This window comes from Erinaceus europaeus, chromosome 3, assembly GCF_950295315.1.
Source record: "Erinaceus europaeus chromosome 3, mEriEur2.1, whole genome shotgun sequence".
NCBI classification, from domain to species: domain Eukaryota; kingdom Metazoa; phylum Chordata; class Mammalia; order Eulipotyphla; family Erinaceidae; genus Erinaceus; species Erinaceus europaeus.
Genome location: NC_080164.1, coordinates 149952019 through 150096197, shown reverse-complemented (window position 1 = coordinate 150096197; position 144179 = coordinate 149952019). Strand labels below are relative to the sequence as shown.

Below are 144179 nucleotides of genomic sequence, written 5' to 3'. Positions count from 1 at the left end.
ATGCTGTGCAAATTATGAAAACCTACTTCATTGGGAAATTGTATGGAGCCTCACAAAGCACCCTGCATTTTTCTACCTCTAGGAGCCTGGCATTCCTTAAAACATTAAGCCAGTTCCCCCTGCTCCACCCTGCATTCCCTGATACTATGGCCAGTCCTTTTTTTTTTTTTTTATTTACATATCAATCTTCTGCTTTGTCTTACAAATGACTAAAGGTCTCCTTCCTAATTCCCCACAGGGTATTGCTAATCCTACCAGTTGAACCCCTAGCAACAGTTGCTGGGGAGGTCCATATCATTCCCGGCCCCCTTTGTCTTTCTCCACCCCTTTCCTAACCATGTATGGTATTGTTGAGGCACTTCTGTTTCTGTCTTGTCTCTGCCTTGTTCCGAATTGGATGAGGGTGGGTGTAAAGACCAAGAGGTTGACCCCAACCATTGTAGTTTGAGTCACGTGGCTTAACCAGGTGTGCTATGCTGGATTCTGGGGCACTCGACTAAATAAAGATTTGAATTGTCCTGCTGCCAAGAGCTTGGTTCCTGGGGTCATCTCTCTCTCTCTCAACACTATCTCTCTCTCTCTTTCTCTCTCTCAACAATAGCCTGACACTACTTCACAGTTTGGAATCAGCATGACATCACTGAGTGACAGAGGGAGTTATGGTTGTAGTAAGGACTAGCCTGTTGCCTTGACAGAGATTTAGGCTGGAATGGTGGAGATGTGGAGGGGAAAAAAGGTCGAGAATTGAATGTAAAGAGTGAGTAGTTTGGTCCCTATGATGATATGTGTTTGGTCCATATGATAGTGAATAGATCTCCAAGAGAATTGCCTGAATGACTGATATATGACCATGGCCCTTTAAAAACAGATTTTTTAATTTATTACTATAATTTAACTTCTATTTATAAAAAGGAAACACTGACAAAAACCATAGGATAAGAGGGGTACAACTCTAGACAGTTTCTACCACCAGAATTCCTTATCCCATCCCCTCCCTTGATAGCTTTTCTATTCTTTAACTCTCTGGGAGTATGGACCCAGGGTTGTCATGCTGTGATGTGGAGGAGAGAGAGAGAGAGAGAGAGAGAGAGAGAGAGAGAGGGAGAGGAGATCCGGAGCGGAGAGGTAACACAATTCTTTATTTGCGGGCACCTCACAGTTGGGTGAGAGCGCAGTAGTTCGGGACACATGGAGCTAGCCAAAATGGCCACCTCGTGCTGCACCCTTCCCTGCATCTAAAAACAGGCAAGAGAGTGAGGGGCAGAAGAAGAAGGGCTTTATAGGGCAAAAACCAGGAGTGACGAGCTGGGACAAGATTGGTTGGGAAAGGCACTGCGAGTATCTCCCAACTCTCGTGGGTACTGGCAATAGCCTGAAGGGACAACATGGCGGAACAGGTGCTCCGAGAATGTCCCAACTCTCCTGGGAACTAGAAATAGCCTGAGGGGACAACATGGCAGATGTGACTGCATCTGCACAATTTCCCAGCACAGGGTCATTATGGGGTGCAGAATGTAGAAGGTCTGGCTTCTGTAATTGCTTCCCCACTGAACGTGGGCATTGACACGTTGATCCATACTCCCAGCCTGTCTCTCTCTTACCCTAGTGGGACAGGGCTCTGAGGAAGCAAGGATCCAGGACACATTAATGTGGTTGTCTGCTCAGGGAAATCTGGTTAGCATCATCTTAGCATCTGGAACCTAGTGGCTGAAAAAAGAGTTAACATATAAAGCCAAACAAATTATTGACTAATCATGAACTTAAAGGCTAGAATAGTTCAGATGATGAGTTGAGGGGTCTCTGTTTTATAGATAGTAGTCCTATTTTAGTTATATTCCAAAGGGCCCATGACTATACTAGTTTTTTTTTTCTTCTGAGCCTGACATATGATATGCAAGTTGACCCAAATTATTGTCTGGGGAGATGATGTCATGCTTAGAAAAAGGACCAGAAAGCTGGACCAGGGAAGAGAGTAGCTCCCCAATATGGGGAAGGTGTATAAATGTTGTTGACTATAAAACCCATTGATTTGATGTGATTTGGGGCCCATATTCAGCTTAGGATCCTATCTGATCTCTGCATCCCTATAGATCCGAGCTCACATTCTGTGTTCATGAGTAGGAATGTTCCAAGCTGCCTCAATTTCAGGACCCATCTTCCTTAGGTGTAGCATAGAATATATTGTCCATCCTCCCTTCAGAGGATGGAACATTCTCTACTGTTGTTGATCCAAGTTGAGGGCAAGGTCCTATGGGGGCCCACAAAGGGGTCTAGTGTGTTTTTCCTGATAGAGCTGACCAGTAACAATGGAGAGATGGATCTATTCAAGGTCTAGGTTCATCATGTCTGTTTGGGAATCTCAGGACTCCTCAACTAGGGCCCCAACTGATGGGGTAGCCTGATGGTGACTAAAGAGTCATCATTAAAGTGTGCCAGTCTCTTGTCCTGATGTTTTAATTGTGAATGAATTAAAATCAGTATTTCCCAAGTTTTTATTTATTTATTTTTATTGCTGGATAGAGACAGAGAGAAATTGATAAGGGAGAGGGAGGGGAGGATGAGAGGGAAAGAGACAGAGAGACATCTGCAGCCTTACTTCACCACTTGTGAAGCTTTCCCCCTCTAAGTGGGGACTAGGGATTTGAACTCAGGTCTTTGTACACTGTAATGTATGCACTTAATCAGGTGTGCCACTGACTGGTCCTCCTGATTGTCTACTCATAAATTTGATTCCATATTTACCATAATCCTCTTCTGTACAAACTACCTGATAAACAAAAATTCTTGCATTTTTTCCTCTAGTTTAAGCAATGCTTGATTTCTTTTGGAATAGACATGCCTCATTTACTAAATACATGTTTATATCTATATTAACATAACACAATTACTTATTTAATGTTAGCACACTGTTCAGCTTTGACTGCTGGTGTTCAAGACTAAACCTGAGACTGTTGGTGTCTTCAGCTTGAAAGTGTTTTTGTATTGCCATCATACTATCTCTTTCTCTTTTTTTTTTAATTGGATAGAGACAGCCAGAAGTTGAGAGGAAAGGGTTGATAGGAAGAGAGATAGACACCTGCAGCCATGCTTCACCACTCACAAAACTTTCACTCTGCAGGTAGGGACTGGGGACTCAAACCCAGGTCCTTGTGCACTGTAACATGTGTGCTCAACCAGGTGTTTCACCACCCAGCCCCATCCATCATGCTATCTCTCCATCATAATACTTCTCCTTTATTTTCCTCTCTCACTTTAAAGTTAAAAAAAAATAAAACCAAAAGAGCGTGAGATGGTTCCCAATGTGAAAATTTCATGTCTCCCCTGTAGTAATTTTATGAGAAATTGACTTTTAAATATGCACAGCTTCTTCTATATCATCTTTACCTAAATTTTCCTTTACTTGATTTTTATTTTCATTATTTGTTAAAATAGACTTCATTTTTTTAGTTACTTTTTATAATTGACTTTACATGGACTTTATGTAGCTACCAAATTGCTTCAGTAGATTTTACGGTTGCAAATAACTACTCAATATAGGAAGCTAGATAAAGCTTGTGTAGAGTCACATAAAGGTTTTAGAAATGGAGGCAGTAAGAGCTGTTTGGCCATGGCACAGATGTTCTGATCATTACAGGAATTGTCTTTAATTAAATTTGTACTCTAGTGCCAGTTTTAAAACTTTGTTTTCCACATAAAAACCCAGTTATATAGTCAAAAGGATGTTTGTGCTTCAGTAAATTAAAAGTCAAGAAGAAAAATGTTACAGTATTAATTCAAGTTTTTTATTCAAGCACTGTTGTTAGCATACTAAGAGCAACTTTCTGTTATCATTGATATTGAAATATCCCAGTGACTCTATAAGGGGGAATAGAGACTTGACAATCAAGTTATTAAAGATTACAGAACAGTAGTTTTTTTTTAAGTATATGATAAAAATATCTGTAGGCCAGCAGGGTATGTTTTGCAACAATATTATTCAAAACACTTGTAGATTAACTTAAAATTTTAAGTTTTGATTACATCAGCATTCTTACATCTCACATCTATTTATCAGTATCTAATGATGACATAAGGCATTATTCTGAATCTGTGTTTTTTTAATATTTATTTTATTTATTTATTCCCTTTTGTTGCCCTTGTTGTTTTATTGTTGTAGTTATTATTGTTGTTGTCGTTGTTGGATAGGACAGAGAGAAATGGAGAGAGGAGGGGAAGACAGAGAGGAGGAGAGAAAGATAGACACCTGCAGACCTGCTTCACCGCCTGTGAAGCGACTCCCCTGCAGGTGGGGAACTGGGGGCTGGAACCAGGATCCTTATGCCGGTCCTTGTGCTTTGCGCCACCTGCGCTTAACCCGCTGCGCTACAGCCCGACTCCCCTGAATCTGTGTTTTAAGTAGAAGTTCTCATTTGCATTAGAATCATTTGCAATTTTAGTTCAAATAGCCTCAAGCTATTTGAACTTAGAGAAGATCAAATATATTGAAAAGGAAGTAACATTGTATTATTACTTTGGTTATTACTTTGAGTGTGAATTTCCTGTAATAAAATTATGTGATATCAAACCTTAGAAATGGTCCCTGAAAGTATAGTCTTACTAGGGAAAGAGAGAGGCAGACTGAGAGTATGGATCAACCAGTCAACGCCCATTTTCAGCGGGGAAGCAATTACGGAAGTCAGACCTTCCACTTTCTGCACCCCATAATGACCTTGGGTCCATACTCCCAGAGGGTTACAGAATAGGAAAGCTATCAGGGGAAGGGAGGGGATGGGATACAAAGTTCTGGTGGTGGGAATTATGTGGAGTTGTACCCCTCTTATCCTATGGTTTTGTCAGTGTTTCCTTTTTATTAAAAAAAAATGACAAAAAAATTCACTGTGGAAGAAAGGAACAATTCTAAAAAAATAATAAAAATTATGTGATAATTACATCTGATTGGCTTTTGTCTTCAAATAAACAGGTCCTTCCTTTTAAGGTAGCAGCACACTTGAGATCAAATCTAATATAAAATAAACTTCAATAGGCACATAAATATTATGGAAGTTGAGGGATTGGTCTTAAAAATTACAGAAGCCAGACCTGCCACCTTCTGCACCCCACAATGATCCTGGGTTCATACTACTAGAGGGAAAAAGAATAGGGAAGCTATTGGGGGAGGGCTTGGCTATGGAGCTCTGGGGGTGGGCACTGTGTGGTAATGTACGCCTCTTATTCTGTAGTCTTGTCAATATTTCCATTTTATAAATAAAAATAAATAAATTAAAAAAATGTATCAATTCTTCCCTACTCCATGATCTTACTTGTTATATGGAGATACACGACCCTCATGAGTCTCCTTTAAATATTCCCTTCTTCCTTTCTCTTTTTGGCTCATGACAAGTTATGACATAAGCATCATTCTGTTAGTGCAGGCTAACTTTCCAGATAGTCCTAGTATTTTGTAGACAAATGTCCTCCTCAATATCCAATATAGAATGCCTTTCTTTATTTTTAATATTATAAGGGGTGCCGTGCATGTCACCAGAATAAAAGTTTGTTCACCAATAACCTTAACCATAGATAATGAAGTATAACACGAGGGAAGAGGGACAAATATCTATAGATTACAATGACTAAGAAAGTCTAGGCTATAACTGTTTTTAAACTTTATCAAACTTAATTCTTGAATTACTTGACACTTTGCTGTATTGCACTTCTGTTCCACTTGAGTGTCCCTCATTTTACATGGACACCTACCAATTGTCATTGTTATTATCACTTTTTGGTAAGGATCACTGGACAGCTGTATATGTGCGTGGAACAAGGTACTTTGGCAAAACTTCCACAGGTTTACCCTTCTCACCTTTTCCCATACTCTTTGCTTACTGAGTACACAGATAATAGCTTTCAGTTTTATTTACTGGTAGGTTTAACTGTGTGACTAGCTTCTAGCTAGAAGTTTCTTTATGCATTTTCTATTCAAGCCATTTGTGAAACTTGTGTTTCTTCACTTCACTGACTAAATACAAATGATGAGACTCTAACTATATTAAAATTCTAAGAGGAAGGAGTCTAGATATTCTACCCACTGAATAAAACAATATATATTACTGACTGGTAACATCTTGTTAGGCTGTTACAGAGAATAAAAATTTGGGGGCCTATGTGTCACAATAATTATGTTTCTCTCACAGACATCAACTTGGACAATTTTACTAATTGGATGTTTTCATTAAATAAAAAATAGAAAACACTCTAAAGCTGTAAATATAACTAAGTAATGCTGCAGTCATAAAAAAAAGGTTTTCTGAATCAGTTTAAGTGCTAAAGAAGTACATTAAAACTACTAGTCCCAGGTAAAAGTTACTAAGAAAATATTGCTGAGCTAGGTAAAAGTCTTTGCTTACCTCTTGCCCTTTAGTTCGATTACTTTCTAATCTAATCCTAAATATTTGACCCCAAGACACAAATTATTCGTGAAAGTATATTGTTGACTTGATCCATCTGTTTCTGTAAGTATGTTTTTGATTTTTCAGCTTTCTGTGAGTGAGGACTGAACTTTCTTAGGGACCACAGACAAAGATATGCATGTTTCAATCCTGTATAATAGGGCAGATATTTCTGTTGCTGAGTCTTAACATGTTTTTTCTCTGGTTTCATAAACATGCTACGCATGGTTAACTTTCCTTTGCTCAGAATAATTCATCTCTGCTAATTGTGTTCAATGATTAGTCTAAGGTTGATTCTCATTTTTGGCTGAGCTACCTTGTTTGTACTCGGTGTTTTCATTGAGTGATGTAGGGAATGGTTTCTGCACGTATCCTGTGGTTTCAATGATGTCTGGTCATTTTATATAGACTCTTCAGGAGTGTGCCCACTTCTTATGAAAGCTGGGATTTCTATTTCCTATCTGGGTGCTGCCACTGTGGATACAATTAACATATGTCAGCTAATGATGGGTTTTTCAGTTTCTTGATCCAATCAGTTTTTCCTTCAAAACTAAATTGTGTGGCAAATATGATAAAGAAATGGTGCATTCAATATAATAGGATGGAATTCAGTCAGCTTAACTTAAATTTAGGGTTCACAATCTACAAAGTATGTATTTTCCCAAGATTTCATTATTTAGCCAGACATTACAAATAAAATTGCTTCACTTAACATTGTAACAGGGACAAAACAAATTATTACTAGAAGGAATACCTGACAAGTGTTATTAAACATATATTATTTTGCTTATAATAACACTTCATTGCCCTCAGTGTCATCAGAATATATGCTCTCTTAAAAATCATGAATTACACACACACACACACACACACACACACACATGAAATTCAGGAAATACAAGTTGAAATTCGCACTTATATTCTGTGTTGTGAAGACTTTTCCTCTTTTCACAATCAATTAATTGCTTTGTACTTTCTTTTTATCAAGTATTCTGAATAAACAAAGACATAAAACTAAAGACTATTGAGTAGATGATGATCATTGGAATGAATCCTGGAGTTTAGTGAGTTTCAGCCAGAGAAAAACTATCCCTAACCTCTGCTGGCCTCAGACACATCGTGTCAGCCTGCTTCATTGCCTCCTGGTGTCCATAATATTGTTTGGAGGGATAATAGGTATTGAGTACAATCCTTCCTGTCTCTGGATATGAGCTGGCAGACTTTAGGAGATGACTACTACAACAAAGAGTATAGGCAGCTGCTATTAGCTTAATCCAGCAGGAGTCATGAATATATTAGATACCATGAAACCTTTTTGAGAGCTGAATATTCCAATGATCTTGCTTCCCTTTATGCTCCATTTCTTTTAGCTGTTACTTCTTCTCTTGTGTCCTCCAAATGCTAAGGGATTTTGCCCATTATGTGTTTGATTAAAATTATACTGTTTACATGCTACGAAAACAAGACATACTATTTTGTATAAATAGCAACTGAATCCTTATACCATTCTTCTTAGTTGTAAGATGTAAGTACACTGGTTATCTAACCTGGATCCATGCCAGTTTTTGACCTACTAAACACTGACTATATGCTTTGAATAACTGATATTTCATACATTATCAGTTTAGAATGATTTTTCGCAATTTCTGAACACTTCCCCAAAAGGATGGAGAAAAGTGCCATGTCTTCTTAATTTTTGTTTAGGTAAAAGATTAATGTTTTAGAAATCTGAATATTATATAAAGATTTTTTATTGAAAAGACTTTTATTCTTGAATGATAGAATTGATTTTCATATATCAGATTTGTTGTGGTTGGGAATAATATGCACCTCAAATAATGAGATAAACTTTGACTTATTTATTTTTTAACTTAAATGTTCTATTTTTATTAGTGATTTCATATTGATTTACAAAATTGTAAAGGGTATGATTGTAATAAGGGTGCAATTCCATACAGTTATGGCCATCAGGCTTCTATATCGCATCTCTTTCATTGGAAACTTCTCTATTGCTTATGTCTCTGGGAGTATGGACCAAAATTCTTTTTGGGGGTGCAGAAGGTGGGAACTATGACTCTGTAATTGCTTTTCCACTGGACATGGACATTGGCAAGTCAATCCAAATCCCCAGCCTATTTCTATTTTTCCTTAGTAGGTTAGGGTCCTGGAGAAGGTAAGGTTCCAGGAAGCACTGGTGAGGTCATCTGTCTAGGGAAGTCAGGATGGAATCATAGTAGCATCTGAAACTTGGTGCCTGAGGTTGCAGTGACTCTTTGGCCTAGAATTTCAATCTTTAATATAAAATTCATAGTTTATGTGAGCTAAATCTTTCAAGATATATTACCTAGGTAACTAAATTGCATATTTTAATTTCTTCATGGGTGGGATGGTGGTTTACTGAGGGGTGGGAAAAAGTGACTGTTAAAAGAAGTGACAAAGTTGAAAGGAGAAATAACATCTTGAATTTTTGTTACTCTGTGGTGTGCCTGTCTTCCATTTTGTGTTTTTCATTAGAGGTATTTTTATATTTCTCAAAAGATGACTGAATGAAATTTTGGGGTCTAAATTAGTTCCCCTGGAACTATTTCTTGGAAACATAGTTGGTTAATTAGTGTGGTGTGTGTGTGTGTGTGTGTGTGTGTGTGTGTTAGTGTGTGTTTTTATTCCTAGGACCATCATTATTGTCTTGCCATGCTTGTTGACCCCAGTTTGAGCTCTGATACCACATGAGAGTGCTGTGACAGTGGGAGAAGCTCCCGGGTCTTGGAGTCTCTCAGCCTCTCTTTCTCTCTCTCTCGCTTTGTTTGAAATTAAAAGAGTGGGAAAAGTCAGTCTGAGATTGATGAAATTGCATGTGCCTAAGTCTCCAGCACCATAAAAAAGAAAGTAAGGAAAGGTGAAGGAGAGAGAAAAAGGGAAGGAAGCAACTTACTTTAATTTAAATGTGAGGAGATACATATTTGTGGAAGAGATGAGACTTCATTAGGTTAAATATAGGATGCTAACTTGTCTCAACACAAGACATCAACAATTAAAGGTATTTGATATTGTATACTAGTAGTTAGTCATGTATTATCATATTGGTAGTTTCTTTTGTTGAGCTATATATTAATTCTTATTGATACTCTACTGGTTTAAAATATTTTACACTGTGGCTATAGATATTGCTGATAGTTTTCCTTTTCATTTCCATACAGCTATATTTTAAAAATTCATGGGTATGGGAGTTGGGCAGTAGCACAATGGGTTAAGCACACGTGGCCCAAAGCACAAGTGGCCCAAAGCACAAGGACCGGCATAAGGATCCCAGTTCGAGCTTAGGCTCCCCACTTGCAGGGGAATCGCTTCACAAGTGGTGAAGCAGGTCTGCAGGTGTCTATCTTTCTCTCCCCCTCTCTTTCCCTTCTCTCTCCATTTCTCTCTGTCCTATCCAACAACAACAACATCAATAATAACTACAATAAAAATAAATATTAAAATAAAAGAAACAGAAAAATTAAAAGAGTATTAAATTAATGATTGTCTACTACTACATAGCCACTAACCCAACAATGTAATTATAGCAAATAATTCTACTTAAGTATGACTGACAAAAAAAATCATATTCTTATAAGAACAGAACGAAACACCAAACAACAAATGAGTCGTGCTGTTAAAAAAAAAATAAGTGCCTTTCAAAAATGTGACTGGCATGATTGAATTATGATAGTCCTAGGAGAAAACACACACACACACACACACACCACTAATTAATCTACTGTGTTTCCAAGAAAGAATTTAAGTAAAGAAATAAGATTATTCCAGTGCAAAGAAAATAAGATAGCTCATCTTTATTGACTTTCACCCTGTTTGCTCTCTGGTGATGAGCTCTGTTATTTATTACTGTTATAGTTTGTTTTGCTTTGTGTGAAAAGACACAAATATGGATGTTCCATTCTGATCTTGCTTAAAGCACAGCTCCCTTGAGAGTTCCTCAAAGAGCAGGATTAATCTGATTTTGCTTCACTGGGAACCCTCATTAGCAGATAAAACCAACATACTTTTGTTTTACTCTCTAGGCAGTGTTGTGATTCACAAAAGATAGGAATAATTTCATTTTACAAGAAAGAAGATAGGCCAGTCAATGTAGTCTCTGAAGATTATGAGTGGTATTGAGACATAAATTTGAATTTTTCAGTTTTTATAATGAAAAGAAATATTTTCTACAAAGTGTGGGTGAGAAAAACCAGTGTAGATAATGATCAGCTTGGTATATAATGTTTTATCTATTTTGTTGTGGAATCTATGACTAACGTATGAAACATTAGGGTCTTTTGAAGACAAAAACTTATTTTTACATTTATCAGAATATGTTTAACCAGAATTTGTGATGACTTTTGATGATTAGACATATCAGATAATTTTCTCTGTTGTCTTTCCTCATAATACAAACATAGAAAATGGGCAGAAATGCATTTATACACTTAGAGACGATAAGGCATGCATTCACTGGCACAAACCAAACCTTCCTACCCATCTACAAATTCCCAAGTACAAGCTTGACTCTTTCCTCCTTTCATTCATACTGGTAGCCTTCCCTTGGTGTGTCCTCTGTCTTTCCCACTTTTACCTGAAGGAACATTACATTTGAATGGTTATAATGTAGGGCACATCTCTCCAGAGTTCCTGAATTGGCCTTATAATTTCTGATATTTTTTTTGTCTTCATTATTTGATAATTCAGATTTGTAGAAAAGTTATTCTCTAAGAACTGTGCCAACCCGATGCTTGCACATACACTCTTTACTTTTAGGAGAAGGACATACTACTTTTATTAACTTAAGTTCAGAATAGCTAAGTTGGCCAATTGACAATGGCATGTATACCATGCCTTAGTAAGAGATCCCATAGTATAAATGATAGCCTTAGTAGATTAAGGGATGAAGAATAAATCTTTTTCTTCTTCTATTAATGTAAATAAATCAATAAGTGGCAAATAGGGTCTGATGTGTAGTAACGAAAATATCCCAAGCGTTCTGTTGCTAATGATCATCATTGTGAAAATTGGTGTTTATTGGATGCTTACTATCTAGCATTCATTGTTGGAAGCATCTTTTATTAACTAACAACTAAATACTGAAGTACAAAGTGGATGTGATTTTCTTCATTTCACAGAACAGAAAAATGAAATAAAGAGATTCAAGTGATTTTTCCAAGAAGTTGGCATAGCTGAGATATTAACTTGATCATTTTGTTTCCTTATTCTTCTTTACTTCTCTCCTCCATGCAACTGTTAGGGATATGGCAACATCTGGAGTTGTGGATTTAGAAAAAGTGGAAATGAGACAGCAGTATTGAAAGAAGATATTGCTTAGATTCTAAGATGAAAAATATGTTTAGACTCAACTGTATGACTGTTAGATCCTCTTAACTTCTTATTTTGCTACTGTTCCTTAAAGACAAAGTTTATGCTGGAATTGGAAGGATGGTGCAATGGTCTAATTGTAAAAAGCAATAATTGGCTATTTCTTGTGTTAATTTCATCTAAAGCCTACCACTGCAGCACAGAACTACTTCAAAATGACCTTTTTACAGCTTCTCTTTATTAAAAGAAAATGCAAATTTTACTTTTTTATTTCATAATCCTCAGATATTTGAAAAATCTGAGCAGTAGTGTGACCAAAGCAGAGTTAGCACTTGATTTGTACTTTCCTGGTTTATTGACCTTGCAAGGGAAACAGAAAAGCGGATATTGAGCCTAAAACAGATACTGTTAATTTTAAAACAGGCATTAAACATGGTAGAAGAAGACTATTCATATAAATAAATCTTTTAGAAGAAAATACCACCTAAATAATTATATAGGCTTGGCTTTATAAATTTACTGAGTGGTTAGATAAACACTGGTAATTCTTTTTAAAAATTTCTTTATTGGGGATTAATGATTTACAACTGGCAATTATGAATTAGGGTGTCCTTTATGAACATGTTGTGTATATAAAATCATGCTGAGAGCTCTGGAATTGAAAGATCCTAGACTTTTGGGGGAGAAGTGGCATTTAAAACATAATTTAAAAGAAATTATTAGTGATTCAATAATGATTAACAAGATTGTAAGGTAACAGGGTTACAATTCCACAAGGTTACCAACATTAGAGTTCTGTGTCCATTCCCTCCATTGGAAGCTTCACTATTCTTTACCCCTCTCTGGGAGTATGGACCAAACATCTTTATGAGGTGTAGAAGGTGGGAGGTCTGTAATTTTTTATCTACTGAACATGGATGTTAGCAGTTTGATCCATACCCCCAGCCTGTTTTTGCCTTTCCCTAGTTGGGTAGGGATCTGGGACAGGTGAAGGTTCCAGGACGCATTGGTGAAGTTGTCTGTCCAGGGTGGTCAGGATGGTATCACGGTAGCATCTGCAACTTGGTGGTCGAACATTTTTTTTTATACAGCAGACAACATTTTTTTAGAAAAGAATACTTAGGTCATGCCCCGCCCCCCCCCCCCCCAATAAAGAAAGTGTAAGTGAATTAGGATGTGTTGTGAAAGGTGACAGTAGAGGCAAAGTGATTGATAAAGAACTTAAAAGATAAGTAGGGTTTGGATCAGATATATCACAAAAACAGTAATCCACATGCTAATTTTAAAACCTAGGGTGTAGGGTCACACAAAAGGAATTTAGTATTCTTTCAGAATTGCGTGCTCATAAACTAGAGCAGCACCTGACACATACAGATATTCAGTAAATGTTTGTTAAATGAATTAATGCTGAGTTGCTAAAATATTTTAAAACTGATGTATTCTGTTTTTGTGATAATAGTTTAGATGATCTAATTAGAGAGAAGTTTCTCTTTGGATTTAAGCTTGGCAGTGAATATAGCTAAGGTTGACCAATTTTTACCTCATATCAATTAAACCTTTCATGGGTTTTTACGCAAACACAGTCATTAATGAGCAGCTGCCTTGGGCAATGATAATGATGATAATAACACATTGCCCTTATACCATCTCACTTATCCATGGAAACTTAAGTGCTTTACCAACAGTAATTATCATAGCTCTTATGGGAAATAGGAAAGTATAATTAACACCATTTACTGATGAAAATGAAAATAGAGAGATACTAAGCAGCCAGACTAGAGAGTTGTAGCCTGCCAGTCATTTATTATTTAAAGAACGTTAGTCTGGCCAACAAAACAGCTCACCTGGGCTCTACCAAACTTCAAGCCTGGCCCTTATTGGAGAAAGCTTCAATGTTGTGGTTTCTCTTCCCACCTCACCCCCTTTCTTTCTATCTTTCTGAAAAAGTCAGTTTCGAGCAGTGAAACCCTGATGATAACACACAGACAAAATGTTAGCCTTCAAATATTTGTATCAAGCCTCAAAAATAAAGTCCTTAAATTTAAGAACTCAAGTCACCACTTCATTGACTGATATATGAAATAACCAATATCTGAGAAATGGTCAAACCATTTATTTATTTTGACTTTTCAGGATGGTAGTGAGTTGACAGAAAGGGAGATAAATTTTAAAACTTTTATCAGTCAGTATATTTCTTATAACCCAGGTGAATTCTTGTACATCATTGGCATAAACAAGTCAGTTGAAGTATATAAACTTTTGGGAGTCTTCTACATATGCTTCCTTGGCTCAGACACATTTAAGAATGTGACTTTCATTTAGTTCCTAAAGTGAAATGACATATCCCATATTTGATTCTTTGTTCTCAAAACTTTTCTGCCTCTTTTCCCTATACTTATAAATTACCCCTATTCCAAGCACTAAAATAAATTCTGATATATGTTACTAAGATTAAAAAAAAAAAAGTTGAGCTACATTGATTCACTATCAAGATAAGCCTACTTTGAGTTTGACATGATCTTCTACTATTAGTGATCAAACTTTTATTGAGTGTGTGTGTGATGTCTTCCTTTTCCTTTTGTTAATATTATACTTGTACCAGGATATTTCTGACACTAATGATAGAAAACTAAACCCAAAATGGTATAAGCAAACAAATTAAGTTTATAGATTTTATTTAAAAACCTTAAAAGCAGAACTGACTTTAAATCTGATCTTAAGCTGAAACAATGACAGCAAGAAACAGTTCTTCTTCTTTTATTATACTCTCAACATTGTATTGTCTTTACTTTTGGATGCCATGTAAGCTGACAGCAGCTCCAAGGTCCAATACTCATGTTCAAATTCAGTAAAGGAAAATTTAACTAGCTCCCCATTGGAACCATATTGACTTTGATTATGCGATCTGTTTATTCCAACCAAGACTTTTTGTTCAAGACTTTTTTTTTTTTTTTTTTTTTGGTACCAGAGCACTGCTCAGCTCTGGTTTATGGTGGTGCAGGGGATGGAACTAGGGATTTTAGAGCCTCAGGCATGAGAGTCTCTTTGCATAACCATTTTGTTATCTACCCACCCTTCTCCCCCCCTTTTTTTTAAGATACAGAGAAGGGGGAGAGAAAGAGAGAGAAGGAAGCCAGGCAGTGGTGCACCTGGTTAAGTGCCCAAATTACAGTGTGCAAAGACCGAGGTTTAAGCATCTGTTCCCCACCAGCAGAGGGAAAGCTCATGAGTGGTGAAGCAGGGCTGCAGGTGTCTCATTGCCTCTTTCCTTCTCCTCCTCCCCTCTCCATTTCTCTTTGTCTCTATCCAACAATAAATAAAAATATGTATTAAAAATAAAAATAAAAAACAGAGAGGGGGGGAGAGAGAGAGAGAAAGCACAACATAAAACCTTCCTTCAATTTAGGGGGTGGTAGGGCAGGCTCAAACACGGGCCATATGCATGGCAAAGCAGCACACTGTCCAAGTGAGCTAGTTTTCCAGCCTTGCCGAAAACATCTTATATGATTTGTTGGTTGAAAAAATTATGATCCATACCTGATGTGAGGTTGGAGTCAGTCCTCTTTAACTATACTGGTTGTAACTTGATAATGTACATTCCACATATAACTTTTTGGGATTTATCTCTCACTCAAGGCAGTTATATGATTTGTGGATTTGTTGATCACAGTAATTCTAATAAATATAACACAACAAATATCTGATTTCTAGTGATAACTCTTTAATTAGAGTTTTACTTTCACTATTAAAATGTACTGATAGTTCTTGACCTGACAGAATTTTAAACTCCTTGTTATTATCTTATCTTATGACATTTATTTGCTATATTTATCATTTTTATTAAACCAGCCTATACTACTCCCAACCTGCTATGTATGTGTAGTTTCATCCTTCAGTCTACTGGTTAGCTGGATAAAATGTGTAACTTTCTTTCTTTTTATTCATTTAAAATATTTATTTATTCCCTTTTGTTGCCCTTGTTGTTTTATTGTTGTAGTTATTGATGTCATTATTGTTGGATAGGACAGAGAGAAATGGAGAGAGATAGGGAAGGCAGAGAGGGGGAGAGAAAGACAGACACCTGCAGACCTGCTTCATTGCTTGTGAAGCGACTCCTCTGCAGGTGAGGAGCCAGGGGCTTGAACCAGGATCCTTAAGCCGGTTCTTGTACTTTGCGCCACGTGTGCTTAACCCGCTGTGCTACTGCCTGACTCCCCAGTGGCTAACTTTCTACTTGTAGTTAACTCCTTTTCTATTTTTTTCCTTGTCTGTATAGTTAGATCTTTTATATTTCCTAGGTTCCAATATTTTTTTTTCTGATAAAAGAACTAAATGTCAGTGATTCCTCAATGACTGATAAATTAATAAACATGCAAAATACTGTGGAGAAATGCTATTGTCTAACAATAATGATGACACTATTCCAGTAGACAATATTTGCATTAAATAATTTGAATTTTTCCATAATGTTGGTAACTTAATTGATAAGGCTGTATAAATAATTTATACAAAGAATAAGTAATGTTAAATCCTGAAATTATAATGAAAATTAACTTACTAAAGCAATAGGTAGAATCAAATTTTGTTTTGATTCCACTTTCAGCTTTTTTTCTCTTAAGATCTCTTAATATTTATTCATTTTCATGAAAGAATAAAAACAGCGCTGCTTAGCTCAGGTATAAAGTGGTGCTGGGAACTGAACCTGTGACCTTTGATGCCTCACACATGTAAGTTTAGGGCACAGTCTCTTCTGCCTTAATTCTGTTTTTGTGTTAAATCCAAGGCAAGTCAGGAAAAACTGAAATGGCCTTGGAGGACCAGGAAATACCTTGCAAATCCACAATCAAAAATATAGCAGGGAAATCATAGAAATACACACACACACACACACACACACACACACACACACATATATGCTTTTAACTGAAGTGAAGTGACCCCAGGTGACACTTGGTTTCTCGTTAGGAAGATGTTATATAAACTATAAACTATAGAGTTTGGTGACTTCATTAGAAAATAATAAGATAACTCTTTGTATAAATTATGACTCTGTACTGCAGCTTAAAGGAAACATTAAAGAAAAGGGCTATTCTAAAGAGTTATACCAAAGTCAAGATGAAAGAAAATTTTATATCCCTGATGCATGAAATAAAGTATAAGAATACACTGTGGAGTAATGGTCTTGTCTGAGAAAAAGTCCTGGTTTTCCCTAAGTATTCCTGACATTGACCACTAAGATTCTTTCAAACTCAAGGATTCTAGCTTATTTGTATTTGTGCTGTAGCAATATTACCATAGACTCTAGATTTTGTGCACTTGCTTTTAGGGGAAAGTTATATATATAAAGTTTCTATAGGGTTAGAATTATTACAAAAGTGAGGAATTATGAATAACACTAAATGCCATGTGTAAGTTGTGTGAGGATAAATTTTATTCTATTCTAGATTTTTCACACACCATGCAACTAATAAATGTATAGTCACTGACTATATGGCTTATTTGGAATGTGTGCTTGTTTGCTACAAGGTATCATGTTTTTTCTTTTTTATCTCCTTTAGTAAGTTAAAAAAAATTTTTTATTATCTTTATTTATTTATTGGATAGAGACAGCCAGAAATCAAGAGGGAAGGGTGGGTGGGAGAGACAGAGAGACACCTGCAGCACTGCTTCACCACTCGTGAAGCCTTCTCCCTGCATGTGGGGACGGGGGACTTGAACCTGGATCCTTGCGCACTGTAACATATATGCTCAACCAGGTGTGATACCACCTGGCCCCCTGGTTGCTTTTTTTTTTTTTTTAACAAATAGTATGTTTAACATTATGTCAAGGTAGATAAAAATTAGAAAAACTTGGAATATACATTTTTGAAAATTGCTAAAAGAAGCAGTTTAGATTGGTTATAAATCAAAATCAAACCAGTCTTCTTATTCTCAACTGTGAAATCCAATTTCTTATTAATAAAATCATTTGGATAATGGAATTATATTGATATGACTCTAAATTAATAGAGTAGAAGGGTTTTTTCCCTGTTCTTGTCTCAGTGCCCCCTAACTATTCTAATAGACCAAATGAGTGGTACTCATGTCTATTTTTTCCCTACTTGTAATGGAATCTGCTTCCCAACTTAATTGAAAACAACCTCATGCAAATTTATACTTCTAATTAAATGCAAATTCCAGTTATAATTGTTTCAAAAGTTGCTATATTATCAATATTAATGACATGTAGTCTGCAGAAAAATGTGCAAAGTCTTCACTATTGGCTGTCCCTTTACTGATCAATGTTCAGAGAAAAGACCTTGGGGATTACATTAGCTCTCTCTATATTCACATCTAGTGGTTCATCTCAGTGCCCCCATTTGAGATCCTGCAGACACTGGATTATAGATCTATTGTTGCATTTAAATCTTTTTCACATTCTTACTGAGTTGTGGTCTTAATGCAAAGTTATATCTCTACTGATATAATTAATGTAAGTGCAAGCAGTTACCGAAAAAGAGACAAAAATATGGTTAATATCATTGATGTACTGCTGCAAAGCAGAATTAACATTATCTTTGATATGTTGACCCTTCTGCACAGATCATTGACATAGTTGCTATAGAAACAGCCTGTTTTGCCATAACTGGAGTCTCTAGAAATCTGCTCCAGTTCAAACACTCATTGATATGTGCATTAAAGAATAGGAAAGCTTTCAGAAGAGGGGATGGGATATGGAGTTCTGGTGATGGGAATTGTGTGGAGTTGTACCCCTCTTGTTTCCTTTTTATAAATAAAAATTTAAAAAATGTCTTATCTCAGGCAACTTTGTTACCCATGAGTTTGTTGACTCTCTTCAAATAATAAAATGCTTATTAAAATTAGTAATCATAGATATGCCAGCTTTTAGAGTTTGACTTAACTGCTGACAGAATCACTACGGTGTAATTTTAGCTAGCGTTTTATGGATTTAAAGATTATAAATTTATGGGATATAAATAGTTTTTTTTTTCTAAGCAAGAGTTACTTCCAAGTGAGTTTTTAGATATGGCTTAGCAGCTCAGCTCCCAGTTTGATCCCCGGAATTGCATGCACCAGAATAGTAATTTGATTTCTCTCTCTCTCTCTCTCTCTCTCCCCCTCCCTCTCTCTCTCTTCACACATACACACACACACTTGTGTATGTGACTGTCATAAAATTCATGTCACATTTTGCATAGAAAAATGTGTCATGACCAGTCTAACAACCCAGTACACACACACACACACACACACACACACACACACACACTACTGTCATGGGATTCTCTGTCTCATATAAAATAAATATGGTTTATAAGGACAGGCGTAAGGATCCAAGTTCGAGCCTCTGGCACCCCACCTGCAGGGGAGTCACTTCACAGGCGGTGAAGCAGGTCTGTAGGTGTCTATCTTTCTCTCCCTCTCTCTGTCTTCCCCTCTCTCCATTTATCTCTGTCCTACCCAACAACGATGACATCAACAACAATAAAAAAGGCCAACAAAAAGGAAAGAAATAAATATGTAAAAAAAATCTTAAATAAATATGGGTTAAAATAGCAGCCAAAGAATTTGGCTCTGAAAAACTTCAGCATACTTCAAACAAATAATGGAATTATACTGGGAAGATCATGTCACAGAGACCTACAAAAGTTATTCAATTTCCATTAATCATCTACTTAACTTTTCTAAGTACTTTAGCCATTGCTAGGAACAGATGATATTGGCTTTAGCAGTGCCATTTTGGGAAAAATAATTCTAGCTTTTGCAGGACTGTATTTAGTATTTTAGGAAGTTTAGCATTTCTGCCTCCAAGACACTAAATGCCAGTAGTAATTCCCTACCCCAGTCATAGTAGCAACATAAGACAAATTCACACATTATTAAGTGTCCTCTGTGTTGGGCATGAGTTAGAGAGATAGTACTTACTTTGTTTGAAACTGATGGAAGGGTAGAATAAACATCTTATTTAGTTTTTGATAATTATCTCATTAGATGCCTCTTGTTATATTAAAATATATCAAGTATGAACCTCATATTAATTGAATATTGTAAGGCAGCAATCCTTTTCATCTATATAGAACCCTATAGGCCTTTAAGGAAAAGGACAAAAAAGTAAAATTAAAAAGATTTTTACCCTAGAAAATAATTCATGATAGAGAAAAAAAATCACTAGAATACTAAATACCAAACACAATGATATAGATCAGAAGAGTTATAGATTTGAATTTCTCTCTGCTGCAAGTTACAAATAAATAGTGATGGCTTGTTTATTAGAAAGAAACTTAAAATGGAAGAACCGAGACTCATGCTTATGTGGACAGAATTCACAGCAGTAATAGAAAAGATAAGTTCATAAATCAGGATAAAGTATCTTATGATTTGATACTAAAGATACTTGGTTTACTAGGTCTTTGGGTTATATATCCAATAGAGAGATGATTTACATTTTTTTCTGTAACTTGGAAATTTATTCATTTAAATAAACCATACTGTTTGACTATGGAATATAACAGAAAACACTTTCTTTTATCTACAAAAGAAAAAAAAAACCTCTGGCATATTTTATTGACTCACACTTCTCTCCTGTTTAATGTACAAGAAAAATATCACTAATTTGGTGCAATTACTACTAACTATTGATATTTGTAGCCACAATTATCTTCCTGGCACACAATAAATAATTGATTAAAATGAACTCATTGGAGAATAGAAATATGAAAGACTCTAGAAACAGTTTAACATCAGTTTGCTGTACAGAGAGGAAATTAATATTCAAGATATTATTTTAAACAGTCCCTCAGCTATGTATCTACAGAGACTAGCTGAAAAAAATCCAGGAATATAGACTTAATAGTCATCATATTTTTTGTAAGTAAGATTCAGTAATTTCCTAGAATTTACCTGGATCAGGAATTTACAGGAGCAGGAAGCTTTGGAATTCAATAACCAGTACTTATAGCTGTCAATTTAGTAGACTATATTAAGGATTTTTCCTTAGTCGCTGAGCAACAGTTAATAATGGTAGGAGACAGGAAGAATTGGATAAAAGCGAGTTAGGGTAGAAAAAGTGTTGTCTTACATAATCACATAAGGCATTTCACATTGAAGACTGACATTTCAGTGTGGATGATGATGGTTTTTTATTACTGTGTTCAGTACTTGAGATTAACTATAAATATGAATTGTTTGAGCCAAATTCATATGGAAATAAGGAAATACCAAAGGCATAATTGGAATGTTAGGATGTTTTCATCAAAATGAGATCTTTTAATTTAAGATTATAGAGCCAGAGGGGTTGTTAGGTGATAATAAAGTACAGCATATGGATATTGGAATAGGCAGGGAAATGAAATGTGTGTGAAATAATTGGAAGTCTGGAAACTAGAAAATGAAAAGCTCAAAATTCAGATAACATAGCCACTTAATCATTAAGTTTACTGAGGCTAGTGGCATATATTGGAGTAAAAATGAAGATAGTAAGGCCAGCCAAGGTCTTTGAATAAATCAGAGTGATAAAGAGCTATAGAGAAGCAGAAGAGCAATAATGGAAGATCAAGCAGCAATTGTTCAAAATTAGTATATAAAGCGAGTAATGCCTTGAAATTCTCTGGCTTCTGGACTCTGAAGTATAGGCAAATGAGAAGGCAGCACTCACTTGGGTGTTGTAAGCCCACAAATATGTAGGAAAACAGTAGCTAGTGGCAATTTCAAGGAAGGAATTTAATGAAGAGTACTGGAGCTGACAGAATTTGGCAAGCTTGTCTGTTCATTCAGAAAATTAATACGGAAAGCAGCAGAGGAAGTTACTGCTAATGATTTAGCAGCTTGTACACCTGAAGTAGATGTTTACACAAGTGGAAGACCCAACTCTACTGGCTATGTCTCAAAGCCACAGTTGTTTTAAGTGCCAACCTACTTCTCTTCTAGTTCTCTGATCTTATACAAATGTCTCTCTTTCTCTGTCTCTGTCACTGCCTCTTTGTATATTTGGAACTGGGGCTCACTAATACATTATTTCACCACTATAGACCACATTTTTTCCCTTTTTGTTGCCCTTGTTGTTTTATTATTGCTGTGGTTATTATTATTATTATTGATGTCATAGTTGTCGGATAGGACAGAGAGAAATGGAGGTAGGAGGGGAAGACAGAGAAGGGGAGAGAAAGACAGACACCTGCAGACCTGCTTCACTGCATGTGAAGCGACTCCCTGCAGGTGGGGAGCTGGTGGCTCAAACTGGGATCCTTGAGCTGGTCCTTGTGCTTTGTGCCATGTGCGCTTAATCGGCTACACTATCGACCCGCCCCATAGACCACATTTTTCTCTTTCCTCCCTTCATCCCTTCCTCCCGCTCTTCTCTCTCTAATTATATAATCAATTAAATAATTCATAATTAATTAATTTCGTATCCAGGGTTATTGCTGGGGCTCAGTGCTGGCACTATGAATCCACCACTCCCAGCAACCTTTTTTTTTCTTATTTATTTATTTATTTATTTATTCTTTATATTTTATTGGATAGGACAGGGAGAAATTGAAAGGGGAAGGGTAGACAGAGCAGATAGACACCTGCAGACCTGTTTCACCACTTGTGAAATTTCCCTGTTGCAGGTGGGGAGTAGGGACTTGAATCCAGATCCTTGTACATGGTAATATGTATGCTTAACCAGGTATACCACCACTTGGACCCCCCCAACCCTGCTTTTTTCTTTAACTGGCAGAGACAGGGGGTAGAAACAGAGGAAGACACTACAGCACTTGTGCTTCCTCTTCTGTGATAGCATCTCCTGTATGGTGCTGAGACTAAAGCCTGGGTTGTGTGCACAGCATTGCAGGCAGCCCAGCATGTAAGCTCTCTTTACATCCCACTCAAATGATTCAATAGTACATTCTAAACTAGAAACCTGATGACAAATCTGAAGAAGAAAATAACCTGGGAGTCGGGCAGTAGCGCAGAGGGTTAAGCGCACATGGCACAAAGCCCAAGGACCAGCTTAAGGATCTTGGTTCCAGCCCCTGGCTCCCCACCTGCAGGGGAGTCGCTTCACAAGCGGTGAAGCAGGTCTGCAGGTGTCTATCTTTCTCTCCCCCCGCTGCTTTCCCCTCCTCTCTCCATTTCTCTCTGTCCTATCTAACAACAACGACATCAATAACAACAATAATAACTACAACAGTAAAACAACAAGGGCAACAAAAGGGAAAATAAATAAATATTAAAAAAAAAGAAAATAATCTTCCCAGTCCCCAATCCCTTACAGTACATGGTGGTGGGCTGCTTAGCAGGAGGAAATAGGGAATTAAAATAGGCATTATCAGCTTCCATAGCAAGTTGAAATGTCTTCAAGTAAAAATAGTGAGGACAAAGATGTTGAAAAGGTGCCAGTGAACATATTATAGGTAGAGGGAACACTATTGCTATTAATTTATATGGGATACTTTTGGTGTGTCCAGACTGCCTAGATTATCTGCCAAATCATAGCAAATAGGAATGCTTCACTTTTGGAGAATAAGGAAAACATGGACATATATTCACTACTGTGAAAGAAGGAGTAAATTGGTCAGAAGAAAAGGTTTTGAAAGAGAGGGGAATATGATCAGAGAGATACCTCACTGGGTAGAGTACATACCTTGCCACGCTTATAGTCCAAATTTAATCGCCGGCACCTCATGGGGGGTGCTATGGGGCCTCTTCCTCTTTCAATTTCTTTTCCTCTTTATCTGAATGAAAAAGCAGCCTGGAGAAGTAACCCAGCTCTGCAAAGGGCCATGGGGCAAGTAAAAGGGGTATAAAATGACAGGAAAAAATAAGGAAGTACAGAGGAGTGTGAGTCACATATTTTATTGGACCAGAAAAAGACTAGAAGCTATCATTTGGGACATGTTAAATATCACACTGTAAGCATAATCAGCCTCCCTGATTTCAAGTTAGATATGTCCCAAATAGTGTCTGATCTATAACATTAATTTCCCAAATAAAGAAGACATAGGAGAGAGCCACAGCTAATAGAAAACCCCCTTTTTTAATTTTTGTAGTTCTGAAATTTTGAAGTTGTCTGTAACTATACCAACACTTGCTCAAATTACCTACCTATTTTCCAAGCATATCTGATTGTGGAAATCTTTCTACTTTAACACTAGACAATCTATAGGACAAGTTTCATTAAAAGAAGGATAATAATAGATTAAAGTTATTAACATTTTTCTATTATAAATGTTATGCATATTTAATGATTTGTTTATTTTAGCCACTCTGGTATATGTGGTACTGGGTATCAAACACATATACAAATGCTGTGCTTTTTTTTTTTTTTTACCCCTGGGCCAGCTCCTCAGCCACAAAATACATGCTTTTGAGGCAAACAAGGAATTCAGTTCCTAAATGGTTGGACTTTAAGATGTAATTAATTTATCTTCAGTTTATTTCTAAACAGAGTTTGTAGTAATTTAACAAGGTACATGTGGTTACCACCACATAGTAGCATTAACTGGATTTAAAATATTTTACTTACTGCTTTAGTAGTAATTCTTTTTAAAAATATTTTATTTTGTTTATTGTAATGAGAAAGAGTAGATACAGAGAGAAAGATACACACAGAGAGAGAGAGAGAGACAGAGACACCAGAACACTGCTCAGTTCTGGCTTATGGTGGGGCTGGGGATTGAACCTGGGACTTCAGAGCCTCAGGCTTGAAAGGCTTTTGCACAACCATTATGCTGTCTCCCCAGCCCCGCTTTAGTAATATTTCTTTGCTTCTGTTACACATAGGACACTGAGTTGTTATCTTGTGGATTTCCTTGCTGATTTTTGTGTGGCAAAATAGAAGTTTAAGTCTCTGAAGTCTTATTCCAGATCCTTTCATTATGAGTCTCAGAAGAAGTTTTTTGTCATTTTTGGATAACTGACTGGAAAAAGTAAACATACATAAGTAGCAAGAGAGTTCTGGTAAATATTTAACAACAAGCACCTTTTCAAACAAAAATTTGAAAAGCCTTGACTCTTAGCACTTGCCAACTTCCAATGCATGGCAAGCTGTTAGCACAGTTACTGGCCATGACGTTGGAAGCTATGCACACATTTGTTGGCTCTTCTGACTGTGTAAGTCAGATTCCAGGCTCAATTGATAAGCAGTCAGAGCCTTCTAATTGAGATCTGCAATCTACTGAATTGTTACTGAGCTGGTATTACTGGAGTAAACAAACCCTAGACACAAGTGCACAGTTGCAATACCTCCTAACTTTTTATAACACTTTTTTGAAGCATTGTTTCTGTGATTCTACCACTTCAGGTATAAATAGAGATGGAGAAACAGATGGAGAAATATCACACCACGAAAATTACTTCCAGTATGAGGGAGGCTGGGTTTGAACCTGTGCATTACAAAGTAGGCACACTATCCAAGTGAGCCATCTTGCAGACCTTTTTATACCACTTTTGTCATATCAGAATGGGAAAGTTTTCTTCTCTTTCTCCTTTTCATTAGTTATGTTTGGCATAGACTGTTGAATCGCAGCCCAGTTTCCTAGAAACCTGCTTACTTTTGGCAGCCTGTTCCCCTTTGGAGCTGAACTCTAGACTTTCTACCTTCAGCTACTCATCTATCTCTCTGTAATAAGATATTGATTCTCCTTCTCACCTTGTCTTCAAGAATTAGTTCTTATCAATCATCATTCTATCTTAGCTAATTCTTTACCAGCTGAATTTTAATTTTTTAATCATTGACACGTGTCCATATCAACTTTTATTTGCCCGTCTGAACATTTCATCAACCTGCCTAGTTGACACTGAACTTTTCTTTTTTTAATATTTATTTATTTTCCCTTTTGTTCCCCTTTTTATTGTTGTTATAGTAATTATAGTTGTTATTTATGTCATTGTTGTTAGATAGGACAGAGAAAAATGGAGACAGGAGGGGAAGACAAAGAGGGGGAGAGAAAGACAGACACCTGCAGACCTGCTTCATTGCCTGTGAAGCGACTTCCCTGCAGGTGGGGAGCCGGCGGCTTGAACTGGGGGCTTGAACCGGGATCCTTACGCCAGCCAGTCCTTGCGCTTTGCACCACCTGCGCTTGACCTGCTGTGCTACCGCCTGACTCCTGACAGTGAACTTTTCTTATCTTCACTGAGATTTGAACTTGCTTCGCCCTGAGCTCCTATGTATGTATGTATTCCAGAGCATTGAGCAGCTGTGGCTTACGTTGTTGTGGGGAGTTGAATTTGCAGTTTTAGAACTTAGGGAATGATATTCTAAATAGCCATTATGCTACCTCTCTCATTCCCAAGTTCTCAAGTTATAATAATCATAATAGAGATGTTTGAGACAGTTAATTTAGTGCTTTCATTAGTGTTTTCAAAATTGGCAACTAAAATCTAACATTTATCAAGACTTTATGTAGTTGGATTTCTGAGATATGTTATCATCATAATGTAAAAACTATGAAAATTAAAATACATTCTGTTTTAAGTAAATAATAGGAGAGAATAAAAACTATGATATACACAATACAGCTAATAGCTTGATAAAAATCACTGTATGCATGTAAAAACAACATAAGCTTTTTTAAGATCATATGATTTTTTTTGTGTGTGTTGTGGATATTAGAACCATCTTCAATAAAATAAGATAGAAATCAGGAGAAATATTTACAACTATGCCTTCTAGACCAAACTAAACCTTAAAACTACAGAGTAACAGTGCATTAATGGTGGTAATTTTAACAGATGTAAGCAGAATAGTGTTACTAAAAATCTTACAGCATCTGTAACACACTATTAGAGAGTGTGACTTGAGTGATGAAAATGGAAAACTGTGTAATTTGAACAGATGCTGCTGCCTATTTAGAGAGGTATACTCACTCACCTTTGCATATATTTATTTCCAAATGGCCAGAGTGACTCTGCTTAAAAGTAGTGAGAATACTTTTTATTAAAAGAGGTATAACTAAATTCAAAGTTGTTTCTGCTGTGTCCTATCTCCTTAGTAGTGCTTGTATTATATCAAAGTGAGCCTACTAGAAAACACCCACACACATATTCATGATTCTATATTTCTTGAAAGATTTTGAAGGTGTTTTTAATATATTTATTTATTTATTTATTTTCCCTTTTGTTGCCTATTTTATTGTTGTTGTTGTTATTGATGTCGTTGTTGTTAGATAGGATAGAGAGAAATGGAGAGAGGAGAAGAAGACAGAGAGGGGGAGAGAAAGACACCTGCAGACCTGCTTCACCATCTGTGAAGCTACTCCCCTACAGGTGGGGAGCCAGGGACTCGAACCTGGATCCTTATGCTAGTCCTTGTGCGTTGTGCCACGTGCACTTAATCCCAACGGGCCTGACTCCCCCACGATTTTGAAGTTTTATGTATATTATATCATATGGAATCCAAACACATTGTCATTTAAGAACAGCTGCTAAAATGTTTAATGAAGAAATGCTATATGAAGCAATATATTCTTTGAAAAAGAAAAGTGAGCTGTTGGAGCTGGGTGGTGGTGCACTTAGTTAAGCATATAATTTACAATGTTCATGGATGCAGGTTCAAGCCCCCAGTCCCCACCTGCAGGGGATAGCTTTGCAAGTGGTGAAGCAGGGCTGCAGGTGTCTCTCTGTCTCTTGCTCTGTCTCCCACTTCCCTCTCAATTTCTGGCTGCCTCTATCCTATCCAATAGATGAATAAAGATAGTTGAAAATTATTTTTAAAAAAAGAAAAGTGAGTTGCACATTTATCTTTTTATTTTTGCATATAGAAGTTCTTTAGTTTTTTAACTTGTAGTTTTTTTATTTTGGATATATTTTTGTGGACAAAGATATCTACTAGGTACTTGGATCTATGTAATATGCCACAAAATTTTCGATTTATAAAAAATAGTAGAAAACAAACCAATGGGACTACATCAAATTGAAAAGCTTCTGCACATCCAAAGAAACTATTAAACAAACAAACAGACCACTCACAGAATGGGAGAAGATCTTCACATGCCATACATCAGACAAGAAACTAATCACCAAAATATATAAAGAGCTCAGCAAACTTAGCACCAAAAAAGCAAATGAACCCATACAAAAATGGGCAGAGGATATGAACAGAACATTCACTACAGAGGAGATCCAAAAGGCTAACAAACATATGAAAAACTGCTCTAGGTCACTGATTGTCAGAGAAATGCAAATTAAGACAACACTAAGATACCACTTCACTTCACTCCTATAAGAATGGCATACATCAAAAAGGACAGCAGCAACAAATGCTGGAGAGGCTGTGGGGACAGAGGAACCCTTTTACATTGCTGGTGGGAATGTAAATTGGTACAGCCTCTGTGGAGAGCAGCCTGGAAAACTCTCAGAAGGCTAGACATGGACCTTCCATATGATCCAGTAATTCCTCTCCTGGGGTTCTACCCCAAGGACTCCGTAACACCCAACCAAAAAGAGGTGTGCACTCCTATGTTCATAGCAGCACAATTCATAATAGCTAAAACCTAGAAGCAACCCAGGTGCCCAACAACAGATGAGTGGCTGAGAAAGCTGTGGTATATATACACAATGGAATACTATGCAGCTATCAAGAACAATGAACCCACCTTCTCTGACCCATCTTGGACAGAGCTAGATGGAATTATGTTATGTGAGCTAAGTCAGAAAGATAAAGATGAGTATGGGATGATCCCACTCATCAACAGAAGTTGAGGAAGAAGATCTGAAAGGAAAACTAAAAGCAGGACCTGACCAAATTATAAGTAGGGCACCAAAGTAAAAACCCTGTCGTGAGGGGTAGACATGCAGCTTCCTGGGCCAGTGGGAGATGGGAGTGGGTGGGAGGGATGGGGCACAGTCTTTTGGTGGTAGGAATGGTGTTTATGTACACTCCTAGTAAAATGTAGTCATATAAATCACTAGTTAATTAATATGAGAGGGGGAAAATTAATTGTATGTCTCGAAGTTTTTTAAAACACAGACTGAGTCTTTTTAATATATAGGCTGTGTATTTGATATGCAGACTCTCTCAAAAGCCTAGACCAAGTAGATTAGAAGCATCCAATAGCACAGCTATATACAAGATACTGGGTACTGTACAGCAAACCCTAACAAAAGGACTTTTCAAACTTAACCCAATTACCAATTAATGTGATGATAACATTAACTATCGATTGTCTTATTGAACCCTAAGACAGCAGGAACCTCACATCTCCACTATAGAGCCCCTACTTCCCCCAGTCCTGGAACCCTTGGATAGGGCCCACTTTCCCGTATGCCTCTTCCAATCCATATCAAATAATATTGCATCTGCCTATCACAACCTAACCAACACAATGATTGCCACCTCAACATGCTTCACTTCAGACTGTGTCCAGAGACTTCACGTGTGGAATGACAACCCTTCAGCTTCATTACTCGGGTGAGACCTTTCCTTTCATAGTATACTCTAATTTCCCAAAACCTAGATATACATCAGTTTCTGTGAGAGAGAGCATATGTTCACACATATCCGTAAACTACTGCAAAATATATACCTGAAAGCAGAAGTACACTAGAGTTTGCAGTGAGTACCTCCCTAACACTTCCTCTGCACTATTCCAAGCTTTGGGTCCATGATTGCTCAACAATTTGTTTGGCTTCGTATGTTAACTCTCTTTTCAGTCACCAGGTTCCAGATGCCATCAGGATGCTGGCCAGGCTTCCCTGGATTGAAGACCCCACACCAATGTGTCCTGGACCTCAGCTTCCCCAGAGGCACACCTTACTAGGGAAAGAGAGAGGCTGACTGGGAGTATGGACCGACCAGTCAACGCCCATGTTCAGCGGGGAAGCAATTACAGAAGCCAGACCTTCCACCCTCTGCAACCCTCAATGACCCTGGGTCCATGCTCCCAGAGGGATGGAGAATGGGAAAACTGTCGGGGGAGGGGGTGGGATATGGAGATTGGGTGGTGGGAATTGTGTGGAGTTGTACCCCTCCGACTCTATGGTTTTGTTAATTAATCCTTTCTTATATAAAAAAAATAAAAAATAAAAAAATAGTGTGTTTTAATTTTTAAGAGGTTCCATTTTCTACAGAGTGAAACTTTAACTAGCTATAGTCTGCTTCAGCAGAGCTAAGGACCCTAAAGTGGGAAAGTAACAGGGGCTGAGAGAGGGAGAGATGGGCACACAGATGTATAGTGGTAGAAGATGACAAATTGGTAGAGGGTGTGGCATGCTGACACCTATCATGGAGATATATGAAACTGTACATCAGGGACAACAACAGTTTTTTGAATCAGTTCTTGATCAATAACCTGATCTAACAAGAGCTTCCATTTCCACTAAATAGGCTTACATTTAGAACACACATCAAACAAATGATTGTTACATAATTCTATGTGTTCTTTGGTTGATGCTAAAGAAAAACTTTAAGGTTTAATAGTCATTTATATTTTTCAAAATAAAACTAATAAACTGAATAAACACAAGAACTGACATGAACCATTTTTTTAAATTAAAAAGGGATAGGTAGAGCAAACTATTTTTAAATGTCAAGGCTACTCTATTTTACACCTAAATTAATACTGATAAGATTATACCTCAAGTTATTGTTTTGTTAATTTTATATATTTCTGTAGTCAAATCCATGTCCAATAGAATACAGAAAATTAGCTTTACCTTATATGTAGTGCAGTCAAAATTCTAATTTTAAGTAGCATGTTGCATTTTACAAATGAAAACTGAAGTATCTGTCTAGTGTTCAGTGATATTTTTACTCTAATATTTCAGAAACTGATTGAACATACAGAACATTCACAATCCAGAGCATCTTTCTTTATTTTTTAAAGATTCTTTTTTTATATTTATTTATTTCCTTTTTGTTGCCCTTGTTGTTTTTATTGTTGTTGTTGTTATTATTGATGTCCTCATTGTTGTATAAGACAGAGAGAAATGGAGAGAGGAAGGGAAGACAGAGATGGGGAGAGAAAGATAGACATCTACAGACCTGCTTCACCACTTGTAAAGCGACCTCCCTGCAGGTAGAGAGTCAGGGGCTCAAACCGGGATCCTCACGCTGGTCCTTGTTCTTTGCATCATGTGTGTTTAACCTGCAGCACTACCACCGGACTCCCCAGAGCATCTTTCTGTATCTGTTTTATACTGCAATTCTAGTGCTTCTTTTTTTTTGCCTTCAGAGTTGTTACTGGCTCTCGGTGCCAGCACTATGAATCCACTGCTCCTTGTGACCATTTTTCATTTTGTTGGATAGGACAGAGAGAAATTGAGAAGGGAGAGTGAGATTGGGAGAGAGACAGAGTGACACCTGTAGACATGCTTCACCACCTGTGAAGCAACCCCCCTGCAGGTGGGAACCCGGGATCTTGAACAGGGATCCTTATGCGTGTCCTTGCACTTAATACTATGTGCTTTTTTCTAGGTGTACCACCACATTCCCCCCCCCCATATTAAATAACGTATGTTGTCTAAAGAGTCATGCTCTTAGTTTTTATTACTACAGACTATAAATCATTACCTGATTTTATGTTTCTGGAAGCTCTAAGGTAATTTTGTAACATCACCAAATTTTGACAACAACCATATCATTAACAAAGTAAAATTAAGAGAAATGAATGTACTTCCTAGACCAATTAACATATATATATATAATTTATTTTTTATTTAAGAAAGGATAAATTAACAAAACCATAGGACAGAAGGGGTACAACTCCACAAAATTCCCACCACCCAATCTCCATATCTCATCCTCTCTCCCCTGATAGTTTTCCCATTCTCTATCCCTCTGGGAGCACGGTCCCAGGGTCATTGTGGGTTGCAGAAGGTGGAAGGTCTGGCTTCTGTAATTGCTTCCTCGCTGAACATGGGCGTTGACTGGTTGGTCCATTACTCCCAGTCTGCCTCTCTCTTTCCCTAGTAGGGTGTGTCTCTGGGGAAGCAGAGCTCGAGGACACATTGGTGGGGTCTTTAGTCCAGGGAAGCCTGGCCGGCATCCTGATGGCATCTGGAACCTGGTGGCTGAAAAGAGAGTTAACATACAAAGCTAAACAAATTGTTGAGCAATCATGGACCCAAAGGTTGGAATAGTGGAGAGGAAGTGTTGGGGGGGGGGTGCTCACTGCAAACTCTAGTGTACTTCTGCTTTCAGGTATGTATTTTGCACTTGTTTATGGATATGTGTGAACATATGCTCTCTCTCACAGAACCTGGTGTATATCTAAGTTTTGGGTCTTTGTTAGAAAGTGATCCATCTGGGATGGGATTAGAGAATGCTATGAAAGGAAAGGTCTCACCCAAGTAATGAAGCTGAAGGGTTGTCATTCCACACCTGAAGTCTCTGGACATCGTCTGAGGTGAAGCATGTTGAGGTGGCAATCGTTGCATTGATTAGGTTGCGATCGGCTGATGCAATATTATTTGATATGGATTTGGAGAGGCATGCGGGAAAGTGGGCCCTATCCTAAGGTTCCAGGACTGGGAGAAATATAGGCTCTATAGTGGAGATGTGAGGCTGCCATACATCAGACAAGATACTAATTTCCAAAATATATAAAGAGCTCAGCAAACTTAGCACCAAAAAAGCAAATGATCCTATCCAAAAATGGGCAGAGGATATGAACAAAACATTCACCTCAGAGGAGATCCAAAAGGCTAACAAACATACGAAAAACTGCTCTAGGTCACTGATTGTCAGAGAAATGCAAATTAAGACAATATTGAGATACCACCTCACTCCTGTAACAATGCCATACATCAAAAAGGACAGCAGCAACAAATGCTGGAGAGGCTGTGGGGACAGAGGAACCCTTTTGCATTGCTGGTGAAAATGTAAATTGGTCCAACCTCTGTGGAGAGCAGTCTGGAAAACTCTCACAAGGCTAGACATGGACCTTCCATATGATCCATTAATTCCTCTCCTGGGGTTCTACCCCAAGGACTCCATAACACCCAACCAAAAAGAGGTGTGCACTCCTATGTTCATAGCAGCACAATTCATAATAGCTAAAACCTGGAAGTAACCCAGGTGCCCAACAACAGATGAGTGGCTGAGAAAGCTGTGGTATATATACACAATGGAATACTATGCAGCTATCAAGAACAATGAACCCACCTTCTCTGACCCATCTTGGACGGAGCTAGAAGGAATTATGTTATGTGAGCTAAGTCAGAAAGATAAAGATGAGTATGGGATGATCCCACTCATCAACAGAAGTCGAGAAAGAAGATCTTAAAGGGACACTAAAAGTAGGATCTGACTAAATTGTAAGTAGGGCACCAAAGTAAAAGCCCTGTGGTGAGGGGTAGACATGTGGCTTCCTGGGCTAGTGGAGGGTGGGGGTGGGTGGGTGTGATGGGACACAGTCTTTTGGTGGTGGGAATGGTGTTTATGTACACTCCTAGTAAAGTGTAGTCATATAAATCACTGGTTAATTAATATGAGAGGGGGAAAATTAATTGTATGTCTCAAAGTTTTTAAAACACAGACTGAGTTTTCTTAATATATAGGCTGTGTATTTGATATGCGGACTCTCTCAAAAGCTCGACCAAGTAGATCAGAGGCAACCCGTGGCACAGCTATTCACAACAACAGAGCTATTCCCTCAACAGAAAAAGTGGGACATTTGGTAACAATGGAGTGAGTAGAAAAATACTGGAGTTCTATAGGTTGATCAATGGATTTTTTTTTTCCCAACTCAAATAGTTGCTCCTGAGTCCTATTTTTTTCATTTTATTGTGGGCTGATTATTTATTGTACTGTTTTTGACACATGGGTGCATTTTCTGGACTCCCCATGAGTGAAGTGTGCAAAACACTCTTCCCCCACAGCTTAGGTCCTTTTCCAACATCTTGCACCGAGGGCCCCAATATCCTCTCCACACACTCCATTACTCTCCTTCCCAGAGTCCTTTACTTTGGTGCAATATACCAAACCCAGTTCAAGCTTTAGATTAAGTTTTCTCTTTCTATCCTTATTTTTAAGTAATGTCTATAAATGAGATCATTCAGTAGTCATGCTTCTCTTTTTGGCTTATCTCACTTAACATGATTTCTTCATGCTTCGTCTGTGATGAGGCAAAAGAGATTACTTCATCATTGTTAGGAATGATGAGCTTGATATTAAAAAATTGATTTGGTATCTGCATTTGCTAATTGACACACATTAAAATGAGGTGCCATGCCTCTATAGAGACTGGGAGGTGAGGATTTTAGCTCCTTTATTGAGAAGATTATTCTTAAAATTAGCAACATGTTAGTAAAAGACTATACACACTTCAAAAGGGCAGTGAAGTGCCAAGAAAAAGCCTATTGTCAGGAAGAAAGTTTTCTGAAGTTTGACAAGGGTGCGGGGGTGTGTTGGGGGTGGGTAAGAATTTTAGCAAAAAAAGGTAGAAGGGAACCATTTCATAGTGGGAATAGCACTAGAGCTTTGATAGTGGGTACAGTGAGGCATACACATATATTTAACTGTAAAGCTGAATTTTTTATAGTATTATAAATAATTATAAATCAGTATATTTAATAAAAATACGTTTTTATCAAGCAGAGGAAAACATTAAGACCTCTACAATCTGGTTCAAAGCATTTTACTTAAACTTAGTTTAATACATACTTGTAAGTGGTACTGGAATCTTCTTACAGATTTATTTATTTATTTTTGTGGCCACAATGCTTTTGGAGTTATGGGAAATTTAATAGAAAGTTGAGAACTTGGCCAGATATATTGGTGGAAGATGCCTAAGACACCTGTCACAGTGAGGTCAAAGATTGTACTAATGTATCAACTGTCCTGTAAATAACTATGCCCCCAATAACATTATAAAGATAATAAGGATAAATGAAATATAAAACAAAGAAGTAAACAAAGAAACTAGATTGTTTCAAAGCTAGTCTGTTTCAGAGAGAACCATAATTATTAAGATTATAGAAATGAAATACCACAATACTTTCAAATATTTTTCTTCCCAGTGGTATGGTATTGCATGTAACTACAGAGTAGAAACTTCTTTTAGTCATTGTCATTTTAGTGTACATTGTCCTATGTTTTAATATTACAAGATAATATATATGACTACCCATGTATTTTAAATAAGGATTTGTGAAAGTAAACCTAAATTTTACCACACAAAAGTGCTGGATTTTTACAGAGACTCAGGGGGAAATCAGTGGCATGCATAAGCAATTAGCTGAAGCAACTATAAGGACTAAGTGAACAAAGCCATTATGTAAATTTAGAGTCTTTCACAGTTAGTTAGCTCTAATGCTTCTTGGTCAAGGTAGAGGAGAGAGAGAAAAACAAAAAGGTAGAGGAGAGACTGTTTTCTTTCTGGATAAGTAACTTTTTAATAAATCAAATATGTATGTTCTTAGTAATATTTTTATCACTATTAGATCTACCTGATTTTCTACCCTAGTAATAATTAACACTGATCCAGGGTTTTCACTTTTCATTAACATTATAAATTTCTGTCAGTATTCAATCTTATCTAGTCATGTCTATTCCCCAAATACCTAGAGTTCACTGTCATCATCAGTTACACCCAAAAGCCTCATTCCATCACATTCACATACCTGATGTCTGCCATCTGCTTCTATCATTAGGAATTAACTTGCTGCTCAATAGTTTTGCCCTGCCATGGAGGAAGACTGCTTTCTTCAGTATGCTGCTTGAGTGGCTTACTTAACTCTCTTCTTACTTGGGCTCCAGTAGTTAAAAAGTAGTGTTTCATAATTTTCAAAGAAACATAGAAGTTAGGGGGAAAAAATCTGTTAGAAAGGAAACATAGGAGTAAGACACAATGAGGTTGATGTTTCCAGTGTTTTACTCTTTCTGTGAATGCTAAACACAATGTTGTCTGACATTCGAGAGCTGTTTTCTCACCTGAGATGTGTAAAGAAAAAAAATGTTTAAGAAAAAAAGGAATTCAGAAACCGACATGCAGCATCACCAGCATTTTCTCCATGACCAAGCTAGGGATCAGAGGGCTGCTCACTGGTTAGAGCACTCTGTCATGCTAATAACCTAACCACAAGGAGGCACTGCACTGATCTGGTGTCTGTCCAAATGAAAAAAAATCAGCTCAGACAGGAAAGTGGCTTTCAATTACAGGGGAAAAAAAGTCAAATGGAAATATGAACATCTTTTTTAATATTTAAAGGGACTCATGTATATATTTTCTTACCCTAATGACATCAGGATAGCTTTAATTAATTTCTTATTCACCCTATTCTTTTTCAGTGTTTGCTCAGTAAGCATTTGTAAAGCTCTCATGATTTTGTCACCCATTGGAAAACATTACTAGGTACTCAACTATTTAGAAATGGTTCCTAGGCTGGGAAGATAGCATAATGGTTATAGAAACAACTTTCAAGCCTGAAGCTCTCAAGTCCCAGGTTCAGTTCCTAGCACCACCACAAACCAGAGCTGAGCACTGCTCTGATTAGAAAAAAGAAAGGAAGAAAATAATGTAAACAAATGAAAAATAAAGCCAGTATTTTAGTAAAAGTAAGTATTGCCCTCAAGTATTTAAAAATATAAGAGAGGATGGTGAGAGAGTAAGTAAATAGGACACATAGAAATGAGTGTCTTGAAAAGACTAAGGGAGAACAAGGATAAAAACAGGGCAGTGAATTCATCTAGAAATTATTAGGGTGCCTTGACTAGGTACTTCTATCAATGTACCTCCACAGCATATGCTGGTTTCTCTGTAAACTATATTACAAATACTTTTCAAGTTTCATTTCTGCTGCTAAATCCTATGTCAGTGCAAACTTTGTATGTAACTTCATAAATTTGGGGCCTAATAGTTCTGTTTTTTAAATATATTTATTTATACTACAGGAACACTGACAAGACCATAGGATAAGAGAGGTACAGTTCCCACCACGAGAGCTCTGTATTAAATCCCCTCCCCTAATAGCTTTCCTATTTTTTAACCTTGTGGGAATATGGACCCAGGGTCATTATGGGGTGCAGAAGATGGAAGGTCTGGCTTCTGTAATTGCTTCCCTGCTGATCATGGGTGTTAACAGGTCTATCTATACTCCCAGCCAGTTTCTCTCTTTCCTTAGTGGGGTGGGCTCTGAGAAATCGGAGCTCCAAGATACATTGGTGGGGTCATCTGTCTAGGGAAGTCCGGTTTCCATCATGGTAGCATCTGGAACCTGGTGGCCGAAAAAGAGTTAACATATAAAGCCATACAAATTATTGATTAATCATAAATCTAAAGGCTGGAATATTGCAGATGAAGATTTAGGGTCTCTGTTTTGGAAATAGCTAGTAGGTCTATTTTAGGTATATTCCAAAGGGCCCATGACTTTATTAGTTTTTGCCTGAGCCTGACATCTGATATGCAGGTGGACCCAGGTTATTACCTGGGGAGATGATGTCATGGCTGGAAAAAGGGCTAGAAAGCTGGATCAGGGAAGAGAGTAGCTCCCAAATATGGGAAAAGTATATAAATATTGTTGACTGTAAACCTTATCAATTTTACATGGGGCCAGCATAGGAGCCTGTGTAATCTCTGCATCCTGTAGGTCCGAACTTGCATTCTGTGGTCATCAGTAGGAACATTCCGAGTTGCACCAATTTCAGGACCCATCTTCTTTGGGTGGTAGAGTATGTTATCCAAGCCCCCTTTGGAGGATGGAATTATCTACTGTTGTTGGTCCACACTGAGGACAAGGTCCTATGGGGACCCCCAAAGGGGCCCATTATGTTGTTCCTGATGGAGATGATCAGTGATAATGGAGAGAGGGATCTATTAGAGGTCTAGGCTCATCGTGTTTGTGTGGGAATCCTAGAAGTCCCTGACTAGGGCCCCAGCTGACTAAAGAGTCATCATTAAAGTATTCCAGTCTCTTGCCCTTATTTAGCTTTTGTAGTCCTTACTTTGATAAGGACTTTGGTAAGTCCTTACTTTGATAATTCTGTTTTTATCTTTCCATACATTGGAGAGAAGTTGGGCATCTTTCATAGAGAGTTATGAGCTTTCAATGATTTTTTTTTCCTATGGACTTTTCATGTACATTGCTTTTTTATTTGTTTGTTTTTGTTTCTTGCCTTTTCTTAATGTTTTGCAAGAGCTAATATGAAAGAAACTATTTTTGTGAGTTTGTATGAGGGTTCTATCAGGGGAGTGCAGATATTTCCTTAACTGAAAAAACAGAACTTGGTATTTCTATATTTGGTGAAGGGTACCTCTTCCACTGAACATAACTCCGCTGAGAGAAATGAATGTGGAGAGGTATTGGAGGAGGGCAGTACTGGTCTGTAATTAAAAGATCAATTATTCATCAAAATAATTATGAATTTTTCCCCTCCAGGGTTAGCTTAATGCCTGCACTATGAATCTTATACTCCTGGCTGTTCTCACCCACCCTCACCCCCCCATTTTATTAGATAGGATAGAGAGAAATTGTATGGGGGTAGGATAGAGAGAAAGAGAGAAATATAGACACCTGCAGACCTGCTTCACAACTTGAAAAATGTCCCCCCGCAGGTGGGGTGTAGGGCCTCCAACCTGGGTCTTTGCACATGCTACTATGTGCACTTAACCATTACACCACTGCCTGGCCCCCAGCTGTGGGCTTTGAACACACTTTAACCTCTGAGTATTCTACAAATTCTAGGGGTTGCTATGAGGACTGCTTGTTTTAGATCTTTGAATTGTTCATTATTATTATGTTTTTGTTTTTAGTTTCATCATATATTTTGATTTAAAAATTTAGTGCTTTCACTTTTGGTGCTCCTTTTTATCCATTATGTGATTTTAGATTTCTTGAAATGACAGAAAGGTCTCTATATATGCCTGTAAGTTATTTTTCTTATGCTTTCTCTTTTTACTGAAACTTTGAATTGCATATTCAGTCATTGTCTGAACTGTGATAGGAGTATACATGTTTTTTTTATAATATAAAGCCATTTAATCCTTAAAATTTTATTTCAAAGCAACTTATTAATAGTTTTTAAAACTTTAAGTATAGGCCACTATTAGAAATACTGTAAAACATATTTTCAAAATGTATAAAAAATATTGTGTCTTTTTAAGTGTAAAATTCTTAATATTTATATTAAATACATGAAATATCTCTTATTTTCCAATTGCAAGCAACAACAGAAATAAACAGTATTTGATTTAGACATTCAACGAAATATGTATACTTTCTGTGTTATGTAGAATGCTAGGTATTACTGTAGTCATTTAGACAGCAGTTATTTGCTTTTAATTTTTTTATTATTATCTTTATTTATTTATTGGATAGAAAGCCAGAAATCAAGAGGGAAATTGGTGGGAGAGAGAGAGAGAAATCTGCAGCTCACTCTCACTATTCGCAAAGCTTTCCCTCTGTAGGTGGGGACCAGGCGTTCTGACATAGTACTTACACACTGTAACATGTGTCCTCAACCAGCTGTGCCACCATCTGGCCCCTTGTCTTTTTTTTTTCCCTCAAGGGTTATTGTGGGGCTCGGTGCCTGCACCATGAATCCACCGCTCCTGGAGGCCATTCCCCTTCCCTTTTTGTTGCCCTTGTTGTTGTAGCCTCGTTGTGGTTATTATTATTGCCATTGTTTATGTTGTTCGTTGCTGGATAGGACAGAGAGAAATGGAGAGAGGAGGGAAAAGCTGAGAGGGGGAGAGAAAGATAGACACCTGCAGACCTGCTTCACCACTTGTGAAGTGACTCCCCTGCAGGTGGAGAGCCGGGGGCTTGAACCGGGATCCTTACGCCGGTCTCTGCGCTTTGCGCCACATGCGCTTAACCCACTGCGCCACCGCTCGACCCCCCCCTCTTGTCTTTATAATCTATTTAAGTCTGTGCTCTCTTTCATTTCCTTCCAAATTTCCTAATTTTAATAATCTATTATTATTATGTCTTCACCTTCACCATCCAACCAATATTATTTCTATCTCCTAGATATTGACACTTGTAGTTTTTTTTTTAATTATTTCTTTATTGGGGAATTAATGTTTTACATTCAACAGTAAATACAATAGTTTGTACATGCATAACATTCCCCAGTTTCCCATTTAACAATACAACCCCCCACTATGTCATTTATAATCCTTCATGGACCTGTAGTTTTAATGAAATACTAATATCTCCTGTGTACAACCTACCAGTTTTCCATGATTGCCATTGAATTGTCACTCTGTGTTCTGATAATTGTAGTAATATTTATAGTAACAGCTTTTTTTTTTCTTTTTTGGTCTGGTCTCCTATTGCATGATTTATCTTAGGCATTGTGTTTTGTGCTGTCTGTACAACATAACTGATGGATGTTCACCATGTGAAAAAATCTTATTTCTAGATGCCCCCTATGTGTTTTGATCTGGCAGGTTGTAATTTTCAAAGATGAATGAAAACAGCTTTTATTCCATATTTTCTTCTACAGTTTGACACCACCTACCTTTCCTCTGGTGTAGTCTCTTCTGAAGTCTGGGCAAGCTAAATATGCTGCTTTTAGCAAAGTTCAAAAGAATGCCATAGAGATGATGTTTTGCAATTTCCAAGACTTCAGTTCCTTGTCCAAAGACATTTATTTTGTCACAACCAGAAATGAAGGAAAATATTGAGATGGTGATGTTGGAGAGATTACTTATAAATTTATCTATAGAATTACCCACAAGATCTTTTTCATACTTTTATTTTTGGAAGTTCCAACTCCTTTTACTTTCCTTGCTTAATAATTAACTGTAACTGTTGCTGCCCTCTGTTGTTAATGTCTTTCTTGATATTTGCAGCTATGCCAAAGTTTTGATTTTTATAGATATTATGTTTTCTCTCATGTTTTATTTAGTTCAATAAATACTAGTCATAATTTTCACTTGTTAGGTACAAACGTTTTAATTTATTTTTAATTTTTAAATCTTTTAATTATCTTTATTTGATAGAAAATAAAAAATAAGAATAAAAAATAAGAACTAAAAAATAAGAAATTGAGAGGGAAAGGGGAGTTAGAGAGACAGTGAGACACCTGCTGCACTGCTTCCCCACTTGTGAAGCTTTCCTTCTGTACGTGGGGACCCGGGGCTTGAGCCTGGGTCCTTATGCATTGTAAGAGGTGCACTCATTCAGGTGCACCACCCCCCAGCCTCGGCTTCAGATACAAACATTTCATCATGTACTTCTTGGCTGCTTTTTATTTTTGACTTTTCTTTTTAGTGTGGTGATTTTGCATTGATATTTCTAAACTCCTACTTGTATTTGAGTAGGAATTTTTCTCTAGGGATTAAGTAATTTATTCTATAAATAATGCAAGTAGCTGGAGAATGAGAAGTTATAGGCAGTTTGAGTTTTCTCCTATAGTTTATGGAAATTTTGTCAATAATTCTTGAACCTTTTGAATAGGTTCATTTTTCTTTTTTTAATTTTTTTTTAATTTAAGAAAGGATTAATTAACAAAACCATAGGGTAGGAGGGGTACAATTCCACACAATTCCCACCACCCAATCTCCATTTCCCACCCCCTCCCCTGATAGCTTTCCCATTCTCTAGCCCTCTGGGAGCATGGACCCAGGGTCATTGTGGGTTGCAGAAGGTAGAAGGTCTGGCTTCTGTAATTGCTTCCCCGCTGAACATGGGCGTTGACTGGTCGGTCCATACTCCCAGTCTGCCTCTCTCTTTCCCTAGTAGGGTGTGTCTCTGGGGAAGCTGAGCTCCAGGACACATTGGTGGGGTCTTCAGTCTAGGGAAGCCTGGCCGGCATCTGATGACATCTGGAACCTGGTGACTGAAAAGAGAGTTAACATATGAAGCCAAACAAATTCTTGAGCAATCATGGACCCAAAGCTTGGAATAGTGCAGAGGAAGTGTTAGGGGGGGTACTCACTGCAAACTCTAGTGCACTTCTGCTTTCAGGCATATATTTTGCAGTAGTTTACGGATATGTGTGAACATATGCTCTCTCTCACAGAAACTGGTGTATATCTAGGATTTGGGACTTTGTTAGAAAGTGAACCACCTGAGATGAAATTAGAGTATATTATGAAAGGAAAGGTCTCACCCGAGTAATGAAGTTGAAAGGTTGTCATTCCACACGTGAAGTCTCTGGACGCAGTCTGAAATGAAGCATGTTGAGGTGGCAATCGTTGTGTTGGTTAGGTTGTGATCGGCAGATGCAATATTATTTGATATGGATTGGGAGAGGCATAATGGGAAAGTGGGCCCTATCCAAGGGTTCCAGGACTGGGAGAAGTAGAGGCTCCATAGTGGAGATGTGAGGTTCCTGCTGTCTTAGGGTTCAATAAGACAATCGATAGTTAATGTTATCATCACATTATTTGGTAATTGGGTTAAGTCTGAAAAGTCCTTTTGTTGGGGTTTGCTGTACAGTACCCAGTATCTTGTATATAGCTGTGCTATTGGTTGCTTCTGATCTACTTGGTCTAGGCACCAAAGTAAAAACCCTGTGGTGAGGAGTAGACATGCAGCTTCCTGGGACAGTGGGGGGTGGGAGTTGGTGGGAGGGATGGGTCACAGTCTTTTGGTGGTGGGAATGGTGTTTATGTACACTCCTAGTAAAATGTAGTCGTATAAATCACAAGTTAATTAATACGAGAGAGGGAAAATTAATTGTATGTCTCGAAGTTTTTCAAAACACAAACTGAATCTTTTCAATATATAGGTTCATTTTTCTTCAAGTTTAAAGTCTCACTGACTCTGAATGAAATTTCGTATGTTTTTCTTCCTGATTCATTTTTTTCTTCAGTGACAGAAATTGGCAGATGCAGAACTTTGCTCTAGTAATGGTGGTTACTGCTGACAAAAGTGGGAACAACTACTAACTTCCAAATCTAGTGCACTTGTTATATCATACTATGGTATTAAGTCTCTTCCAGGAGAGACTTCTGGAGATAGCCTATACCCATCATTCATGAACTCTTCTTTATAACTGCAAGAAGGGAGAAAACAATGACCATGCACACTTTGTGTGTAATGACAGTGTACTTGTGTTGTATAACTGAGTAATTATGCTAATTATATAAATATCTCAGCTTTCATTGTAGTCCATGTTAAAAAAGTAGTGGTTTCTACTTCTGATATTTTGTCTTTTTTTTAAAGTTGAATTTCATTTTTCTTTTCTTTCTTTTATTCTCTTCTCTTTTTTATTCAATAGGACAGGAGAAATTGAGAGGGGAGAGGGAGATAGAGAGGGAAAGAGAAAGATAGACAACTCCAGATCTATTTCATCTATCATGAAGGGGCCCCCTGCAGGTGGGGGAGTGGGGGCTTGAACTTGGGTCATTGTGCATTGTAACATGTGCGCTTAACCTGCACTTAACCTGGTGCCCACTACCCAGGTCCAAGTTGAATTTATTTTTTAATATATTTATTTTGATTTATGTATATAGTTTTTAATGAGAAAGAAAGATACAGAGAGAGAAATAAGAACATCACTCAGCTCTGGCTTATGTTGGTGCTCAGGGTTGAATCTGGAATCTCTGAGCCTCAGGCAGGAATGTTGTTTGCATAACCATTATGCTATCTCATTATCCCTACAGTTAAATTTCTTATTAACTTGCTACACTTCTCTCATTAAATCTAAATTCTATGTAGAATAAACTTAAGAAGTAACTGTCTGGGTAGTCTCACTTATATTAGAAAAATATTTTCCTAACAATTTGAGATGAGAGAGAGAAAGGGAGAGGGAGAGGGAGAGGGAGACAGAGGGAGGGAGGGAGGGGGAGGTCAGAGCACTTTTTTGTTCTGACTTATGGTGGGTGTAGGGATTGAACCTGGGACTTAGGTACCTCAGATCTGAGGTTTTTATTTGTTTGTTTGTTTTGTGTATGTATAACCATTCTGCTGTCTCCTCTGCTTTTTAAATTTAGTTTACTTTTAAGTTCTATGCTTTTAAAATTTAAATTTTATGAGTTTATATCTCTAGCAGTTATTTTTATAGTATACAATTTATGATATCACTTAATTCACTGTTTCATTATTTTTTTTCTCCGTTTTATTGGTGGTACTTTATTGCAAAGACTGAATAAAATTACTGATGTCTCTCAAAATTTATTGTAAAGCTGCACAGATTTTCATTTTATTTATTTTTGTGAGAGAATGAGAGCAGGAGACTGGTGTATGGTGCTGTCAGGGATTAAATTTGGAACTCTGGGAAACTAGGCATGCAAGTTCTGTTCTCTGACAAGCTGAGTTATTTCCCCAGGTAAGTGTTAACTCTAATAAATATCAACTTGATTTTGAGACACTATTTAAATTTCTATTATCCTCAAGATTCAGAAAATCAGAAACAAAGGTGAGTTTACTGTTAGAAATGATGAACTGATGAAAAGGATGGGATTTCATATCTCTTGACATTAGACAGGTGATTTACCTCCAGGCAGCACTGACAATGATCACTGAATAGAGGTTTTTCTTTTCACACTTAGGGACTACAGATTAGAGGAATCCAGTGAATCAGGGCTAGGGATACTAGTAAAAATCCCATAATGCAGAAGATATCTCTCTAAACAAAGGATTATCTGTGCAAAAAGATCAATTATTTTGGACCATTCTGCTCTAAGTAGAGATGGCTAATAGACTGTTTGAATCTACATATCAACAGGGAGAGATTTCTATTAGAGTATTAGAGACATTTCTTAGCTTACTTTCTTTCTTTTTTTTTTTTTTTTGTTATTCCTGGGACTTTACTACTTTGGCTCACTCTGCTCTCCCACATTGTAAAGTGCCTTTCTGTTATGGTGGTAGTATTCTTTTCTGTGCAGAATTTTCAGCTAACTATGGAGTCTAAGTCAAGTCTACATTGCCTAAATAAAAAGGAATGGAGAGAGACTATAGCCCTTAATAGTATTTATCAAGAAAAACCATAGGGTGGAGGGTAGAATAATAAAAAATAAAATAAAAACTATAGGGTAGAAAATCTTCTTGGTTGAACATAGGTTTGTTTTCTGACAGATACTGTATTGAATATAATAATTGCAACAGAGGAAGTTATATTTACTTGTTTTTAATTTTCTGAAATATGTATTAGGATTTAATTATATATAGGTATATAAATTATATAAAATAATTATATAATTAGGATTTAATAATTAATTTATAGCACAAGATTATTTTAGGTTATAAAGTACTCTGCATGTAAAATACTTAGTAAAGAGTCATTACAGAGAACATGATATATATTTGACAAAATGTCTGCTAAATATAAGTGAATGTAGGACTTACAAAAGTAAACTGACTATTCTAGATTCATTTAAAATCATTAGTAGACTCCGTGGATAGCTATGAAATATTTTGGATAATCACGACATATATTTTTGTACCTTTTGCTTCTCTTAAAACTTTTATTTGATGAATTGGATCTCCTACAAGGCAAGATAGCTGCCTTACCTGGTGAGCTATCTCTCTGGGGTCCTGTATCTTAAGCTCTTTTAATAATACCTCCCCTAGGTCCCTCTCTGGCTGTTGTAGTTCTATTACTGATTGCTCCTTGCCTTGTTCAGTTCCTCAAAAAGCGCATACATGACATTATCAACGTTACAGTTCAAAGGGTTTCTGTTCATCCTTACACTCCTATTCCTATGGAATATGTGACTGCTTTTGCTGATATTGATCCAGAGACACTGTTCATTTAAAAAGAAAAGAAGAGGAAATGTAGGACTATGTGATAGCTTGGTAGAGCTTAGGCAAGCTCCTCCCATCCTCGGATGGAGGTCTGGAAAGACACTCCACTTTTAAATATTTTTATTGTCTTTATTTATTGGATAGAGACAGCCAGAAATTGAGAGTGAAGGGGAAGATAGGGAGAGAGAAAGATAGACACCTGAATCATTTTTTCACTACTCACAAAGCTTTCTCCCTGCAGGTGAGATGCCTAGGAGCTCAATCAAACCCTGGTCCTTGTGCATTGTAACATGCTCAGCCAGGTGCACCACTACCTGTCCCCTCTTAAATCCTTTTAGTATTCACCAGGTGTCAGGGTTCCTCTGGGGAACGAGCTAGCCTGGCTCCCACTTCCCTGCCTGGCCTGTTGGCCACCAGGAGACAGGCGGAGAGCAGGGAAACACGGGCTAGCAGAGGCAGGAGTCAGTTCACTAAGGGGTCTTCAGTATACCATAGTGGCGGACAATACACAAACCTCAGTGTACCGTGGTGGAGAATGGGACACTTTACTGACTCAGTTACATGTTTATGAAGGGCTAGCTGTGCAGGGGAAGTGGCCAAACTGGCCAATGAGATGAATATCTCCTTATAAGGGAAAGGAGAGCAAGGCAATGGGAAGGTATGTATGGTGAGGCAGGAACGGGGAAATAGAAATTTAAAGAAGGAGAAGCCCACCAGAGGAGGTGGGGTGGGGTGATGCAGCAAGGCTAATAGGAAGGTTGGAATTCCCCCGTGTACTCTGGCCACATTTCCCTCTACCACAAGGCTGGCATGCCAAGGGGAGTCTGATAGACGAGCTTCCAGGGGGTCAACCAGCCATGTTCAAACACACATTAGACCCACAACCAGGCTTCACCTCTCCAGGTCAATACCTTCAGAGAAAAAGGAAAAGACAGGGAGAGAGTGAAAGATAACACAACACTGAAGTTTCTTCTACTGTAGTGGGAGCTGGACTCAAACTTGGGTCGTTTTCTTTTTTTTTTAATTTTTTAAAAATTATCTTTATTTATTGGACAGAAACAGCCAGAAATTGAGAGATAAGGAGGAGATAGACAGAGAGACACCTGCAGCCCTGCTTCACAACACTGAAGCTTCTACTGTAGTGGGAGCTGGACTCAAACTTGGGTCGTTTTCTTTTTTCTTTTTTTTTTTTTAATTTTTTTAAAATTATCTTTATTTATTGGATAGAAACAGCCAGAAATTGAGAGATAAGGAGGAGATAGACAGAGAGACACCTGCATCCCTGCTTCACCACTAACAAAGCTTTCCCCCTGTAGGTGGGGGACAGGGGCTCGAACCTGGGTCCTTTCACACTGTAACTTGTAGCTCAACCAGGTGAGCCACCTCCCGGCCCAAACTTGGATCATTTTCAAGGAACCATTCCAGGTGAGGTCTTGCAAACCCACCTGTGTTTTATTTTTAATGGAGGCAGCAAAAAAATATTATTTAAATGTTAATTAACTAAACTTTTGAAATTATAAGTATCAGTGTTTTGTTAATAATAAATGATATTTCAAGTCCAACTGTGTACAGTATAACAGAAAATAATATTTGCAGCTATTAAATAATTTCACAAAAGCAATCTCACTGAATTGTCATCAGTACTTTTTTGATAGGCATTGGATGTTATGTTCCCCATTTCGTGCTTTTGCTCATAAAAAGAAAACAGAAGTTTAGAGTTGTTAAAGATTACTGTTAGTTATTGCAAAGCAAGGATTCAGCCCCAATGATTTTGATAGGATAAAAAAAAAGGAAAATTATCTTGCTTTATAAAACTATTAAAATTATAATAGAGAAAACTAAACACACAGAATGAGTTAACACCAAGCAGAACACCAACCACAGCAGTGAGATGAATCATCACTCCTACTTGCCTTTAGCTTCTATTTATCAAATACTTTTCTCACACTATGATTCTTTTTTTTTTCATTTTTAAATATGCACATTTCTTCCTTTCTCTCTCTCTCTCTCTCTTTAAATAGATGATTTTATAGTGGCTTACAAGATCATAAGATTACAGGGGGATATTTCCACACCACACCAGCCACCACAGCTCTGTGCCTGACCTACTCCCTCCAAGGATAACCACCAAAGTTTTCACAGTCTTAGCTACAGTTTGAATACTTCTTTTTCCATTTTAACAAATTCATGTGTTTCAGTTCATTTTATTGCACATAAGAACAAAACTATCCAATAGTTGTCCTTCAGAGACATGCAGATAGATCATTTGGTAACAGATATAAACTATAGCAACAAGAGAACTTACACTCAAATGCCAAATTAAAGAACCTCAAGGTAACTTCTTCTAGCATTTGCCCTTCTTCTGTAGCCAGTCAACAGCGTCAGGTTGAGCCTGATGTAAAGTTTCGAGACTAAGAAGGATAAGTAAAACAAAAAGCAATGCAAGAGAGATTAAAAAGTAATAGAAAATGGAGTCATTTAAAAAGACATGGAGGACTAATTCCTAAAAACAGGAATTGTGACATCAAAATCCATTTTTATCACCTACAAAGTAGTCTGATCCTGAGTCCCTAAGGCATCTGGGACGCCTTAGAGTTTGGTAGGCTTCCCAGCTGCCAAGGTGGCAGTGAATTCCGTTTGCTGTTTTCCCCCAGATGGCTCCCTGCTATTCACTTAAGAGTCTGTGACTTCTAAGAAGCAGTTCTGAGTTCTTTCTCTTTCTTTCTTTTCTTTCTCACTTTCTTTTCTTTTCTTTTTTTTCTTTTCTTTCTTTCTTTCTTCCCTTTCTTATATTTTTTCTTCCTTTTCTTATCTTATTTCTTTCTTTCCTGCCTTCTTTGATTTCTCCCTTCCTTCTCTTTATTTTTTGTTGAGTTTTGCTTTTTCACTTATTATTTATTTATAAAATTGAAATATTGACAGGACTATAGGATAAGAGGGGAATGGTTTCATACAGTTCCCACCATCAGAACTACGTGTCCCATCCCCTTCCCTGAAAGCTTTCCTATTATTTATCTCTCTGGGACCCAGGATCATTGTGGGGTACAGAAGGTGGAAGATCTGGCTCTGTAATTGCTTCTCTGCTGAACATGGACATTGGCAAGTCGATCCATACTCCCAGCCTGTCTGTCTCTCTCTTTCTCTAGCGGGACAGGGGCCTGGGGAGGCAGGTTCCAGGACACAATAGTGGGGCCCTTTGCCCAGGGAAGTCAGGTTGGCATCATGGTAGCATCTGAAACCTGGTCTAGTACTTCACCACTTGCCTTCCAATTTTCTGTGCCCTCCCAATTCCTAAAATGATCACCATAGTTCTCTCAATGTCTTAGATAAACACATCTAGTTTATATTGTGTAAACTGAGACAGAGAGCACAGATTATTTTTCCTTTGGGATTACAGACTCAGTAAATATTAGAGTCACGATTTAAAGCCAGGTCTCTGGATGATATGACACACTCATGATTGTGTGCCACTCAAATCTCTGGCTGTAAATTCTGTGCAATTTATAAAGCCCTACACTGTCTTCATCCTACACTCCTCAGCTTGATAATCTTTTGTATCTTCAAACCTTGGTTCCCTAAATACTACAGTCAGGAACAGGTGGGAAACTGCTGTGAAAAGAACAGACATCAACATCTTTGTTTAGCTTCTTGTTCCATATCTATTTTTTTCCTATAGATTGGGGTATTTTTCTCAATTATGCATACTTATTCATTCTGCCAAAAATTCTTTTAAGGCTTTTAAAGCTGTAGTCAATTTTCTCAGTTTGATGTTCCAAAGGAACCTGCTGTGTCTTTTTCTTTCTGTACAAAAATAGGCATGGTATGATCCACCAGATGCTAAAGTCACTGGGTAGCTGAAAAAACTTTCTATTTGTTTTCTCTATTGTTATATTTCTGTAGATTCTGAATTTGAGTATCATTTAATTTCTCCCTGCGTTTTATTTTCCTCTGGAGAAAGAGCACACAGGTATCTGTTTATAGATGTTGGAGCAATACTCTTAAAGAAGTTATTCTTCAAATATCATGACCACTGAATACTAAAACGTCCCCCCTCCCCCAAATCAGCCAGACAACAAAAGAATCCTCCAAACCAAAAAGCACAGCAAGCCTAGGAAGTTTATTCTTGTTTTCCAAAACATAAAGCTGTTTTCACTATGGTGTCTCTGGAGAGATTTCTGAAATAATTTACTATAAATTCTAAATTTATTTACATCTTTTCACCTAGCAAATTCACATATTAAAAACACCCAAGAATATCTACAAAATGTACAGTGTAGCACATTTTGTAAAAGGGAATAATCAGAACCTATGTCAACCATTGAATGAATTATGATACACAATTAAGAGTCAATATAATGTTTTCGATATTTATTTCCTTGTAGTGTAGCAGGTTAAGTGCATATGGAGCTAAGAACATGGACTAGTGTAAGGGTCCTGGGTCCAGCCCCCAGCTCCCCACCTACAGGGGGGTGGCTTCACAAGCAGTGAAGCAGGTCTGTAGGTGGTTTTCTTTCTCTCTCCCTCTGTCTCCTTTTTCTCTCTCATATTCTCTTTGTCCTATCCAACAACAATGGCAATAACAACAATAATAATAACGAGGAACAAATATGGGGAAAATGGCCTCCAGGAGTATTGCATTTGTAGTGTAGGCACCGAGACCCAGTGATAACCCTGGAGGCAACAACAACAAAAAGTATTTATAATTTGTGGTTGTAAAGCAAAATAATATGTGTATAAAATAATGTGTATAATATCCCATTTTAATATTATTATTATTTTTAATTTGTGTATTTGTTTCATGAGAAATACCAGAATATCAATCAGGTATATTTGGTATTTGGATTGAATCTTAGACCTAATTATGAAGGTTCTACTGTTTACCCACAAACTAATCTGAGTTATCGCATTCTGTATTTTTAAAATATTTATTTATTTATTTTCCCTTTTGTTGCCCTTGTTGTTTTTCTTTGTTGTTATAGTTATTGTTGTTGTTATTGATGTCGTCGTTGTTAGATAGGACAGAGAGAAATGGAGAGAAGAGGGGAAGACAGAGGGTGAGAGAAAGATAGACAACTGCAGACCTGCTTCACCACTTGTAAAGCAACTCCTCTGCAGGTGGAGAGCCAGGGGCTCGAACTGGGATTCTTTTTCTTTTTTTTTCCCCTTTTGTTGCCCTTTTTTTTTATTTGAACCAGAATTCTTAAGCCGGTCCTTGCACTTTGCGCCACCTGTGCTTAACGGCTGCACAACCACCTGACTCCCTGAAATAGATTTTTTTTTTTTACAAATCTATACTTTTATTTAATTTTCAGTAAATCTAAATCTTTGATGGGTACAGCATCACTGAGATCCTGTGCCTGATGGCTTTGGCAAGAAGGTTGCTGCGGAACGTGGCATGCAGGATCCCTCTGTTGCCATGAGCCCGCGTCACCTTTCCCCAGATCACTGTGGTCTTGTTAGGCTTCCCACCTGGTGTCACCGTGTTGTTCCTGGCACATCTCTTGCCCAGGTAGAAGTCCGAGTCTCTGCCCGTGCATATGCCCTCGATCTTCAGCAGCGCCCTGTACCCCCGCGGGTTGTGCCGGTTGCACTTGTAGCCTGAGAAGATGGCCTTGCACCAAAGACAGCCGGGAAGTCAGCGACCAATGTGCAGCCACTCGCAAGGGTCCCGACATGGCGGAAGAGCCAGAGGCCCTCGCATGCGGCCTTTGAAATAGATTTTTTTTTTTTTTTTTACACAGATGAGTGGCTGAGTAATTTGTGGTCTCTATACACAATGGAATACTATTCAGCTATTTAAAAATGGTGAACTCACCTTCTTTACCACATCTTGAATGGAGCTTAAAGATATCATGTTAAGTGAGGTAAGTCAGAAACAAAATAATGAATATAGGATGATCTCACTCATAGATTAAAGTTGAAAAACAAGACCAGAAGGGGAAACGTTAAGCAGAACTTGGACTGAAATTGTTGTATTGCACCAAAGTAAAAGACTCTGGGAGGGTTCAGTTTCTGGAACATGATCACAGAGGAACTAGTGAGGGTTGTATTGTTAAGTGGAAAACTGGGAAATGTTATGCATGTATAAACTATTGTATTTGCTGTGGACTATAAAACATTAATCCACCCAATAAAGTAATAAATAAAAAATAAATAATTGTATAACAATTGATTCTTTTGATCTTCATCAAGTCTAAGCAGTACCTTTCTTTTGGATTATGGAAAAACTAATGATCTGCATGACCTGTTTGCTTTCACCCTTGCCCCATGGCATTTTCTCCCATTATGGGATTTATTATGTTTTATGGAAATGCAGTTTTGAACTCTAAATCAACAGTACCTTAGAACATGACTTTATTTGTAAGTACATTTTAAGTGCTAATTAATTTAAAATTAAGCAACCAACATAGTAGATTTTGAACTACTACACTTAAGAGCTATGGAAAATAAAATATTGTTGGGAACCAGGTGTTAGCACACTGGATTAAGTGTACATAGTATGAAACACGAATATTAGAGCAAGGATCTGGTTCCAGCCCCTGCTCCCCATCTGCATCTGCGGGGTGAAGATTCACAAGCAGTGAAGCATGTCTGCAGGTATCTATCTTTCTCTCCTCCTCTGTCTTCCCCTTCTCTCTCAATTTTGCTCTGTCCTATCCAACAACAACAGCAACAGCAGAAGAACAACAAAAATCTTCTTCCACATATTACATGTTCACTTTCTCTTGTTATTCTTGTCTGTGTTCAAATGTCACCACCTTCAATAGACCTTCACTGACCACCAACCTAAAATAATAGTAATTATCACTGACAGTGTACCTGTTACACATATTTTATTTTAAATTATATATTTGCATAACACCTCCCAATGTAATAAGAGAACTGGGAGTTTGCTCTGCTTGTTCTTATAATTCAGCTGCCTCAAAGTCACTGTGTAAAAAAGTACATGGCTAGGAAATTTATGTAATAATGAATATAACTATTGAAAGGTTCTTTTTTAACTAACAGGAGTTACTGTATTTTCTTTAGTGAGTATGTAAAAATATACAAATTGATATTTTCTAGATAGTTAAAGCAAAAAGCATAATAAAACTACAAAATGGAGACCCCCCCACTCTTCTGTACTGTTCATCTTTCTCTTCCTCAAGCTCAAGTTAGTTCCTAGCTTAGACATTTGTGCTTGCTCAACCTTCAGCTTAGAAAATCTTCTATTCCAGCCTTTAGGTCCATAATTGGTCAACAATTTGCCTGGCTTTGCTTGTTAACTCTCTTTTCAACCACCAGGTTCTAGATTCTAGCATGATGTCAACCAGACTTCCCTGGACAGACAACCCCACCAATGAGTCCTGGAGCTCTGCTTCCCCAGATCCCTTCCCCACTAGGGAAAGAGAGAGACAGGCTGGGAGTATGGATCAACCTGTCAACACCCATGTTCAGTGGGAAGCAATTACAGAAGCCAGACCTTTAACCTCCTGCATCCCACAATGATCTTGGGTCCATACTCTCAGAGGGTTAAAGAATAGGAAGGCGATCAGGAGAGGGGATGGGATGCGGAGGTCTGGTGGTGGGAGTTTTGCGAAGTTGTACCGCTCTTATCCTATGGTTTAAGTCAATGTTTACTTTTTATAAGTAAAAAATTTGAAAAAAGAAGATATCCAGATTCGCTGTACAAGTTGAATTTTGGTCCATAGAGTGATAGATCACAGACTGGTACAGAATACCTGCACTTAAGATGAGAAAACACAACTTACTTTGTGGAGTTGACATAGTTATTACTGTTCAGGGAATAATTAAATTAGAAAAAAGTAACAAATTTCTAGGATTACATCTTTTTTTTAATTTTAATTTTTTATTTAAGAAAGGATTAATGAACAAAAACATAAGGTAGGAGGGGTACAACTCCACACAATTCCCACCACCCAATCCCCATAACCCACCCCCTCCCATGATAGCTTTCCCACTCTCTAGCCCCTGGGAGCATGGACCCAGGGTCGTTGAGGGTTGCAGAAGGTAGAAGGTCTGGCTTCTGTAATTGCTTCCCCGCTGAACATGGGCGTTGACTGGTCGGTCCATACTCCCAGTCTGCCTCTCTCTTTCCCTAGTAGGGTGGGTCTCTGGGGAAGCTGAGCTCCAGGACACTCAAAAGCCTAGACCAAGTAGATTAGAAGCATCCAATAGCACAGCTATATACAAGATACTGGATACTGTACAGCAAACCATAACAAAGGGACTTTTCAAAGTTAACCCAATTAACAAATAATGTGATGATAATATTAACTATCGATTGTCTTTTTGAACCTTAAGACAGCAGGAACCTCACATCTCCACTATAGAGCCCCTACTTCCCCCAGTCCTGGAACCCTTGGATAGGGCCCACTTTCCTGGATTACATCTTTTTATGAGATCACACATATCTGTTTTTCAGTTCTTATTTAAAATTATTTTATGTTGTTCTGATGAGGAATCCAAGGTGTGACAAAATGCATAACATATGTGTTTTACCACTGAGCTGCTTCAATAGATATTTGTTTATTATTTTGCCATTTTATATGTAATTAATAGTGAGTTACAAAATTGTAAGATTACAAGGTTTAGTTACACACTGCACCCACTACCAACATTCTGTGTCCCCTCCGACCTCCTAAAGATAACCATTATAGTTCTCACTAAGTCTTAGAAAAAGTTTGATTGCTTTTGTTTTTTTTTTCAAGTTCATGATGTGTATCAGATCTCTCAATTTCAATTTCATATATGAAATCATCTGATAGTAGTCTTTTATCTCAACTTATTTTTCTAAGCTAATTTATCTGTATATCCATTCATCTATCTATCTTTATCTATTTGATTATTTCAGAGAGATCAAGCATTGTTCGGTCACCGATGTGGATGTGGTTTCATTTGTTTTGTTTTTGTTGCTCTTTCATGTGGGTGTTGGAAAAATCCTGATGCAATTTTACATAGTACAGCAGAGAAAATACAACATGAGTTTTCAAACAACCCAGTGTATATTTAATATTCTTTTTTAAGGACTGAATGTAACATCTAATATAATTTTCTTCAAATAATAAAAATTAGATAATACATATGGAAAAGATAAATGAATGATTTTTTACAAACTCACTTATTCTTTTCACTTATGACATGCTTACTAGAGTATCCCATAACATTCCAGGAATCAAGATACAGTAGTTTATGTAAAAAACTCAAATCACTCCTCTTCAATTACCTATATACTAATTGATAAAGAAAACAATAGAATTATTCAATGAAATGGTCTGCATATTATATGAAGGAACATTCTGTGAAAGAGAAAAAAGCAAGGAAGAGGAATGAGGATGTCAAAAAATCATGTTGAAGTGGTATTTACATTAATATTATAAGAAAGTAAAGTAATAACCTATGCAAATATTTAGAAAAGGGGACTCTAGACATTTCAGATAAAGCAGAATGATGAAGAGATATGGGAATGAGTATTCAAGGAAGGAAGCACTTTGAGAATTAGTGCTTCTCAAATTTTAATTTGTATATGCATCATCTGGCATTACATTACAGTGACACTTCTGATTCAGGAGATCAGGGGCTTTTAGCGTTATACCAAGCTCACAGTTAATGTTGATGCTGCTGCTGCTTTCTTCTTCCACTTAGACTTCTCCTCCTCCTCCTTCTCTCTGTCTCTGTCTCTTTCTCTATCTCTTGGTTAAGATAGAAATGCAAGAGGGAGTGAAAGAGACCACAGCAGTGGGGGCTGGACTTAAATTTGGGTTGTGCACATGGTAATGCAGCAGCACACTATCCACATAGAGTGTTTACTGGCCTTGCTTGTTTCATTTTAAAATTAATTATTTATATTTTCCCATGGGAGCATAATCAGAGTGCTGATCACTCTTTGCTTATGGTAGTGCGTGAAGGGATCTCTGGGGCTTTTGGCAAAAAAAAAAAAAAAAAAAAAATATATATATATATATATATATATATATATATATATATATACTTTAAGTAGTCAGGCTATCTTTCTGGGCCTGGTATTGTTAGTCTGTGGATTATATCTTGAACAGTAGGGGAAATGGCTTAGCAGATAAGGTGCATGGCTTATATACCTGGAAGTTCAATCATTGGCACAGTAGGTGTCAGATTGGTACACAGACTTCTCTCTCCCCCCTCTCTCTATCTCTATAAGTAAAAAAAAAATCTTTATATCATACTTCAAATAGAAAAATGGAAGTTTGTCTGTACTTTGGAGTACTGCTAAAGCTGACAAAATAATGGCCTGTATTTACATATATGTATGATCAATAAAGTAGAAGGCAACATTTTTGGTTTATATAATGCACATTTATAAATTGTCTAATAGTGATAGCTTTTATGACTTCCTATAATTTACATAAAAGCATAATATGCATTTAATTCAACACTTGTAGAATGTCAACTATAGGATGTTTGCTGGATCTGGGCACAGAAGTGAGATTTATTCATTTTACACCAGAAGATTGCATGTAGAAAATCCACTGTGTTTGGTTTGACACAGTGCATTGGTTGTGTGCCTGTTCTGATTGTGTTTTACTTATTGTCATTTATAGCCAATGCCACTGTACCTTCCGATAACAACACATCAACTCTATTTCCTAAACCTACTACATCAGTTCAATTATAAAATATATAATCATTCAAACATTTTTGTTAACAATTTTTGAGATTGTATTTTGTTCAGAGAAGAATCTATATCTTGCCTTATGTCAGTGATGAACAAGAATATATTTAACTATATATAGAAAAATAGTTTATTATATTATATTAGTGATTTAACAGTATTTTATAAAATCATACAATTTCAGGAGTATCATTTCACACCCACCTGTGGTGTGTGTAAGTCACCACAGTCTTGACCAAAGTTCAGTGCCCCCCAGTCATTACCACCATGCTTTCAACCACTAACTTAATTCTAAATCTCATTGAAATTCCTCCTCTTTTTCTCTTCTGTAACTGAATAATGAACATGACCCTTAGTAGTCCTATCAATGACAGAAATGATGAGGCCTTTCATTGAATTTCACCCTTCAGAGTCATTTAATCTAATCAGAAACTCTTTCACAAAGCTTGTGTAAAACTGGTAGGTTATTACTTTGATCCTTCCTGGGGTTGTTGCCTCTGATTACATGTATCATAGGTAGAGTGTTAAAGTCAGAGGGTCATTTAGTATACCTTCTCAGAGGGTCATTTAGTATACCTTGAAGCCCATTGTTTAAAAGCAGTCCCTCCCCAATAGCAACAATAGAAACAGAAGAATTGATATTAAATGAGCCATTTTAAATGCAGTGAAAAGATAAAAAGAGCAGGTTAGTGGCCTGTGGACTGCACAGGTGGTAGTGATGACACAGTACTCTCTACCCCTCCCCTGTGCATACTGATAGCTGTCATGTTTCCTGTCTCCGCTGAAAATCTCCTTAGGGGTCTGACTTCAATTGCTCCTATTCAATTATGACCTCCTGTGCCATATGATCTCTCCACAGTGCCCTGGAATAATCAAAACCTTTCAATCTTATTTCACACTGTGAATAACTAAGTATCATAGGGTGGTAGTAATTGGGAAAAATGACTCAAACACTTTTGAAATTTGCAAATTATTCATTGTCAGTATGGGGACCCTCTGCTCTCCAGTGTTCTGGGATACTTTTTAAAGCAACTATTCTTTCTGGCTATTGAGCTATTGAGCCAGAAAGATATGTTTTCTATTTAGAAGCTTTTTTTTTTTTTTAATAAAACAACATTGATAGACAGAAGAATGAAGAAAAGATAAAATTGCTTTAAAATTATAAGGTAGTTGGTTGTTTTATCAGTTTGAAAATTCAATTTTCAAGCTGAAGATGCAGCATTTTTATGTTCTAATATATTGGGAGAGAAGGAGCAAAGCTTAGATATTAAAACATTTTAGGAAATATAAATACTATGTGCTTCTGTTATCTTTGAAATAGTACCTTATATAGTACCTTAAATAGTACCCTATTCACTCAAGATTTTTTTCTGAGTTTATCTGTTAATCAGAGAGAGGAAGGAGGGAGAGACAGACTGAGAGAATATCACTCTGGCCCAAGCGATGCTAGAGATTGAATTTGAGACCTCAAGCTGGAAAATCCAACACTACGCTCCCTCCCAGGTGGTTCACTGTATTTTTTAAAATTTTGTTGTTTAAGTATTCTATTTTTAATATATTTTATTTGTTTTTACATAATCTTTATTTATTTATGGGATAGAGATAGCCATACATTAGTTGGAGGGGGAGATAGCAAGGGAGAGAGACAGAGAGACACCTGCAGCCTTGCTTCACCACTTGTGAAGTTTTCCCCCTGCAAGTGGGAACCGGGGGCTTGAACCCAGGTCCTTACACATTGTAATGTGCGTTGCCACCCAGGCCCTTATATTTGTTCTTAAACTTTGTGAAACTTTGCAGAAAATATATATTTCTTGAAGAGTCAGATCAGAACTGAATGTAATCATTCTTTTTAAAAATAACCTAATTTCTCTTAAAATACTTTATTTTAAAATTTTTATTTATAAAACGGAAATATTGACAAGACTAAAAGAGGCATACATTTTCACACAATGCTCTTCTCCTGAGTTCTATATCCAATCCCTTCCCTTGATAGCTTTTCTATTCTTTTCCTCTGGGAATATGGACCCAGGATCATTGTGGGGTGCAGAAAATGCAAGGTCTGTCTTCTGTATTTGCTTCTCCGCTGAACATGGTCATTGACAGTTTGATTCATACTCCCAGCCTGCCTCTTTCTTTCCCTAGTGGGGCAAGGCTATGGAGAGGTGGGGCTCGGGGTTGTCTGCTCAGGGAAGACAGTTTGGCATTATGGTATCATATGGAATATTTTATTTAATGAGAGATACAGAGAGACTTGAACATTGCTCAACTGTGGCTTATGATAGTACAGGGGACTGAACCTGGACTTCAGACCTCAGGCATGAAAGCCTTTTTCATAACCATTATGCTGTCTTCCCAGTCTAAATGTAATCATTAAAGAAATCATCACTTCATGGCTCTTGATTAATAGGAAGTGAATTAATTACTTGGGCTTTTATTAATAATCTAAATATGCTATTTATAAATTGAAAATCTTGAATTTTTTCAAACCTGAGTGATACTTTTTTAGAATGTTTTAAAATGTTTACTCCTAACATCTGGAATTTGTTATTTTTTTTGTATCCTTTGGCTATTAAGTGGATTAGAATTCTCCATTCTCAGCTAAATGCAGGTCATGTATTTGGAAATAAGTAGGCAACACTCTACCAGACTATTACATTTTTTAAAACTTTTTCCCTCTTTTTTTTTTAAAGTTAAGTGTATATTTTTATATTTTTATTTTTTTTAAATTTATTTCTTTTTTCCCTCTTTTATTAGGGGATTACTGTTTTACAGTCACCAGTAAATATAATAGTTTGTACATGCATAACATTTCTCAGTTTTCCACAGTGCAATACAACCCCCACTAGGTCCTCTGTCATCCTTTTCCAGGACCTGTACTCTTCCCCCCTAACACCCCCACCCACCCCATAATTTTTTACTTTAGTGCAATACACCAACTTCAGTTCAGGTTCTGCTTACTGTTTTCTTATCTTGTTTTTCAACTTCTGCCTGTGAATGAGATCATCCCCTAGTCATCCTTCTGTTTCTCACTTATTTTACTTAACATGATTTCTTCAAGCTCCATCCAAGATAGGCTGAAAACAATCACCATTTTAAATAAATGAATAGTATTCCATTGTATATATACTACAACTTGCCCAGCCACTCATCAGTTGTTGGACACTTGTGTTGCTTCTAGGTTTTGGCTATTATAAACTGTGCTGCTATGAACATAGGTATACAAATCTTTTTGGATGGATGTGTTTGATTCCTTAGTATATCCCCAGGAGAAGACTTGCAGGGTCATAGAGTAGGTTCATTTCTAGCCTTCTGAGAGTTCTCCAGACTGCTCTCCACAGGAGTTGGACCAAGTGACATTCCCACCAGCACCATAGGAGGGTTCCTTTGTGCCCACTACCTCTCCAGCATTTGTTGCTGGTACATTTTATGATGTATGACATTCACACAGGAGTGAAGTGGTATCTGATTGTTGCCTTAGACTATTGCATTTTTAAAGATTCCTGATTCCTTCAAAGATTCCTCCTTGGTAGCAATTGCTGCATATGAACATTGAAAGTGATCCTATATTTATTTGTATCACCATCTATTCATGAACTTTTAAGACATTACATTCATTAAGTTTTACTTGAAAATAATACTTTATTCCACATGTTACAGTTATTCCTTTCTTAAGTATGCCTGATATTTAGTGATAGGATCTTAACTTTACTTTAAACTTGACAACATGTTCCATATTTACATACCTCAACCCCTTTCTTTTCTGACAACCACTCAGAGTATAAAAGAGGACACTCTTTATGGTGGATAGAACTGGACTTTTAGTGATGAACTTAATTTAGTCATTTAACATTTAACATGTCATTTTTCAGTTATGCACACTTGGAACTTATGAATATTATGATGCATTTCTATTTCAGTTAAAATAGAGAATAAAAAGTTCTAAAAGAAAACAACCTGGTTCTTTTACAAAAGATCAATGAAGGTTAATGTTGGTTCTTTGAAAAATAAACAAAGTTGACAAAGTCTTAGCCAGACTCACTTAAAAAGGGGTCTGCCAATAATAGTATTGTAAATGAAAGAGAAGATACAAAACAACACCAAAAAAAAATCCAAAGTATGAGACTTTTATGAACATCAAGCAAGAGAACCTCTAAGAAATGGACAAGTTTCTAGATACATACAATATTCCAAAATTAAGCAAAGAGGAATTAGAAAACATGAATGGGCTACCCACACCCAAAGAAGTAGAAACAGTTATTAAGAACCTTCTCAACAATGAAAGTCTGGACCAAATGGTTTTATAAATGAATTCTACAAAACCTTCAAGGAAGAATTAATACCTCTACTGTTGAAGTTCTTCCAGAAGATTGAAGACACAGAAATAATCCCTTCCCCCTTCTATAAATCCAACATCACCCTGATACCAAAAGCAGATAGAGACACAACAAAAAGAGAAAACTATAATATCTCTGATGAACATAGATCCTAAAATATTGAACAACATAATAGCCAGTCAGATGCAGCAATATATTTGCATTTCTCTGACAATCAGTGACCTAGAGCAGTTTTTCATATGTTTGTTAGCCTTTTGGATCTCCTCTGAGGTGAATGTTTTGTTTATATCCTCTGCCCACTTTTGGATGGGGTCACTTGCTATTTTGGTGCTAAGTTTGCTGAGCTCTTTATATATTTTGGTGATTAGTTTCTTGTCTGATGTATGGCATGTGAAGATCTTCTCCCATTCTGTGAAGGGTTTCTTTGTTTAATAGTTTCTCTGAATGTGCAGAAGCTTTTCAATTTGATTTAGTCCCTTTGGTTTGTTTCTGCTTTAGTCTTTCTTGCAATTAGGTTTATTTCATCAAAGATGTCCTTGAGGTGTAGGTGGGAAAGTGTTTTACCAATGTTTTCCTCTATTTGATTGTTTCTGGTTTAACATCCAGGTCTTTGATCCAATAGGAGTTGATTTTCGTTTCTGGCGAGATAAAGTGGTTCAATTTCATTCTATTGCATGTTTCAACCCAGTTTTCCCAGCACCATTTATTGAAGAGAGCCTCCTTCTTCCATTTAATGCTTTGGAGCCCCTTCTGAAAGATTAGATGTCCATAGGTGTGGGGATTTATTTCTGGGCTTTCAATTCTGTTACACTGGTCTGTTTGCCTATTTTTATTCCAGTACCATGCTGTTTTGATGATGATGGCTTTAAAATATAGTTTAAGGTCTGGGAGTGTGAGGCCTCCATTTCTGTTTCCTTTCCTCAAGATGGTTTTGGCAATTCTAGGTGTTTTCAGGTTCCAGACAAATGATTGTAGTGTTCGTCTATTCTCTTAAAGAAGCTTGGTGGATCTTTGATGGGTATTGCATTAAATTTGTATATGACTCTGGGGAGAATATTCATTTTGATGATATTTATTCTTCCAATCTATGAGCATGGAATGTCTTTCCATTTCTTGGTATCAGTTTCTATATCCTTGAGTAGCGATTCATAGTTTTCAGTATACAAGCCTTTCACTTCTTTGGTCAACTTAATTCCTAGGTATTGGATTGATTTTGCTGAAACAGTAAATGGGAGTGATTTCTAGATGTCTTCTTCAGATTTAGTATTTGCATAAAGACATGCCACTGATTTTTGTATATTGATTTTGTAGCCTGATACCTTGCTATATTGTCTAATAACTTCCAGTAGCTTTCTGCTGCATTCTTTAGGATTTTCTGTGTATACTATCATATCATCTGCAAATAGTGAGAGCTTGATTTCCTCCTTTCCCATCTGTATTCCTTTGATTTCTTTCTCTTGCCTGATTGCTATGGCAAGAACTTCCAATACTATGTTGAAGAGTAAAGGTGACAGCGGACAGCCCTGTCTAGTCCCCGATCTGAGGGGGAATGCTTTCAGCTTCTCTCCATTGAGTATGATGTTGGCTGTAGGTTTGCTATATATAGACTCCACTATCTTGAGGAATTTCCCATCTATTCCCATTTTTTGTAGAGTTTTGAGCATGAATGGGTGTTGGATTTTGTCAAAGGCTTTCTCTGCATCTATTGAGATAATCATGTGGTTTTTGGCTTTGCTTTTATTGATGTGATGAATGACATTGATTGATTTATGGATGTTGAACCAGCCTTGCATTCCTGGGATGAATCCCACTTGGTCAAGATGAACAATCTTTTTGATGTGCTGTTGTATCCGGTTGACCAAGATCTTGTTTAATATTTTGGCATCTATGTTTATCAGAGATATAGGTCTGTAGTTTTCCTTTTTTGTTGTGTCCCTGTCAGCTTTTGGTATCAGGGTGATGTTGGCTTCATAGAAGGTGGAAGGGAGTAATCCTGTTTCTTCAATCTTATGGAAAAGCTTCAGAAGTATGGGTACTAATTGTTTCCTGAAAGTTTTGTAGAATTCATTTGTGAAGCCATCTGGTCCAGGACTTTTGTTGTTGGAGAGATTCTTAATAACGGTTTCAATTTCTTTGTCTGTGATTGGTGCATTTAGGTTTTGTAGTTCTTCTTGGTTAAGTTTTGGAAGCGCATATCTTTCTAGGAATTGTTCCATTTCTTCCAGATTCTCTAGCTTGGTGGCGTATAGTTCTTTGTAGAAGTTTCACATGATTTTCTGGATTTCTGTGGTGTTGGTTGCGATATCTCCTCCATCATTTACAATTCTATTAATTTGAATCTTCTCTCTTTTTTGTTTGGTGAGTCTGGCTAGGGGCTCGTCAATTTTGTTTAATCTTTCAAAGAACCAATATTTGGGTTCATTGTTCTTTTGTATGGTTCTCTTATTTTTGTTGTTGTTTATTTCTGCTCTAATTTTAGTGATTTCTTTCCTTCTGGTTGCTTTAGGGTTCCTTTGTTCCTCTTCCTCTAAGTCCTTGAGGTGTGCAGTAAGGTCGTTCATTTGAGCTTTTTCTTGGTGTTCAACATGTGATTGTATGGCTATAAGTTCCCTCTCAATCCTTCTTTAGCGGTGTCTCAAATATTTTGATTGGTTGTGTCTTCATTTTCATTTGTTTCCAGGAACATTTGAATTTCTTGCTTGAGTGACTCTCTGACCCAATAGTTCTTAAGGAGTATGTTGTTTAGTTTCAAAATTCTGTGACTTTTAATAATTTTCTGTTTGTTGTTAAATGTTTGTTTTACTCCATTGTGGTCTGAGAAGATACTTGGGATGATTTTAATATTCTTGAATTTATTCATGCTGTCTTTGTGGCCTAACATGTGGTCTATCCTTGAGTATGTGTTATGTGGATTTGAAAAGAATGTGTATTCCAGTTTTTTTGGGTGAAGGACTCTGAAAATGTCCACGTGGTCTAGTCTGTCAATCTATTCATTTAATTCTCGTGTATCTTTGTTGATTCTTCACTTTGTTGATCTGTCTAAGTGTGAGACTGGGCTGTTAAAGTCTCCCACTATTATTGTATTACTCTTGATGTATTTTTGATTTCTTTCAGTAGGTACTTGATGTATTTAGATGTTCCATTATTGGGTGCATGGATGTTAATAATTGTTAAGTCTTCTTGGCTGATTAATCCTCTAATATAAATGTAATTTCCTTGCCTATCTTTTATTACTTTATTTAATTTAAAATCTATTGTGTCTGAGATGAGAATGGCTGTCCCTGCATTTTTTGTGGTCCGTTAGCATGTATGACAGTTTTTTATCCTTTCACTTTAAGTCTGTGTTTATCTTGTTGTGTCATATGGGATTCTTGTAAGCAGCATGTGGTTAAGTTATGTTTTCTGATCCATTTTCCCACTCTGTGCCTTTTGATGGGTGAGTCTAAGCCATTGACATTTATTAATATTATGGATTTAATGTATTGTAGTGCCATTGTTCAACAAATTTTTATTTGCTCTGATATATTGCAAGTGTTATAGTGATGTTCTTGTTTATAAGAGGTCTTTTAGAACCTCTTTCAGGGCCGGTTTGGTGATGGTTGCCTCCTTTAACTGTTGTTTGTCTAAGAAGGTTTTGATCCCTCCATCTAGTTTGAATGAAAGTCTAGCAGGATATATTATCCTTGGTTGAAACCCTTTTTCATTCAGGGATCGATAGATATTTTGCCATTCTCTTCTGGCTGTTAGAGTTTGAGTGGAGAAGTCTGCTGATAGTCTTATGGATTTTCCCCTGTATGTGACTTTTTGTTTCTATCTTGCAGCCTTTAGGATCCTTTCTTTATCCTTACTTCTTCTCATTGTGACTATGATGTGTCTTGGTGTCTTCAGGTCTGGGTTGATTCTGTTTGGAACTCTCTGGACCTCTTGAATCTTGATGTCCTTTCTGTTATTCAGGTCTGGGAAGTTTTCTTGTATTATTTCCTCTAGAATGTTTGCTTCCCCTTCCTCTCTTTCTTCCTCTGGCAGGCCAATTATGCGAATGTTACTTCTTTTGAGATCATCCCATATGTCTCTGTTGTTGTTTTCAGTGTCTCTCAATATCTTTTTGAGCTATTTCACCTCTTTCTTAGTTTTCTCTAACTCACCCTCTGTCTGACTAATTCTATTTTCTGCTTCTGTTAGTCTGCTTTCCCTTCCGTCAGCTTCTTTCTTCATTACAGCTATTTCAGCTTTCAGTTCTCTAATTGCCTCAAGATAATCAGTATTTTCCTTGGGGGTCTCAACTATTGTTTCCCTAATACTGCCATTCCTTTCCTCCAATGTTGTTTTCATTTCTGTGATTAATAAGTTTATTATTGCTTGCATACTTTTCTTATCTATGGTTACTTCTGGTTGACTTATAATTTCTTCTGGGCTCTTGTCTTCATTCATTGTAGTAGCAGTTTTATTTGTTTTTCATCTACCCATTTTTTTGATTTATGTGTTTCTTATTTTTATGTTCTGTTGTTCCTCAGTTTTTGTGTTTTGAGTAGAAGCAACACTGTACTAAATACCGTTTCCAGTAGATTTTGTCGGAGCTCAAGCCACTAGCAGCTTCTCATTCCACCATCTTCCGGAATCTCTCCACATCTAAATTTTATAGACATTTTCTATGATACAAATCCAGTTACAAGGAAGACCAAAACAAAAATAAACCAATGGAGCTACATCAAATTAAGTTTCTGTAGAAAAAGAAACAGCACCTAAACAAAGACACTCCTTACACAATCTTTACATGCCATAAGTGAAGCAAAAGGTGAATAACCAAAATACGTGAAAAGCTCACCAAACTCAGCAACAAAAGAAATGATCACATCCAATAATGGGGATAGAATACTAACCAAATATTCACCACAGAAGAGACCCAAAAGGCCAACAAACATTAAATAAATTCTCCAACTCATTGACTTACGTAAAAATGCAAATTAAGACTATAATGAGATAGCACTTCATTCCAGTGACAATATCATACATCAGAACATGTAGCAGAAAGAAATGCTAGAGAAGTTGTGGGGACAAAGAAACCCTCCTGCACTGCTGGTAGGAATTTCAGTTGGTCCAAACCCTGGGAGAGCAGTCTGGAGAACTCTCAAGTAGATCTACCCTGTGACCCTGCATTTCCTTTCCTGGAGATATACTAAGGAACCAATCATACCCATCCAAAAAGATTTGTGCATACCTATGTTCATAGCAGCTCAATTTGTAATAGCCAAAACCTGGAAGGAATTCTGGTGTCCCAACAACAGATGAGTAGTTGAATAAATTGTGGTCTGTATACACAATGCAATACTACTCAGCTATTAAAAATAGTGAATTCACCTTTCCCATTTCATCTTGGATGGACCTTGAAGGAATAAAAAAAAGAGAGAGAAAAGAGAAGGGTGAATATGGGATGATCCCACTCATATACAGAAGTTAAAAAATAAGAATAGAAGGGAACACACAAAGCAGAACTTGGACTGGAGTTGGTGTATTGCTACAAAATAAAGAACTCTGGTAGGGGGGAGTGTTCAGGTCCTGGAACATGACAGTGAAGGAGGACCTAGCCGAGGGGTTAGATCATTTTGTTGTAAACTGAGAGAATATTACAGATGTACAAACTACTGTATTTTTCTGTTGACTATAAAGCATTAATCCCCCCAAGAAAGAAAAAAAATGTTCAGACAATGGCTTTTTCCGTATTAAATTAGTGTGTACTCTAGTGTGTTTTGTACAATCTGGATTAATTCTTAAATGCCCAAGATACAGTTTGAATTAACACCATCATAAAACGCTCAATGCAGTGGACTACCAAGGAAACAGTATTATGTGTATCAGAGCCATATGAATCTGAAAGGGTGGTCAAAATGGGTTATTACAGCAAAGCAACTGCCCAGCAGGAAGGCATTTTCAAGGATACAGATGACATAGTTTTTTCCTTCCCCTGTGAGCAAAGAGCTTGTCACCTCCTCAGCACATTTATTCTCCCCTGCATGTGGTTGTGTGGCCCATGTTGACTTTCAAACCTTGCAAAAAATCTTATAGAGATATCTTACATTATGATTATTTTTGAGAAAAGCTTATAAGCTGGATTTTATAGTGAGTCAGAGCTACTGTAAGATGTTTTTAGTGATATGGTTTAGTGATATAGTTTGTCTCAGAAAAGACTTTATACCTAAATCACATTGTTCCCTCTTTATATTGATCCATTTTTATTGTTTGCTTTTAATGTTCATTAGGAAACCAAGTTTCCATTTATATTTGCTTTGAAAGTGAGTTTTTAACAGGTTTTCAATTTTAAAGTGATTATCATAAAAGTATATTTATTCACCTAGTATTTCAGTTTTCTTAGAAGTCCAGAAACTTCCCGGATATTGTCATTTTTCTAATCTGTATGTGAGACACTGCTGGTGTTTAATAACATGAATGCTGCCATGAAAAGTTTTCAGTGGTAAAAGTTTTCTTATTTTTCTATTATTTCCTTTTGGAGGCAAGACTACTTCATAAATGGTTTAGCAATCTTCTATTTGGAACAAACAATGCCTCACTGTTCTCTCTTCGTGATGTAAGCAGTGTAAAAAGGGTCATTGAATTGATCTCTTAATCCATATGACACTGAATATCATACTATTATGTTATGCTTTCTTTATTTATTAGTTGAGTCATCTTAATGAACAGAAGCTTGATCTCAAATTTTATTACTCTTATATACATTTTCTAGAGTGAACTCAGTGTAGATATTTTATTTTCCACTTTCTTGAAGTGATGATTTGTTTACTTTACATTTTTTAAGTTTGATTAGAAGTGACTAGAGAAATATTTCATTCAATAGGATTTATGCTTTGCCATGTGTACAATTTGCATTTGAGCCCTAGCACTATAAAGCACTGTGGGAAGTTTTGGTGCTATGGTGTCTCTCTTTCTTTGCTTCTTATTCTCTCTTCTCTCTATCTGAATTTAAAAAGCACATGTTGGCTAGGGAGTGGTGAATGATGCATGTAAATTCCTATTTCCTCAATAAAAAATAATAAAACATTACAAAATAAAGCTAAAAACAAATTTAACTGAGGTTTTTCAATATTAATGTAAACTGATGGAATTAAATATATTTAATGTTAAAATTCATTGCAGTTACAGTGAAATATATAATGTCATTTCATAAAAATAAGAACTGAAATAAATTTTGCATAGTAGATTTACTCCAGGTAGAACAGTGAAAAGTTCATTAACTCAAAGAAATATAATATTGCATGGTCACTGAAATATAATATAGAAAATTATGGCATCAGGATTTGTAAATATGTGCTAAGATAAATTATTTCCTGTTTTTGAAAAAAAGAAGTGGCATTTGATAGCTAATGTGTAATAATAATTATTGTGTTCACAGTATATGTAGAGGTAACTGAATGCTTACATTAGTATGAAATATGAGAGTGGTAAGTGAAATTCTGCCATTATAAGGTTATTAAATGTAGATAAAGTGGTGTGATAACTATTCATGGTAAACATCCTATCTTTGGGATCATAGTGTCCCCCTCCACCCCACCCAAGCCTAAGCACGAGTTCTCTGTTATTGCTAACTAGATCTCATACCCAGCAATTGCACTCCTCCTGCTTAGTTTCCCAATCAGACACCTACACTCTAACTCAACTTCAAACTATATGCTTTATCTCCTTGTCAGCCCATATAAATATATTCAAGCAAGGCAGTCACATCATCCTGTAGGAACCAATGGTCACAAACACTCTTGTCACTACAAAACGTGCCTCCCCAGCTTATGCTGGTCCACTCTACTTTTGAGAGTAGTCTCATCAAACAGTGCATAGTTTGTAGTGATTACATTTCTTGGAGCTATGAGCATATGTCACTAAGAATTTCTTGCCTAACTTGTTTTTCTAGGCTGGAGTGTCCTGATTTGGGCCATCTATTACTTAAGGGGGGAGGGCATCTCCTATAAAGGAGTAAATAGTGGATGAAAAGGCTTAGTGATGATAAGATGAAATGGTTAGGGCGCCGGGCAGTAGCACAGTGGAATAAGCGCACGTGGCACAAAGCGCGAGGACCTGCATAAGGACCCCAGTTACAGTCCCAGACAACCCACCTGCAGGGGAGTCGCTTCACAGGCAGTGAAGCAGGTCCGCAGGTGTCTAACTTTATCTCCCCCTCTCTGTCTTACCCTCCTCTCTCCATTTCTCTCTGTCCTATCCAACAGCAACAACATCAGTATCAAACAACAACAATGATAAACAACAAGGGCAACAAAAGGGAAAAAATGACCTCTAGGAGCAGTGAATTCATAGTGCAGGCACAGAGCCCGAGCAATAACCCTGGAGGCAAAAAAAATGTAATGGTTATAAATTGAATATTGAATTAATGCAAAGAAAGAAGAAAAAACATTGGACAATTAAAAATGAACATCAAAAGAATAGAACTAATGTAACCATATCAATAGAGTAAATATAGATAGGTTATATCTTTTGTTTAAAGATGTAGACGTGAATTTTATTAAAAGTGATTGTACATTTCTTATGAGAGATTATGTATTTTAATAAAAGGCCATTGAAAGGAGTCGGGCGGTAGCACAGTGGATTATGCACAGGTGGGACAAAGCGCAAGGACCAGTTCAAGCCCCCAGCTCCCCACCTGCTGGGGAGTCGCTTCACAAACAGTGAAGCAGGTCTGCAGGTGTCTTCCTCTCCCCCTCTATGTCTTCTCCTCTCTCCATTTCTGTCTGTCCTATCCAACAACAACTACATCAATAACAACAACAATAATAACTACAACAATAAAACAACAAGAGCAACAAAAGGGTATAAATAAATATTAAAAATAAATAAAAAATAAATAATTTAAAAATTCCATTGATAATGTTAAATGTAAAAGAAATAACCTATATGTCGAAGATTCATCCTGATGAATTACAAAATGCTTAAAATTTATTTCAGAAAAGAATTTTTTTTTTTTTTTGCTAAAGCCACAGACATTCCTGACTTCACTACCTCCAGAATGACTTTTTCATTCTTTGTTTTTTCAGATACAAAGTAAGAGAGAAAGACATACAAATAGTGGGAGACACACCACATATCAGAATGCTGTTGTACTTCCATGTTGTACCAAGGTTTGAAGCCACAAAAAGTGCTTACTCTACAGAGGGAGGTGTTTTCTGAAGATTATATTATTAAAGACTGATGACCACAATATATTTCTTTAAATATTTATTTATTTATTCCCTTTGTTGCCTTTGTTTTATTGTTGTAGTTATTGTTGTTGTTGTTGTTGTTAATGATGTCCTCATTGTTGGATAGGACAGAGAGAAATGGAGAGGGGAGGGGGAAACAGAGAGGGGGAGAGAAAGACACCTGCAGACCTGCTTCACCGCTTGTGAAGCGACCTCACTGCAGGTAGGGCCCCAGGGGCTCAAATCGGGATCCTTAAGCTGCGCCCTTGCGGTTTTGTGCCACATGTGCTTAACCCGCTGAGCTACCACCCAACTCCCATGACACAATAAATTTAAAGATAGATATCTAGAAGTTACCAAATCTTTAGAAATTTGAAATATTTATCTTTTATGCAATCAATGATTCACAGATAATATAACAAATGAAAGTAAATCTTTATGAGACACTGGCACCTCATGGAAGCACTATACCATTACTGAATAATCTTCCATGGGACTGAGTGGTGGTGCACCCAGTTAAGCACACATAGGACCGGTGCAGGACCCCAGTTCAAGCCCTGCTCCCCACCCCAATGGAGATGCTTCATAAGTGGTGAACAAGGTTTGCAGGTGTCTATATTTCTCTCTCCCTATCTCCTCCTCCTCTCTCAAGTTTCCTCTGTCCCATCCAATAATAATAAAAAAGTAAAAAATGGCCACTAGGAGTGGCGGATTAGTAATGATTATTATACTGATTTCAATGATAAACGTGGAGAGAGTAAAAAAAAAAAAAGAACAAATTTCCCTGGATCAATTTTCTTATTACAGAGAGAAAAAGAATGAGAGGAAGAGGAGGAGGAGGGAGAGGGAGGGAGGGAGGGAGAGAGAGAGAGAGAGAGAGAGATTGAGAGAGAGAGACTGAGAAAAGAGAAACACATCATTCCATCATTCATGGAATTCCACAGCTATAGTCCATGGTACTCTTGTGTGTTGATGGGATTCGAACCCAAAGTTTTGACTATGTTAAGATGAGTGCTCTATCAGACAAGCTATTATCTGGCATACCAAATAATAACATTTTGAAATACATAATGGAAGTATGTCAAAGATTTGTGATAAACAATTAAAACAATGTCAGATTGTTATTTTAATTATTTTATATATTATATTGCCCGAATTTTATATTGTATTGTAATGTGTTCACTATGTCTAGATATCTTTTTCTCTTTTTTCATCTCTAGAGCTTCACTTTTGAAATGACATTATTTTCTGATAGAGACAGAGGAGAGAGAGAGAGAGAGATCACAACACCAAAGCTTCCTTCAATGTGGTAGCAGTCAGGCTCAACTTGAGTTGCACACCTGGGAAAGTCGCTTGATGTTTGGAAGGTGACATATCTAAGTTGAGACAAAATGGTTAGTGAACAAGAACCAAAAAGTAGGATTAGAGCAGATGAGATTAGGGACTTTAGGGTAGAAGGAAATTAGGAGATCCGTTTTAGGCATGTTCCTAGGGGTACACAAGTTTTACTTGAGTTTGGTAGCTAGCCAAGTCAGTCAGCCCAAGTAACTAACAAGCCATTTTTTACAGAACATTTTGTGTAAATTTTTTACAAATAAAAAATTAAGCTCTTACTTTCTCTTTCTATTTATCATATACACATTTATTTTTTATTTTGGGAATTTGTATGCTTTTCCATAATTATAAATCAAAAATGAAGTTCTTACACTTATTACCATGTATAAGGAACTGGGTTCAAGCCCCTGTACCCACCTACATGAAGGAAGAAGCTTCAGGAGGGGATCAAGCAGGGCTGTGGGTATCTTTTTCCCATCCCAGTCTTTCTCTTCCAATTCAGATTTTCTCTCTCTCTATTCAGTAATGGAATAAATAAAACTTAAAAGGGAATTTTTATTTAAAAATTAAGCTTTGTCTTTTGCTTTTTCTATATCATTTTTTTATCTTTATATTACAGAATTGCATGTCAACAGGGGTTTGAATCCACACCATTCCCACCACCAGAGTTCTGAATCCTCAGTCTCCCCACTGCAATCCACCACAGTTTCCCTAAGGTTGTAGACATGGGCCAACCATTATCTCTACAACTGTCTGTCCACATTTACACATAGTTGTCCCCCTTTTTTTCTGATTCAATCCTCTTTTCTCCTCCAAGCCACTCATCACAACATAACTACCTACATATGTCCCTCTCCTTTTCCTTCTGTCTCTCTGGGTGCTGATGGAGCTGGAGTTCAGAGCTTTCTTATCTTCATCCTATCACTTCTCCCCTGCTTGGAGTATGGATCAAGGTTGTTATTGGGGAGCAAAAGGTAGGAGTTCAGGCTTCTGTAATTGTTTCTCTACTGAGCATGGATGTTGACAGGTCAATCCATACCCCAGCCTGTTTCTATCTCTCCCTAGTGGACCAGAGCTCTGGAAATGCAAGGGTCCAGGACACACTGGTGAGGTCACCTGTCCAGAGAAGTCAGGAAGGAGTCATGGTAGCACCTGTAGCTTGATGTTTTGAAGGTGACATGACCTAAATTGAGACAAAATGATTAGTGAGCAAGAACCAAAAAGTAGGATTAGAGCAGATGAGATTAGGGATTTTAGGGTAGAAGAAAGTTAGGAAATCCATTTAGGCATGTTCCTGGGGCCACACAACTATGATAATTTTATTTGAGTTTGGTAGCTAGCCTGAAGTTGGATGATAATACTGAGAGAATGGTGTTAGAGTAGAGAAAAAAGGGTTAGAAAGTTTGATTAGGGCAGGGAGTAGTTCCAGTTATTGAAAAAAATTTATGTGGTTAAAATTAGCTATTTACCTCCATTCACCTGCTCCAGGGAATATATATAAATATGTAGCACCAGAGCCTGTGTAACCTCTAAGTCCCTATTAGTCTGAGCTTATAGCTCATCATCACAACTGGGGACATTGCAGGCTGCACTTATTTCAGGACCAGTCTTTTTCAAGTGTCAGAGGATATCCCCAGCCTCCCTTTGGGGGCTTTATGGTCTGGTGTGTTAGGTAATGTCTCTTCAGATTTGAAGAGTTTTGAGGTTGACATCTCAGACTCGATATCTCTGGTTACAGCTCACAGTAGGATTTCAGTAACAGCATAACGTGGGATGGCAGCACCAGTAGTCATTTGGTTGAAGACAACAGGTGGTATCTCTGTAAGGAATGATAGAGAAGGAATATCAAGAAGTATGGGCATTAAAAAATGCTCATGGTAAATTTATTGAAAACAGATCAAAGGAATAAAACATAAGTGCCTTTCAAACATAAAATATCTAAATTAAATTTGGTATTCCATATAGCATAATGAAATAGTCCTTAATTATGCACTAGCATTATAACAAAAAAAAGTAGGAGACAATAATACAAACTGTGACCTGTGAGGTGATTCAGTGGATAAAGCACTGGACTCTCAAGCGTGAGGTTCTGAGTTCAGTCCTTAGTATGTCACATGCTGAAGTGATGCTGTGGTTCTCTCTTTCTAATAAAATAAATAAATAAATAAAATCTAAAAAATAGAGACTATGTAATCCCTATATATGAAACAGTATATATACTGTATAAGTATATATACTTAACTATATATACTTAACTATGGAATCATTAATCAGAACACTATTAGTTTACACAGGTGCAGGGTATATTGGTTGGAACAAGCATGAGTGGGGTACTTCTTGGTTGGATAGAAATATTTTTATGCTGACTTTTTTGTAGGGTGTATAGATGAATGCCATGGTTAAATACAGTAAGATATTATGATTTTTCATTTTACTGTTGCAAATTCAATTAACGCTCATTAAAAATATTCTTCATTCTACGAGTCAAAAACTTTCTGATTTTTATTTTTACTTTAATTCATATTTTATATTAAAATCCAATCTCTAAAGATAAACTGGATTTTTATGCAGTCAAATTTCATGTCTATCACCTAAAGTGTTTTCTTAAGAAAAGTTTGTGATCTGGGAGTATAAACTATTTTTGTTCTAAATTATTTTGTTGCCTGGCTTGTTGAAACATTCACAACATGTTTATTTATTTAGTTGTCCATTAGGAAAATGCAATGTTCCATTTTGAAGAATGATTTTTATACTGCTCTGAATCCAGCAGTTATCACAATTCTAAACAAACATGCTCTGCTGGCTTAATCCTCAATTCTAATATGGTGCTACACTAGAAATGATTATACGGTGTGTGGAAACCTAATACTCTTTCCACTGCTTTATGGCACTAGGGTTTCATGCATTTGGAGGATGGCTTCCTAAAGTCAAATGTATTTTTAATTTTCCCAAACAGCCCATTGCTTGAAGGACCAACAAAAGGAAGCTGTCATGACAATTTGGCTAAACTCTCATATATTTCAACCTGGTCCAGATGGTGAGGCTCAGCTGTTATGTGGAACAGGTAAAGGCACCATTTCAAATACTGGCAGTTTTCCTGAGCCTTGACAACAACAGGTGTTCCAGACTTCCTTTTTTACTAAAATGTTCTTCAAAATTACACATTATGTGGCATTATGTGTATTTTGAAAACAAAACAGAGTTTTCCCACAACAGTGATAAGCAATTGTGATTATGTTAATCATATTTTCAATCTACATATGAATTCTATATGATTGAATTAGAGTGTGATTTTATTTTATTTTTCAATAAGATAAGGTTATGTAAGGAATATGAGAAATTCACTTTATTATTTCAATGAATGGACTGCCAGAGGTGATAGATCATCGAAGGGCTGTTAGGAACTGTATGTATACAGCATTTCAGTTAGACTTAGAGCATTTTTTTTCCTCTTATGGATATTGGCATTATGGCTAAGTACTGAGATATGTTAATTTTTCACAATTGAATTGTATTTGTAATTTTAATCACTAAAATTACCAGCAATATTCCAGTTAGCTGGGCCATTAAAGTGACTGAATTAGATTGACTACTCTTCATCTGATTGCTCACTGGGAAATTGATCTTCAAAGAGACAATCCAGGCTACAGTAATAACAAACCATGATAATGTGATGCTAAACAGCTGTGAATTGAGAGCTCTTCCCGAGGCTGGAGTTTTTTTTTTTTTTCCTTGAAAAAGACTCATGGGAATTTTCAGTACTTCCTAGAAATTAACAAACTAAGATATATATTTTTTCCCAGTTCATAGATGAAAGAGGTTAACTAAATATTCAAATAAAAGTGGGGAGAACTCATTTTCAGGTTCAAAATCCTACTGAATTTTCTTTTTCATTAGACTCACTATTTTGTGGAGTTTAAATAGTATTACATGGAAATATTTCATCAATAACAAGGTAATTTTTACATTTGACCTCAGAAAGGACAATAAACCAACACACAAATACATTGGCAAGTAGGGAGAAGGATTTCTCCAAATTTGGAGGATATCCTTATAATTAAATATTTGTCTTTCTCTCTCTGTTTTTGCCTCCCGAGTTTATTGCTGGGGCTCGGTGCCTGCACTACGGATCCACTGCTCCTGGAGGCCATTGTTTCCCTTTTGTTGCCCTTGTTGATTATCCTTGCTGTTGCTATTATTTGTTGTTGTCATTGTTCTTCGATAGGTCAGAGATAAATGGAAAAAGGATGGGAGACAGAGAAGGGGAGAAAAAGACATCTGCAGGCATGCTTCACAGCCTGTGAAGCGACCACCTGTGTAGGTGGGGAGCCAGGGACTAGAACTGGGATCTTTACGCAGTCCTTGCACTTCGCGCCATGTACGCATAACCCACTGCGCCATCACCCGTCACCAAGATATTTATCTCTTAATCATTTCTCTCAAATTGGAAGATTTGGTTTGTTTTTGCATGCCTCCTCACTGCTGATTTACTGTGTACATCCACTAGCTTCCACAGGTATATGCAGTGTTTTTGAAATAATACATCTGCCATCACTGCTTGAAAATTTTGTATGCTGGAAAAGTTGTTCTTAGTCTTTCATTCTCTTCACCTTGACTCTCCTTCTGTATCTGGACATGGACATTTACTGCTTTGCTTGTATGTTTGGGGAAAAAATGCCCCCCCCCCCCCCCCCCCCCCCCCCCGCCACTGCACTCCACTGCTTTTGAGTCATGTTCCATCAATCACATTCCACACAAGAAAAATAAAGAATGCTATTTGTTCATTGCTCAATGAGTTAGTGCCACATGTAGAACTCTTTAAAATAATTTAACATTATTAATTTTTCTTTTAGTCAGGAAGAAGACCTTTTCTAGAAGTGCAATTGCTAGTTCTTGCTTAGATCAAGATTATGTCAGACTATAATTTGTATACAGATACAGCTCATTTTAGCTATCCATGCTGGAAGAGAACACACTCTTTTGGAATTTAAGAGGATCTGGCAGAAACCATTCCTCAGGCTTACTAGAGTACAGAAGCAGTTGAAAGATATATGAAATGACGAGGCAAAGATAGGCCTAAATAGAATCTTCGTGTGGATTAAGTAGATATTAAAGTATGTCTTCTAACTGCAGTTCTGGCAGATAGTTGTAGACTTATGTATTGCTGGATAGATGAATTTCCTCAAAAAGGTCTTTAAGACTATTCTTAATTTTATCTAGAGTGGGAATTCTCTAAGAAGTATCCCAAAGAGGAGACAACACCGTTCAGGAATCTAGATACTTCAGTATCTGACCTCCTGTCCTGGAACAAAAGTAATTATTTTGCTTGACATATATTTGTATTGGCATTATTTGTCCTGCTCTCATTCATTAGTGTATTATCACTATATCTACTGGCCTTTGATAAATTAGTTACCTTGAAAAAGAAACATGAGAATAATGAAAGTTTCTGTTGACACATTTGAATCATGTTGTAGTAGAAATAGACTTACATTTGTTGAGTTGTATTTAACAGTTTGTAGATAATACTCAAACCTTCCAAATATTTATATTCATTAAATTATCAAATATTCTATTAAAACACCAAGAAGAATTGAAGTCAAGCAAGGAATAGTGCCTTAGAGCGGATAATGTCCCTAAACATTTCCTTGGAAAGTTCAACTACCCCACTTCCTGCTTATTGACTCAGCCAAATAATATAAGCAAGACCATATCCTAAGGCGATTTTAACAAATTGAATCCACTAAAATATACAAGACAAGCAGAATGAATATTCACCAGGTTTAGTGAGGATTAACTATATTCTCTGCTATTTAGAGTAACATCTAAGCTCGAATTTAAATGACAATTTGTAATCCCAAGAAATTCCTGAATGGGAAATATACTGTAATTTATAACTAGAAAGAAAATCCACCTTTCAAAAATGAATGTATTTATCAATCTTCCTGTTGTTTTGTATTCATTTTCCTAAAGTTTATTGAAATAATGCTGACCAAAAATGTGATTTTCAGCTTGAGTGCACTGTTGTGAAAAGTTGTGAAGACACTGTAGGCTAGCCATGTATTTAAACCTCTTTTTAAGTTTTATTTTATTTTATTTTTTTATTTGGGGGAGGGTGGCAGGCAGAGTTTATGAATGTTTAATATTACTTTAAATATTTGTACAATTCAACACAGGGATAATTTCAACTTTCTCTAAGATTGGTTGCAACATCCTCTCCCCTCTATTTTAGCAAATTTTTATTTTTCTTTTGTCAAACTAGCTAGAAGCTAGTACATTTTGCTGAAGAAATTTTAAGTAACTTTTGGTTTCATTGATATTTTTCCTTATATTTTGTTTAATTTGTATTCAGTAAAATATTATTTATTTATTTTCCTTCCCTTTCTTGCTTTCTTAAGAGAATAGAGTAGGATATTGTGATTTATTTTTTCCTCCAGGGTTATTGTTGGGGCTAGGAGCCTGCACTACAGATCCACTGCTCCTGGAAGCCATTTTCCCCCATTTTTTTGCCCTTGTTCTTACTCTTGTTGTTGTTACTTTTAATTATTGTTGTCATTGCTGTTATTGTTGTTGCTAGATAGGACAAAGAGAAATGGAGAGAGGAGGGAAAGACAGAGAGGGGGAAAGACAGGCACCTGCAGACCTACTCCACCACTTGTGGGTTCCTGCAGGTGGGGAGTTAGGGCTCGAACCCGGAATCTTATGCCAGTCCTTGTGCTTTGCGCCATGTGTGCTTAACCCTCTGTGTTACCAATCAGCTCCCGGATATTGTGATTTTTTAATATAGTTTTTATCGACATTTCTGGTTCTGAAATTTCTCAAGTGGTAATTTAGCTGCACCCCATGTAACTGGTCTATTGTACCTTTTATTTTCATTCATATTAAAATATTCTAATTTGTTTTGTGATTTCTTAGTCTACTAGCCATTGAGGAAAGTGTTAATTTCTATATATATGTGAATTTATGTAATGTCTCTCCTTCCTCCCTTCCTCCCTCCCTCCCTTCTTTCCTTCCCTCCTTCCTTCCCCTCTTTTCTTTTCTTTCTCTCTCTCTCTTTCTTCCTTTCTCCCTTTTTTCTTCTCTTTTTTTTCAATTGCCATCAGGGTTATCACTTAGTGCCTGTACCACAAAGGAATCTACTCCTCCTGATGGTCTTTATTTATTTATTTTTGACTAGAGACAGAGAAAGTGAGAGGGAAGGAAGAGGTGAGAAAGATAGAGATACCTGTAGCACTGATTCACCATTTGTGAAGCTTCCCTCACCCTTGAGTCCTAGTCCTTACATATGGTACAACTCTACCAGCTGGGCCACCTTCTGCCCCTCTCCCCAACATTTCTTATTTAACTTTTTTCTGTGCTTAGAGGGGCTTATTTCTGAGCTGGCCATTCACTTCCATTATTATATTTTGTCCAGCAACAGCATAATGTTTTGTTAATTGCACAGTAAGTCTTGAAGTTGGCTAGGTCAGACTTTCACTTTGTTTTCCCATATTGTAATGGATGTTTTAGGATTTTACTTCTTCATATAGACAGTAAAATAAGTTTACAATAGCCATGAAATTTCTATTTTGAGACTTGACTAGACTGTAGTAGATTGATAAACTTAGAGGGCACCATCAGTAATTAAAAATATAAAAAGAGAGAGAGATTTCTTGCCCATGGACATGAACTATTTTTTCTGTTTATTTAGTTCTTTGATTTTTTTTCTTATCAGAGTTTTATAATTTTCCTGATTTAAGCATTGTGTGTATTTTGTCAGGTTTATGTTTAAGTATTTTACTGAAAGAGTGCTGACATAAGTGCATTTTAATTTCAAATTTACATTTTCATTCTTTGTCCACAAGAAAGTGATTGCTTTATATATTGATGATTGCTATAATTGCTCGTTATTTCAGTGAGGTTTTTTTTTTTTGACCAGTTATTCTTGATGTTCAGCATGCATAATCACCAGCAACTAAAGTGATATCTTCTTCCCCAATTTGCAAATTTTATACTTTATTGCATTAGGAAGTACTAAAAATAAAGTGAATATATATAGAATTTTTTTAAACCTGGAAGATGTGTATTTTCAAGAATAGTTTGTAAGCATGGTTAATATACAGACTTCATCTTTCTCATCTATCTGTTTGTTTATATATTATTCCAGAAAAATAGTACTGCAACCCATCAGTTCTTGGTTGATTTTAGCTTACATCTTTTTCTGAATTCTACTCTGAACATAACATTCAGTGAATTCATAATTGCACAGTTGACCTCTGGTGTTCATGAGTTTAAACATGTGTCAGTGTGGACTAGAATAATAAGCAATTGTAGTGTTCTTCATATCTCTAAGTGATTTAGATGCATTCTGTTTATAGTGGAATAAAAAATGCATCACTCACTTTTACATATACCATTCTAAAATATAGCGTGAATTCAATTTTCAGGTGAAAACAGTTTCAACTTTTCTGGGCACAGAGAGGAAGCTTGTTTTCTTGTAACCATGGTGACCTACAGTGGGTTTTAGATTTCAGCTTGTGTGCTCCATATTGGAAAAAAAAAAGCTCTAGGGGAAGATCAGGAAGTCACAGTTTAGTCTGTAGGGAGGGAAGTGTTAGACAATGCACATTCAAGGCATTATAAATTCACAGCTTTAGATTTAATTCTGATGTTTGGTGTTTAGGTCAACTCTACTGAAAATCAGTACAAAGCAAGGAGAAAGCAAATTCAACTGCTGTAGAATTATTTCAAGCCAGTACATTATAAGAGTCTCATCATTGTTAATGAACTGATCATTTTTCCAAACAATGTGAAATATTCCATCTGTTTCTATACTGTCTCTGATTTTCCCTCCTTCATTCCATCCACTTTTCCTTACAGCCACTTGATTCATCTTAAAATATGTTAAATATTAGGAGTCTGGCAGTAGCGCTTCGGGTCAAGCACTCATGGTGCAAACTGCAAGGACTGTTATAAGGATCCCGGTTCTGGCCCATGGATTCCACCTGCAGGGAAGTCACTTCACAAGCGGTGAAGCAGGTCTGCAGGTGTCTGTCTTTCTCTCTGTCTTCCCCTCCTCTCTCCATTTCTCTCTGTCATATCTGACAATGATGATGACAACTGCTGGGAAATTGTGCCAATGCAGTCACATCTGCCATGTTGTCCCCTCAGGCTACTGCTAGTTCCCTGGAGAGTTGGGACATTCTCGGAGTGCCTGTTCAGCCATGTTGTGCCCTCAGGACATTGTCTATATCCCCGCGATATCTGGAGTGCTCTGGTTACTCCTCCCCCCTCCCATTCTCACGAGAGTTATCATCCTATCCTGGAGTGCTATGGTTACTCCTCCCCCTTCCCATTCTCGCGAAAGCTACTCCTATAAAAACCCTTTGTTTTCTGCACCTCACTCTCTTGCGGCGCTCCACTCTGGTGTTCAGACGCAGGAAAGGTTACTGCGTGAGGCGGCCATTTTCTCTACCTCCACGTGGCCCAACCTGCTTCTCTAACACCCAACTCTGAGGTGCCAGCGCGAATAAAGATTTGTGTTTCCTCTTCACTCCGGACCCTCTCTCTCTCTTCTCTGCGGCCCGCGCACTACAACATCTGGCTCTACAACAACAACAATAAAAAAAAAGGGCAACAGAAAGGAGTAAATAAATATTTTAAAAAGAAAGCAAAAATATGTTAAACAATATTTCACCACCACTACTTTTTTGTTTTTTAACTTTTATTATATATGTATATATATACATATATATATATATATATATATAATTTATAAAAAGGGAACATTGACAAAACCATAGGCTAAGAGGGGTACAACTCCACACAATTCCCACCACTAGAACTCCATATCCCATCCTCTCCCCTGATAGCTTTCCTATTCTTTATCTCTCTGGGAGCATGGACCCAGAGTTATTATGGGATGCAGAAGGTGGAAGGTCTGGCTTCTGTAATTGCTTCCCTGTTGAACATGGGTATTGACAGGTTGATCCATACTCCCAGCCTTTCTCTCTCTTTCCCTAGTGGGGCAGGGTTCTGGGGAATCAGAGCTCCAGGACACATTGGTGGGGTTCTCTGCCCAGGGAAGTCTGGTTGGCATCATGGTATCATCTGGAACCTGGTAGCTGAAAACAGAGTTCACATATAAAGGCAAACAAGTTGTTGATCAATCATGAACCTAAATGCTGAACTAGTGCAAATGAAGAGTTTTTTGGGGGGGTCTCCATTTTGTAGATAGCTAGTAGACCTATTTAGTTCTATTCCAAAGGGCCTGTGGCTATACTAGGTTTTTTTTTTAATTTAATTTTCCTGAGCTTGAAATCTGATATGTAGGTGCATCCAGGTTATTGTCTGGGGAGATGATATCATGGCTAGAAAAAGGACTACAAAGCTGTATCAGGGAACAGAGAGTAGCTCCCAAATATGACTGTAAACCCTATGGATGTGATCTTATCTGGGGCCCATATTCAGCTTAGGAGCCTATGTAACCTCTGCATCCCTGTAGATCTGAGCTCACATTCTATGGCCATGAAAAGGAACATTCCAAGCTGCCCCACTTTCAGAACTCATCTTCCTCAGGTGTGGCATAGAGTATGTTGTCCAGCTTCCCTTCGGAGGATGGAACATTTTCTGTTGCCGTTGATCCAAGTTGATGGTAAAGTCCTATGGGGCTATGGAGGCCCACAAAGGGGTCTGTTTTGTTGCTCCTGATAGAGATGACCAGTAACAATGGAGATAGGGGTTTATTTGAGGTCTAGGCCCATCATGTCTGTTTGGGAATCTCAGGACTCCCAGCTGATGGGGTGGCCTGATAGTGACTAAAGAGTCATCATTAAAGTATGCCAGTCTCTTGCTCTTACTCAGCTTTTGCAGTCCTTTCTTTGATAAGAATAGCTTGGGAGTGAGTGAGGGAAGTTTAATAGGAAGTAGGTCAGGAGGGCCCTTTGCCCAGCTATGTACATCATTTTTCTGTCCACTCAGCCCCGCCAACACCACATCAATAGTTATTCTTTGTCATATTATGTTGCCTTCTCTGTTCTACTTCTTTTTAAAAAATATTTATAAAATAAAAAAATATTTACAAGACCATAGGATAAGAGGATTACAGTTCCTACCACTGGATCTCCATATTCCATTCCATCCCTTGCAAGCTTTTGTTTTTTTTATCCCTCTGGGAGTATGGACCCAGATTCATTATGGGGTGTAGAAGGTGCAAGGTCTGACTTGTGTAATTGCTTCTCAGCTGAACATGGGCATTGATAGGTGGATCCATACTCTTAGCCTCTCTCTCTTTTTCTTTAGTGGGGTGGGGCTCTGGGGAGACAGGACTCCAGGATAAATAGGTGAGGTCATCTATCCAGGGAAGTAAGGTTGGCAGTTGGTGTCATTGTAGCATCTGCAATTTGGTAGCTGAAAAAACATATAAAGATATAAAGCAGAACAAATTGTTAAATAATCAAGATACCTAAAAGCAAGACTACTACAGATGAGATTCAGGGTCTTCATTTTGGAGAAGGCTAGTGGGTCTATTTTAGGTATATTCCAAGGGGCCCATGACTTTACTAGTTTTTTTCCCGAGCCTGACAACTTACATACAGGTGACCAAAGGTATTGTCTGGAGAGATGATGACAGAGTTGGAAAAAGGACTAGAAAGCTGGATCAAGGAAGTGAGTAGCTCCCAAATTTGGGAAGAGTATAAAATATTAACTGTAGACCCATAGTCTGATCTGGGACCTGTGTAATGTCAGCAGTCCTGTAGGTCTGAGCTTGAATTCTGTAGTCATAGAAAGGAACATTCTAGGCTGCACTCATATCAGGATCCATCTTTCTCGAGTGGCAGAGTTTGCTGCCCAACCTCCCTTCATATAATGGGCTCTCCCTACCATTGTTGATTAACATTGAGGGCTCTGACTTATAGGGGCACATAAAGGGGTCCATTATGTTGTTCTAGATGGAGATGACCATCAACCATGGAAATAGGGATCTGTTAGAGGTCTAGATCCATCATATCTATGTGGGAATACCAGGATTCCCTGCTTAGGGCCCTGGGAGATGAGGTGGCCTGATAGTAACCAAAAGAGCCATCATTAAAATATGCTGGTCTTTTCCTTTCATAGTATTCTCTAATTCCATTCCAGGCGGTTCACTTCCTAACAAAGCCCTAAAACCTAGATATAGACTAGGTACTGTGAGATAGAGCATATGTTCACATGTATCCATAAATTAGGGCAAAATAAATACATGAAAGCAAAAGTACACAATAGTCTGCAGTGAGTATCCCCCAACACTTCATCTGCACTATTCCAGCCTTTAGGTTCATGCTTAGTCAACAATTTGTTTGGCATTGTATGTTAACTCTCTTTTCAGCCACCAGGTTGCAGATGCCAGCAGATGCCAACCAGACTTCCCTGGACAGACAACCTCACCAATGTGTCCTGGAGCTCTGCTTCCCCAGAGCCCCACCCTACTAGGTAAAGAGAGAGGCAGGCTGGGAGTATGGATCAACCAGTCAATGCCCATGGTCAGCTGGAAAGCAATTACAGAAGCCAGACCTTCAACCTTCTGCATCCTACAATGACCTTGGGTCCATACTCCCAGAGAGATAAAGAATATGAAAGCTATCAGGGGAGGGGATGGGATACAGAGTTCTGGTGGTGGGAATTGTGTGGAGTTGTACCCATCTTATCCTATGGTTTTGTTAATGTCTCTTTTTTAAATAAATAAAAAAATTTAAAAAATAAATATATATATATATTCAATTAACATAAGTAAAAATATACTGGTCTCTTGCTGTTATCCAGCTTTATAGTCCTTACTTTGACAAGGTTAGTGTTGGAGTGATCGAGGGAAGTGAAATTGAAGTAGGTGAGGGGGATATGTAGGTCTAAGTAGAAACTAGTTGATTAAGTATTCTATGGTATCTTTTTTAGATCTTTCTACTTGCTTGCTGCACTTATTGAGTCACTGGAAACTACTGTGCATTTTTGCTTTAAGATATATATTTTCCTCTAACTTAAGGGTATATATGGACATGCACTCTATCTCTTGGGCCCTGGTCCATACCTAGGTGTAGTGGCTTTATTAGGAAGCTCACCGCCAAAAATAGAATTAAGGAGTTCTGTGAGCTAGGAACAGTCTCATCAAAGTACTGAAGCTGAGGCTTGACAATTTACAGGCCTGTTGTCTGCAGACACAGTCCAAAGTGAAACATGTTGAGGATGGTACTGGATGCATTGATTAGGTTGAGATCAGCCTATTCAGTATCAACTGGTATGAGTCAAGAGAAGCATGTTAGAAGATGAGCCCTGCCACTGAGGTTCCAGGACTAGGGGAAATACGGGTTTTTATCCAGCTTTCTGCTGGATTCTTTAGGTTTTTCTATGTATACTATCATATCATTTGCAAATAGTGAGAGTTTGACTTCTTCCTTTCCAATCTGTATTCCTTTGATGCCTTTCTCTTGCCTGATTGCTATAAGGAGAACTTCAACATATGTTGAAGAGTAGTGGTGATGATGGTCAGCCCTCTCTAGTCCCTAATCTTAGAGAGAATGCTTTCAGCTTCTGTCCATTGAGTATGATGTTGGCTGTAGGTTTGCTGTATATGGACTCCACTATGTTTAGGAATTTTCCATCTGTTCGCATTTTTTTGTAGTGTTTGAGCATGAACAGTTGTTGGATTTTGTCAAAAGCTTTCTCAGCATCTATTGAGATAATGTGGTTTTTGCTTTTGCTTTTATTGATGCAAATCATATTGATTGACTTATGTATATTGAACCAGTCCTACATTACTGGGACAAATCTCACTTGGTCATGCTGAACAAGCTTTTTAATATACTGCTATATTTGATTGGCTATGATCTTGTTCAGTATTGTAGCAAAGATGTTCATCAGAGATATTGGTCTGTAGTTTTCCTTTTTTGTTGTGTCCCTATCTGCTTTTGGTATCTGGGTGATGCTGGATTCATAGAAGGTGGAAGGGAGTATTCCTGTGTCTGTATTTTTTAGTTTTCTGTCCTGGCTGTTGCTGTTCAGTTATTGTGTTATGTGAGGGGAAGCCACTCTAAAACAAAGTCCTCTCACAAATGGTATCACAAGTCTGAGCAAATGCAACAAAATCAAATATAAATTAAACCAGAAAGCAGGGTAATAAATTATTAAGATGAAAAAGAAGAAAAGTTTCAAAGGTGATGTTATGTATGATGTTATGTAATTATGGTGATGTTGTGTATGATACAGTAATTCCCGACAAATGGATCTTTCAAAGTGAACGCAGTTGCCAAATAATATGATTATAGCAATAACTATCTATTGCCTTCTTAAACCTTAAGACAGCAGGAACCTCCCACTTCCTCTATAGAGCCTATATTTCCCCAAGTCCTGGAAACTCTAGGGTGGGGCTCACTTTCCTGCATGTTTCTCTAAATTCAACCAAATGATATTGCATCTGCCACTCCCAACCTAATAAACCCAGTGAGTACCACCTCAGCATGCTTCACTTCAGACTGTGTTTAGAGATCTCAGGCATGGAATGTCAACCCTTTAGCCTCATTACTTGGGTGAGACCTTTCCTTTCATAGGATTCTCTAATTAGAATCCCGGTGGTTCACGTCCTGAGTCCCAAAACCTAGATATAGACTAGGTCCCATGAGATAGAGCATATGCTTACATGTATTTATGGATATAAATTAGGGAAAAATATATACCTGAAAGCAAAAGTACACAATAGTCTGCAGTGAGTCAGTATAAAGTTCAAAATGAAACAGTGTCTACTTAAGACTTAGATACACTTACCTACTTCCTATTATACTTCCCTCACTCACTTAAAAGCTAACCTTATTAAAGCAAGGACAGCAAAAGTTGAATAAGGGCAAGAGACTGGCATAGTTTAATGATGACTTTTTAGTCATTATAAGGTCACCCCATCAGCTGGGGCCCTAGTCAGGGAGTCCTGAGATTCCCAAACAGACATGATGGGCCTGGATATTGAACAAATCCCTCTACCTAATATTGCCAGTCATCTCTATCAGAAACAACAGAATAGACCCTTTTGTGGTCCCCCATAGAACTTTGCCCTCAACTTGGATCAATAATGGTAGAGAATGTTCCATCCTCTGAAGGGAGGCTAAACAACTACTATGCTACATCCAAGGAAGATGAGTCCTGAAATTGGGGAAACTTGGAAAGTTCCTACTGATGACCACAGAATGTAAGCTCAGATCTACAGGGATGCAGAGGTTACATAGGCTTCTAAGCTGAATATGGACCCCAGATAAGATTACATCCATAGGGTTTACAGTCAACAATATTTATACACCTTTCCCGTATTTGGGAGCTACTCTTCCCTGATCCAGCTTTCTGGTCCTTTTTCCAGCCATGACATCATCTCCACAAATAATAACTTGGGTGCACCTGTATATCAGATGTCAAGCTTATGAGCAAAAAAAAAAAAAAATACTAGCATAGTCACAGGCCCTTTGGAATAGAACTAAAATAGGCCTATTAGCTATTTACAAAACAGAGACACCCCCCCCCCCAACTCTTCATCTGCACTATTCCAGCATTTAGGTTCATGATTAACCAACAGCTTGTTTGGCTTTATATATTAACTCTCTTTTCAGCCAACAGGTTCCAGATGTTACCATGATGCCAACCAGACTTCCTTGGACAAAGAATCCCACCAGTGTGTCCTGGAGCTCCAATTCCCCAGATCTCCGCCCCACTAGGGAAAGAGAGAGACAGGCTGGGAGTATGGATTGACCCTGTCAATGCCCATGTTCAGCAGGGAACCAATTACAGAAGCCAGACCTTCCACCTACTACATCCCATAATGACCCTGGATCCATACTCCCAGAGGGATAAATAATAGGAATGCTATCTGTGTGTCGGGGGAGATGCAGAGTTCTAATGGTGGGAATTGTGTGGAGTTGTAGCCCTCTTATCCTATGGCTTTGTCAATGCTTCTTTTTTATAAATAAAAAGAAAAGGAAGAAACTGAAGAAAGGAAACAAAACAAACAAAATATACCATCTATACCCATCCAAACCCCTCCCAATGCAGAGAACACTGTGCACCACCTACCAGCGCAGCAAAAGCAACTGCAAAAGTTAATCAAGCTAGGGAGAAAAAAGGGGAAAAAAAAGCTATTAAGAAGGCATATTTCACCAAAGTGTCCAGAGACTTCAGGCATGGAGTTTCAATCCTTCATTACTCTGACAAGACCTTTCCTAGCTCATAGGACTCCTTAATTCCATTTCACTTATTAACATTGCACTTATTAACAAAATCTCAAAACGCAGATATAGATCAGAGCCCATGAGATAGGGCATTGTACATGTATCAATAAGTTAGGGAAAATTATATACCTTAAATCAAAGATGCACAATAGTTTGCAGTGAGTCAGTAAATGAGGCAAGCAAGTAGAAAGACTGAAAAAGACATCATAAAGTAACTAGTCAAATAGTGTCTACTTAGACCTACTTAGACCTCCTCACCTGTCTCCTATTACTTCCCTTAATCACTCCAAAGCTAACCTTGTCAGACAAAGTAAGGACTACAAAAGCTGAATTAGGGCAAGAGACTGGAATACTTTGATGATGACTCTTTAGTCACTACCAGGCAAGTCACTGAGTGCTGGGATTCCCACACTGACATGATAGGCCTAGACCTCTAACAGATCCCTCTCCCCACTGTCACTGGTCATCTCCATCAGGAACAACGTAATGGATGCCATTCTGCACCCCTATAAAATCTTGCCCTCAATGTGGATCAACAATGATAGGGAATGTTCTGTTCTCCAAAGGGAGGTTGGGCAACATACTCTACCTACTACCCAAGGAAGATGGGTCCTGAAATTAGTGTAGCCTGTAATATTCCTAGTTGTGACCACAGAATATGAACTCAGACCTACAGGGATGCAGAGGTTATTACCTAGGCTCCTGTGCTGAATATGGGCCCCAGAACCAATCTATGGAGTTCAAAGTTAACAATATTTATACACTTTCTCCATATTTGCTAGCTATTCTCTTCCTTGATCCATCTTTCTAGCCCTTTTTCCAACTATGACACCATCTCCCCAGACAATAACTTGGGTCCATCTGTATATTAGATTTCAGGTTCAGACAAAAACTAGTAAAGTCATGGGGACTTTGGAATATAACTAAAATAGACCTACTAGCTTTTTCCAAAACAGAGAGCCCAAATTTTCATCTGCAGTAGTCTTACTTTTAGGTTCATGATTAGTCAACAATTTTTTCTGCTTTACAGCTTAACTCTTTTTCAGCCACCAGGTTCCAGATGTTATCATGATGCCAACCTGACTTCCCTGGGCAGAGAACCAAACTACGTGTCTTGGAGCCCCACCTCCCCAGATTCCTGCACCACTAGGGAAAGAGACAGGTTGAGAGTATGGATCAACCTGCCAATATCCATGTTTAGCAGAGAAGCAATTACAGAAGCCAAACCTTCCACCATAAAGAAACTGGGTCCATACTCCCAAAGGAATAAAAAATAGGAAAGCTATCAAGAGAGGGGATGGGATGTGGATTTGGTGGTGGGCATTGTGTGGAATTGTACCCCACATCCTATGGTCTTGTCAATATTTCTATTTTTTTTTAAATACTCATACAAAAAAAAAAGGAAAAGGCACACTACACCAGGTTTCTCTCACATATGAAATCACAAACAAACCTCAGTAAATATAACAACAGTGATAGTAACAATATCACGGATTAGTCAAACCAAAGAGAAAAAGAAAAGAAGAAACTCAATAATAAAAACAAAATAAGAGCAGCCCCAAGCCAAATGCCTCCACAAAAGAGAACCAGATCAATCACTATCCAGTACAGTAACCACAACAAAGGTGTCTCTTGGGGTTGGGTGACTTATGGTTTTGCTTCCTTTGTCCTTTAAGATCCTTTTTGCCGATTTATAGATGATTTATAGCTTTTCACTTTGGTTGTGTTTTGACTCCTCCTTTACAGTTTATCTCCTGTCAGCCTGAAAATTGTTTCTGCTTAGAATTCCCAGGGTTTGAATCAGTTTTTTTGTTTTGCTTTGTTTTTCCTCCAGGGTTTATCTCTGGGGCTCAGTGCGTGCATTACGAATCCAGTACTCTGGAGGCCATTTAAAAATTTGTTTTTTATTTATTTGAAAAAGGAGACATTAACAAAACTATAGGATAAGAGGGGTACAGCTCCACACAATTCCAACCACCAGATCTCCACGCTCGAATCTAGGTGTGCCACGACCTGGCCCTGTATCTCATCCCCTCCCCTGATAGCTTTCTTATTCATTTTTCTTCCCCCATTTTGTTATTGTTTTTGTTGGAGAGGATAGAAAGAAGAGGGGAAGACAGAGAAGGGGAGAGAAAGACACCTGTAGACCTGCTTCTCTGCTTGTGAAGCGGCCCTTCCCTGCAGGTGGGGAGCCGGGGCCTGGAACTGAAACCCTTAGGTCCCTGAGCTTCATGCCTCAAGTTTGCTTAACCCTCTGTGTTATCGCCTGGCTGACCCCGTTTGAATCAATTTGGGGGGTGGGGAGAGTCTGCATTCAGGTTTCCATGTGGATTCAGCCCCCTCTGTTCTATTTATTAGCTCTATTTTCTTCTTTTTAATTTTTTTTTACTTTTTGATTGCTTATTTTGATAGAGCAGAGGGAAACTGAGAGAGACGTTGTTAGAGAGGGAGAGAGAGAGACCTGCAACACTGCTTCACTGCTTTGGAAGCTTTCCTGTTGCAGGTGTGGACTGGGGGCTTGAATCTAGGTGTGCCACTGCCTGGCCCCTTTAGCTTCATTTTCTACTTTCTCCACATGTACTTATTTCTTCATTCTCTGAATTTCCCAATACATCCTGTATTCCCTACTGAATATAATTTTCTAAGGGAAGATACTTTGTTTTACTTGCTACCATTTTCCAGCACTCAGAACGATACCTGACATAAGATATGTGCTTATAACAATACATATGAATGAATAAAATATTTTCACATCTCTGATGTCCTTTAATTGTAATTATAATACTGTTCACAATTAGGGTAAAGAAAAACTCATAAATTTCTCAAGATTTCAAGCAGAAAAGCAAATGAAGTATCAATGATTTCACAATAGTGTAGTTCCTCTCAGTTGTCACTAGACCTCAAGAAGTCAACACTCACCAAAACAAGTTGATGTGTTAACTATTTTATAGCAAACAAACATATAAGACAAGTTTGACGATTCTTTTAAAAATGAAAATATGATAGATTTAATTGTTTTCAAGAGATTGATGCATACTTATGAATATTTCAACCTGATCCAATTTACCTTTTTTCTTTTCAAACTTTACTTCTTAATAATAAACATTACTTCATGGATATTAACTCAAATTATTTCCCAGCTTGCTTGCAACTAAGGTAGCCACACCTGAGGAGATGTCACCATGAATGCTTGGATGCTATGCAGGAAGGCTGTTCAAAGGAGCTGATTTAGTAAGAAGGATGCCCTTTTTAGTCCTTTTTCCTATTAGTTTTAAATGTTTAAATGTCTTATTTTATTCATTTAGCTCCCACCTTGAATGATACACACTTCAAGAATACATCTTTATTCCATCTTGGGTGAGTCCTCCTTAGGCACCCTGGTATTCCTCCCATAGCTAGCTGTTCATTATGTTGATATAAAACTTAGAGCAGGCACTGATTAATACAACAAATGACAGCCCAAAAATTCTGCTCTCAGAAGTTCTTCTGATCTATCTTCAGCCTCTGCAGCAGCTAAGGCTAGAGGGAATGCTACTAAGTCTGATAACATCTTTATTTTACTATCATCTTTCCATTAAACAACTAAGTAAGAATTATCTCTGAATTTCAAAATAATTTTGAGTTTATTTCCCTGCATCTAAGTCTTGCCACACAAGTTGCCAGATTTATTTTTTTCTTGGTCTTGCCATACCTAGGACTAATCAAATAGAAAAATCTTCATCTGTGCACTTTTGCTGGTAAAGTAAAACTATCTTGCCTTAATCTGAAATTTAACATTTTCCATAATATTGTACTAATCTATGTAACACATCTCTCCCATTGATATACATTATAGACACAGTGAACTATACCTTTATTCTATCTCGTGGGTCTCCACCTGACAAGTACTGTCATAGCTGTGGTCTTTGTTGTGCTCATTTGTATCTCTGTATTACTATAGACCATACCATCTTTATTTTTCCTGTACCACTTATTTTGTAGAATTACCAAATTCTACCAACTACTTTAGTTACTGATATGTATTTCTTTTGAGAGTTGTGACTCTATTTTAATTAGCTGTGAACGCCCGATATTTTTTTTTTTTGTTTTTTGTTTTTTTAACAGCACTCAAGAAGTAATTTTAGGGGGGCCAGGTGTAGAGCAGTGGGTTAAGCGCATGTGGAGCAAAGCTTAAGGACCTGTGTAAGGATCCTGGTTTGAGCCCCTGGCTCCCCACTTGTGGGAGAGTCGCTTCATGGGCAGAAGCAGGTCTGCAGGTGTCTTTCTCTCCCCCTCTCTGTCTTCCTCTCCTCTCTCGATTTCTCTCTGTCATATCCAGTAACTAACAACATCAACAACTACAATAATAACCACAACAAGGCTACAACAACAAGGGCAACAAAATGGGAAAAAAGAAAAATAAGAAGTAATTTTAGAGAACCAGGAGGTGTTGTACCCAGTAAGGCACACATGTTACAGTGCACAAGGATTTGAATTCAAACCACCAGTTTCCATCTACAGGTATGGGAATTTCTTGTTACTACTGAGATATTTGAAAGTGAATAGATTAATTTAAATTTGCATTTTGAATTTTCAGTAAACAACACACACTGTTTTTTATTTTAATTTATTTGTTAATAAAATGAAAACACTGACAAGACCATAGGATAAGAGGGGTATAATTCCCACCACCAGAGCTCCATATACCATCCCCTCCCCTGATAGCTTTTCTATACATTAGTATTACAGTTATTGCATAGGATTTACTTATACTAAAATACATTCATTAAGTATCTGAACTTATGCTTAAATAGATGTCCTATTTTTTGATTTGCTGGGTCCAGCAATTCTAGATGAGTTCTTAGTCTCTGGAAATAAAATCAGACATGTTACCACATGTGATATGTTGGCTCCTCTGTGACCAGACTTCTAGGATTGTGTTTTCTTACTACTTTCTCCTTCATTTACTCTGTTTATTGTCTTCTAACAGGTTAGACACTTCTGCTTATTGATCTACCACCTTTGATTCTGTGCTACTCATTTTTCCAGAATACTTATATCTTTCTAGCATCTATATTGGGTTTATTATTTGTTGTCTCCCTTTCCTCATAATAAATAAAGCTGCATAAATGTAGGTATTTATATTCATCTTTATACTCCCATAGAACAGTGCCTGGAAGGTAGAAGGTATTCAACTATTTGTTGAATGAATTAATTAAAAGCTATAGGGCTACAAGGGATATAAATCAGAATTTCAAACAATAGTCTTTTCTATAGCAGAAAAATTATGCAATGTAGTAAATTATGGTTAAAAAATCTGTAGCACTGTGTTTTATACCTATATTCATAGATTTATTTGTGAGATATGTTCTTATGTATGATAAATACAAACCAGTTTTTCCATTACATTTTATAAATACTAGACTGGATAACTGCTATTGCCTAAGTCATCATTCTTTTGTTAGGTTCTATTTTTCTGTTGGCTTTTTAGAACTCCTGTGTTCTTGCATAGCTCTATTGATGTCAGTAAAATAACAAAAATGTTCAAATGATGAAAAGAGGACAATGAACATGTTTGACATTTCTACTCTAATCTCTTCTTCAGAAGGGTCAACACTATTTTTCTGGGCAAGCATGGCAGAACAATCTGTACTAAGTGTTGCAGCTTTTAGAAAGCCCACTCTGCGTTCAAATATATTTGTACCCAGTAAACTATTATCTCGTTCATGTCTTCAATTCCACATCTCAGTCCTAAAGATTAGACAAGTAGTTTTTCAAAGCTTGAAAAGGAAATTAAAGCTTTCTTAGTGGAGATGAGGCAAAGGGGAAAAGAAGGGATAATAAATGGTCTGTTTCTTATCTAATGAAGGTAGGTTGTTATATCTCTTGGACACACAAGTAGAATATATATTCATTAAAGCTTACTTGTTATTAGGGAAAATTGAAGTATTCAGAAAATAACTACTGGCATACCCATATCAACTCCTTCTTCCTGCTATCTGATATTAGAATAGAGGCAATAACCAATATATGTTTTATTATTACAAATATGATATTTGTACATATAAAGTCAGGCTGAATGAAAACATAAAAGTTCAGATAAAAATTAGAAATATTTCAATTTTTTAATCTAAAAGCACTGCACATTCTTTTAATTTCATAGTTAAATGTATCTGACATTTAAAATGGGAGGATTGTATCAGTGACTACATCATCAGACCATTAGAGCTGTAGAGCTCAAGGACTCATCTGGCATTAAAAATAATAAACTTCCACAGGGAGAATTGTATGCTTGCTGATCTTTTCTGAACTAAGTAATAGATATAAGCTTAAGAGAGAATGAGAAAGAAAAATTACTTTTGGACCTGATCAACCTTAGAAAGCCCTATTATTTATTTCATATATTTTCTTAGATTTTGTTATAATTTATTTATTATAAATGATATTCAGCTTGTTTTAAAGGAAAATAAATCTTTTCTAGCTCTATAAAGTTAAACTAATGTTGATTTTCGTAAAATTTCAGGATTACCGAATTTCAGTTAGATTACCATAAAGGGAATGAATCATGTTTCTTTAATGATATATACACTGTCATGCTATATATTAAACACTGTCATGCAATATATTAAATCTATTTGACATATTCCTTTTTTAAATTTATCTTCCACAAAACTACTGGCTTTTTTTGTTTTTTCATCTAGAAAAAATGATGGAAGGCAAGTTTCCAGTGTTCAAACCCAAGGCCTCTTTTTTATCGAGAGGTTAATGCTTTGCTGTTTTCCATCTACACCATGCCTCGGCCTCACGTGAGCTTAATGTGCAGCTTGGCGATACGAGAATCTGGCATGAAGCCCAGACAGTCTATCTTGGCGTTACTCTCGATCGCACTCTGTCATTTCACGAACATCTCATAAAAACTGCAGCAAAGGTGGGCGCGAGGAATAACATCATTGCAAGACTGGCCAGCTCCTCATGGGGCGCGAGCACTTCCACACTACGATCATCATCTCTGGCATTATGCTATTCCACTGCAGAATACTGTGCCCCAGTATGGTTCCGTAGCCCCCATGTCCACTTGGTCGATTCCAAATTATATTCCTCCATGAGGATCATTTCTGGAACCATCAGTTCCACCCCGGTTCCATGGCTGCCAGTTCTTAGCAACATTCGCCCCGCCAGATATTCGTCGGGATGGGATGCGGCATCATCTAAGTTCATTTCCCACGTCTACGCTCGACCGGACCTGCCAATATACGTGGATATCTTCGCCCACCCTGTCCAACGCTTGACATCTCGTCACCCAATCTGGTCCCCTATGCCTACACTGAACTTCTCTGTTCCAGACTCTTGGAAACAGAGTTGGCAGTCAGCTGAGGTAAAGAACAAACACCTCATCACAGACCCCTGCAAGCGTCAACCCGGCTTTGACCTAGCACGTTATGACTGGGCCCTCCTCAATCGCTATCGAACAGGCCATGGCCGGTGCGCTGCTATGTTCCATTGCTGGGGAGCCAGAGACGACCCGAACTGCCCCTGCGGCTCCAGACAGACTATGACCCACATAGTCAAAGACTGCCACCTCTCCAGATTCAAAGGAGGTCTCGAAACTTTACATCAGGCTCAACCTGACACTGTTGACTGGCTACGGAAGAAGGGCAAACGCTAGAAGAAGAAGAATGCTTTGCAGTACAGTTGTTGGCACGTGAGTACAGTTTCTCATCTCACCAAGACAGGTGTCTGTCTGTAATATGCGGAGAATTCACTCTGTCCCTGAAATTTATAACATAACCCCAAAATGAGTTTAACAGTGTTGTATTTTCATGTAATGTTTTTTGAGGAGTATAGTAACCACAATTATTTGCCAGTGACCTTTTTTAAAAAAGGAACATGTTATTGAAAAAATAATTCTTTACAAATTGAGCACACTTCTTTGAGAAATAAAATTTCTTAGTCACCTTACTAGGAAAATGAAAACTTCAAAATAAGATAGATATCCAAGTTAACTTCTTTTCCTACATAATAATTTTTTTTGTTTTTATGACTGGTAGTTCGCTGCTCTAGTCAGCTTTTTCAGAGAGAGAGAGAGTTCTTCAAATGAGGTGAGGGTCAGGCTCAAACCTGGATCATGAGCATGGCAAAGCAAGTGCACTGTCCAGTGAGCCCAATTATTTTTTAAATATTTTTATTAGTGATTTAATAATGATTGACACGATTGCAGTATAAGCTCTTTGTCTACTCTGTGTCTGGACCACCATGTAAGTATTAACTTGGTCCTTTTTACTCTCTCTTTTCACTTTCTCTGTCTCTGTCTCTCTCTTAAACCCTAACATTAAAAAAAAGATTGTGATATAAGAGGGGTACAGTTGCCTACAATTCCCACTACCAGAGTTCTATATCCCCTCCCCTCTAATGGAAATTTTTCTATTCTTTATCATTCTGGGAGTATGGACCAAAGATCTCCATGGGAATGTCTGGCTTCTGTAATTACTTCACTACTGGGCATGGGTGTTCAGAAGTCAATCTGTACCCCCAGCTTGTTTCTATCTTTCTCTAGAGGGGTAGGGCTCTGGGGAAGTGGGATTCCAGGACACATTGGTGAGGCTATCTTCCTAGGAAAGTCATGGTAGCTTCTGCAACCTGGTGGCTAAAAAGCATTAAGATATAAAGCAGAAATTTTTGTTTAATAATCAGGAACCTAAAGGTAAAAGCACAGCAGATGAAATTTGTGGTCTTCATGTTGGAAGGAGCTAGAAAATCTATTTTAGGTAGATTCCAAAGGGGGCCATATCTTTACTAATTTTTGACTGAGTCCAACAGGTAACATGCAAGTGGGTTAGTAGTATTGTCTGGGAAGATGGTGTCAGAGCTGAGAATAGGACTAGAAACCAAGACTACTTTTTATTAAATATTTTTTAATTGAGTTTACAATGCAAATGCAATAATTTAGATTAGAGTTTTTTTTAATGACTTAGACTTGAAAATGATTTTAGGAACATTAGAAAGAAACAGTGAGATTTCAAAGAATTAAATTACTCTTGAGGGAATATATAATAACTAAATCTCACTTAAAATGAAATATTAAAGTATAATTGGTAAATATAAGGAAGATTGTACTGATTTCATAGGGAAGGGGAATGTACCATGTTTTTATTTTGCCATAATAAAGAGCTAACTGCTACTTTGCAGTAACTCCAGGGAGTTTTTACAGTTTGCCTTTGTATACACATTTACATAAACACACACACACACACAGATTGAGAGGGGGCAGGAGGGGAGAGAGACAAATCAATCAGAGAAATAGGCAGGAGAGTTCAAGTTCAATATACTTGTATTTAATATCCCACAATTATAGAATTTTTTTCTGGTTTCAAATATTTTTTGTGTTTTACCTAAATTATTTTGAAACTTACTTAGGTGATGAATTGTACTTGGGATGCTATTTGGAATTATAGAAAGGATGTCATATTTGATGTGTTCTGGTATGTCTTAAATTTGAGAGTCAACCCATTTTACCTCTTTGACCTTAGAAATAAAATGGCTTTCTGATTATAAAATTCTGTTTTTCTAGTACATAAACAAAAACTTAATTTTTTATTTGTTTTAACTTGCTACCTTTGGGGATTCACTGGAGGCATTACACTCCCAGGTCTCAAATTGTATTATAGGGCCATTGTCATCAAAACTGCTTGGTACTGGAACATGAATAGACACACTGACCAGTGGAATAGAATTGAGAGCTCAGAAATGAGGCCCCACACCTATGGATATCTAATCTTTGACAAAGGAGCCCAGACTATTCGATGGGGAAAGCAGAGTCTCTTCAACAAGTTGGAAACAATGGGTTGAAACATGCAGAAGAATGAAACTGAATCACTGTATTTCACCAAATACAAAAGTAAATTCCAAGTGGATCAAGGACTTGGATGTTAGACCACAAACTATCAAATACTTAGAGGAAAATATTGGCAGAACTCTTTTCCACATAAATTTTAAAGACATTTTCAATGAAACAAATCCAATTACAAAGAAGACTAAGGCAAGTATAAACCTATGGGACTACATCAAATTAAAAAGCTTCTTCACAGCAAAAGAAACCACTACCCAAACCAAGAGACCCATCATAGAATGGGAGAAGATCTTTACATGCCATACATCAGATAAGAGTTTAATAACCAACATATATAAAGAGTTTGCCAGACTCAACAACAAGACAACAAATAACCCCATCCAAAAATGGGGGGAGGACTTGGAAAGAATATTCACCACAGAAGAGATCCGAAAGGCTGAGAAACACATGAAAAAATGCTCCAAGTCTCTGATTGTCAGAGAAATGCAAATCAAGACAACAATGAGATATCACTTCACTCCGGTGAGAATGTCATATATCAGAAAAGGTAACAGCAGCAAATGCTGGAGAGGTGTGGGGTCAAAAGAACCCTCTTGCACTGCTGGTGGGAATGCAAATTGGTCCAACCTCTGTGGAGAACAGTCTGGAGAACTCTCAGAAGGCTAGAAATGGACCTACCCTATGACCCTGCAATTCTCCTGGGGATATATCCTAAGGAACCCAACACACCCATCCAAAAAGATCTGTGTACACATATGTTTTTGACAGCACAATTTGTAATAGCCAAAACCTGGAAACAACCCAGGTGTCCAACAACAGATGAGTGGCTGAGCAAGTTGTGGTATATCTATACAATGGAATACTACTCAGCTGTAAAAAATGGTGACTTCGATAGTTAATGTTATCATCACATTATTTGGTAATTGGGTTAACTTTGAAAAGTCCTTTTGTTATTGTTTGCTGTACAGTACCCAGTATCTTGTATATAGCTGTGCTATTGGATGCTTCTAATCTACTTTGTCTAGGCTTTTGAGAGAGTCTGCGTATCAAATACACAGCCTATATATTAAAAGGATTCAGTTTGTGTTTTGAGAAACTTTGAGACATACAATTGATTTTCCCCCTCTCATATTAATTAACTACTGATTTATATGTCTACATTTTGCTAGGAGTGTATATAAACACCATTCCCACCACCAAAGGACTGTGACCCATCCCTCCCTCCCACTCCCACCCCCCACTGGCCCAGGAAGCTACATGTCTACCCCTCACCACTGGGTTTTTACTTTGGTGCCCTACTTACAATTTGATCAGGTCCTGCTTTTAGTTTCCCTTTCAGATCTTCTTAGTCAGCTTCTGTTGATGAGTGGGATCATCCCATACTCATCTTTATCTCAGGAACCTCACATCTCCACTATAGAGCCCCTACTTCCCCCAGTCCTGGAACCCTTGGATAGGGCCCACTTTCCCGTATGCATCTCCCAATCCAAACCAAATAATTTTGCATCCGCCGATCACAACCTAACCAATGCAACGATTGTCACCTCAACATGCTTCACCTCAGAATGTATCCAGAGACTTCACGTGTGGAATGACAACCCTTCAGCTCCATTACTCGGGTGAGACCTTTCCTTTTATAGTACACTCTAATTTCATCTCAGGTAGTTCACTTTCTAACAAAGTCCCATAACCTAGATATACACCACTTTCTGTGAGAGAGAGCTTATGTGCACACGTATCCATAAACTACTGCAAAATATATACCTGAAAGCAGTAGTACACTAGAGTTTGCAGTGAGTACCTCCCTAACACTTCCTCTCCACTATTCCAAGCTTGGGATCCATGATTGCTCAACAATTTGTTTGGCTTTGTATGTTAACTCTCTTTTCAATCACCAGGTTCCAGATGCCACCAGGATGCTGGCCAGGCTTCCCTGGATTGAAGACCCCACCAATGTGTCCTGGAGCTCAGCTTCCCCAGAGACACACCTTACTAGGGAAAGAGAGAGGCAGACTGGGAATATGGACCGACCAGTCAACACCCATGTTCAGTGGGGAAACAATTACAGAAGCCAGACCTTCTACCTTCTGCAACCCTCAATGACCCTGGGTCCATGCTCCCAGAGGGCTAGAGAATGGGAAAGCTATCATGGGAGGGGGTGGGTTATGGAGATTGGGTGGTGGGAATTGTGTGGAGTTGTACCCCTCCTACCTTATGTTTTTGTTCATTAATCCTTTCTTAAATAAAAAATTTAAAAAATAAAAAAAAATTTTTTTAAAAAATGGCGACTTCACCGTTTTCAGCCGATCTTGGATGGACCTTGAAAAAATCATGTTGAGTGAAATAAGTCAGAAACAGAAGGATGAATATGGGATGATCTCACTCTCAGGCAGAAGTTGAAAAACAAGATCCGAAAAGAAAACACAAGTAGAACCTGAAATGGAATTGGCATATTGCACCCAAGTAAAAGCCTCTGGGGTGGGTGGGTGGGGAGAATACAGGTCCATGAAGGATGATAATGACATAGTGGGGGTTGTCTTGTTAAATGGGAAACTGGGGAATGTTATGCATGAACAAACTATTGTATTTACTGTTGAATGTAAAACATTAATTCCCCAATAAAGAAATAAATTAAAAAAAAAAGAAAGCAGCTGGGACCCAGGTGTTGGCACATCTGGTTAAGCGCACACATTACAGTGTGCAAGGACCCGGGTTCAAGCCCCTGGTCCCCACCTGCAGGGGGAAAGCTTCACAAGTGGTGAAGCAGAGCTACAGGTCTCTCTCCTCTCTACCTCTGCTTTCCCTCTTGATTTCTGGCTGTCTCTATGAAATAAAGATTATAAACAAATAAAAAATAAAACAAAAATTAAAAAAAAAACAAATGATTAAAATGTGTTATTGACTACATGAACAAGGAGAGTGAATTAGGAATTGCGAATTTATGCTTTATTTAAATAAATGTGTTGGCCCATTTGTGCTATACAATAAGGACAGTATTTGTTGAAATTTCTGAGCATGGGAATGACTGTTACCCAATTCATATTCTCCTAGATCCTGTCTCTAGTGCTGCATAACTATAAACGAACTCTGCAGACTTACTTGCTCATTCTCTTTCTACATTTACTTCTCTTACAGTGTAATAGAACTACAACCACTGTTCTGAAGTTATGTTGTATGTTTCCACTCTTCTACACACCTCCAGTCTTTTTTTAATTTTATTTTATTATTTTATTTTTTTTAAATTTTTTATTTAAGAAAGGATTAGTGAACAAAAGCATAAGGTAGGAGGGGTACAACTCCACACAATTCCCACCACCCAATCACCATAACCCACCCCCTCCCATGGTAGCTTTCCCATTCTCTATCCCTCTGGGAGCATGGACCCAGGGTCGTTGAGGGTTGCAGAAGGTAGAAGGTCTGGCTTCTGTAATTGCTATCCCGCTGAACATGGGTGTTGACTGGTCGGTCCATACCCCCAGTCTGCCTCTCTCTTTCCCTAGTAGGGTGTGTCTCTGGGGAAGCTGAGCTCAGGACACATTGGTGGGGTCTTCAATCCACGGAAGCCTAGCCAGCATCCTGGTGGCATCTGGAACCCGAGTAATGAAGCTGAAGGGTTGTCATTCCACATGTGAAGTGTCTGGATACAGTCTGAGGTGAAGCATGTTGAGATGGCAATCGTTGCTTTGGTTAGGTTGTGATCGGCGGATGCAATATTATTTGGTTTGGATTGGGAGATGCATACGGGAAAGTGGGCCCTATCCAAGGGTGCCAGGACTGGGGGAAGTAGGGGCTCTATAGTGAAGATGTGAGGTTCCTGCTGTCTTAGACAATCAATAGTTAATATTATTATCACATTATTTGTTAATTGGGTTAACTTTGAAAAGTCCCTTTGTTATGGTTTGCTGTACAGTACCCAGTATCTTGTATATAGCTGTGCTATTGGAAGCTTCTAATCTACTTGGTCTAGGCTTTTGAGAGAGTCCGCATATCAAATACGTAGCCTATATATTAAAAAGATTCAGTTTGTCTTTTGAGAAACTTTGAGACATACAATTGATTTCCCCCTCTCATATTAATTAACTACTGATTTATATGTCTACATTTTACTAGGAGTGTATATAAACACCATTCCCACCACCAAAGGACTGTGACCCATCCCTCCCGCACACTCCCACCCCCCACTGGCCCAGGAAGCTACATGCCTACCCCTCACCACTGGGTTTTTACTTTGGTGCCCTACTTACAATTTGATCAGGTCCTGCTTTTAGTTTCCCTTTCAGATCTTCTAAGTCAGCTTCTGTTGATGAGTGGGATCATCCCATACTCATCTTTATCTTTCTGACTTAGTTCACTTAACATAATTCCTTCTAGCTCTGTCCAAGATGGGTCAGAGAAGGTGGGTTCATTGTTCTTGATAGCTGCATAGTATTCCATTGTGTATATATACCACAGCTTTCTCAGCCACTCATCTGTTGTTGGGCACCTGGGTTGCTTCCAGGTTTTAGCTATTATGAATTGTGCTGCTATGAACATAGGTTGGGTGTTATGGAGTCCTTTTATGGGTGTTCTTTTTGGTTGGGTGTTATGGAGTCCTTGGGCTATAACCCCAGGAGAGGAATTATTGGGTCATATGGAAGGTCCATGTCTAGCCTTCTGAGAGTTTTCCAGACTGCTCTCCACAGAGTCTGTACCAATTTACATTCCCACCAGCAATGTAAAAGGGTTCCTCTGTCCCCACATCCTCTCCAGCATTTGTTGCTGCTGTCCTTTTTGATATATGCCATTCTTACAGGAGTGAGGTGGTATCTTAGTGTTGTCTTAATTTGCATTTCTCTGACAATCAGTGACCTAGAGCAGTTTTTCATATGTTTGTTAGCCTTTTGGATCTCCTCTGTGGTGAATGTTTTGTTCATTTCCTCTGCCCATTTTTGGATGGGGTCATTTGCTTTTTTGGTGCTAAGTTTGCTGAGCTCTTTATATATTTTGGTGATTAGTTTCTTGTCTGATGTCTGGCATGTGAAGATCTTCTCCCATTCTGTGAGGAGTCTCTCTGTTTGTTTAATAGTTTCTTTGGATGTGCAGAAGCTTTTCAATTTGATGTAGTCCCATTGGTTTGTTTCTGCTTTGGTCTTCCTTGCAATTGGGTTTGATTCATCAAAGATGTCCTTGAGGTGTAGGTGGGAAAGTGTTTTACCAATATTTTCCTCTAAGTATTTGATTGTTTCTGGTCTGACATCTAGGTCTTTGATCCATTTGGAGTTGATTTTTGTTTCTGGTGAGATAAAGTGGTTCAATTTCATTCTTCTGCATGTTTCAACCCAGTTTTCCCAGCAACATTTATTGAAGAGAGCCTCCTTTTTCCATTTAATCCTTTGGGCCCCCTTATCAAAGATTAGATGCCCATAGGTGTTGGGATTTACTTCTGGGCTTTTAATTCTGTTCCACTGGTCTGTGTGTCTATTTTTGTTCCAGTACCATGCTGTTTTGATGATGATGGCTTTATAATATAGTTTAAGGTCTGGGAGTGTGATGCCTCCATTTCTGTTTCTTTTCCTTAAGATGGTTTTGGCAATTCTAGGTGTTTTCAGGTTCCAGATAAATGATTGTAGTGTTTGTTCTATTCTCTTAAAGAAGCTTGGTGGAACTTTGATGGGTATTACATTAAATTTGTATATGGCTCTGGGGAGAATATTCATTTGGATGATATTTATTCTTCCAATCCATGAGCATGGGATATCTTACCATTTCTTGGTATCAGTTTCTATTTCCTTGAGTAGCGACTCATAGTTTTCAGCATACAAGTCTTTCACTTCTTTGGTCAACTTTATTCCTAGGTATTTGATTAATTTTGCTGAAACAGTAAATGGGAGTGATTTCTGGATGTCTTCTTCTTCAGATTTAGTGTTTGCATAAAGAAATGCCACTGATTTTTGTACATTGATTTTGTAGCCTGATACCTTGCTATATTGCCTAACAACTTCAAGTAATTTTCTACTGGATTCTTTAGGTCTTTCTATGTATACTATCATATCATCTGCAAATAGTGAGAGCTTGACTTCTTCCCTTCCAATCTGTATCCCTTTGATTTCTTTCTCTTGCCTGATTGCTATGGAAAGAACTTCCAATACTTTGTTGAAGAGTAACGGTGACAGTGGACAGCCCTGTCTAGTCCCCGATCTGAGGGGGAATGCTTTCAGCTTCTGTCCATTGAGTATGATGTTGGCTGTAGGTTTGGTATATATAGACTCCACTATCTTGAGGAATTTCCCATCTATTCCCATTTTCTGTAGAGTTTTGAGCATGAATGGGTGTTGGATTTTGTCAAAGGCTTTCTCTGCATCTATTGAGATAATCATGTGGTTTTTGGCTTTGCTTTTATTGATGTGATGAATGACATTGATTAATTTATGGAAGTTGAACCAGCCTTGCATTCCTGGGATGAATCCCACTTGGTCATGATGAACAATCTTTTTGATGTGTTGCTGTATCCGGTTGGCCAAGATCTTGTTTAATATTTTGGCATCTATGTTCATCAGAGATATTGGTCTGTAGTTTTCCTTTTTTGTTCTGTCCCTATCAGCTTTTGGTATCAGGGTGATGTTGGCTTCATAAAAGGTGAAAGGGAGTATTCCTGTTTCTTCAATCTTATGGAATAGCTTAAGAAGTATGGGTATTACTGTTTCCTGAAAGTTTTGTAGAATTCGTTTGTGAAGCCATCTGGTCCAGGACTTTTGTTGTTGGGGAGATTCTTAATAACGGTTTCAATTTCTTTGTCTGTGATTGGTGCATTTAGATTTTGTAGTTCTTCTTGGTTCAGTTTTGGCAGTGCATAGGTTTCTAGGAATTGTTCCATTTCTTCCAGATTCTCTAGCTTGGTGGCATATAGTTCTTTATAGAAGTTTCGCAGTATTCTCTGGATTTCTGTGGTGTCAGTTGTGATATCTCCTGCATCGTTTACAATTCTATTAATTTGAGTCTTCTCTCTTTTTTGTTTGGTGAGTCTGGCTAGGGGTTTGTCAATTTTGTTTAATCGTTCAAAGAACCAACATTTGGTTCATTGATCTTTTGTATGGTTCTTTTATTTTCAATGTTGTTTATTTCTGCTCTAACTTTAGTGATTTCTGTCCTTCTGGTTGCTTTAGGGTTCCTTTGTTCCTCTTCCTCTAAGTCCTTGAGGTGTGTAGTAAGGTCGTTCATTTGGGCTTCTTCTTGGTGTTTAATATGTGATTGTATGGCTATAAATTTCCCTCTCAGTACTGCTTTCACTGTGCCCCAAATATTTTGATAGGTTGTGTCTTCATTTTCATTAGTTTCCAGGAACATATGAATTTCCTGTTTGAGTGAGTCTCTGACCCAGTGGTTCTTAAGGAGCATGTTGTTTAGTTTCCAAATTCTATGTCTTTTAATAATTTTCCGTTTGTTGTTAAAAGTTAGTTTTACTCCACTGTGGTCTGAGAAGATACTTGGGATGATTTCAATGCTCTTGAATTTATTGATGCTGTCTTTGTGGCCTAACATGTGGTCTATCCTTGAGTATGTGTTATGTGGATTTGAAAAGAAGGTGTATTCCAGTTTTTTGGGGTGGAGTAGTCTGAAAATGTCCAAGAGGTCTAGTCTGTCAATTTCTTCATTCAATTCTCTTGTATCTTTATTGGTTCTCTGCTTTGTTGATCTGTCTAAGTGTGAGAGTGGGGTATTGAAGTCTCCCACTATTATTGTATTACTATTGATGTATTTTTGAAATTCTTTCAGTAGATGCTTAATGTATTTAGATGGTCCCTCGTTGGGTGCATAGATGTTAATAATTGTTTAGTCTTCTTGGCTGATTGATCCTCTAATCATTATGTAATGTCCTTGCCTATCTTTTATTACTTTATTTAAGTTAAAATCTATCGTGTCTGAGATGAGAATGGCTGTTCCTGCCCTTTTTTGTGGACCGTTAGCCTGTATGATAGTTTTCCATCCTTTCACTTTAAGTCTGTGTTTATCTTGTTGTGACAGATGGGATTCTTGCAAGCAGCATATGGTTGGGTTATGTTTTCTGATCCATCCCCCCACCCTGTGCCTTTTGATGGGTGAGTTTAAGCCATTGACATTTATTGATATTATGGATTTAATGTATTGTAGTGCCATTGTTCTAAAAATCAATTTGTTTACTCTGATATATTGCAAGTATTATAGTGATGTTCTTGTTTATAAGAGGTCTTTTAGTACCTCTTTCAGGGCTGGCTTGGTGATAGTTGCCTCCTTTAACTGTTGTTTGTCTAAGAAGGTTTTGATCCCTCCATCTAGCTTGAATGAAAGTCTAGCAGGATATATTATCCTTGGTTGAAACCCTTTTTCATTCAGGGCTCGATAGATATCTTGCCACTCCCTTCTGGCTTTTAGAGTTTGAGTTGAGAAATCTGCAGATAGTCTTATGGGTTTTCCCCTGTATGTGACTTTTTGTTTCTCTCTTGCAACCTTTAGGATTCTTTCTTTATCCTTACTTCTTCTCATTGTGACTATGATGTGTCTTGGTGTCTTCAGGTCTGGGTTGATTCTGTTTGGTACTCTCTTGGCCTCTTGAACCTTGATATCCTTTCTGTTATTCAGGTCTGGGAACTTTTCTTGTATTATTTCCTCTGAATGTTTTCTTCCCCTTCCTCTCTTTCTTCCTCTGGCAGGCCAATTATACGAATGTTACTTCTTTTGAGATCATCCCATATGTCTCTGTTGTTGTTTTCAGTGTCTCTCAATCTCTTTTTAAGCTCTTTCACCTCTTTCTTAGTTTTCTCTAACTCATCCTCTGTCTGACTAATTCTGTTTTCTGCTTCTGTTAGTCTGCTTTCCCTTGTCTCAGCTTCTTTCTTCATTACAGCTATTTCAGCTTTCAGTTCTCTTATTGTCTCAAGATAATCAGTATTTTCCTTGGGGGTCTCAACTGTTGTTTCCCTAATACTGCCATTCCTTTCCTCCAATGTTGTTTTCATTTCTGTGATTAATAAGTTTATTATTGCTTGCATACTTTTCTTATCTATGGTTACTTCTGACTGATTTGTGGTTTCTTCTGGGCTCTTGTCTTCATTCATTGGGGTAGCAGTTTTATTTGTTTTTAATCTACACATTTTTATTTATTTATGTGTTTCTCTATTTTTTTTTTTATGTTCTGTTGTTCCTCAGTTGTTGTGTTTTGAGCACAAGTAACACTGTACTAAATACCTTTATGACAATTGCACTCACCAACCTCCGGAATAACAGTAGCAACTGAAATAAGTATTGAAGGAGTTTAATCGTTACCAGTTAGCCAAACAATTTCTCCAGTCCGTGAAAAAATAGTAACGAAATCCCAGTGAAGAAAGAGAAAAGAAAGAGAGGATAGCAAGAATAGACAGTTATGCAAATCTACTATCCAGTGTATATTCTAGGGGTAACAAGAGTGTAAAGGGAACTAGAGCAGAGATACACACATAGAGAGTCCACTCTGGGTCAGATTTCTTCCCCAAAGTAATTCACAAATTCAGAAAGGCAAAGAAGAAAGAAGTGTATGACAAGATTAAAAAAAAAAAAGAGATAGAGATAAGAGAGAGAAAAGGGAGAAGATAAGAAGAAGAGTTGTAATTAAAGAGCAGTGCGAGGAACTTCCCAAATGTGTATCAGTGAATATAAAAAAAAAAAAAAAACAAAAAAAACACCCTGTTTGGTGGTATGGGGTATCCTGCTAGTAGCTGGTCCCAGGCACTGCTTATGGGGGGGGAGGGGTGGCGGGAAGGATGTATGCTCGAAAATTAAAAGGAAGAAAAAAGAATTTTTTTCCCCTCCTCTAATTCTTAACCCAAATTAAGTTATAGACACTCCTTGGTGTCACCGCTATGGCCCTTTATTGGCTGGCCTGCTAAAGGCAGAAAATCCTATTGTTTACACGAGATGTGTCCGGAGCTCCAAGGCTAGCTGCTTCTCAGTCCGCCATCTTCCGGGAAACCCCCCCCCCCCCAGACTTTTTAAAAGGATTTCTCAAAAATGAAAACTAGCTCCAAGTCCTTTGATCCAATGAGAGCTATACTCAAGAAGTCTTTGGATCCACCCTCAGGGTCGCGGTGGACCCTGGAGACTCCCAAGAGGAAGCCCCCGAGCTAAAGTGCTCTCTCTGGGTCCTCTGCCCGCCGCGCTCTGCAACCGGCGGAGGAGCCGCCTTCCTGGGCTGGCGGAGGACAATGCCCGGCGCACTCGCCTTGCTCGGCGCCGCCTGGGAATTCTGGAGCCCTGCTAATCCGTGTCACCTTTACTCTAATTCTTAACCCAAATTAAATTGTAATCACTTCTTTGGTGTCCCCCCCTTATTGACTGGCCTGCTAAAGGCAGAAAATCCTACCGTTGCCGACGATGCAATCAGAGCACTCGCTGTTAGCGACTTCTCAGGCCGCCATCTTCCTAACTCCCGCTCACACCTCCAGTCTTTATGGGCACATATGGACCTCTCTTCATATACATATATACATACATACATATATATCTTGTGGAGAGGTAACCAGTTATCATTTTATGAACTTGTTTGAGAAAAAATTTAGAAAGGAAATACACATTATAGGACAATCAGGACTAACTGGGTGATCTGCATTTGGTTTTCAGAGAGATTTTGCTAATTACCAAATGCTGCATTTTCTATGACCAAGTCTTCATTAGGAGCTTCATGGGTCACTGGTGCCATTACACAATGCTCTGGCTTCTGTAGCTGCTTCTCCACTGAGTATGGTTGTTGACAGGTCTATCTATATGCCCAGCCTATTTCTATCTTTCCCTAGTGTACCAGAGTTCTGGAGAGGTGAGGGTCCAAGACACATTTTGAAGTAGGTCATCTGCCCAGAGAAGTTGGGGTGGAGTCGTGGAAGCATCTGCAGGCTAGTGTCTGGAAGGTGGCATGACCTAAGTTGAGAAAAGATGGTTAAGGAACAGGAGCCAGAAAGTAGGATCAGAGCAGATGAGCTTATGGATTTTAAGGTAGAAGAAAGCTAGAATAACCATTTTAGGCATGTTCCTGGGGCCATACAACAATAGTTTTGCTTGAGTTTGGTTGCTAGTGTGAGGCTGGATGACAATATTGTCTGAGAGAATGGTGTCAGAGAGGAGAAAGGGCTCAGAAAATTGGATCATGGAAGGGAGTAGCCCCCATTCTTATAAAAAAAGAATTTTGTGGCTAACATTAACTATTTATCTCCATCCACCTGCACCAGGGCCCATATTTAAATGCATATTTATATTTAGTGCCAGAGCCTGTATAACCTCTAAGTCCCTATGGTCACATCTGAGGAACATTGCAGGCTGCATTCATTTCAGGACTAGTTTTTTTTTTTTCAAGTGTCAGAGTAGGATACCCCCAGCCTCCCTTCAGAGACTGGGGTTATCTCTAACGTCATTGTTTTAAGGCAGAACCAGGTCCTGAGAGGACCCACAAGATGCTGTTCCTTATGGAAGCGACCAGTGGTAGTAGAGAGAGGGACCCGTTAGATGTAAAGAATCCTCATATGTGTATGGGAATCCAAAAATTCACTAACTAGGACAGATGATTAGATGGTGTGATATTGACCAAACAGGCCATTATTAATGGGCCAGTCTCTTGCCCTTGTCCAACTTTTGTAGTCCTTTCTCTATCTGATTATCTTAGATTTTCTCCCGGTTGTTTAGGCATTGAGTATCATTTGTTGAGCCCAGCCAGAGTTAGGTTTTGGGGATCTGTCTTATTTGGGTCTTTCTGCTAGGCTGTCTGCTAATTTTGTCTAAATCCAATCAATTACAGATTTTATGATGCCTTTTTAGGCACTTCAACCATTATTAAGCATTTTGACTTTAAGTTATATGATTGCCCCTTGTTTATGGATACATGTATACCTGTATCAAGAACCCTAAACCCTAGCATAATAAGCAGTATGGAGAATCTTTAAGCAAATACAGATGGAACTACCTCAACTTTCCCATTCTTTTAATTAGAAAGAAAAAGATAGGGAGAGGAGGAAACATAATACTACGCAACACCCACAGTGTTTCCAGAGTGTTGTGGTAGTCACATGTGATGTCAAGATATAAACTTAGGTTCTCACAAATGTTAAGTGTATAATTTAATGGGTGAGATAGCTCCAGACTCTTGGATGTACTTTTTAAGCAATATAAAGTGGAACCTAACTATATATGACAGATAAAATCTGAGATGGAAATTTAATACTAGGAGATTGCAAAATCACATATAGCTTTATACTCAAACAATATCTTTACAAAAATATGTTACAGGCAATATTATGACATACTAGTTTAACATTTATTACATATCACATTTTTACATTTTATTTATTTACTTATTCATCTTGATGAGAGGTACACACACACAGAGAAAGAATGACTACAATACTGCTGCAGGTGGGGACTGGGGGCTTGAACCTGGGTCATTGTACATTGTAATGTGTGCTCAACCAGTTGCATTACCACCCAGCCCCAGGATATACAAGTATTTTTCACAACCATTATGTTATCTTCCCAGCTCTATTTTATTTTATTTATATTTTATTTTATTTTATGTATTGTCACTAGACTTACTGCCGAAACTCAGTGCCTGCATAATGAAACGATCACTCAGGGCAACCTTTTTTTTCTTTTTTAAAAATGTTTTTTATCTATAATATGATAGGATATAGAGAAATGGAGAAGGGATAAAGAAAGAGTGACACTTAATAGCACTGCTTCACCACATGTGAGTCTTCCCCACCTGCAGGTGGGACCTGCAGCTTATTGCATATGAGTCTTTGACTATTGGCAAACTCCTCTTTAAATTATTAGTTAACTTAAAAAATTTGATGAAAAATATTGACAAATATTTGTCCTATACAAGGATATATTCAGAATGGTTGTTTTTAAGCAATGTAAAGCCCAGTAGGAAGATAAAATGTATACACAAAAAATAAGGAGGAAACAATTACAAAGCTGAACTGTAGCATTAACTCAAATTATGAGAACAATTCATGGTTCAGAGGCAGTTCACTAAGGCCATCAAAGAAGCCTTTATAGATACGATTTAAGTTGTTTGGATGTACTTGTAAATGTTTTATAGAATGTGATTTCAGTAAACAAAAGACAAATATCCAATTCAGATGTGATTCATAGCATTCTTCAAGATCTTGGGGATCGGGGAGGTAGGTAGCAAAGGCGAGAGAACATAAAACTTCCAAAATCAAGTAATTGCTTCATTCAAATAATTCAGCCTGTATGTATTGCGATATGTCTAATGATCTGCTGACATAAATAGTTTACACAGTCATAACCTCAGGTTTAAGTGCAGAATCACTGAACTATTTTGATGTCTTGTTAGATCCTCAAAGATGAGGTTCCTCGTTAATTTCCCTGTATCGCATGTTCTGGTTCTCTCATTTTTCCCCTCATTAATAAATAAATATTTAAAATATTAAAAAAACAGACCATTAAAAAACATAACGTGTATGCCTGAGATTTCAGAGGTCCCAGTTGGCTTTTATCATAGCTTACCAGTGTTCTCTCTCTCTCTCTCTCATAACAAAGAAATAAAATAAAAGATTGGGGAAGAAATAATGATGAAGTGATGGAGAGTGATCTAGGAATTAAATAAACTGTTTTTCAGGGAGGAGATAAATGAAGGAACCTTATTTCTCAGGTTGCCTTTAGAACTCTTACGTGGACTTCAAAGGAAGAAAGACTGCTAAAGATTTTAATATTTTTAATGATACTATTTATACATTTTTACCTTTCAATCTATTTTTTAATCACCTATTAGCTGATTCACCTAATTCACAAGTCACCTATTAGGTAGATTAAAAAAGAGAGAGAGAGAAGGAGTCAGAGGGTAGCGCAGTGGGTTAAGCACAGGAGGCACAAAGTTCAAGGACTAGCTTAGGGATCCAGGTTGGAGCCACTGGCTCCCCACCTGCAGGGGAGTCACTTCACAAGCAGTGGAGCAGGTCTATAGGTGCCTCTCTTTCTCTCCCTCTCTATCTTCCCCTTCTCTCTCCGTTTCTCTCTGTCCTATCCAACAACGAAGACATCAGTAACAACAACAACAATAATAACTACAACAGTAAAACAACAAGGGCAACAAAAGGGAATAAAAAAACCAGCTTTCCTGAGTCAATAATGCTTGATATGTTCAACTTGTAGTTTTGCTAGTTATCTCTATCAAGAGTGTTGAAATAAATTTAACTTACAATAAATGTGAGCAAACAGTGCTGCTACAATGTGATCTGTAGACTAAGCGGTACTTGTGACTCTAGCTTTTGAAAAAAGGCTTCATTAAGTATTCTGAATTATTTAAATATGCATTTTTGAGACACAGTGTCTAAAAGAAACAGAAAGTGTTTCATTTTGTTTTACATTGCAGATGCTAGATAACTACAAATGGGTGGCGAGAGATTACAGCAGGGTCCTGGGCTTGCCCTTGCTATAATACTTATCATATTACTTTTAGTATAAAATCCCTATCTGGGTGTTATTTCAAGATTGTCAAGTCATTAGTATATAGATACTTACATCATTAATGTTTATATTTTGTCAACATGGAGAAAGGGAGGGTAATTTTTAATTAAAAAAATGGTTATTTATAAAATGGAAACATTGATAAGGCTATAGGATAAGAGGGGTACATTTCCACACAAAGCCCACCCCCAGAGCTCCATATCTAATCCCCTCCCTTGATGGCTTTTTTAAATCAAGGTAAATCTTGCTAAATTTTAAAAACAATCTTCTGGAGAAGGATGCATTTCAGGCAATGGTTCACTCAACAGATCACTCCTCAAATATAAAGCATCTTCTATAAGATTAAAGAAACTATAAGGGATTACTACTAAATGTATAATTTCAGTTATGTCCCAATAAAACAATTATTGGAATATTTAACTGGGAGATTTTATTGTGTACTCAAAGCATTTACGAAAGTTTTAGTTGGTAGTGAGCTTGGTGGGATTTTGGATGATCCATGAAAATGAGTACATGAATCACGTGACACCCCCAAATTGCTTGACAAATGAAGGAAATGTATGCACTTTAAAAAGATAAAAATAAACATCAAGTGCAACCTTCAGTTACCTGCAAATTTGAGCTCAATATTACTGTGCACTGTGCTGTTTTTTTGTGGCTCATGAAGTCAATGAAATGGGTTATAATACGATAGATAAAATTCTGTCTGCAGTGCAAGTACCTATTCAATAAATGTCCAGCCCAGACAGATGAGGTACAAAGCCAAACTGTGCCAGGTCACTGGCTTCCATGTGGTCTGATGGATGTTGCCATGTGAACAGCACTCTGTCACAATGTACTTGGCTGAAGACAGTTGACTGCTGGCTGTGAATAAGATACAAAGCTTAGTGGAACTTTTTGGAGCTAACTTCAAATAAGACAATTGAAGAAAACTTGTGCTGCTAAGTGTTTTGTTAATGGGTGTCAATGTAGTTTTGATGAATCTGTGGGTATTTTAGTGCGCACCTGCAGCAGATGGCCTGTACTTTTCAGCTGCTCTTATGATTTAGCTAAAAGTATTTTAAATCCCAGCTGTCAGCCCATAAGCACTGATCATGAATATTAAGATTCACAAGCAGCATTTCCAATGGCAAAAAAACAGTTGCTAGGGTCATTTTATTGTAGGAAACATGACTAAGCTGACCTTTTGTCATAAGAAGTTAAAAAATGAAAGTGACAATACAATTTATGGTACCCCCATATCACTGTATAGATCATTCCTGAGGTAAAAAAAAAAAGGCATTCCAAAATGAACTGAGAGAGCACTTTGGTACAGCCCTAATGGGAATTTTAATCCTTTGTATATGCAGAGGGCTTTGTAGGTCTCAATATTTTTTTACACCTGTCAGAAATTTCATGTAAATGCCTGGTGTCTATTTTCTTTATCTTGAAGTTTTTTTTTTTTATTTTTGCTTTGTTTTTATCATATTATTGGGGCTTGGAGGCTACTTTTTTCCCTTTTGTTGGCCTTGTTTTATAATTGTTGTGGTTATTTTTATTGTTGTTATTGATGACATTGTTGTTGGAAAGGACAGAGAGGAATGGAGAGAGGAGGGGAAGACAGAGAGGGGAAGAGAAACATAGACACCTGCAGACCTGCTTCACTGCTTGTAAAGCGACCCCCCCTGCAGGTGGGGAGCCAGGGGCTCAAACCAGGATCCCTTTGCAGGTCTTTGTGCTTCGCACCATGTGCACTTAACCCGCTGCGTTACCACCCAACCCCCCCAAAGATTTAGTTTTATGTCCTTAATATAGTACTATGAAAAAAATAGCTTAAAAAAGATCCATCAAATAAGAATCCCCTCAAAATGCATGGTAATATTTGAGATAGTTGTTTGCCTACTCTTCCTTTCTTTCTCTCTCTTTCTTTTTTCTTTCTAGATGGATAAAGAGGGAAGGAAGAGGTGAGAGTGAAAGAGACAGACACACCTGTAACCTTACTTCACCACTTGAGAAGATTTTCTGCAGGTAGGGAGCCCAGGGCTCGAACCGGGATCCTTACGTTGGTCCTTGAACTTTGTGCCACCTGTGCTTAACCCGCTTCACTACTGCCTGACTCCCTGCCTTCTTCTTTCTTAATAACAAAATACTTTATTTTAAATGGCACATGACCATACTGTGAAAGATATTATTTCTTATCATTCATTGCATAAATTTGGACAAAAGTGATGTGAGCAACTTTTCATAAGTGTCCTTATTAGGGTATATTATTAATAGTTAGTAAACAAATTATACTTTTACTAGTCAGTGAATTAATACAGATGATTTGCAGGTTACACAATAATTGTAAGAGCAGAGGAAACAAAGTTAAATAAACATCTGATGATTTTCTTAGCTTGAAGTAAGTGATAAGATAATTATTAAGAGTTTGCTGGAAATATGCTAACATAATCAAGATTTTTCTGGAAAACCCCCACAAATGATGTCTGTCAGCAGTAGCTAAGTGAATCATTGTAGAGTTCACTGGGAATCTGCTATGAGTCACATACCTGATAACATATTTGACTATAATTGTCTCCAGAGATTATTATCTTCACTCTTTTGATTGTCTCAATGTCAAGAGAATGCTTCCATTAACAAAGTCTAACCTTAGGCCACTGGGAAAGAATTTTGGGAAATGCAATTCCTGACATCTTTTTTTTTTTTTTTGTATTGCAGAAAAATCTTAGAATGTGTGTGTGTGTAGTCAATATATATTTGCTAAATTTATATAAATCTATATGTAAATAGATCCCCCATCTATTTGCCTGCATATCTCTATCTATCTATCTATCTATCTATCTATCTATCTATCTATCTATCGGAACCATAACATGGATCTTCCCCTGGACCATGCACAATGCAAGACATACATTCTACTCAGTGATTTATCTCTCCAGACCTTTTTGTTTTTTTCATTAACTCACTTTTTTTTTAGCTATATTGCAATTTATATATTATAGACATAAGTGACTTATGTGTATATAGCACTTAAATTGTCCTTTATAGATGTCTATGAATTTATCAATTGACTATAATAGTTTTAGTAATGCTTATCTTAATTGCCTGGTTTCTCTGAATATTTTTTTTCTCAGATTCTGCTTTATAACGTGTAATATAAAAAGAGCATGCTAGGAGAGATAACATCTATCTTTGGTACATCTTTATAAATAAAACTACAGGTAATCAAAATAAATGACTAATTAAATTACTTCAGTCAAAAAAATAGAGAATTGAGAGAAAAGTAGGCAAAATTCATAATATTTACCGAACCAATGTTCTACCAAACATTCTTATAACCTTATAATGACTGCAACTTTTATTTATATAGAAATTGTGAAAATCTCACTTTTGTCAATTTTTCACATCACTTAGATTGTTTATTTATGTTGCCACATACAGGAGACCATTATCTCAATTTTATGTTTGATGACATACTTGACACCTGTTCCATTTTCAGTTTCTTAGAGAAACTAACGTCTGAACTCTGGTTCAAATGCAATCCAGATTTTAAAATTATCTATAGCTCCCCAGTTATGTGAATAAAAAGGGGGTTATATAGTAGTAGTTACAAAAAAATGCTGTGCCTTTACAACACACAATATTTTTTTTCTTTTTAAAGTTTTTAAAATATTTATTCCCTTTTGTTGCCGTTGGTTGTTTTTTATTTTATTTTTATTGTTGTAGTTATTGTTGTTATTGGTGTCATCATTTTTGGATAGGACAGAGAGGAATGGAGAGAGGAGGGGAAGACGGGGAGAGAAAGATAAACACCTGCAGACCTGTTTCACTGCCTGTGAAGCGATTCCCCTGCAGATGGGGAGCCGGGGGTTCAAACCGGGATTCATAAGCCGGTACTTGTGCTTTGTGCCACCTGCACTTAACCCACTGCTCTACCGCCTGACTCCCTTAAAGACATTTTATTTATTTATTTATTTGCTACAGAAAAATTGAAAGGGGAGAGAGAGGGGAAGAGACAGACACCTGCAGCCCTGCTTCACCACTTGGGAAGCTTTCCCCCTGCTGGGGACCAAGGGATTGTACCTGGGACCTTGTGCACTATAATGTGTGCACTTAACCAGGTGACGCACCAGCTGGCATCCCACAATATTTGATTTTTTTTCTCTCTTTAATTGTAATGGTTTTCCCTAGAAATCGGTGACATAGCCCCTTGAAACATCTTGAAAACGTTTGCTCCTCAGTAATTAGTAACTACACTTTTAAGGCCCCTCCTTCTATTTCTGGCAAAAGACCATCACAGAAGTTGATACTGTATTATATTCACAAGAAAGTTATTGATTTGGAGCCCTGAGGTTCACACATTATCTGTTTTTGTCTATAGTTCTTTTTTTAAATTTAAAAAAAATATTTATTTTCTCTTTTGTTGTCCTTTATTATTGTGTTAGTTATTATTGATGTCGTCATTGTTAGGACAGAGAGAAATGGAGAGAGGACGGGACGACAGAGAGGGGGAAAGAAAGATAGGCACCTACAGACCTGCTTCACCGCCTGTGAAGTGACTCCCCTGCAGTTGGGGAGCCGGGGGCTCGAACCAGGATCCTTCCACTGGTCTGCGCTTCACGCCATGTGCGCTAAACCCGCTGCGCTACTGCCTGACTCCCTTGTGTCTATAGTTCTTATATCTCCAAAATAAAATAATAAAAATTTCAAGCAACCTTTTACATTTTAACATCATTAAACTTCTTACATTATCAACCTTTTATCCCTAAATATTATGAGTTAATTTACTTAATAATTATAAATAATGAAATAAAATATTTTTAATCTAATAAAAATAAAGATTACATTTTGACTACATGTCAGTTTAAATTATATCTTTGATAGTTCATAATTTTATAACATTTAGCAATATGGCTTCTCACCAACTGACATGCAAAATATTTATTTCAATTTATTTAATTTTCTCCCCCTGTCACTATGTTAGTTGCTATAACAAATAGTAAGATAAAAACATAATTTTTTTATCTTTTAGTATAATAAGAATTTTTGAAATTTTAAAAAATTGCTAAATTATCAAATTTTAAAAGCTTAACATTAAAGGATATAACAAAACCCCTAAATATGAAGTGAAGTTTTGTTTTATCCATTTGTATTTGTAAGGAATTTAATTTACTTGAGGAAACTGTCTTTTGGCTTCTTGCCCTCTGCATAAGTTTTCTTTTACTTTTATGTGATTAACTGATTTTTTTTCATATACTATTTTTGCTGTTGTCCCACCTTCCCGAAGTCCTTTATGTTCCTTGAGGGCATTAAATTAGATGTCTAAGGCTCCTCCTAAACAAGATCTCATTTTCTGCTGCAGAAAATCTGAATTGGTTAAAAAAAGTTCTTTCAGTGAATTTTCTTTTATTGAATTCCACTTATAAGACAGCTCTAATTTTGAAAACTAAACATTATATATATATTTTCTGTCCGTTATATGTTATGATCTGTATATTCTTAATGAGCTTCTTCTTTATGAGCTTCTCATCTGTTTTGACTATTCACAGTGAACTAATAAATTGATATAGACTATATGTTGGCTTTTCTCTAAATAATCTCTAGAAAGCAGTTGTGTAAGTAAAAAGATCCTAGAATATAAAATCTGATTTTGAGATAAAATCTTTAACTTTTTATTTAGGAGACATGAAAAATTAATTTTAGGGCATTTGTTTTTACAGAAATAGAATTTTGTTCTACTATGCCACTGAGAATGATATATAGCAGGAGGACCTGATAGATGTGGAGACTGACATTTGTGTAAATCAAAATGAACATAACATGAAAAGACTAAATTGGGAAAGATGACATGTAACATAAAGAATATGGCCATGGGGACCAGGTGGTGGAGCACCTGGGTAAGTGCACACATTACAGTGCACAAGGCACTGGGTTCAAGCCCCCGGTCCCCACCTGCAGGGGGAAAGCTTCATGAGTGGTGAAGCAGGGCTGCAAGTGTCTGTCTTTCCCTCTCTATCTTCCCTTCCCTTCTCAATTTCTCTGTCTCTATCTAATAAATAAATCAATCAAATTTAATAATAATGATAATATTAAAAAAAGAATGTGGTCATAAAATACACAGGCATTGCCCTTTGTTCTTTTTTAAAATTTATTTCCACTTTTGTTGCCCTTTTTTTTTAAAAGATTTTATTTATTTATTAATGAGAAACATAGGAGGAGAGAGAAAGAATCCTGGTACACGTGCTGCCAGAGATTGAACTCAGGACCTCATGTTTAAGAGTCTGATGCTTTATCCACTGTGCCACCTCCGGGACCACTTTAAAAAAAAATTATTTATTTTTATTGTTGATGATGTCGTCATTGTTGGATAGGATAGACAGAAATAGAGAGAGGAGGGGAAGACAGAGAGGGGGAGAGAAAGAGAGACACCTACAGACCTGCTTCACCGCCTGTGAAGTGACTCCCTTGTAGGTGGGGAATGGGGGGGGGTTTGCAACCAGGATCCCTATGCTGGTCCTTGGCACTTCACGCTAAGGGTGCTTAACCTGCTGCGCTACTGCCCAACTTCCAGCCCTTTCAATTAGAAGGAATGTAGAACATTTTTCTACTAGACTGTGCTCATCTTGCTAATTGTTTTGTGAACATTCCATCTGGAAGATTGGAAGAGTTCTCCTTACATTTGTCAGTTCATTTGGGACATCAGATAGCTATTTTATCATGACTTGAATGTCATTAGTTGTGTGTTTCCAAATGAAAGTTCTGCCTGTTAATGCTGAGTGTGATTTGTAAGATTGTCATAAAAGAATTTCCGAATGAGAACAGCATTCATAATTAACCTACAGAGTGGGACAACATCTACCATCTTCGAGAGCTGATGTAGTGCAATTTCATTTTCATTAGTAATGTGTTTGTTATGGAAGAATAAGGGAACTTCAAGTATAATTACATAGGTAATGACAAATATGCTGTTATAGATTTTAAACTTCTAATCACTCAGTATCTCACAGTTTTCATTTAGCTCATGAACTAAAGTTTTCAGGTGAACTTTTATTTACATATCTTCATATCTGTTGTGAAATTATTTAAATTTTGAATATGACCATAATTTATCATCTCTTTTTAGATCAAACTATTCTTTTTTTAAAATTTTTTATTAAGAAAGGATTAATGAACAAAAACATAAGGTAGGAGGGGTACAACTCCGCACAACTCCCACCACCCAATCTCTATAACCCACCCCCTCCCATGATAGCTTTCCCATTCTCTAGCCCTCTGGGAGCATGGACCCAGGGTCGTTGAGGGTTGCAGAAGGTAGAAGGTCTGGCTTCTGTAATTGCTTCCCCGCTGAACATGGGCGTTGACTGGTCGGTCCATACTCCCAGTTTGCCTCTCTCTTTCCCTAGTAAGGTGTGTCTCTGGGGAAGCTGAGCTCCTAGATACATTGGTGGGGTCTTCAATCCAGGGAAGCCTGGCCAGCATCCTGGTGGCATCTGGAACCTGGTGATTGAAAAGAGAGTTAATATATGAAGCCAAACAATTTGTTGAGCAATCATGGATCCCAAGCTTGGAATAGTGGAGAGGAAGTGTTAGGGAGGTACTCACTGCAAACTCTAGTGTACTTCTGCTTTCAGGTATATATTTTGCAGTAGTTTATGGATACGTGTGGATATAAGCTCTCTCTCACAGAAACTGGTGTATATCTAGGTTATGGGACTTTGTTAGAAAGTGAACTACCTGAGATGAAATTAGAGTGTACTATAAAAGGAAAGGTCTCACCTGAGTAACGAAGCTGAAGGGTTGTCATTCCACACGTGAAGTCTGGATACAGTCTGAGGTGAAGCATGTTGAGGTGGCAATCGTTGCTTTGGTTAGGTTGTGATCGGTGGATGCAATATTATTTGGTTTGGATTGGGAGATGCATACGGGAAAGTGGGCCCTATCCAAGGGTTCCAGGACTGGGGGAAGTAGGGGCTCTATAGTGGAGATGTGAGGTTCCTGCTGTCTTAGGGTTCAAAAAGACAATCGATAGTTAATGTTATCATCACATTATTTGTTAATTGGGTTAACTTTGAAAAGTCCCTTTGTTATGGTTTGCTGTACAGTATCCAGTATCTTGTATATAGCTGCGCTATTGGATGCTTCTAATCTACTTGGTCTAGGCTTTTGAGAGAGTCCGCATATCAAATACATAGCCTATATATTAAAAAGATTCAGTTTGTGTTTTGAGAAACTTTGAGACATACAATCGATTTTCCCCCTCTCATATTAATTAATTACTGATTTATATGTCTACATTTTGCTAGGAGTGTACATAAACACCATTCCCACCACCAAAGGACTGTGACCCATCCTTCCCGCCCACTCCCACCCCCCACTGGCCCAGGAAGCTGCATGTCTACCCCTCACCACTGGGTTTCTACTTTGGTGCCCTACTTACAATTTGATTAGGTCCTGCTTTTAGTTTCCCTTTCAGATCTTCTTAGCTTCTGTTGATGAGTGGGATCATCCCATACTCATCTTTATCTTTCTGACTTAGTTCACTTAACATAATTCCTTCTAGCTCTGTCCAAGATGGGTCAGAGAAGGTGGGTTCATTGTTCTTGATAGCTGCATAGTATTCCATTGTGTATATATACCACAGCTCTATCAGCCACTCATCTGTTGTTGGGCACCTGGGTTGCTTCCAGGTTTTAGCTATTATGAATTGTGCTGCTATGAACATAGGAGTACACACCTCTTTTTGGTTGGCTGTTATGGAGTCCTTGGGGTATAACCCCAGGAAAGGAATTACTGGATCATATGGAAGGTCCATGTCTAGCCTTGTGAGAGTTTTCCAGACTGCTCTCCACAGAGGCTGTACCAATTTACATTCCCACCAGCAATGTAAAAGGGTTCCTCTGTCCCCACATCCTCTCTAGCATTTGATGCTGCTGTCCTTTTTGATGTATGCCATTCTTACAGGAGTGAGGTGGTATCTTAGTGTTGTCTTAATTTGCATTTCTCTGACAATCAGTGACCTAGAGCAGTTTTTCATAAGTTTGTTAGCCTTTTGGATCTCCTCTAAGGTGAATGTTTTGTTCATATCCTCTGCCCATTTTTGGATGGGGTCATTTGCTTTTTTGGTGCTAAGTTTGCTGAGCTCTTTATATATTTTGGTGATTAGTTTCTTGTCTGATGTCTGGCATGTGAAGATCTTCTCCCATTCTGTGAGGGGTCTCTCTGTTTGTTTGATAGTTTCTTTGGATGTGCAGAAGCTTTTCAATTTGATGTAGTCCCATTGGTTTGTTTCTGCTTTAGTCTTCCTTGCAATTGGGTTTGATTCATCAAAGATGTCCTTGAGGTGTATGTGGGAAAGTGTTTTACCAATATTTTCCTCTAAGTATTTGATTGTTTCTGGTCTGACATCTAGGTCTTTGATCCATTTGGAGTTGATTTTTGTTTCTGGTGAGATAAAGTGGTTCAATTTCATTCTTCTGCATGTTTCAACCCAGTTTTCCCAGCAACATTTATTGAAGAGAGCCTCCTTTTTCCATTTAATCCTTTGGGCCCCCTTATCAAAGATTAGATGCCCATAGGTGTTGGGATTTACTTCTGGGCTTTTAATTCTGTTCCACTGGTCTGTGTGTCTATTTTTGTTCCAGTACCATGCTGTTTTGATGATGATGGCTTTATAATATAGTTTAAGGTCTGGGAGTGTGATGCCTCCATTTCTGTTTCTTTTCCTTAAGATGGTTTTGGCAATTCTAGGTGTTTTCAGGTTCCAGATAAATGATTGTAGTGTTTGTTCTATTCTCTTAAAGAAGCTTGGTGGAACTTTGATGGGTATTGCATTAAATTTGTATATGGCTCTGGGGAGAATATTCATTTGGATGATATTTATTCTTCCAATCCATGAGCATGGGATATCTTTCCATTTCTTGGTTTTAGTTTCTATTTCCTTGAGTAGCGACTCATAGTTTTCAGCATACAAGCCTTTCACTTCTTTGGTCAACTTTATTCCTAGGTATTTGATTAATTTTGCTGAAACAGTAAATGGGAGTGATTTCTGGATGTCTTCTTCTTCAGATTTAGTATTTGCATAAAGAAATGCCACTGATTTTTGTACATTGATTTTGTAGCCTGATACCTTGCTATATTGCCTAATAACTTCCAGTAATTTTCTACTGGATTCTTTAGGTCTTTCTATGTATACTATCATATCATCTGCAAATAGTGAGAGCTTGACTTCTTCCCTTCCAATCTGTATCCCTTTGATTTCTTTCTCTTGCCTGATTGCTATGGCAAGAACTTCCAATACTTTGTTGAAGAGTAACGGTGACAGTGGACAGCTCTGTCTAGTCCCCGATCTGAGGGGGAATGCTTTCAGCTTCTGTCCATTGAGTATGATGTTGGCTGTAGGTTTGCTATATATAGACTCCACTATCTTGAGGAATTTCCCATCTTTTCCCATTTTTTGTAGAGTTTTGAGCATGAATGGGTGTTGGATTTTGTCAAAGGCTTTCTCTGCATCTATTGAGATAATCATGTGGTTTTTGGCTTTGGTTTTATTGATGTGGTGAATTACATTGATTGACTTATGGATGTTGAACCAGCCTTGCATTCCTGGGATGAATCCCACTTGGTCATGATGAACAATCTTTTTGATGTGTTGCTGTATCCGGTTGGCCAAGATCTTGTTTAATATTTTGGCATCTATGTTCATCAGAGATATTGGTCTGTAGTTTTCCTTTTTTGTTCTGTCCCTATCAGCTTTTGGTATCAGGGTGATGTTGGCTTCATAAAAGGTGTAAGGGAGTATTCCTGTTTCTTCAATCTTATGGAATAGCTTAAGAAGTATGGGTATTAACTGTTTCCTGAAAGTTTTGTAGAATTCGTTTGTGAAGCCATCTGATCCAGGACTTTTGTTGTTGGGGAGATTCTTAATAACAGTTTCAATTTCTTTGTCTGTGATTGGTGCATTTAGATTTTGTAGTTCTTCTTGGTTCAGTTTTGGAAGTGCATAGGTTTCTAGGAATTGTTCCATTTCTTCCAGATTCTCTAGCTTGGTGGCATATAGTTCTTTATAGAAGTTTCGCAGGATTCTCTGGATTTCTGTGGTGTCAGTTGTGATATCTCCTGCATCGTTTACAATTCTATTAATTTGAGTCTTCTCTCTTTTTTGTTTGGTGAGTCTGACTAGGGGTTTGTCAATTTTGTTTAATCTTTCAAAGAACCAACATTTGGCTTCATTGATCTTTTGTATGGTTCTTTTATTTTCGATGTTGTTTATTTCTGCTGTAACTTTAGTGATTTCTGTCCTTCTGGTTGCTTTAGGGTTCCTTTGTTCCTCTTCCTCTAAGTCCTTGAGGTGTGCAGTAAGGTCGTTCATTTGAGCTTCTTCTTGGTGTTTAATATGTGATTGTATGGCTATAAGTTTCCCTCTCAGTACTGCTTTAGCTGTGTCCCAAATATTTTGATAGGTTGTGTCTTCATTTTCATTAGTTTCCAGGACCATTTGCATTTCTTGTTTGAGTGAGTCTCTGACCCAGTGGTTCTTAAGGAGCGTGTTGTTTAGTTTCCAAATTCTGTGTCTTTTAATAATTTTCTGTTTGTTGTTAAATGTTAGTTTTACTCCACTGTGATCTGAGAGATCAAACTATTCTGAAAGTTTAGTTATGGAGGAAAGAAGTATGCATTGGTTCCTCCCACATGTCACAAGTTTTATATGCGTTTTCTCATTTTTGTTTGATTGTTGTTAGGTATCCACATTTAACACACGAAAAGACTGAAATTAAGAAGAGTTAGATAGAGTGGTTATATACATGCTTATTTATTTACTTATGTGTAATCATTCGGCCCTTCCCATTTTACCTCTGAGAAGAACAATCTTATCATATGTGCAACCTGAAAGTGCCAGTTAAACTACAAGTGGACTCATGGATATAGCATGTCCATAAACCATTTTTACTTAGATTGATGTGAGTACTGTGGAAGAGGAAAATCTTTGTGTGTGGTTTTGAACTTTACAAACCAGAAAACTTGCAACTTTTTGGGCATCTGACAGTATTCATGTATGAACAGGTATTATATGAGAACTTGAACATATGCCCTTGTGTGCTGTACCAGGTGAGTTATCTGCCAATCCCCCTCAGTATTTAAATGATGAGGTGATTGATACTCTAAGTTCTAGGTGACATATGGGACATAAAAAAATACTAAGTTGAGATGTAAAGTATGAATGTATCTACTATAAACATTGAATGTGGTAGGTAGTAAGTTTTCACCTTAACCTATGCTCTTCTGTTCTTATCCTTAGTCTGAATGCTTTTGTCCTCCCATGTTTGCAGGGTAAATGTCAATGTCCAGTCTGATGGAACTGGGACGAGCCAGTCTTTGGTAATGGATTCGATCATGAGGGTACAATTTTCAAGAATGGGAATAGGCACTAAAATTGCCAACACCTTGAACTTTCTAGTCTCCAGAAACAAATTTCTCACAGAAACTGTGATAAATCAATATCTGTTGTTTATAAGCCACCTGTCCTATTGGGATTTTGCTGTAACAGCCAAAGCAATCAAGACAACCACCTCCTCCAACCATTTCCTACAATTGTACCCCTTTTTGTCATTTCCTTTACTGAATTCATTTTGAATACACTTTACATTTAAGCTTCTCTTTGTTTATAAGAGAGATTGGATTTGGTAATTGTAAAAAAAAAAATCAAACCTTTTTCAATTCTATATTAAAACCTATATCAAATATTCGATGGATTTTACAGCTCCAGATATAATGAATATTCTATAGTAGGCTCGTTTACAAAGTCAAAGAAATTCCCAGGTATTGTAGCTGCAGTGCATCTTGTATTCACGTCAGAGTGAGCTAAAGTCTAAAAATAGACTATGTTCTGTACGAGAGGTTCTTCCCTAGTGCTTTTCAACCTCTGTTTCTCAAAAACATCTGATGCAGCTCAGAGGCAGAAAAATATAGCAAGAGTACTCCATAATTTACAGTGGGAGGAAATTTTATTAAATTTCTAATGAGTTCTGACAGGACTGTTGTCACAAAGAGCTACAAGTCATAGTAACATTTTTAGGAGTAAGCTTTCTGGAAAGTTTTGTATTTCAAATCTTATATGTATCCATGGTTTATATATTTATAAGTCATGACTGAGGATCTTCATATATATATATATATATATATGTATCTATTTTACTGCTTATGTAAAATAATACTTGAAAACATCCTGCATTTTTTTCATATAATCTAGTTCTCTTACATTTTTTTCATTTTAGATAATGTGTTATTTTTAGATTTAAAAATGTTATTATTAATCAAGTCCAAATTTGTCTTTTTTTTCGAGATTTATCTAAATTTTCCTATCTATTGTCCAGTAGTTAGGAATGTAAAGCAGTAAAGTATAGAACCTGAAATTTCGTATTGGTCTGATGTTATCTTTAAATTTAATGATCCAACTTTGTGGAGGGAATAAGAACTCAACTAAGGTTTTTCATCTGTATACATTTAGACCTCAACTATGACACCATGTGTGTTATACTACCATTGCCACTTGTGTATTTCCTGTGTCTATTTGTGTTTGAGTAACTAAAGGACATGCATTTTGTCATATTCAATATGTTATCAACATTGATGTTTCTAGCAATGTAAGACACATATTCTCTCAAGCCTCATGACAGAGAAGATTTGACGTCTGATGTAGGAAAGCTAAAGATATAATTTGTAATGGTCTGTTACACTCCTGTGAAATAATTTTGTTCAAGAAACTTCTCTGGAGTTGGTTTCCTTTATCATAAAGTGGATAAGCTGCTTACTTAGGTAGGGAAAATAGGGATTGATTTAAATTATGTAACATGGAATAAAACTTACATTCTAGAACATGTGACATATATACCCTGAAAGTATAGCAATTGATACCTAAGTAGAGGGTGATAAATTTAACTAAACTTATCAATACAGTTTCAGAAAGCATGAAATATACAGTTCAGTTAGACAAGTAGATTGTTTTCCACCCTCTAATCTCCTTTAAGTATTTAAAAACCCATAATTTTTTTTCTCATTCCCTCATCTCTGTGTCCTCACTGTTTCCAGTAGACATTTTATACCTTTAGTTACTTACTTTCAGCATTTGTACCAGCTCTGGAGGGGGACAGGAAAAATGAATGTCATTCATGGACTTCAGTCACATAATGTGATTGCTAAAAGACTAAAGAAACAAGCAACCATGCCAAAGCCTAGTGACTTAATTCTGGATTATTTTATTTTATTTTTTATTTCTGTATTGGAGAATTAATGTTTTACATTGGACAGTAAATACAATACTTTGGGCATGCATAACATTTCTCAGTTTTCCATATAACAATAAAACCCCCACTAGGTCCTCTGTCATCCTTCTTGGACCTGTACTCTTCCCCCCAACCATCCAGCCCAGAGTCTTTTACTTTGGTGCAATACACCAACTCCAGTTCAGGTGCTACTTGTGTTTTCTCTTCTGATCTTGTTTTTCAACTTCTGCCTGAGACTGAGATCATCCTAAATTCATCCTTCTGTTTTTTGGCTTATTTCACTTAACATGATTTTTTTTAAGCTCCATCCAACATCGGCTGAAAACGGTGAAGTCACTGTTTTTTTTTTTTTGTCTTTTATTTATTTATTTATTTACTTAATTTAAGAAAGGATAAATTAACAAAACTATAGGGTAGGAGGGATACAACTCCATACAATTCCCACCACCCAATCTCCATATATCCCACCCCCTCCCCTGATAGCTTTCCCATTCTCTATCTCTCTGTTTTTAATAGCTGAGTAGTATTCCATTGTGTATATATACCACAGCTTGCTCAGCCACTCATCTGTTGTTGGACACCTGGGTTGTTTCCTGGTTTTGGCTATTACAAATTGTGCTGCTAAGAACATAGGTGTGCACAGATCTTTTAGGATGGGTGCGTTGGGTTCCTTAGGATATATCCCCAGGAGAGGAATTGCAGGATCATAGGGTAGGTCCATTTCTAGCCTTCAGAGAGTTCTCCAGACTGTTTTCCACAGAATTGGACCAATTTGCGTTCTCACCAGCAGTGCAGGTGGGTTCCTTTGACCCCACATCCTCTCCAGCATTTGTTGCTGCTACCTTTTCTGGTGTAAGACATTCTCACAGGAGTGAAGTGGTATCTCATTGTTGTCTTTATTTGCATTTCTATGACACTCAAAAGACTTGGAGCATTTTTTCATGTGTTTCTTAGCCTTTTGGAACTCTTCTGTGGTGAATATTCTGTCTATGTCCTCTCCCCATTTTTGGATGGGGTTATTTGTTGTCGTGTGGTTGAGATTTGCAAGTTCTTTGTATATTCTGGTTATTAGCCTCTTGTCCTGATATATAGAAAGGAAATTGAAAAAGACACAAAGAAGTGGAAAGATATTCCATGTTCATGGGTTGGAAGAATTAACATCAACAAAATGAATATACTATCCAGAGCCATCTATAAATTTAATGTTATCCCTATCAAGATCCCAACCACATTTTTCAGGAGAATAGAACAAATGCTACGAATGTTTATCTGGTACCAGAAAACACCTAGAATTGACAAAGAAATATTGAGATGAAAGAACAGAACTGGAGGCATCACACTCCCAGATCTCAAATTATATTATAGGGCCATTGTCCCGTCCCACAGGACCTTCAACGTGGGTAAACCTAGGAGAGGGAGTGAGGACAAGGGAGAGGGAATGGGGACAAGAGATGCAAGAGAGAAATGAGACAAGACAGGATTCTGATCAAGTCTGTTTATTAGCACCAAAGGTGCTGTTTTTAAGGCCGGGGTAAAGGGGAGGTTAGCAGCTGGGGGCAGTTGGTTGAGGTGGCATGTTGTCATGGTGATCAGCCATTATCTGGAAGGTCCTGGGTGATTCATAGGGAGGTGGGTGAGTTACTTGACTTACGAGAAACGGTACAGTGGTGACAAACAGAAACTTTTCTTTGTCAAGACTCTAGTTAGGAAACAGAAACTTACCTTGTAAACAAGGCCTCTGTGAACAATGGCTGTGTGGCCATGCCTATAGCAACCTTGAGGGCACATGTGGCTCCCCACAGGCCACTGTCATCAAAACTGCTTGGTACTCGAACATGAGCAGACACACTCACCAGTGGAATAGAACTGAGAGCCCAGAAGTAAGGCCCCACACCTATAGACATCTAATCTTTGACAAATGTGCCCAGACTATTAAAGGGGGAAATCAGAGTCTTCAGCAAATGGTGTTGGAAAAAATGGGTTGAAACATGCAAAAGAATGAAACTGAATCACTGTATTTCACCAAATACAAAAGTAAATTCCAAGTGGTTCAAGGACTTGAATGTTAGACCAGAAACTATAAAATACTTAGAGGAAAATATTGGCAGAACTCTTTTCTGCATAAATTTTAAAGACATCTTCAATGAAATGAATCCAATTACTAAGGCAAGCATAAATCTATGGGACTACATCAAATTAAAAAGCTTCTGCACAGCAAAAGAAACCACTACCCAAACCAAGAGACCCCCTCACAGTATGGGAGAATATCTGAATTTTTAAAAATAATTTTTATTTATAAAATGGAAATATTGATAAGACCACAGGATAAGAGGGGTAGATTTCCATACAATTCCCACCACCAGAATTTCATATCCCACCCCTTCCCTTGGTAGTTTTCCTATTCTTTATCCCTCTGGGAGTATGGATCCAGGATCAAGTTACATCTGTGTAGGATAATAGCAAGCTGATAGGTTTTGTGATCTAACAGAGCCAGATCCAAATCCTCCTTTATCTTTGCCAGCCAATTGCATGCCCTTGGGCTGATTGTTTAAGCTTCCTCTGACTAACATCAATCTGAGTGCCCAATAAAGCTATTTTCAACAATTTCTCATTACAATTTCCTTTTTTAGTTTGTTATTTTTATCCTTATTGTACATATAGAAGGACACCATAACTTAAAGAGAGAAGGCATTGTACTGATTTATACACCTATCAAGTGGGAAAAGAGGAATTGAACTCCAACAGCCTAATGTTACAGAAGTTTTCACGTAACCTGCTATTATCTGAAATGACTAGTAAAATCTTAAGGGAGACATAGTAAAGAACATTCTCATAGACTCAATTATTATCATTAACATCTTACATTAATAGACATTTATTGTAATTAATGAACCAATAATGGTAGATGAATTTAATTGAAGTTTATAATTTAATAATATATACTGAATCTTTTATCTAATTTGTTTTTTATATCCTAGGAGTCTATGCAAATATCACATTATTTTAATTGCTGTATTTCCCTAGGTTTCTATATACTGTGACAATTTCTCAGACTGTTCACCTTGGTGGAGTAGTACTTGTCAAACTTCCCCACTGTAAGATTACTCTTTTATCCATCTTTCTATGATTTACTGTTTGAAAGACTCACTATGAGTATTTTACATTTGCATAATGAATATTTGTGCTCCCTGAGATAGACATATCTATATAAATTGGAACTTTTTTTCATAAGAGACTTATTTCTTATTTTTGAATTTACTCAGTATTTTATATACATCAATATGGACTTATAGGTAGTAACTTTATATTTGGAGTGGTAATATTAAATGGGCCTACCATTTTATGCCTCAAATTCTCCCAGATTTAGCTAGCTTTTTAGTTATCTCCTGTATTCTTTTGACTTTCTCCCACACATCTCAAACAACACTGTGTGTGTGTGTGTGTATGTTTATTTGTCTGTCTGTGTGCCTTTATTTTATGACACTACAATATGTTCCAGATTCATCTTGTATGATTCTGCCAAACACCTTGAGTCAATAATTTTGTCAAACAGCTCCTTAACATTTTTAATATTTTAAGTAGGGTTATTAATGGCTTTCAGTAGATACAGTTGTTGATACATGTGTAAAATTTCTCAGTTTTCTGCAAAACACTCCCACCCTCAGCCTAGTTCTTTCACCATCATGCACCAGGACCTGGAAGCAATCTCCCTCCCCAGAGCCCTTTAATTGGTATAATGTATCAAATATAGTTCAACTCTACTTTGTGTTTACGCTTTCTGATCTTATGACAAAACCAAATGTGCTTGTTACTACCTTGGTGCATAGTGAGTGAATGACTCTCTGTGGGTGTACAGTACTCATATCTATATAAATTTACATCTACAGTCATACATTTATAATATAGTAAGCATTTGTAACATTTGGAAATATTTGTTGATCAAAAATTCCAACCCATACTCCATATATCAATTTAACACTTTTTCTTGATTAGTTTAATATATTTTAATATAAAGTAGTGTAAATTTTTTCCAACGGTAACTGATAAAATATTGATAGGCTACTTCGTTTCATACATTGTTCTTAGAATGTTTAAGTATCTCACTTAAATCTCACACCTAGATTGAAAATGGTGACAGTGCCTCTTATGCTTGTTTTATTTTTAATAACTTCATAGATTTTCACATTTACAAAGATAAACATGTAAATGCTAAGAGGGAAAGATATAAACAGAGATATGTAGTGCCCTAGCTCCTCAGTCTTCTCAATAGCCTATATTTTCTCTGACATCAATGTTTGACCCTAGTTCTTCAGCAAACTAACTCCAATCTACCGACTGTCTATCTTTCCCATGATTGGACTCAGTGGAGTGAATAATAATGGCATCCTCAGGAAGATAGTCATAGATTAGGCATCTAAGTGACAAAATACATTATGGATATTAGATATATTGTTTACAGATTATATCAATACATATGTTTTTATTTTATGAGAACAATGACTATGAGGTTATAGAGTTTAATATCTTAAATTCAGAGAAGCTTCTATTGTTTATTTTCACTCATGCCTTCTCTTTGACAGCTACTATTTTCTTTTAAAATGTTTAAGTTGTTGCTCTGCAGATTTTTCAGACCAGGAAATATGGAATTAATGCTTTCTAGGTTAGCAGGGGCATCCAGAACTGTTTTTGTTAGTTGCTTATTTTTATAGTAAAATATGAATTTATAACTTGTTTTTAGATAGAAAACTCCATAGCCATTACTCATTTAACGTAGATAACCTTACAAAGAATTTAACTAGAATTTTATAGTTTCTTGTAAAATGGTACTGAAAAGATTGACCTATATGGCAAAATAAAAGTTTTGTCAAGAAAAATAGTAAATCATAAGAATAAAGTATACAACAATGTTTAAAACTTTATAAAGTTCTATAGAACAATTGATAGCAGTAACAATCTTTCCTAAGGAAAGTATTCATCATTAAAATAAAAAATGTAAAAAAAAAAGTCACTTCCATGCCTTCAACACTGGAGGCCAGCTTTTTCAGACAGAAAGAGAACAGAAAGAGGAAGAGTCACACTAGCATAGATGCTTTCCACAGTATTCTAGTACTTTAGTACTCCGATGTTTTGCACTAAGAGCTTGAATAGGAAGGGTAGCACTTTTGTCTGCCTTAAAATGTAAATTTTATACAGGAACTCACTAATTAATATATTTAAATCTCCATTTTTCTTCCATAATACTAAGAATGATATGGGTATAATTCTGCACCAATCCCACCCGCAGACTTCTGTGTCCCTATTTCTTCCATTGGAAGTTACAGTAGTTCTCCCAAGGTGATAGATATGGGTTGGCTATTATTTATTTATTTTTAAACTATACATATATATTAATTTTAATTATTTAAAATATCTTTATTTATTGAATAGAGCAGCCAGAAACTGAGAGGGAAGGGGGAGATAGAGAGGGAGACAGACACCTACAGCACTGCCTCACCATTTGTGAAAGATTTCCCCTTGCTGGTGGGGATCTGGAGCTCTAATCCAAATCTTTGCACATTGTAACATGTGCGCTTAACCAGGTGCATCAATACCTGACCCCAGTTTGACATATACATATATATATATATATGTAAATGTAATTTTTGCCCATTTTCCTATACCTATGACTATGCCGGGATAGCCTGAGGGTACTTCTTCCCGAGCTAGTGCTCTCTGGGTTGGAGAGAACTCAACTGGAGCCGATCTAGGCTGCTGCATGGGAGAGGGATCAGGAACTCGTGCCACACTAACTTCTCAGGAGATACACTCTGGAACTCTCGGAGCCGGAAAGCAATTTCCAAGTGTCTTTAATCAGAAGAGCAGCTGTTTTTATACTCTCCAAGTAGGGTGGAAACAGGATGTGATATAGAGAGGGTGGAGCGAAAAGTGACTGGTGGAAGATCAGGGTGTGACAAGGAGAGGATCAGGATGTGACAAGGAGAGGGGGTGGAGCAGGTGAGAATTCTACCACTAAACCACCAATGCCCTGGAGGGAGTGTGATGCTTTATGTAAATGTAAAAGTGATTTATGTAAATAGACCAAAGCTTTGAATGGGATTAAATCTATCCCTATATAGGCATATGGTTAAGCAGAAGCCAGGGGGAGCTGGCATACTATCCAACATGACTACTTCCCAATGTCTATCCTTTTTTTTTCTCTTTTTTAATTTTATTTATAAAAAGGAAACACTGACAAAACCATAGGATAATAGGGGTACAACTCCACACAGTTCCCACCACCAGAACTCCTTATCCCATCCCCTCCCTTGATAGCTTTCCTATTCTTTATCCCTCTGGGAGTATGGACCCAAGGTCATTGTAGAATGCAGAAGGTGGAAGGTCTGGCTTCTATAATTGCTTCCCCACTGAACATGTGCATTGGCAGGTTGATCCAAACTCCCAGCCTGTGTCTTTCTTTCCCTAGTGGGGCAGGGTTCTGGAGAATTGGATCTTCAGGATACATTGGTGGGGTTCTCTGCCCAGGGAAGTCTGGTTGGCATCATGCTTTCCTTTTTTTCTCTCCTCCTTCTGGGTCCTCATGGAGTTGGAGTTCAGAGCCCTCTGATCATCTTCCCACTATTATTTTTCCCCTGCTGGATGTATGGCCCCAAATTATTTTTGTAGTGCAGAAGATGGAAATTCTGGCTTCTGTAATTGCTTCTCTGTTGAACATGGGTGTTAACAGGTTGGCCCATACCCCCAGGCTGTTTCTATTTTTCCCCAGTGGGGTAAAGCTCTGGAGAGATGAAGTTTCAGGACACTTTGGTGAGGTTGTATGGCCAAGGAAGTCAGAATGCAATCCTGATAGCATCTACAACTTGGTGGCTGAAAGGCAGCAACATATAAAGTTGTACAAAATGATTAATGGACAGGAACCAAAAAAGCAGAAATAGAGCAGATGAGAATAAGGATCTTAGGAGGGAAAGAAGTAATGAAATCTATTTTAGGCATGTTCCTTCCAAGAGGCCTATGACTTTAGTATTTTTGTTGTTGTTGTCTTTTGTTCTGTTTTGTTTTGTTTTTTGGCTTGAGTTTGATAAAAAACATGAAGCTGGATGAAGATGTTGCAGAGTTGGGGGCTAGAAAATTGGATTAGGGCAGAGAGTAGCTCCCAATACGAAAGAACATCTATGAATAAAATTAATTGTTTACCTTATCCACCTGACCTAGGGCCCATATGTATTTATATTTAGCTTAGGAGCCTGTGTAACATCGGAGTCCCTGTTAAACCTATCTTTTCCACATAATTATCTATATAATGGAAAACAAAACCAGATTGCTTTTTAATATGTGTAGTCAAATCCAGCAGTCAATTAATATATTTTCTCTCTCTCTCTCTCTCTTTGTACCAGAACACTGTTCAGCACTGGCTTATGGTGGTATAGGGGATTGAACTGGGACTTTGGAGCCTCAGGCATAAAATTCTCTTTGCATAACCATTATGCAATCTACCCCCACCCTACCTTTTCCTTTTTAAAATTAAATGAAATTTTTATTAGTGATTAATTATAGCCTGTGTTTTCCCTTTTATTGTTTTTAAGTCACAACTATAAGTAAATCACTTATATTAGTCCTCCATTTGGCTTATCTCGTTTAACATGATTCTTTCAAGTTCTAAGATGAAGCAAAGGGGGTAATTTTTGTGTTGATACAGTAAAACTTTTTTAGTCACTCATCTAGGTTGGGCATCTAGGTTGTTTCCAAGCTTGCCAATAAGACATACTGTTGTTATGAAATCAGGTACGCATAGATCTCTTCTGATAGCTGTTGAATCTCCTATACTATAAAATGTATATTTGTATATACTATGTTGACACAATTGGAAAGCAATAACAAAATCTCTGTTTGCTAGTTATATTTTTTAATTTAATTTATTTATTTTCCCTTTTGTTATCCTTGTTGTCTTTTTTATTGTTATTGTAGTTATTATTGTTGTTGTTATTGATGTCATTGTTGTTGGATAGGACAGAGAGAAATGGAGACAGGAGGGTGAGACAGATAGAGTGAGAGAAATATAGACACCTGCAGACCTGCTTCACAGCCTGTGAAGCGACTCCCCTGCAGGTGGGAAGCCTGGGGCTTGAACCGGGATCCTTACACTGGTCCTTGTGCTTTGCGCCACATATGCTTAACCCGCTGCACTATCTAGTTGTATTTTTAAAACCTATGTTTTCTTTTTCTACCCATAGAAGCAAAAGAGAGGTTAAATATATTCAATCTAAACAGGTGTAGTAAACAGGTGTAGTCTACGGCCATACTACCCTAAACACGCCCGATCTTGTTTGATCTTGGAAGCTAAGTAAACAGGTGTGCAAAGGAAACTGATAGAAAACATGGGAATGAAAGCTAGTCAAGAAAACTATCATTAACCACCAAATCAAAGGACTGAGGTTATTGTTGTATGTTCTCTAAATACAACAAACTTATTTAGTGTCAAATTGAACTTTTCATGTTACAACTATGCTTGTTACATAAATTCATAAATATTCTACTTTAGTACAATATTGAATATAGTAATTATGTTGTATAATGTTATATGTTCTAGTAAGGAATGAAAACTCTTATCATAAACCAACTCATGAATTACAAAACTGATTCATTTTTGCTTTTACATCTGAATGCCTACAGATGGAAAACAATGCTTTATTCCACATATTTTCTTTTTTTAATTGTTTTAATCTTTATTTATTGGACAGAGACAGTCAGAAATCAAGAGGGAAGGGAGGTGATAGAGAGGGAGAGAGACAGAGAGACACCTGCAGCCCTGCTTCACCACTCAGAAAGCTTCCTTCCTGGAGTTGGGAACCAGGGGCTCAAATCTGGGTCCTTGCGCATTGTAATATATGCTCTCAACCAGGTGCGCCACCATTCGTCTCCTATTCCACATATTTTCAAAATATACTCATAATGCTTCATTAATTTTGTCCCTACACAGAGATAAATTATTTCTTTTCCCATTCAATTGAGTATTCCAGACAAAATCAAATTCTCCTAATCAAGTTAAGAGGAAATCAGAGCTCATCAAGGTATGCCAACAGTCATGTTTAACTGATTCTCAGCAGAGTCCTGCAATATTAAATATACATTAGCATTCACCTAAAACATAATTCAGAATTTTAATATCAAAAGTTTAAAGCATGTGGGAATTTAAAATAATTGTCACAGATTTCTCACATGTGGCTATCTTAGATATGCTTATAATCAGTTTCAATACCCTTTCATGCATGATTGAATCTTTTCAGTTTATTCTTTAGGGAAGAGAGTTTTATGTTTCCCCCAAATAACTTTTCTCTTTTTTTTGCAAATATCTAGAGTATATTTCATAAGTTCTTGTCAATGACATGTAGTGAAAGTAGTGTTGACAACTCTTGAGTCATAACTTATGATGTATATATGCTTTCTTTCCACTATTTTCTATACATCCATTGTCTAAATGGAAGTTATAAGAAAGGACTAGCAGTGCCATGAAATCGTAACATCTTAGAATTCTAAAAATTTCTAGAAGAAGCAAAACCTGCTAATGAGTACACCAGTTCTGGATATTACAGAACAACTTATATACTTTTGTTAGAATTGTTTGGGAATTTATTTGTTTTAGCAGTTTGCTTATCAGCTAAGATATTATCTAATGTTCCCCGTAGATTTTTTCCTGTGGTGTATAGAACTAAGGATGTAAGAGTTTAAAAAGAGGTAATAGTTCAGTATAGACTATGAAGTTAAAGTTTGTGAAAACCTTATCTACCATATAATAAACAGAAACTCTTGAACATTTTCTCATTTTTGTTTATGAATTTCCTTATATGGAATATAAATTAATAATATCTTCTACTCCAGAATTGATGTCTACCTGGTTGTTCTAAATAGTTATACTATGCAGATGTTAATAGTATGGAAAATATTTAGAATATATTTGCCACATCTGATACAACCAATCTATAATAGTAGTTACAAAATTCCTTTTAATTTTGATAAAATTAGATACAACTTCCAAAAAGGCTAATAAAAACAAAACTGTTGAATGAGTGATATAGGGAGAGCTCAGAATTTTCTTTAGATTGTACTTATTTTTATTAGTGATTTAATAATTATTGGCAAGATTATAAGATAATGGGTACAGTTCCACACAGTTCCCACCAGCAGAGTTCCATGACCCATCCCCCTCCACTGAAAACTTTCTATTCATTATCCCTCTTTATGAGTATGGACCAAAATTCTTTATGGGGTGCAGAAAGTGGAAGTTCTGGCTTCTGTAATTGCTTCTCTGCTGGATATGGACATTGGCAGGTCAGTCCATACCCCCAGCCTCTCTCTGTCTTTCTCTAGTGGGGTAGGGCCCTGGAGAGGTGAAGGTTCCAGGACACATTGGTGAGGTCATCTGCCCAAGGAGGTACTAGGATGGCATTATAGTACCATCTGCAACCTGGTGGCTGAAAAGCAGTAAGATATAAAGCAAACTGTTCAATAAACAGGAACCCAAGAGTAGGAATAGAGCAAATGACACTAGGGGTCTTTGTGTGGGAAGAAACTAGGAAATCTATTTTAGGTATGTTCCTTGTGGCCAATGACTTTAGTAATTTTTGTTTGAGCCTGATAACTAATATGCAGTTGGGCTAAAAGTATTGTTTGGAAAGATGGTGTGAGACGAGTATAGGACTAGAAATCTGGGTTAAGAAAAATAGTAGTTCTGAAATATGAGGTAAATTTATAAATATCATTAGTTGTTTACCCCATCGATCTGACCTAGGGCCCATATATATATTCTTATTTAGCACAGGAGCCTTGTAACCCCTGAGTCCTTGTCAATTTAAGTTCACAGTCCCTGGTCACAGCTGGGAACACTCTAGGCTGCACACATTTCAGGACCAGTTTTCCTCCAGTGACGGAGTAGGCTGACTTCTCTCAATCACTTTAAGTCTTACGTTGTCAAATAAAATGAGAACTGGATGGGCCCAGGATCAATATGGGTTGCAGAAGGTGAAAGGTCTGGCTTCTGTACTTGCTTCTCCACTGGACATGGGTGTTGGCAGTTTGATTCATACTCCCAGTCTGTTTCTATCTTTCCATTTTGTGAATAATAGTAGATTATAAGATTAGCTTAACTAATGTAGCACAGATGAGGGTAAGAATGTATGACAGTTCAGCTTCATTTCTGCGTTAGTTGATACACATCTTCAGTCAATAACTTGGTCTGTGCTCCTGTGGGGATTCCCATTATTGGGAAATAATCACAGATATATGACCAAATGAGAATCTTTTTTTTTTTTTGGCATTTCTTGTCTACATAAATGAGACTGAATACGTTAGACTCACTGCTTGTGGGTACATGTTACTGCATAAATACTTCATTTGCATCAAACACTGATTCATTTCCTCTTGCCCCTGATTTTCTTTTTAAACTGGGCTTAATTTCTTCAACATATCCTTTCTCCCCACAAGTTAGTCTCAAAATTGTCTCCCAACATTGTTTATGTAATCTATGTAGCAGCTTTAGAAAAACAAAAAGAATATATTTCTCTCCTATGTAAATATGTATAATTACATGACTATACATTCAATGAATTGTTTAAATGTGATATAAACAAATTTTGTTGATCTTTTAAATATAAGTATGATTTTACACTATTTTATTTTTCATATTGATATAAGAATTCTTTGATTCTCAATTACAGAAGCCAGACCATCCTCCTTCTGTATCCTATGAAGAATTTTGGGTCCATACTGCCAGAGTGATAAATGTTAGGAGAAGATGACCGGAGGGCTCTAAACTTCAATTCTATTAGAACTTGAAGAGAGGGTAAGAAGGGGGGGAAGGAGGTGGAAGAACATGCAGAAGTATTAGATGTGGCTTAGAAAGGAAAAGAAGGCAGGACCATAGGAGAAATAGGAAAATCTATGTAAATATAGATAGTTGTAGACATCAGAGTCAACCCGTATGTGTGATCTTGGGAGAACCAATGCAGTTTCCAGTAAAGGGAATGGGGACACAGAACTCTGGTGGTAGGAAAGGTCTAATTATACCCCTGTTGTCTTATAATTTTTTAAAAAGTATTAAATCACTATATAAAAGGGAGACAGAAAAAAGAATTCATTGCTTTTCACTTAGTGAATGTATAATTTGTCATATATTTTAATGCCCCTTGTTGAGAAATACATCCAAGATTATTTAGAGGATGCCACTGTTGGACCTTAAGTCCAAATTTCGTGAATATCCTTCTTGTCTTGAATTTCTCCAGAATTTGTAGGATTTTCTCCTAATAGAATTAGGTTTTGGTTTTACTTGTGTACTGTCTTCTGAACATTCATAAACTTCCAAAATATTCTATTCAAGTTGCATAATGCTTGTCTTTGCTTTACTGTGTGGCTATGTCAGCTGCTGACCTGAGGTGATGTAGTAGAATATCATGCAAATGTAGAAGCCTTCTCTGTATTCAATGTCTATTTTTTATCATTTTTTTATTTATAAAAAGGAAACATTGACTAAACCATAAGATAAGAGGGGTATAACTCCACATAATTCCCACCACCAGAACTCTGCATCCCATCCCCTTCCCTGATAGCTTTCCTATTCTTTAACCCTCTGGGAGTATGGACCCAAGGTCATTGTAGGATGCAGAAGGTGGAAGATCTGGCTTCTGTAATTCCTTTCCTGCTGAACTTTGACATTGACAGGTTGATCCGTACTCCCAGCCTGCCTCACTCTTTCCCTAGTGGGGAAGGGCTGTGGGGAAGCAGAGCTCCAGGACACATTGGTGGGGTTGTCTGTCCAGGAAAGTGTGGTCAGCATCATGCTAGCATCTGGAACCTGGTGGCTGAAGAGAGAATTAAAATACAAAACCAAACAAATTGCTGATCAATCATTGGCCTAAAGGCTGGAATAGTGCAGAGGAAGAGTTGGGGGGTCCTCCATTTTGAAGATAGCTAGTAGGCATATTTTAGTTATATTCCAAAGGGCCTGTGGCTATACTAGTTTTTTGTTTGTTTGTTTGTTTGTTTTCATTTATTTCCCCCCTGAGCCTGAATCTGATATGTATGTGGATCCAAGTTATTGTCTGTGGAGATAATGTCATGGATGGAAAAAGGACCAGAAAGCTGGATCAGGGAAGAGAGTAGCTCCCTAATATGGGAAAGGGGTATAAATATCGTTGACTGTAAACCCCATCAATTTAATGTGATCTGGGGCCCATAATCAGCTTAAGAGCCTATGTGACCTCTGGATCCCTCTAGATCTGAGCTCACATACTGCTGTCATGAGTAGGAACATTCCAGGATGCCCCAATATTGACCCATCTTCCTCAGGTGTACCATAGAGTAGGTTGTCCATCCTCCCTTTGGAGGATGGAACATTTCTCTACCATTGTTGATCCAAGTTGAGGGCAAGGTCCTATGGGGATCCACAAAGGGTTCTGTTTTGTTGCTCCTGATAGAAATGAATGGTAGCAATAGAGAGAGGGATTTATTTGAGGTCTAGGCCCATCATGTCTGTTTGAGAATCTCAGGACTCCCCGATTAGGGCCCCAGCTGATGGGGTGGCCTGATAGTGAGTAAAGAGTCATCATTAAAGTATGCCCATTTCTTGCCCTTATTCAGCTTTTGCAGTCCTTCCTTTAATAAGGTTAGCTTTGGAGTGGGTGAGAGAATTGTAACAGGAAGTAGGTCAGGAGGGTGTCTAAGTCTAAGTTGACACTATTTCATCATAAACTTTATACTGATTCACTATAGACTATTGTGTATTTTTGCTTTCAGCTATATATTTTGCCCTAAGTTATGGATACATGTGGACATGTACTCTATCTTACGGGACCTGGTCTATATCTAGGTTTTGGGACTTTGTTAGGAAGTGAACCTTCTGGAATGGAATTAGAGAATACTATGAAGGGAAAGGTCTCACCTGAGTAATGAGGGTGAAGGGTTGATATTCCATACCTGACATCTCTGGACACAGTCTGACTTGAAGCATGCTGAGGTGGTACTCGTTGCATTGATTAGGTTGGGATCAGTGGATGCAATATCATTTGGTATGAATTGAGAGAAGCACGCAGGAAAGTGAGCCCCACCCTAGAGGTTGCAGGATTGGGGGAAATAATAGTCTCTATAGAGGAAGTGGTAGGTTCTTGTTGTTCTAGGATTTAAGAAGGCAATAGTTATTTCTCTAATCACATTATTTGGCAATTGGGATAACTTTGAAATATCCCTTTGTAAGGATTTGCTGTATCATACACAATATCACCATAATTTATGTCCTTTGGTAGTACTTGCATATAGCTATGCCACTGGTTGCTTCTATTCTCCCTGGTCTAAGCTTTTAAGAGAGTCAACATATCAAAGACTCAGCCTATGTATTAAAAAGACTCAGTCTGTGCTTAAAAAAGTTTGAGACATTCAATCAAATTTTCCCTTCTCATATTAATTAAATAGCGATTTATATGGCTACAATTTAATAGGAGTGTACATAAACACCATTCCCACCATCAAAAGACTGTGTCCCATCCTATGCCCCCTTCACTCCCCGTCCACCCTGTGAAGCCAAACATCCACCCTCACCCTCAGCCCAGGGTTTTTACTTTGGTGCCCTACTCCAAATTTAATCAAATCCTGCTTTTAGTTTTCCTTTCTGTTATCTTTCTCAACTTCTGTTTATGAGTGGGATCATACCATACTCACCTTTATCTTTCTGATTTTGCTCACTTAACATAATTCCTTCTATCTCCATCCTAGATGGGTCAGAGAAGTGTTCCTTTGTCTCCACATCCTCTCCAGCATTTGTTCCTGCTGTCCTTTTTGATGTATGCCATTCTCGTAGGGGTGAGGTGATACCTCAGTGTTGTCTTTATTTGCATTTATTTCTCTGACAATCAACAACCTGGAACAATTTTTCATGTGTTTGTTAGCCTTTTTGTTCTCCTCTGTAGTGAATGATCTGTTCATATCCTCTTCCCATTTTTGGATGGGGTAATTTGCTTGTATGTTGCTAAGTGTGCTGAGCTCTTTGTATATATTGCTTGCATACTTTTCTTATCTATAGTTATGTCTGACTTATTTGGAGTTTCTTCTGGGCTCCTATCTTGATTCATTGTGGTAGCAGTTTATTTGCTCTTGATTTAACCATTTTTTTTTTATTGATGTGTTTTTTTTTTGTTGTTGTTGTTTGTTTATTTTTCCCTCCAGGGTTATTGCTGGGCTTGGTGCTTGCACCATGAATCCACCGCTCCTGGAAGCCAGTTTTTCCCCCTTTTGTTGCCCTTGTTGTTGTAGCCTTGTTGTGGTTATTATTATTGCCAACGTTGATGTCACTCGTTGTTGGATAGGACAGAGAGAAATGGAGAGAGGAGGGGAAGACAGAGAGGGGGAGAGAAAGGTAGATACCTGCAGACCTGCTCCACTGCCTGTGAAGTGACTCCCCTGCAGGTGGGGAGCCAGGAGCTCGAACCGGGATCCTTAACTCAGTCCCTGAGCTTTGTGCCACATAAGCTTAACCCACTGCACCACTGCCCGACCCCCTATTGATGTGTTTTTTTATTTTTCTTTTCTGTTGTTCTTCAATTGTTGTGTTTTGAGAACAAGCCACACAATACTGAAGACCTTTATGATAAATGCAGTCACCGACCTGGGAAATTACAACTATAGTAACTGAAGCAAATATTGATGCAGTTAAAACAACACCAGTTAGCCAAACAACACCACCAGTCCAAGAAAAAATAGCAACCAAATCGAAAAGAAAAAAAAGAGAAAGGAAAAAGGGGAAAGCAAGAATAGACAATTATGCAAATCTACTGTCCACTGTAAATTCTAGGGATAGCCAGAGGAGAAAGAGAAGTAGAGAAGAGATACACACACACACACACACACACACACACACACACAGAGTCCACTCTGAGTCAGCTTTCTTCCAAGTCACCATCTTCACTCAATGTCTTTTTATACAAGCAAAAAGACATATTTGAAGTAATTTGAAATACTGAAAATTATTTTCCTAGTTGAGAATTGTTCATGTTTTCCAGTCATTTCTATTTTTTTTATCAAAGAGATTTATAGTATGACAGGGAATATTGTAAACTAAACACACAAAAAAAGGAAGAATTTGGAGTTTTAGCTCAGTTTGTCAGTTAGTCACTTTTGAAAAATCATAAACCTGGGAGAGTTACTTTTTCATTCTTAAAATGGGAAGGATAAAGTCTGCTTATTGTAAAGTATGCTTTGAAAGTCATACTTAACTGGCTATGTAAAGGATTTATTTCTTCAAAAACATAATAAGAAAATGTTCTAAAACCATGTAAATTTTATTCAAAAGCAAAGATGTTGAGGATTCCTTTCAATACTAATTTGATCATTTTAAGAATTCTCTGTGCATTTAATAATTATAATTTTATCATGAATTTCTTACTACAGATGATATTTGACATGAAATCATGGTCTTTTGCATCACATAAAACATTATTATAACAAAGCAAACCAGATGTGAACCTTTGATCATACATAAATATCTAGATTTTTTAAAACTTCTATTTATGTCCTATTCTGCCAATGAAAGCAAGTTATATAAATATGAAGGAAAATAAACAACTAGTAATACATTTGATGTATCATTCTTATGAACTTCAGAATGCTTAATATCCTCTTGTTTAATTTCATGTTTCATAAAAGCTTCTCAATTGCAGGATCAATTACTTTCAATCTCCACATCAATCAGTCCAGATGGTTGTCATTATTTACTAAGGATAGCTGGAAATTGAAATTTTTTAATCCACGATACATATTGTGTTAATCCTTGATACAGGAGAGTCCTTCGACAGAATAAGTGGAGCTGAAAATGGTATCTTTTTGTATTCACAAGCTGGGTATTATTTAAGGATTAAAAGGAACTATCAGAGAGTTATACCCAGATGAATATTAAAATATACACTCTTTAGAAAAATCACATCATTTCACTTCTGCGTTTATTGAAAAGGGCTTCATTTCATCTCCAATTCTAATATGATTTTGACTTGAAGCTAAAAAAATATCAGGATTGTTTTGTATTATAGAGTAAGCTATACCTGACATTGTAAACATTATTTGTTGTTGTGCTAAACATGTGTTACAGTATTTATGTATAATGCTATTTCTTTATTAGTCATTTTTCCTGAACTTAACTTACAAGTAGACATATTATCATGTAAATTATTTAGAAAACAATATAATTAACAGTTTCACCTTTGCTGCTGATTAAGAAAATATTTTTAAAGATGCATTTCAATTTGGTTGTGTTTTCATTTACCAAATAATTTTCTATATTGAAACTATTAAGATTAGTTTTACTCAGTCTGTTTATTTTATTTATAAGCTTATAAGTTAATAGGAGTGTATATTAACACCATTCCCACCACCAAAGGTCTGTGTCCCCAACTCCACCCCCCTATAGTGAAGCTAAAAATCTACCCTCATGCTACCACCCAGAGTTTTTTTACTTTGGTGAGATACTCTAAACTCAGTCAAATTCTACTTTGTTTTTTCCTATATGTTCTTCTTTCTCAATTTCCATTTATGTGTGGGATTATCCCATACTTATCTTTCTTTTTCTGACTTACCTCACTTAACATAAGTACTTCTAGCTCCATCCAAGATGGGTCAGAGTAGATGGGTTCATTATTCTTAATAGCTGAGTTGGTATTCCATTGAGTAGATATACCACAACTTTCTCAGCCATTCATTTATTGTTGGGCACCTAGGTTACTTCCAGGTTTGGCTATTATGAATTGTGCTACTATGAACATATGTGTACATATATTTTTGAAGGGGTATGATTGAGTCCTTAGAATATATCCCTAGGAGAGGAGTTACTGGGTCATATGGAAGGTCCATTTGAAGTTTTTTGAGTGCTTTCCAGACTGCTGTCCAGGGAAATTGGACCAATTTACATTCCAACCAACAGTGCAGGAGGGTTCCTTTTTCCCTACAGCCTCTCCAGCATTTGGTGCTATTGTTGTTTTTGATGTATGACATTCACACAGGAGTGTGCTTATTTCTTATATATAGATATTATATATTTATATATAATATATATTATATATAAATATATATTATATATTATATATAAATGATATATTTAGTTGAATGCTCCATGAATTCTTATATTTATAAAGAAATTCAATGAAAAAATAAAATATTTTCCTTAATGTTCAAATATATTATGAAAATTCACCAGAGGCAAAATTGTTGTATGTAGAGGTGATTATAAATAGTGAGCTAAGTAAATAGATGAAAGACAACTACTGGATGGTGTCACTCATGTGGAATCTATAGAACTGACACACTTAAACTTGCAAAAGAAACGGAAACAGAAACAGAGTGTCCCTAAGACTGTGAGAACTATGGTGATTATTGTTATAAGGGTGGGAGCAAAGAACTTTGGTAGTGAGTGCAATGTGGAACTACACCCTATAATCACACAATCTTATAAGCCACTATCAATCACTAATACAAACATGGCCTACAAAAGTGCATACAGAACATTCTGCAGGAGTGATCATATCTTGTCATAGAACAAGTAT

General features: G+C 37.3%; 1 protein-coding gene across 1 annotated transcript; it reads right to left on the bottom strand.

Moving 5' to 3' along the window:
* Positions 1-50290: 50290 nt before the first annotated feature.
* On the bottom strand, positions 50291-50967 carry LOC103128765 (large ribosomal subunit protein eL33-like; the record flags this gene model as incomplete). The annotated part of the gene is made up of 1 exon (XM_060187658.1): positions 50291-50967. A coding segment is annotated over one exon (315 nt), but the record flags the coding sequence as incomplete, so codon positions are not given.
* Between the last annotated feature and the right edge of the window lie 93212 nt (positions 50968-144179).